The sequence below is a fragment of the Rhinoraja longicauda genome, chromosome 22, assembly GCF_053455715.1.
Source record: "Rhinoraja longicauda isolate Sanriku21f chromosome 22, sRhiLon1.1, whole genome shotgun sequence".
Lineage (NCBI taxonomy): Eukaryota > Metazoa > Chordata > Chondrichthyes > Rajiformes > Arhynchobatidae > Rhinoraja > Rhinoraja longicauda.
In genome coordinates, this window is record NC_135974.1 from 5,930,115 (window position 1) to 6,050,272 (window position 120,158).

The 120,158-nt window shown below is 44.4% G+C and overlaps 2 protein-coding genes across 3 annotated transcripts in view; both read left to right on the top strand.

The window, feature by feature from the left end:
• Positions 1-1,040, top strand: part of rab22a (RAB22A, member RAS oncogene family) — a 46,108-nt gene extending 45,068 nt beyond the window's left edge. Inside the window, exon 8 of one of the 2 annotated variants that reach the window (XR_013548715.1) lies at positions 526-1,040. The gene's annotated coding sequence lies outside the window, so the exon portion shown is untranslated. The other variant, XM_078418658.1, reaches the window with a different exon arrangement.
• A 31,410-nt stretch (positions 1,041-32,450) lies between these two features.
• vapb (VAMP (vesicle-associated membrane protein)-associated protein B and C) lies at positions 32,451-116,617 on the top strand. Its single transcript, XM_078418659.1, has 6 exons — positions 32,451-32,595; positions 83,963-84,115; positions 107,674-107,777; positions 108,933-109,013; positions 114,524-114,697; positions 115,484-116,617. The coding sequence occupies exons 1-6, from the start codon at positions 32,538-32,540 to the stop codon at positions 115,640-115,642; spliced, it is 729 nt and encodes a 242-aa protein (XP_078274785.1). The 5' UTR covers positions 32,451-32,537; the 3' UTR covers positions 115,643-116,617.
• The last annotated feature ends 3,541 nt before the right edge of the window (positions 116,618-120,158 follow it).

Here is a 120,158-nt window from a genome sequence, read left to right on the forward strand (position 1 = left end):
TGGTATTGCCAATGAAACTAGTAGCATTTTATCTTTTCATGCTCCCCTGAATACTGTAATACTGTGAAAGTTGGCTGATGGAGATGGTGGGGTTCTGCTGTGTGCCCATGATGCAGAATTGTTCTTGGTCACTTCATGGAAAAAGCTCCCATTCTGAGACAGCTTCTGATTAGCACTACTTGCAACCTCGCGCACAAATCTAGCCTTTCACTCTTGTGGTACTCGAGGAATTCTGTCCCATTAAACCAAGCTCCAGCCGGCCTGACGGATATAAAATATCCCCTAGCATATTCTGAGCAAGAGGTTTTATTCCTCCAGTGTCCTTGCAAGCAATTATGCTTTGGTCAATATTAATAAAACATTGTCTGATCATTATCACTTTTTCATTTGTGGTACCTTGCCCGAATTGGCTGCTACGTTTCTAACCTTGAAAGGGTGATTACATCTGACATACTTCAGTGTTGAAAAGGTGCTTTGGGGCTTAGAGATATGAAGTATGCTTTCTTAATGCGAGTCTTTTTACAGGTCAAAACCCCCTCTGGACTCCACCCAAGATTGACAGCATTTTGAATTGTACTGCTGGATGGTTTTTAGTTCAAGGAAATATTGTAGATAATTGATGCCATCGACTAACATGCTGAATTAAATAATGACGACAGCACTGATACAATTCCGAGCCCACAGTTCAGTTTGTTCTGAAGCATGAGATGTTACTTGTCATGAAGGATTTTTTTTGCTAAGCTTATCTGATGGGTAGGGAAAAACTTGGGCTGGTCCCAAATTAGGATTGTTTAATCAATTATTACCTACGTAATAACATCAGAAAAAAATGTATAACTTGTTTAACTATTAATATTTGTAATACTGAAGTATATTGCCCATATTTTAGTTTGTAACTAGTAGATTAGATTAACTCGCCAATATTGAATCACATAAAGCAGGAGCTAATAATTCCTAAAATCACTACATGATCCATGATGTGTTTTCTAATGTGCAAGAGAAAGTTGTATGCAGTTTCTTAATAAACTTAATACTTTTTTGTTTGTGTGGCGATCTTTGATGTCCTGTTTTACCATGTAATGCAGAATACCACTCATACTCAGTCTGGACGAGCATTGAACTAATCATCCAGAGGTGATATACAGCTGCATTTCAATTCCAGTTGAGTTTAATTGTGCAAGTTCAGTGAGAAACAGGAACAGGGAAAATCTTGCTGCAGCATCACACCCATGTAGATTTGGACAACACACGAAAACATAAATTGTACATGCATTACACACACATACTACAAGACAATGAAAAGAAAAAAAACTATTTTTATGCACAAAAACAGGACATTCAGAAAACAAGTCCATGGTAGTGCAAGTCCATAGTGTTCCTTTGCCGTGGTAGGATTATGGGTGTGTGGGTCAATTCAATAACTGATGGTTGTAGGAAAGTAGCTGCATTTGAACCTGCTGCTGTGGGACTTCAGGCTTCTGCACCTCCTGCCCAACAGTAGCAGTGAGAATGGTGGGGATCCTCGACGAGAGATGCCACTGCCTTGAAGGTGGGAATGGTCATGCCTGGCAATGGCCAGGCTGAAGCCCCCACTCTCTGCAGCCTCTTGAGTCCCTGTATTCCTCCTCTTTGAGTTGCTGTACCACTCCATGATGCAACCACTCAAGATATTATGGGCTTGTTTAAAAGGACCTGTCCCCATCCCAAAGGCATCTGTTTCTTATTCAGCTATTGAAATTGCAAGGGTGCAATAGAATATGAAACGGAGCTAATCAAATAGTTGTGACCTTGGGTTTGTAATGCCATGCAGTTAACTGTACAAAGTTATGTTTTATTTCTGCGCCGATTTGATATCAGGCTTTAGTTTTGGATGTATTTTTGATCAAATCCTCAAACAGTTAAGATAAGTTTCAATGTGTGTTCACTGGACTAACATTGCAAAGCTGTTTATTACTTTTGAACTGATCCAACCTATATAGCACTCTGCATTCTGCACTTCAGCTTTGATCATCTCCACCCCTCTCTATCTATCAAACAGTCCCTCCACCTGGATCCACCCATTCCTTGCCATCTCATGACCCACACCTTTCCCTCACCTCTTCCTACCAGCTATCTCCATTCAGCACATCGGTCTGAAAGAGTCGCAACCTGAAATGCAGTCTACCCATTTCCCTCCAAAGATGCTCCTTGGCCTGTTAACTTTTTTAAAATTACTGTATTTCAAATGCACAAGCTGATAATTCAAACATTCATTCTAACATTTTGTATGGTAGGAATACAAGTAAAAGACCATTGTTATTGTGTGTGTGTTGAAGACTGCACCTGGTACTGAGAGCCAGGCTGTTGTTCTCAAATCTTATAGCAGAACAGGACCATATGGGTTCAGGATTGAAGATAAGAGCTACTAACTGAAGCTGATTAGTGCCCAAGGTAGACGCAAAATGCCAGAGTAACTCAGCGGGACAGGCAGCGTCTCTGGAGAATGCTCCAGAGATGCCGCCTGTCCCGCTGAGTTACTCCAGCATTTTGTGTCTACCTTGGATTGAAAACCAGCATCTGCAGTTCTTTCCAACACACAGTCACCATGGCATCTTTTTAAAGATGTGCCATTATTGGGAGTAAAACATGATGCTAACATGCTTCAGTTTAACTGAAATTTCCCAACTTCATACAAGTGTTTTGTGGAAGATGAAATTATTCAAGTATCATCTTTCTCCATCGCTCCATTCTCCTTCGTTCCAGCGCTGCTGTATTCTTTCACTGTTCATTATTTCTGGATTAAACATGTGTAAGAAAATAACTGCAGATGCTGGTACAAATCGAAGGTATTTATTCACAAAATGCTGGAGTAACTCAGCAGGTCAGGCAGCATCTCGGGAGAGAAGGAATGGGTGACGTTTCAGGTCGAGACCCTTCTTCAGTCTGAAGAAGGGTCTTGACCCGAAACATCACCCATTCCTTCTCTCCTGAGATGTTGCCTGACCTGCTGAGATACTCCAGCATTTAGTGAATAAATACTCTGGATTAAACATAATGTGTACCTTTTGATGCTGCTAAGATGGCTTTCTCTACTCGTCACTAAGTCAGCACCCAGTCACCTCATCTTTGGAGGCATCGCCTGATACAACACCGAATAGGCCTTTTGGTGTACATTTTCCATCCAACACCCATTTTATCACAAATTTCAGTTTTATTATAATACATAGTTCCATCAGCTTCCACCATTCCCACCCCTGGATCACCAATTCTACCACTCCCAAGCTGGGGCTATTGACAGTTAACCCACCAACCCTTTCTCTTAGTCCTACAGGATGTCTGTTTAGTGCCATATCTGATATCATCCATATCCTGCCTTTTGTTTCCCTTTAAATTGTAACTCCTTTCTGATGGCATTGCATCTTCATCATCTCTCATTTATGTGTTCTAATGCTCACCTTTTTTTCCATCTCTCCTTGCTATATGCATGCATTTCCCTTCATGTCTGTGCACACAGGCAAAAAGAAACATAAACATACATGTGGTGGACTCGCCTAATCGTCTGCTCCCACAATGCAGGGAGATGGAAGTCGCCTCTGCTACATCAGCTCTGAAGTTGGCTGCAGCTTCTTTACATCGTTCCCTCTATCTCCTGATAACCAAACAAGCTCCATGAAAATAGATAATTGAGGATTCATGTTCCCCTGTGCTCTTAATCTCCTGCCACGATAGACACAAAGTACTGGAGCAACTCAGCAGGTCAGGCAGCAGCTTCTCTGGAGCAAAGGAACAGGTGATGTTTCCTGAATGTTCCTTTTCTCCACAGCTGCTGCTGCCTGACCACCTGAGTTGCTCCAGCATTTTGTCTATCTTTGGTATAAACCAGCATCTGCAGTTCCTTCCTACATATCCGCTGCCACAGGCAATATTGATGTTATGCTGTAGCTTATTCGCCTCCTTTGTGAATGTTTCCAATGACACCTCGCTTACCAAAGAATCCATTAACTTGCCTCAGAGGATAATGACTACAATACAATATATCTTTATTGTCATTGTACAGGGGTACAACGAGATTGGGAATGCGCCTCCCATTCGATGAAATAAATTAATTAGCTAGTCAGTATTAATTTAAGCAGCCCAATGAAACAAATTGGAAGTTTTAAAACAGAATAAAGTGCAAGTAGGTCTGTGCCGGATCACTGTGCGTTGTGACCATCCGGCTCAGCAGGACCGGTTCATAGCAGCTATGGCCCTGGGGATGAAGCTGTTCCTGAGTCTGGAGGTGCGGGCGTAGAAGGCCTTGTATCGTCTGCCCGATGGAAGGAGTTCGAACAGACTGTTGCAGTGGTGTGAAGAGTCTTTGTGGATGCTGGTGGCTTTTCTGAGGCATCGTGTGTTGTAGATGCCCTCCAAGGCTGGTAGCTGTGTTCCGATGGTCCTCTGAGCTCTACGGACTACCCGCTGTAGAGCTTTCCTCTCTGCCTCCGTGCAGCTGAGATAATAAAATTACTTATGCATATCTATATTAGATTTTTATCCCCATGGCTTACCTTTTTTCTGTCCTGTTCTTTGTTAACCTATTTACTTTAATTTGATCCCTACCAATCTTCAAATTACTGGGTTAAATCTCCTGAACCTGTGCATATTTCTAGTTGTGAGGGGTTTGAGTCTCCAAGCCAGTGGTGCACTGAATACCTGGCTCACTGGACCTCCCATCCACAGCTGCTCCAGAGGCGCGGTGATGGAGGTCCTGATATTTGGCCACACTTCCATGCAGATTCCAGTGATTTACCATTCCAGGCTATTAAATTATGCCTTTTTTTAAATAAAATTGGCAGCCCTCTGAAATGTCAACACACATCTTGCAAGCCTGTTGCCCACAGTTGCAACTAGCCCTCTCCCCCATAATAGTTAATCACGCTGCTCTAACCCTACGATGATAACAGAGACCCTTTTAAAATAGGCATCAACCTTCAGCCCCTCTCCCAAACCACTCTTTTTAAAGTTTGCCAAGGAATCGATAGTGTTCAAAGTGAGACCTAACCCCAGTCTTGAGCAAAGATGAGATGTGAGACTTTAAGTGAGTGCCGTGTAGACCATGCATCTTCCCTCGTTGTTCGTCACACTCCGTGACTTGCAGCTTGGATGTTCCCCTCCCATTCAGCCAAATAAAATGGAGACACTCTGCTGGAGTGCTCCAACTGGCCATTGTGCACAGCACCATTCCTGACTTCACAAACTCCAGCTCAGTTGGGGATATGATAGAACCTTCTGCACTTAGGCAATGAGTGCAGAACTAACCACCGGAGAATGTTCTGTGCTAATGAGTGACGTTTCGGATATTTCTCAGGTGTGAATAATGGAGCTTATGAAGAATATCTGAGGGTGTGGTGGAGCGATGAGTAATGGGTAGAAACTCTGTTGACGGATTGTTGTTACATGAATCATGAAGGTTATGTTACAGAGCGAAGGTATTCACAAAATGCTGGAGTAACTCAGCAGGTCAGGCAGCATCTCAGGAGAGAAGGAATGGGTGACGTCTCGACCCGAAACGCCACCCATTCCTTCTCTCCTGAGATGCTGCCTGACCTGCTGAGTTACTCCAGCATTTTGTGAATACCTTCGATTTGTACCAGCATTTGCAGTTATTTTCTTACACTTATGTTACAGAGCAGTTATTGATTAATGGGATTTGCCAATATGTTCAATTATTTCTGAGGTCTTTTGTTTTTACGACACTGGAGGTGTGTGCGTGAATTTCAAGTGAGAACTACATCAGATCAAGTTGGCATTAGCTTTCACATGCATTTTCCAGCATAATGTGTTGTTCCAATTCTATTGAAGCGAATAATCCAACCAAGCCTGACTATTGCACAGCATTACAATCCTTTCACAGCATGCTATACTTGTGCTCCTTTATTATAATGCGATATACTTAATTCTAGAGTGTCAAACTCTTGTGTCTCACTTTCCTTCAATGTTACTGTCCAATTACAATACCTTACCCTTGAGTTTTGCTGTACTCTCGCTTGCTGCCTGTAATCAGTGTCACCTCTCTATTAGTGGCACATTCCTTTCTGAGACGCTGTATGTCCCTTCCACACCTTTAACCAACACCTGCAGTAAGGAATGTGTAGGAAGGAACTGCAGGTGCTGGTTTCAACCGAAGATGGATGCAAAAAGCTGGAGTAACTCAGCGGGACAGGCAGCATCTCTGGAGAGAAGGAATGGGTGACGTTTTGGGTCGAGACCCTTCCAGTCTGAAGAAGGATCTCGACTACAAACACCACCCATTCCTTCTCTTCAGCGATGCTGCCTGTCCTGCGGAGTTACCCCAGCTTTACGTGTTTACCAGTAAAGAGCTACCATCACCCCACCCCCATCCCTTGCCCCTGACACAGTGCATTCTGCTCCTATTTCTGAAAACCCGGCATATCATTTTCCAATACGCCCTCATGGCAGCTATTAATTTGTGCATCTCAATCATTGTGAATTCTATCTCTGGTACAAGATATTGCACCTGTAAAGTTGCCCATTACGTTTGTTGTACCAAGTCAATATATTGCCCTTCTCCTACTGTGAATAATCTTGTATGAAACTCCTCCAGCAATGTGTTATATCATCAGTATTTACTACTATTTCTGTGTGTCGAACTCGAGCTGTGTTTCCTTAGCTCGGGTTGTGGGATGATTTGCTTGCTCCAAGCACTCTTTTCTCTGCTGGTGGAAACTAGGCCCGTGGGATGGAGTCTGAGCAGAGAAGCCAGGCCTTTCAACAGCCAAGTTCAAAAACGTTTGTTTGTACACTGGTCAGGTCAGAAGTTTCAATCCCCTTTTGCAAATGCTCATTGAGACCAGGTCAATTATTAACTTAAATCTGAATCAGGTAGACCTTTGTTAACCAAACTTATGAAGGAATGTGGGGCAAGATGGGCAATGATTAGCCTAGCCATTATCACAATACAATGGTCAGCCTTGAGGTACTAAGATATGTTTTGTCTGGTGAATCTCCTTTGAACTGGCTGGACACACTTTATTGCATTAAAATTGTTTTATAAATCCAAATCATTGTCATTGGTCGAATGAAATATGAATATAGCATGATGTAAGAGGAGATTAACATGGTGAGATGAACAGTCCTCCAGTGTAAGGGTTATTTTGCATTATTTTAACAGCTATGTAATGAACTCCATATCACAGCACAGCTAACCTCCCAAGGTGTTTGCGATACTCCTGAATCATGGTGTACAATGCACTACACTGCTGTCAGAGTGAGCTACACTCTGCTGCTGTTTCTTGCAATAAATTGCACTTGATTGAACTACTCTTAGGACAATCTGTAACAGGAGTGCGTGACACATGACAACTGGAGTAAAACCCAGCACAGAAGCTTTGTACATTTTTGTAAAATACATTAAAACCTGATAGTCTGTCACTGTATACTATACTCCAGTTGCAACCCACTCCTCTCTTACCTGCAGTAATTAAATAGAGTTGTAGTGCATTTTACTGGTAGTATTCCCTATTGCAAGTACATTATCTTGATGCCGATATTGCTTGCATTCCGAGCACACAGTCAGAGCTACATTCTAATTACAAAAAGGCACACTCCTGTTGGCCTATATCCCTTGCTGCTCACCAGAAAACCATATTGTATCTCTATTCGTTGCGGCATTTTGGTGTGAGTACTCCATTTCCACATGGGGTGCTACACCAGAGGGAAATTTCTCACCTGTTAAATCGATCCAAACTACTGATGTCTAGATACTGTAGTCATATCCAGATGAGGATTCCAGAAGGTGATGGAAGCAGCTGCTCACACATTTTTACGCTTGCTCATTTATTACAGTGTAGAAAGAGACCATTCAGCCCATCGAGTCCCATGCCATCTTCCAGCAGGGTGATCCCCCCCTGCTTCTTGTCTTCCCGTGCCCATCAACTTTCATTTGATAATTTTGCCACTGACCTACAGTGGGGCTGTTTATAGAAACCAGTTAACCTACCTGGATGCCTTTGGGATCTGAGAGGAAAGCGGAGGATTGGCAGTCTGCCACTTGGTCATGGAGAAGACGTGTGGATTCCACACGGACTAAACTGGAGGCCAGGATTGAGCCCAGGCTCCTGGAGCTGTGAACCAGCAGCACTAACCACTGTGCCACAGTGCCCCCCCCCCCCCCCCCCCCGAACCCCATTTTGGAAAGTACATCAAGATTAAATTCACGCTGCTGTTGCCCTGCCCAGCTTATCAATATCATCCTGCAGCCTAAAAATATGCTCTTCACTATCAACAAACGCCATCAATCATAGACGGTTGGCCCACAGCAGTGAACCTGTGGATTTGGAGCGTTGCCCAGCTGAGCAGATTTTGGATACCATCTATAAATGTGAAGTAAACCATTGTCCAGCTGGTGGGAGATCTGTGTGTGGAAAGGAAAGGTGAAACAGATTTGCAATGGCCCAGGTAGTGATGTGAGTGAATGCAATAAATTAAAGTCTTGGCCACCTGGAGTCCCTGGGAACCTTGGGCGGGATCCAAGGTGTCTTTAACGAGTATGTTCAGTGAGTGAGAAAGATGAGACCCTGATGACCAGAGGGAATGTTGGAACAAACATTCTATAACAAGGGAGAGAAGTTGGCGTAGTGCTTGCAGATGATACATGACGTACTCGGGCAGGGTGGGATGTGTGTTGGGGTCATTCAGTGGGCGGCCAAGAACCTGGGCACCCTCCAGGAGGTTGGAGGGAGCCTGGGACTGCCGACCCCCAGGTTGCACTTTAAACCCAGGTTTTTCTGCAGAGACTGGTGGCATCCTGTCCTGGGGTCACCAAAGGGGAGGACGAAGATTCCATACAATGGGCTGCATCGCCTCCAAGGAGAAGCCGGCTCCTTTAAAGGAGAGCATGGGAATGAAGTGGTGAGTTTCCAACGCCCAGGGATGTCATGGCTTTTGGTTGGAGAGTGATATTCAGCTTCTGGGGAAGAGTATCCTAATGTTTGCCATGTGAAGGAGTACGAGCTTAAAATATGTCCGCTGTGCTGCTCCAGTGTCGGTGAGTGGACGCGGGAAGCCATTGGCCTTTTGCCCACTGATGGAAGTGTTCGTTCCTGCACGTGTGGAATTAAAGACGTGAGTATGTCAAGTCGCTACCTCCCCTTCTATTGCAGTAACAAAAGGGGATCACGCGAATGACAATGGTCGAGGAAGTGATACCCTGGTGAGGAATCCCAGCACGATGGGCTTGGACAAGGGGGTCACTTGGCCAAAGTTGTGAAGGCAGAGTGTAACCTGTCAGAAGTTGCAACTCGGGTCCAACGTTTTGCCACGTGTACGTGTGCATGCGGTGACGATGCGATAAGGGTGCAGTAAAAGCCACTGTGCAATTATTCAAATGTCCCAGTGGTTCACCATCTGACTCCAGTGAAAGAAAGCAACAAGTGCAGCTGCATCTGCCTAACCCAGACATGTCCAAAGTCCGGCCCGGGGGCCAATCGTGGCCCGAGGTCAGATTTTATACGGCCCGCAGCTTCCGTCTTCAAATCCATTATTTATGGCCCGCCAGCAATGTCTAACTGAATGAAGGTAGGGGGAGGGGGAGGGGGAGAGGGGAGGGGAGAGGAGATGGCGACTACACCTCCCGGTGGTCAGCGCTGCCCGATTTGCGGATTGTCAGACGCGAGGTCCGGGGGGGGGGGGGGGGGGGGGGAGGGGGAGCGCATTAGTTAAAGGTTTGGGGGGGGGGGGCATTGGCCCTTGGGTATTTTCACATTATCAAATCTGGCCCTCTTTGAAAAAGGTTTGGACACCACTGGCCTAAACTGATGCATTTCAAAAGGCACCACCAATGACCTCTGATTCCCCGGGGAGGTGATGTTGCATCACTGGAGACCTTTGTTCCCCTGCTCCCTTTTAATCAGTGGGGCTGCAGTTTCCAGATGTCCTAGGACCTTACCCAGATCTGTGCCTCCCTATAAACCTGCTCCTTGTTTTTTGCATGCCTTTTAATCTCTTGGGTTCACTGGAAAATGTATTATTCTATTGTCCAACATTTAAGGGAAATGTGAATGCAATATGTGTTGGTGCATTAATAGTCCTGCAAGCCTGCTAGTCCAATGACACAAGTTCCAAACGTGCCAGATGAACGGAGTAGGCCCGGTAGGCCCGGCTCACCCACCGCGGGCATCGGCAGGACCCGCGTAGCGAGAGCGAGAAGGGATCTGTGAGCAGCCGCCGGAGAGCGAGGAGGGCCGTCGGTGAGCGTGGAAGAGGAGAAGGGCCGGGCGGGGGGGGGGGAGCCACAGAGAATGAGCGGGGACCCTGGGTGGGGTGAGGTGTCTGCTACCATGTGCGGCAGCAGGCAGTAGATAGGGCTGTTCGGTGAACCCTTGTAACTTTGTCTGCGCCAAAGCATGGCAGCACTTGTGTACTGCACAGGTGAGGTCTGCTACCTGACCACCAGGTTGGGTGTGAAACAGCATTCCACTGTGCCCAGGTACAGGTGGTAATAACATGCCAATGAATCATTGAGTTTTAATTCCCGAGCGTCACCTGGTAAAGAGGGTTTGGAACGTCACCAAGTACACTACAAAATGGGGATGGGAATGTGGGACAGAACATAAAATGCTGGAAAAACCCAACGGGTTAGGCAGCTTCAGTGGAAGGAAAAATAGTGAACGTTCCAGGTGTGTGACCTTCAGAATGTCGAAATCATTCTGACGAAGATCTTTCCGCAGATGCCGTCTGACCTGAGTTCTTCTGGCATTTTTTTTGTTTTTGTGTCAGACTTCCACCAGGTGCAGGTTTTTTTTAAATCCCTGAATAGTGGGTCCGTGTTGCAGAAAGAGAGGTTGCAATTATACCAGAACTCTCTGCTCATTCTCTGTAGCCGTGACATTCTGTTCTGCTCCTGTTTATTTTCTCTATTGCACTACCTGTGCAGTATAATCTGCCTGGATAACACACAAAATAAAGTTTTTCATTGCATCGTGATGCACATGACAATTATACACCAACACTGACTTCAAAACTACAAGCACAGTTGGACAAATTAGGTGGTGACAGGGAAACACCAGTGAATGGCACCAACCTCCAAGGGGTCAGATGTCAACATGTATCCGGTGACAGGAACTAAGATGATTAATGGACAAAGGGACAAATTTAACCCAGGCAAATCTTCCCAGGCAAATTTAACCCAGGCAATTTAACCCAGGCAAATCTTTTCCATGAACGATGGTGCTCAAAGTCTCTTCCAATAACTTGAGCAATTGGCTGGTTGGTTGGACCTATCAGGAGCATCAGGAGCTCAGGAGCATCAATTGTTGGCTCAGGATAGGTCCAACCAACCAGTCAATTGCTCAAGTTATTGGAAGAGACTTTGAGCACCATCGTTCATGGAAAGGAAGATGAGGAGATAACCACCATAACCCGATCCTGCACCGGACAAATGAGACACAACCTCGAAGGGGTCCAGATAAGCAAAGGCCCTGTGGCTGGCGAACAGTCAGTGACTCAGTGAACTGGCTAACACTCGTGGGAATCGGAGTGTGGTTATACTGACGGCCTAAATGGCTCCAACCTGGGATTGTGTGACTCACGGCACCCAGTACGCACAGGTACGCACAGGTGTAGGAGCTGGACAATTGTGACGTCCAGGTTCAGGAACAGCTTCTCAACAACCACTGGCTATTAAACACCTCAACCTCACAATAACCGCACAGACTTGGGGGCATTGGTTTTGGCTTTGCACTATTATTGCTTGTTTATCTTTTATCTCATATTATTTATTTTCATATTTCAGATACAGCACGGAAACAGGCCTTTTCGGCCCACCAAGTCCGCGCCGCCCAGTGATCCCCGCACATTAACACTATCCTACACCCACTAGGGACAATTTTTACATTTACACAGTCAATTAACCTACATACCTGTACGTCTTTGGAGTGTGGGAGGAAACCGAAGATCTCGGAGAAAACCCACGCAGGTCACGGGGAGAACATACAAACTCCTTACAGTACAGCGCCCGTAGTCAGGATCGAACCTGAGTCTCCTGCGCTGCATTCGCTGTAAAGCAGCAACTCTACTGCTGCGCCACCGTTCCGTCCATGGACCACTTCTTTATCTACTGAACTACTTCTTTGGTGTTCACAGGGCACCATGTTTACATACCTGTTGAGCACTTTATTCATAAGCCTCTTTGTGCTGCTGCAAGTAAGACTTTAATTGTTCTGTTTCAGGACATAAAACAATAAAACACTCTTGACCCCAGCAATGAGCGAGGAGAAAGTTGGAAGATGCTGTAGCCGCTAGAATCTGCACAATAAAACCAAACGCCGGAAGGATCCGGCAGCATCTGAAGAAGGAAAAGTTGGGAGTCAACCTTTCAGCTCAAGACCCGACATCAGGATTGATTTTTTTAGATTTAGATTTAGAGATGCAGCGTGAAAACAGGCCCTTCGGCCCACCGAGTCCGCGCCGCCCAGCGATCCCCGCACATTAACACTATCCTACACACACTAGGGACAATTTTTTAAAAACATTTACCCAGTCAATTAACCTACAAACCTGTACGTCTTTGGAGTGTGGGAGGAAACCGAAGATCTCGGAGAAAACCCACGCAAGTCACGGGGAGAACGTACAAACTCCGTACAGACGGCGCCCGTAGTCAGGATCGAACCTGAGTCTCCAGCGCTGCATTCGCTGTAAGGCAGCAACTCTACCGCTGCGCCACCGTGCCGCACGATTGAGAAGGAGGAGGAAAGATCGCTGGTATAAGGCAGTACATGGCAGAGGCTGGTAAGTAATATGTGAAACCAGACTGGGATAGGGTGGTGGGTATATGGAACCAGGTAGGGGAACGAGCAGGGGGAGGGGATACAGTGCATTCAGAAAGTATTCTGACCCCTTCACCTTTTCCACATTTTGTTACGTTACAGCCTTATTTAAAAATGGATTAAATTCTTTTTTTATCATCATCAATCTACACACAATACCCCATAATAAAAAAGCGAAAACAGATGTTTAGAAATTCTTGCAAAGTAATTAAAAAAGAAATAACTGAAATATCACATTTACATAAGTATTCAGACCCTTTACTCAGTACTTTGTTGAGGCATCTTTGGCAGCGATTACAGCCTCAAGTCTTCATGGGTATGACGCTACAAGCTTGGCACACCTGTATTTGGGTAATTTTTCCCGTTCTTCTCTGCAGATCCTCTCAATCTCTGTCAGGTTGGATGGGGAGCGTCGATGCACAGCTATTTTCAGGTCCGTCCAGAGATGTTCGATCGGATTCAAGTCCTGGCTCTGGCCGGGCCACTCAAGGACATTCACAGACTTCTCACGAAGCCACTCCTGCGTTGTCTTGTCTGTGTGCTTAGGGTCGTTGTCCTGTTGGAAGGTGAACCTCTGCCCCAGTCTGAGGTCCAGAATGTTCTGGAGCAGGTTTTCATCAAGGTTCTCTCTGTACTTTGCTCCGTTCATCTTTCCCTCAATCCTGACTCCTCTCCCAGTTCCTGCCGCTGAAAAACATCCCCACAGCATGATGCTGCCACCACCATGCTTCACCATAGGTATGGTATTGGCCAGCTGATGAGCGGTGCCTGGTTACCTCCAGACGTGACACTTGGCATTCAGGCCAAAGAGTTCAATCTTGGTTTCATCAGACCAGAGAATCTTGTTTCTCATGCTCTGAGAGTGCTTTCGGGACTTTGCTCTTCGGGACCTGCAATGCTGCAGAAATTGTTTTATACCCTTTTCCAGATCTGTGTCTCGACACAATCATGTCTCGGAGGTCTACGAACAATTCCTTCGTCTTCATGGCTTGGTTTTTGCTCTGACACGCACTGTCAACTGTGGGACCTTATATATACAGGTGGGTGCCTTTCCAAATCATGTCCAATCAATTTAATTTACCACTGGTGGACTCCAGTCAAGTTGTAGAAACATCTCGCGGATAATCAATGGAAACAGGATGAGCCTAAGCTCAATTTGAGTGTCATAGCAAAGAGTCTGAATACTTATGTAAATGTGATCTTTCAGTTATTTTTTTTTAATGACTTTGTAAAAAATTCTAAACACCCGTTTTTGCTTTTTATTATAGGGTATTGTATGTAGATTGATGATAAAAAATGAATTTAATCCATTTTAAAATAAGGCTGTAACGTAACAAAATGTGGAAAAGTGAAGGGGTCTGAATACTTTTTGAATGCACTGTAGGTGAGATAAACAAGCACATAAGAAACCAAAGTTTGCAGATGAGTGTGTGTGGGAAGAGAACATGGGGGTTGTAGGTTACCCTGAAAAGGGAAAATTCAGCATTCATATCATTAGGTTGTAAGCAGAACATGAGATGCTGTTCTTCCAATTTGCGGTTGGACTGGAATAGTGAAAGGCCTGGATAGAGTGGATGTGGAGAGGATGTTTCCACTAGTGGGAGAGGCTAAGACCTGAGGCCACAGCATCAGGATTAAAGTGTGTTCCTTTAGAAACATAGAAACATAGAAAATAGGTGCAGGAGGAGGCCATTCGGCCCTTCGAGCCTGCACTGCCATTCAATATGATCATGGCTGATCATCCAACTCAGTATCCCGTACCTGCTTTCTCTCCATACCCCCTGATCCCTTTAGCCACAAGGGCCACATCTAACTCCCTCTTAAATATAGCCAATGAACTGGCCTCAACTACCTTCTGTGGCAGAGAATTCCACAGATTCACCACTCTCTGTGTGAAAAAAAACTTTCTCATCTCGGTCCTAAAAGACTTCCCCCTTATCCTTAACTGTGACCCCTTGTTCTGGACTTCTCCAACATCGGGAACAATCTCCCTGCATCTAGCCTGTCCAACCCCTTAAGAATTTTGTAAGTTTCTATAAGATCCCCCCTCAATCTTCTAAATTCCAGCGAGTACAAGCCGAGTCTATCCAGTCTTTCTTCATATGAAAGTCCTGCCATCCCAGGAATCAATCTGGTGAACCTTCTCTGTACTCCCTCTATGGCAAGAACATCTTTCCTCAGATTAGGAGACCAAAACTGTACGCAATACTCCAGGTGTGGTCTCACCAATGCCCCGTACAACTGCAGCAGAACCTCCCTGCTCCTATACTCAAATCCCCTCACTATGAATGCCAACATACCATTCGCTTTCTTCACTGCCTGCTGCACCTGCATGCCTACTTTCAAGGACTGGTGTACCACGACACCCAGGTTTTGTTGCATCTCCCCTTCCCCTAATCGGCCACCATTCAGATAATAGTCTGCTTTCCTATTCTTGCCACCAGTGGATAACCTCACATTTATCCACATTATACTGCATCTGCCATGCATTTGCCCACTCACCTAACCTATCCAAGTCACGTTGCAGCCTCCTAGCATCCTCCTCACAGCTAACACTGCCCCCCAGCTTCGTGTCATCCGCAAACTTGGAGATGTTGCATTCAATTCCCTCGTCCAAATCATTAATATATATTGTAAATAGCTGGGGTCCCAGCACTGAGCCTTGCGGTACCCCACTAGTCACTGCCTGCCATTCTGAAAAGGACCCGTTTATTCCTACTCTTTACTCTTAGGAAGGAGATGAGGAGAAATTACTTTCGTCAGTAGGCGGTGAATCTGTGGAATTCATTGTTCCAAAGAGGCGGAGGCCAAGTGAATGGATATTTCTAAGGCAGAGATAGATAGATTCTTGACTAGTACGGGTGTCAGGGGGTTATGGGGAGAAGGCAGGAGAATGGGGTTAAGAGGGTAAGATAGATCAGCCATGAATTGCGGAGTAGACTCGATGGGCCGAATGGCCTAATTCTGCTCCTATAATTTATGAACTTATGACGTTCAGTGGCAATGGGGAAGGCCAAAGACAGACGGGTCAGTGCGGGAATAGAAAGGAAAGTTAGACTGATATGCAAGCAGAAAATTGAGCTGGCCAATATCACATTGATCACACTACGATTGATTTCTCCAAAGCAGGCGAGGCAACATCTGGAGCACCAAATACAGTGGGCCTGGTTTGGAAAATGAGCTGTGATCACTCTCCATTGCCGCCATTCGCAGCAGTGAACATAAGCATGTGCAGGGGAGATCACGGCACTGTTCTGGAGTCCTGTGCCATTGGGAAAGCCAATATCACAGATGGAGATACCCTGATGGAGTGTAGACAGACTGGATTGGAGATAGTCTGCCAACACCTGTGAAACATGGCGAACTGCCCAGTGCTGCTTCAGCCAGGCAAGCTGTAGGGAGATGAATCCATCAGATATCAAACCGCTACACACTGGTGGGGAGGGGACAGAATATTATTTTGCCACTAGAGGGACTCGCGCCTCACATGGTGGAAGGACAGATGGATCATGTTATTTTCTCATTTACACCTTAATAGTGAAGCACACATTGTATCCCTTTGCACGAGAACAAGAAAGTCCTACGGGACGGTCATACGAGGAAAGATTCGAAAGACTGGGCTTGTATTCACTGGAATTTAGAAGGATGAGAGGGGATCTTATTGAAACATATAAAATTATAAAAGGACTGGACAAGCTCGATGCAGGAAAAAATGTTCCCAATGTTGGGGGAGTCCAGAACCAGGGGACACAGTCTAAGAATAAAGTGGAGGCCATTTAAAACTGAGGTGAGACGAAGCTTTTCCACCCAGAGAGTTGTGAGTTTGTGGAATTCTCTGCCACATAAGGCAGTGGAGGCCAATTCACTGGATGAATTTAAAAGAGAGTAAGATAGAGCTCTAGGGGGGCTAGTGGAATCAAGGGATATGGGGAGAAGGCAGGCACGGGTCACTGATCGTGGATGATCAGCCACGATCACAATGAATGGCGGTGCTGGCTCGAAGGGCCAAATGGCCTCCTACTGCACCTATTTTCTATGTTTCTATGTTCACATGGATGGAGTGCCTGAATGAGTATAACATGCCCATGGGGCAACCACTGCTCAACTTCTGAACACGTGGTATCCTTGAAGGACATTACAGGCTTGGTCAGGAGGTTCAGGAAAGAGATCAGGGCCATCAATGTGGGTCAAGGAGTGTCATGATGTATAACCATGGTGCTTCCCACTTGCAACAGGGATGTAAATGGCCATCCGTGGATCAGGGGAATTACCCACATTTTGTTGATGTTGGAAGAAACGACTTGCTCTGTCATGCTGTGTAAGAAAATAACTGCAGATGCTGGTACAAATCGAAGGTGATTTATTCACAAAAAGCTGGAGTAACTCAGCAGGTCAGGCAGCATCTCAGGAGAGAAGGAATGGGTGATGTTTCGGGTCGAGACCCTTCTTCAGTCTGAAGAAGGGTCTCGACCCGAAACGTCACACAGTTGTTACACTTTGATCATGCTCCAGTGTTTGCCTGTTTCAACTGTACTCCTGTGGCACAGCCTATTCGCGTGTTGCACCTATACATTTGCTTTCAATGACTGATGCACAAGGACATTCAGATCACATTGCACATCCACAGTTTCCATCTGCACCCACTGAAACAAAACTGTTTTTCTGCCAAAGTGGATAACTGTAGGTTTATCCATATTGCACTGCTTTGCCCACTCACTCAAATGGTCCACAGAGGTTCCTCACAACTCAAAATCACACCCAGTTTTCTGTCATTGACAAAAGAGGGAATTTTACATCTGGTTCCTTCAACCAAGTCATTGATGAGATGGTGAATAGCTGGGGCCCAAGCACTGATTCCTGGGGTACCCCAGCAATGACTGACTGCCACCCCCAAAAGACACCTTTTATCCCCACTCCATTTCCATCTCAACCAATCATCAAAACTGTTTCAGTTTAGTTTAATGTCACGTGTACCGAGGTACAGTGAAAAGCTTTTGTAGCGTGCTATCCAGTCAGCAGAAAGAATATATATGATTTCAATCGATCCAATTACAGTGTGTAGATACGTGCAAGCAGATATGTTACTCCCATGCCAGGTTCTTTAGTTCTACTCACAGACGTTTAGATGGAATTTTATTCGGCAGGAATAGCGTTCAGAAAATATATCTAGATCAACATCCACTAATCACAGGTGTTCCATACCAGGGCATCGGAGATGTCCTCATTCTCTAGGAAATGAGGCTTCCCCTCTTCCAGTATAGATGAGGCTCTCACTGGGGTCTCCTCTATATCCCGCAGCTCCACTCTTCCTCCCCCTTCCCCCATTCGTAATAAGGAGAGAGTCCCCCTTGTCCTCACCTTCCACCCCATCAGCCATCGCATACAACAAATCATCCTCCAACAATTCCGTCACCCCCACTACTGGCCACATCTTCCCATCTCCGCCCCTTTCTGCGTTCCGCAGAGACCGTTCCCTTCGTAACCCCCTGGTCCACTCGTCCCTTCCTACCCAAACCACCCCCTCCCCAGGCACTTTCCCCTGCAACCGCAGGAGATGCAACACCTGTCCCTTTACCCCCCCCCCCCCCCTCGACTCCATCCAAGGACCCAAACAGTCTTTCCAGGTGAGGCAGAGGTTCACCTGCACCTCCTCCAACCTCATCTATTGTATCCGCTGTTCCAGATGTCAACTTCTCTACAGTGGCGAGACCAAGCGCAGGCTCGGTGATCGTTTCGCTCAACACCTTCACTCAGTCCGACTCAACCAACCTGATCTCCCGGTGGCTCAGCACTTCAACTCCCCCAATCTCACCTTTCTGTCCTGGGCCTCCTCCATGGTCAGAGTGAGGCCCAGCGCAAATTGGAGAAACAGAACCTTGTATATTGCTTGGCCAGTTTACACCCCAGCGGTATGAACATTGACTTCTCCCACTTCAGGTGGTCCCTGCTTCCCCTCTCTTTCCCCTCCCCCTTCCCAGTTCTCCCACTATTCTTCCTATCTCTGACTACATCCTATCTTTGTCCCGCCCCCTCCCCTGACATCAGTCTGAAGAAGGGTCTCGACCCGAAACGTCACCCATTCCTTCTCTCACGAGATGCTGCCTGACCCGCTGAGTTACTCCAGCATTTTGTGTCTACATTCGATTTAAACCAGCATCTGCAGTTTCTTTTCCTACTAATCATCTCCTGTCGGATTGTCAAACATGACTTCCCACAATGATTGTATTTAATCCTGTTGACAATTTCTCAGTGACCTGTTATCGTGTCCTTTATAATACACTTCCACCTTTTCCTTACAAAGGTAAGCTGGTCTGTGGTTCACAGTTTTTTTTCCTCTTCCTTCCTTGTTAAACAGTGGGGATACATGTGTCAAGTTTCAAATGTAGGACCATGCTATAGAACTTAGAACAGTGCAACACAGGAACCCACAATGTCCATGCCGAACACGATGCCATGGTAGTGTAAGAAAATAACTGCAGATGCTGGTACAAATCCAAGGTATTTATTTCACAAAATGCTGGAGTATCTCAGCGGGTCAGGCAGCATCTCAGGAGAGAAGGAATGGGTGACGTTTCGGGTCGAGACCTTTCTTCAGACTGATCCAGACTGATTCAGTCTGAAGAAGGGTCTCGACCCGAAACGTCACCCATTCCTTCTCTCCTGAGATGCTGCCTGACCCGCTGAGTTACTCCAGCATTTTGTGAAATGATGCCATGGTAAGTTAATCTCCTCTTCCTGCTCGATCCAAATATCTCCATTCGCTACATATCCATGTGCTTTTTAAATGCCACTATCATCCTGCCTCCATCACCACCCTCTGTGTAAAACAAAAAGACACTTGCCCCAGGGCCGTCTTAACGCATGGGCCTGATGGGCACTTGCCCGGGGGCCCATGAGCATAGGCGCCCCATGCTGATCTGTGTATGTTAAGTGACTTGCAATAAATAAATACTAATTTAAAAATGTAGGTTCAATAAGTGCTTTTTTCGCAACATTCCCGGTCACTAAGTGCTTCTCACAGCGATCTGTAAGTGCTTTTCGCAACAATGTAGCACCCTAAGTCCATCGCTAAGTGCTTTTCGCCGGCACGACAGGGGGGGGCTGGTAGGGAAAGGGTGGTGGGGGAGAGTAACGGTAGGAGCCCCAGTACACTGCTTTGCCCGGGGGCCCATAATGCTGTAAAAACGGCCCTGACTTGCCCTGCATATCTCCTTTAAACTTTGCCCCTTTCACCTCAAAGCTATGCCCTCTAGTCTTTGACATTTCCACCCTTGGGAGATAAGGTTCTGACTGTCGACCCTATCATAATTACCCTATCATGCCTCTCATAATTTAATACACTTCTATCAGCTGTTTCCTCAACCTCTGGCGCTCCAGAGAAAATAATTCAAATTTGTGCAGCCTCTTTTTGCAGCTAATATCCCCTAATCCAGGCCGAATTGTCACAAACCTAATCTCCAGAGCCTCCACATTCATCCTGCAATGGGGCGACCAAATGCTCCAAATGCAGCCTAACCAAAGTTTCAGGAAGCTGCATCTTGACTCTTCCATTCAATGACTGACCAAGGAAAGCATTATACCATAAGCCTTCTTTAACATTCAATGTACTCGTGTTGCACTTTCGGGGAGCTGTGGACCCAGGTCCTAAGGCCCCTCTCCATGCCAACACTGTTTCAAGTCTTGCCATCAACTGTGTATCTTCCCTTACATCCGACCTCCCAAAGTGCAACACCTCACACTTGCTCCGCTTAAACTTCATCTGTCATTTCTCTACCCAGTTCTGTAGTTGATCTACATCTCACTGTCGTCTTTGGCAGCCTTCTTCACGGTCTGCGACTACAACAATTTCCGCGTAATCTTTAAACTTACTAACCGACTCATCCACAACCCACAAACAACAGAAGTCCCAGCCCAGATCCCTGTGGAACTACACTGGTCACAGACCTCGAGCCAGAAATCCAACCTGCCACCATATCTCTGTCTTCCTTGGGTAAGCCCATTCTGAATTGATGCAAGTCACCATGAATTCCATGCATCCTAATCTATGGGATCAGGCTACCATGTCCAATGCTTTACCCTCATCAATTACCTTTGTTTCGATCCTCAGGTTCGATCCTGACTACGGGCGCCATCTGTACGGAGTGTGTACGTTCTCCCCGTGACCTGCGTGGGTTTTCTCCGAGATCTTCGGTTTCCTCCCACACTCCAAAGACGTACAGGTATGTAGGTTAATTGACTGGGTAAATGTAAAAATTGTCCCTAGTGTGTGTAGGATAGTGTTAATGTGCGGGGATCGCTGGGCCGGCACGGACTCGGTGGGCCGAAGGGCCTGTTTCCGCGCTGTATTTCTAAATCTAAAATCTCATCAATTACCTTTGTTTCCTCCACAAAAAACTCAATCAAGTCAGCGATACATGATCTGCCACGTACAAAGCCATGATGGCTGTCCATAATCAGCCCATTCCCTTCCAAATGGGAGTAAATCCTATCCCGAAGGATATTTATTTCCAACAGCTTCCCCATCGATGATGTGAGACTCACCAGCCTATAATTCTCTGAACTTTCTCTACTTTCCTTCTTAAACAAAGGAACAATATTGGCAAATCTCCAGTCCGCCAGGACCTCACCTGTGCCGAGAAAAGATGCAAAGACCTTTGTCAAGACCTCTGAAATCTCCTCTCTTAATATCCTGGGATAGATCCCATGGGGGATTTTATCCACCTTAATGCTCTTTAAGAGCCACAACATAACTTCCTACTTGATTTCCAACGGCACTTAGTATCCTCCACACTGATTGCACTCTCCACATGTCCTTTGCCTTGGTGAATGCAAAAGCAATGTAACTCAGCAGTCAGCCAGAATCTCTGGAGAGAAGGAATGGGCTGGGACTCTTCTTCTGATGGGTTTCAACCTGAAGCGTCACCCATTCCTTCTCCCCAGAGATGCTGCCTGATCCTCTGAGTTACTCCAGCATTTTGTGTCTACCTTCGGTGTAAACCAGCAGTTCCCAACGGTTTCTATGTAAATCTGCAGTTCTTTCCTACACAGAAGCAAATTTTCCTACACAGAACTTTCCTACACATAAGCAAATTGCCAACATCCTTTGACTTCAAACATGAACTCCCTTATTTTTTCCTTGAGTGGTTACCATCTTGTTTTTAATGTACATATAAAAAGCCTTGGGATTTTCTTTAACCCAACTCTGCAAAGACATTTCATTGCTCCTTTTGTCCCTTCTAATTGCCCACTTGAGATCTTTCCTACGTGCTTTATATTCCTCAAAGACACTGTCTGATTCCATCTTCTTAAACCTGACCTACACTTCCTTTTTCATTTTGACCAAATTGACAACATCTTTGGTCATTCAAGGTTCCCTTACCTTGCCATACTTTATACCTCATCTTTACTGGAACATGCTGGTCCTGAACTCCGATCAACTGACCTTTGAACAGCTCCCACATGTCAGCTGCAGACGAACCCAATAACAACTGCTCCCAATTTACTCCACCAGGCTTATGCCTAATAATGTTATAATCTGCCTTGCTCCAATTTAGTACCTTCCCCCAAGGTCCAGACTATTCCCTTTCAAAACATTCTGAAAACTTGTGGAGTTGTGATCACTACCCCCCTAAATGCTCTTCCATTAAATCCCCAGTCACCTGGCCGGGGTGGCTTCCCAATACAAGGTCCAGTATGGCCACTTCTCATGTTGGACCGTCCACATACTGTTTCAGGAAAACATCCTGGACACCTGTAACACATTCTGCCCCCTCTATGCCTTTTGCACAAAGTAAATCCCAATCAATATTGTGGACGTTAAAGTCACCCACTACAACAACTTGCATGTTGCATCTTTCTGTAATCTGTCTACAATCTGTGGAATTTTGGAAGATGACAACTAATGCAGCCATTATTTCCAATATTATGTCCTCTTTAGCACACCAGGATGCAGAATATCAGGCCCTGGGGATTTATTGGCTTTGAGCCCATTGACTTCTTCAGCATTATTTTTTTACTTACATGAATTTCCTTTTCATTAGATATTTTCATCAGGCTCAGGGGCATTATGATTGTGCCAAGGAATATCGGCCTATTCCAGTGTGATGATATTGTGATGAGTGAAATTACACACGTTGCATTGTATGTTCCAGTGCATGGCATTACAGAGCGTTGCAGCATGCATCGGAGCATAGTGGCAGGAAATTATGTGCACAGTTTACTCTTGTGACCAGGTGTTATACTGTAGATACATGTATGTTCTAGACCTGTGGGTGGGCATTACAGGTTTCATTGTGCGTTTCTCTCATGCAGCATAGTATTACAGGTGCAGTTTTCTCCATTTCTGTGCTGGGGCATTACAGGTGTGTTGCGCTGTGGTCCAGTCCTGTGGTTCAGGGCATAAATGGGATCTTGCAACAGGTTTCAGTCCTGTGGTGGCACATTACACGTGTAGACTTTACACGGGCTTATATCCTATTGAGGGGTCACTTCAGGAATATTGCAATGTGTGCTCCAGACCTGTGGCATGGCATTAGTGGTGTTCTGCGGTAAGCTCCAAAGGTCTGGCTGGAAATTCCAGGCAGGTTGCGGTGTGATTCTATCCTGGGCCAGGGAATCGGAGGTGTACGGCATTCCATGTGTACTGGAATCTCATGACAGGATTATTGCAATGCGTTCCAATCTTGTGTGTTGCAGCGTCTTCTGGCCCTGTAGCGGAGCAATACAGGGGCATTAGACTCTGCTCCAGATCTGCAGTATGCTGAGCAGGACAAGGGGTCTGCAGTAGACTCAATGCCATGCATTGTAGGTATGTTGCAGTCTGGTCCAATAAACTGCCAGGCAATTGCAGGCATGTTGTTTTGTGATCCAGAGCATTACATGTACACTGCATTCAGTTTTAGCTTAGTTTAGTTTATAGTCACGTGCACCGAGGTACAAGCTATTATAGGGGCTGAGAACGCATCCTTGTGGAGCATCAGTGTTGAGGATTATCGTGGAGGAAGATTTGCATCCTACCCTCACTGACGGTTATTCTTGTGCACTGGGGCTGACAGGCTTGGTACAATGTACAACACCAAGACCATTGGCAAGGCGTTATAGAATGTTGCTCCAGTCCTCAGGCAGAAGGGCGCAGGCAGATCGCAACGAGTTCCAGTGCCGTGGCCAAGTATTACAGCTGTGCTGCTGTGTGGTCCTGTCCAGTGATAGGGAATTGGACGGATGTTGCAGTGTGTTCAGACATTTGTCACGGCATCACATCCATGGTACAGTGTGATCTGACCATGTGTCAGAGAATCACAAGCATCTTTCCGTGAGCTCTAATGTTGTGGGTGGGGCATTAGAGCTTGCCCCATTGGGTCCCATCCTGTTAGGAATAGCAAGGATGTTGTGCTGTGGTCCGGTCCCATTACGTGCCAGGGACTAGCAAACGGGCGACAATGTGTGTTCCTGCCCACTGGACAGGCATTGCCGTTTTTTAAGTCATCTGCTTCAGTCTGGTGGCAAAGAAATGACAGGCGGAGTTCAGGGTGCTTCGGGCCTTTTGAGTCACATTGTGCTCAGGTGCAGTATTGGAAGAGTACAGACTTGGTGCGGTGGCAAGCTGGGGAACTGCAGGTATGTTGCATTGTGCTGAGCATTGTGCATTTGTAGGTCATTCCAGGTGGTGCCCTCCAGTCTTAAGCTGAAGCATTATCAGCGTGTCTCAGTGTGTGCTACTCATGTGCATGGGATCTTCCAGACATGTGGAATGGTGTTGGAGGAGCATGCTGTAGTGTTATATCTAGTACCAAGAGTTATGGCGGAACAGTGTGCTTCATGTCGTATATACTTTGTCAGCACGGTAGCTGGGCATGAAACCTGTGGAGATTTGCAATGTTTATTGGTCTTGTGCATGAAGGTGCTCCAGACCTGAGGCTGGGAATTACAGGTATGTTACAGTGTTGTCCTATCCTGTGCCAGGGTATTCCAGCCATTCCTCTCCAGACTTGCGGCAGGGAATTACAGGCAGGGGGGCAATGTGTTCCTCTCATGTGCTGGAGTTTACAGCCTTATTGTATTGTGTGTTCATGGCAGGGCATTGCAGGGATGTTGTGTGCTGGGAATTATAGGCCTGTTGCAATAAGATCCAGCTCCCTGGAAGAACTTTACTTTAGAGATACAGCATGGCAACAGGCCCTTCGGCCCATCGAGTCCGCACCAACCAACGATCGCCCCGTGCACTAGCACTATCCTACACACTAGGGACAATTTACAATTTACAGAAGCGAGTTAACCAACAAACCTGTACATCTTTAGAATGTAGGAGGAACCAGAGAAAACCCATAGTCAGGATCAAACCCGAGTGACTGGCACGGTAAGGCAGCAACTCTACCTCTGCGTTACTGTACCACCCACACAGACACAAAAAGGACATTGCTGGCACGGGACAAACACATGTGTTGCAGGGTGGCACTGCTTTTTGTGCCGCTGCATCACAAGTCTGGAGACCCAGGTTCGATCCCGACCTCCCCTACTGCCCCTGTAGAGCTTGCATGTACTTCCTGTGACCAAGTGTTTCTCCTGGGAGCTCTGGTTTCCTCCCACGGGTTACTAGGCCACTAGGACTTGCCCCTCATGTAGGTAAATGACAAAAGAATAAAAGTACAGTGATGGGCACGTAAGAGAGAATAGGTTGCAGTGCTCCAGTGGAGAGGGAACAGGAAATGGGACTGATTGGATTAGTCTGCTGGGACATGAAATGGACCTGATGGGCCGAATGGCACCCTGTGGATTATGCTAAGTTCATAAGTTTCGATCGCATGCTCTGCAAGTATAGGCGCACTGCATTGGCCACTGCAGTCCATCAACAGAGTATACAAGATTAAAAAGTAGAACCTCAAGGCTAGTAATCTCTGGATTAGTCCTGGTTCATCCTGCTAGTAAAAGTATGAATAGGAATAGAGAACAGATGAATAGGTGGCTGAGTTGGTGCAGGAGGCAGGGATGCAGATTTTTGGACCATTAGGATCTCTTATACAAGATGGACAGTTTGGCCCTGAAATGGAGGAGACCAAAATGCTTGCAAGGGGGATTCCTAGTGCTACTTGGGAAGATTTAAACTAGAGTGGGAGGGGAGTGGGAACCAGAGTAGAACGTCAGCACATACTGTAGAAGGACTGATGGCAAGGGAGAGCTTATGACTAGTAAATCTCAAAGGAAGGACAGACAAGAAGAGGTTAAGGAATATGATGAAACTGATGAGCAGAGGTGTGTTTATTTTAACACAAGGATTATCGTGGGTAAAGCAGATGACCTTAAAGCTTGGGTCAATGCTTGGAACTATGATGTTGTGGCCATTATGGAGAAATCGTTTTAAGGGGGACAGGACTAGCAACATTCCAAGGTTTCGATGTTTCAGACGTGATAGAGGTGGAGGAGTTGCTTCACTAATCAGTGAGAATGCCAAGGCAAAGCTCAGAAGACGTACTGGACGGGTCAAGGCAAAGCTCAGAGGACGTACTGGACAGATTGTCCCCTGAGGCAATATGGGTGGAACTCAAGAACAAGAAAGGTTCAATTGCTGTAATGAGATTACACTGTATGCCTCGCAATAGTCAGCAGGAGGTAGAGGAACAGATACGCAGCCAGATTACAGAATAACGAAAGAGCAATAGACAATAGACAATAGACAATAGGTGCAGGAGTAGGCCATTCAGCCCTTCGAGCCAGCACCGCCATTCAATGCGATCATGGCTGATCACTCTCAATCAGTACCCCGTTCCTGCCTTCTCCCCATACCCCCTCACTCCGCTATCCTTAAGAGCTCTATCCAGCTCTCTCTTGAAAGCATCCAACGAACTGGCCTCCACTGCCTTCTGAGGCAGAGAATTCCACACCTTCACCACCCTCTGACTGAAAAAGTTCTTCCTCATCTCCGTTCTAAATGGCCTACCCCTTATTCTCAAACTGTGGCCCCTTGTTCTGGACTCCCCCAACATTGGGAACATGTTATCTGCCTCTAATGTGTCCAATCCCCTAATTATCTTATATGTTTCAATAAGATCCCCCCTCATCCTTCTAAATTCCAGTGTATACAAGCCCAATCGTTCCAGCCTTTCAACATACGACAGTCCCGCCATTCCGGGAATTAACCTAGTGAACCTACGCTGCACGCCCTCCATAGCAAGAATATCCTTCCTCAAATTTGGAGACCAAAACTGCACACAATACTCCAGGTGCGGTCTCACCAGGGCCCGGTACAACTGTAGAAGGACCTCTTTGCTCCTATACTCAACTCCTCTTGTTACGAAGGCCAACATTCCATTGTCTTTCTTCACTGCCTGCTGAACCTGCATGCTTCCTTTCATTGACTGATGCACTAGGACACCCAGATCTCGTTGAACTCCCCCTCCTCCTAACTTGACACCATTCAGATAATAATCTGCCTTTCTATTCTTACTTCCAAAGTGAATAACCTCACACTTATCTACATTAAACTGCATCTGCCATGTATCCGCCCACTCACACAACCTGTCCAAGTCACCCTGCAGCCTTATTGCATCTTCCTCACAATTCACACTACCCCCCAACTTAGTATCATCTGCAAATTTGCTAATGGTACTTTTAATCCCTTCGTCTAAGTCATTAATGTATATCGTAAATAGCTGGGGTCCCAGCACCGAACCTTGCGGTACCCCACTGGTCACTGCCTGCCATTCCGAAAGTTACCCATTTATCCTCACTCTTTGCTTTCTGTCTGTCAACCAATTTTCTATCCATGTCAGTACCCTACCCCCAATACCATGTGCCCTAATTTTGCCCACTAATCTCCTATGTGGGACCTTGTCGAAGGCTTTCTGAAAGTCGAGGTACACCACATCCACTGACTCTCCCTTGTCAATTTTCCTAGTTACATCCTCAAAAAATTCCAGTAGATTTGTCAAGCATGATTTCCCCTTCGTAAATCCATGCTGACTCGGAATGATCCCGTTACTGCTATCCAAATGCTCAGCAATTTCGTCTTTTATAATTGACTCCAGCATCTTCCCCACCACTGATGTCAGACTAACTGGTCTATAATTACCCGTTTTCTCTCTCCCTCCTTTCTTAAAAAGTGGGATAACATTTGCTATTCTCCAATCCACAGGAACTGATCCTGAATCTGTAAGATTTGTAAGATGTAAGATTTATTCTTTGACTTTGCGTTGTGGATGGCTTGATTGTATTTATGTACAGTCTTTTTTTGGCTGGATAGCATGCAAACAAAAGTCTCTCGGTACTAGTGCCAATAATAATAAACTATACTAAACCATTTTCGACCTGTCAAGATCTATCCCAGGTTATTGAGAGAAGCAAGAGAGGAGATTACAGAGGCTTTGTACAAAAATCTTTGTATCTTGTCTACCCACAGATGAGGTGCCGGAGCACTGCAGAGTAACCTGTGTTGGTCTTTTGTTTCACAGTAAGTGGAAGTAGAGATGAAATTAGACTGGTGAGCCTCACGTCCGTAGCAGGGAAGTTACTGGAGAAGATTCTTTGGGATAGGATTTATTCCGATTTGGCAGAGAATGGGCTAATTAGAGACATTTATTCACAAAATGCTGGAGTAACTCAGCAGGTCAGGCAGCATCTCAGGAGAGAAGGAATGGGCGACGTTTCGGGTCGAGACCCTTCTTCAGACTGATGTCAGGGGGGCGGGACAAAGGAAGGATATAGGTGGAGACAGGAAGATAGAGGGATAACTGGGAAGGGGGAGGGGAAGAGAGGGACAGAGGAACTATCTAAAGTTGGAGAAATCAATGTTCATACCGCTGGGCTGCAAGCTGCCCAAGCCCATGGCAGGTCATGTCGTGAACTTCATTGAGTTTTTTGAGGAAATAATGAAGGTAATCGATGAGGGTAGTGCAATAAATATTGGCTTGATCAACTTAGCAATTCCCTCATGGTAGGCTGATCCGTAAGATTAAGATACATCGGATCCAAAGTGACTTGGTTGTTTGAATAAAGAACTATCTTACTCTTAGAGGTAAGAGGTAGGGGGCTTGTCTGTGTGATGGACGGGGCTGGGAATTGAATGTACATTGCTTTGTAGGCCTGTCATGTTGATGGCAGGAATGCCAAGAATGTTGCAATTTGTGCTCTCGTTCTATGGCAGTGCATTGCGTGCATGTTGTGATTTGTGCTCTAGTCCTGTAGGGTGGGGTACTGCGGGAATGCTGAGGTGTTGAGGCATTGTCTAGCGAAAGAGTTTTAGAAGTGTGTTGCAATGCACCACACATCTATGTGTGTTGTAGTCTCGGCATATTGGCATGTGTTCCTATCATGTTCTAAAGAATTCCAGACATGTTACATTGTGTACTCCAGTCTGTTGACTGGGTATGGCAGAGGCATTGCCCTGTGATCCTGCCCCGGCAAGGACATATTTCAGGGTGCTCCCATCCTTTGTCTAGTCTTTAACGGGATATTGCGGTGTGCTCCTGGCATGCAATGATGCATCACAGGTGGATTACGTTGTGCCCTAGACCTCCAGATATGTTGCAGTGTATAGTAGCTCTACAAGAAGGGCATACAGGCATCAGTGGCATGGTGTATTCACCAGTTCAGTAACAGGGCTTAACAGGCGCATTGCAATATGTGTTCCAGTCCTGAGGTGGTGAATTACAGGGATGGTGCAAATTGTTGGGCCATTACAGGTGTATTGCATTGTACTCTAATCCAATAACAAGGTACTGTTCTCCAGTATTGTGGCCTGTTGAAGCATGCCCTAGTATTCAGCCTCTGAGTATGTGCAAGCACAAGCATCATATGCTTCACTACCAAGGATAGGTTGACCCTAGGTCTGGAGTGGAATCACTAAAGGTTAGACAGCTTCGAGCCGAGCCTCGAGACATCATTCACTCATGGGTCTTCCGGCCAACATTGAGCAAGTCCCCACTTCACCACACTGACCTCTGACAATAACAGTTTGCAGTGAGACCCTGACAAACATCATCCACTTTCTATATCTTTGGAGCCACTTCATGGCAAAGGCAGATATTGATGAAATTCCCCGTCACCTTTCGCAGCACGATCACAGCTTTTGGTCAACGGAAAGATAAATACCTGACATAAAGCTCATGGTCTATTGGGCAGTAGAATCCTATGTTCATCTATATACTTTTGAGACCTGGACTACCTGCAGTGGGCATGTTGCGGCATTTGTCTACCAAGGAATGTCTTCCAAGCTCACGGGAGGGATGCAGGTTATCAGCATCCGCTCCCAGGCAACATCCTGGCACCAAGGCCTTAGTTACTCTGTCGGCCTCGTTGTGCACACCAGCTCGCAAGCATGCCGACACCAAGGCCCTGAAACAGACCCTCTGTTCCAATCATGGAGAGAGATAAACAAGTTCAAAAATGCACTCAAAGATTTTTTGCAGAAGTGCCACGCCACACTGAATCCTTGGAATCTCTATCCCAGGTCATTGACCACAATTAGTGAGGATAGGAGACAAAACACCCTCCATAATAATTCTCAACATCGATGCCCTTGCAAGGATGAGTTCTCAGCCGCTTACTATACTCCCGATACACTCACCACTGTGTGACCAAATTCTGCTCTAACTTTATCTGTACGTTTGCAGGTGATGCTACTGCAGTGGGCCGGATCAGGAACAATGATGAGACGGTTTACAAGAAGGAGATGGAGAGCTTGGTAACATGGTGTCAAGACAACAACCTCTCCCTCAACATCAGCAAGATAAAGGAGCTCGTTATTGACTTTGGGAAGCAAGGTGGTGTACATGCCCCAGTCAACAACAATGGTGGTGAATTAGTGATGGTCATGATTTCAAGTTCCTAAGCATAAATGTCACCGACAATTTGTCCTGGACTGACATTGAAGCTACAGCAAGAAAGCATACCAATGTCCCTAGTTCCTCAGATGACTAAGAAAAGTCTGCGCGTCTCCAACAACTCCTGTTAACTTCTGCAGATGCACCATAGAACGCATTTATCAGTAGGAAAAAACAACAGCAGATGCTGCTTTAAATTGGGTCGAGACCCTTCTTCAGACTGAGACCCTTCTTCAGACTGACACTTTAGTCTGAATAAGGGTCTCAAACCGAAACGTCATCCATTCCTTCTCTCCTGAGATGCTGCCTGACCTGCTGAGTTACTCCAGCATTTCGTGTCTACCAAGCATTTTATCAGGATGCATCACAGCTTGGTTTGGCAACAGTTCTGCCCAGGACTGAGAGATATTGCAGAGAGCTGTAGCCCAGTCCACCACACAGACCAGCTCCTCGCCATTAACTTTATCTACAATTCACAATACCATCGGAAATCAGCCAAAATAATCAAGGACCATTTTCACCTGGTCATTCTCTCTTCTAACCTCTCCTACCTCTCCTATATCCAGAAGATTAAAAAACTTGAAAGCACGTAGATTCAGCAACTATTTGCCCTGGCCTTTTCTTGCCTCTAATTTATTTCTTCTCCCCCCCCCCCCCCCTCTACTTTCAGTCTGAAGAAGGGTTCCAAGCCAAAATGTCACCTATTCTTTTTCTCCAGAGACGCTGTTACTCCAGGAATTTGTGTCTATCTTCAGTATAAACCAGCATCTGCAGTTCCTTCCTACACATTCTTCCCTGTTGTTATCAGACGACTGAATGATACTGCCATAAACTGGGGCATAGTCCCAAGCTTCCAATCTACCTTACTACAAACCATTTTTTTTACTTTCTCTGTAACCTGTTGATCATACTTGTCATGCTTGATTGTCTTGTGTAATTTAACGGGATAGCACACAACCATAGCTTTTCACTTTATCTCGGTTCATTGCCTCGAATAAACCAATATCAATACCCAGTGTTTATTTCGTGAACTAAAGGTGTTGGTAGACATATCAATTAAAAATTTGACTTGGTGACCAATTAATTTCTCATTTCATAAACGAATGACTAAAAAGTATGAAATCAAATTAAAATTCTAAAAATGTGAAAATCTAGTGTTTTAATATTTTAGAGTTGCTGGTACTGCTAATACCAGTGCCAAAGGGAGAAAGAGGAATTTGGGTGGTGTTGAGGACCTGGAATCCATGCTTTGGATACACACAGCGAACCTGTGGAGGCGAGCACTAACTCTCAAGCTCGGCCACCTCATGACCCAACTGTGGGAGAGTCAGTGACTCTCACATTGGCTTCACTCACCAGCCTTCTCAAAATCCATAAAATCAGAATGGAAGCAAGTGATCGTCCATCCTGAGGGACTACCTAAAAAGGGCGATCTCGGCGCGTACAGTTGGGTATTTCAGGCATATTGCACTCATGTGGAAGGACATTTCTGACGTGTTGCAGTCCTGTGGCATGCATGCCATGACAGTCCCGTTGCAATGCGCTACAGTCCTATGGTGAGGCATTGCAGGCATGATTCTGTGTGTGTGCCCCTGACTTATGCATTGCAAGCGTGTGGCAATGGCGGCGACTGGGCATTAAAGGCAAGTTGCAGAGTGCTCCGGTGGCGTGTGTGTGTGCGCCGGGGCTCTGTGGGCACGGGGTGGTGTTTGCTGAATGGGTGGCATGTATGCATGATCCAGCGGGTGGTGGGAGAGCAGGGCGTGCGCCCCAGCGTTGGCTGGCTGGCTCAGGGCAGGCGCGTTGCAGTGCGCTCGGCCTGCAGTGCGGGCAGGCGCCGCTGGCGGCGGTAGCGGGCCGCGCTGACGTCAGGCGCTGCTCTGCCCCCGGTCGCTCCTCTGTCGGTGCCGCTCTGTCCGCCATGGCCCGCACCGAACAGGTCCTCGTACTCGAGCCGCCCAATGAGCTCAAATTCAAAGGTAAGCGGCGGGGACAGCGGTCCCGGGGCGGCCTTCCGTAACGCCCTTCACAGCTGAGCTCCCGGCGCCCTTCACAGCTGAGCTGTGCGGGGAGAGCGGCTAGGCCGCAGCCTCGGCTGTCGCGGTAGCTGCCGGCCGCCGGCCACTCGCCGCTGCGCTGCTGCCGCTGGCGGCATCGTCCTGGTCCTGGCTTGACCCGGGCTCCTGGCTGGGACATCGGCTTGCCCTCTCCCCTGGTGCCCGGGCTCCCCTCTGCCCGTTGCTGGACCAGACGCCTCTCTCCATCCCTCCCCTCATCCCTCCATCCATCCATCCCTCCCTCCCTCCCTCCTCCGGTGTTTCTTCCAGCAGTGACCGGCACATCCCCCATCTTTATCGCGAGTAAACCCTTCTCCTGCCCACCCTGTCCTGCTGCCTGGCTCTTCTTGCCGAATGCCAGCAGGACCCGGAGTCGCCACATGGACCCGCACCTTTCCCTCCTCTCCAGCTAAGACTCCTTCTCCCTCCTCTCATCAGCTGACACCACAGAGAGAATGAATCCAGTCGTCGACCCACATCCAACAAAATTAGCCCTTCTCATTCTGGAACTACTAATCCCAAAATACTCTTCCCAAAATACTAGGATATGAGCCAAAACACTAGGATATTAGTCACCTCAGTTAACAATCATTCTCCTCCCGCCCTCTTCCCTATGGACATTCTTTCCTGTTCCTCCACGTTTTCTAGCTCCTCTAACTAACTAGGACCGCTTCTTTCCTGCCACCTACCCACCCCCACCCATTCCATGCCTCTAACCTCAGGCCCTGACACGTCCCACTCCCCCCGGTGCCCTTCTCTTCAATGATAGTGTTTAAAATGGATTTGTACAAGTTATTGGATAGGAAAAGAGTAGGGATATATGGACTTAGTGTGGCCAATGGGATTGGTGTAGGTGGCATCATGTTTTGCATGGACAGGTTGGGCTGAAGGATCTATTTGTGTGCTGTGCAACTCGACATTGTTTCTTCCTTTCCTCTCCCCTCGCCCTCAATTACTTCTGGACTGTTTGCTATTTCTCTCCTGCCCAGTTTCTTAATTTCTCTCATCTCCCGCCTCCATTAAAACAAATTTCCAATTGATGTGATGACCTGAATTTCAAACAGTTGCAAGTTACTCTTTACAAATTTCTGTGGAAAGTGGGAAATTTGATCTGTTCTGAAATTACTAAAGGTTGAGATCTATTAAAACATATATTAAACAATTGCTTTCCACTCAACGTGACTGTTTCCCTAATCCTCCGTATAATTTTCAGGAATATTCTCGCAACGCTGTTCATTGCTACTGATTTGGAGCTCACTCTGATCAAGTAATCCCAAGAACTATTCCAAAAGGTTGATGTCTTGTAAATGCCACACAGCGTAAGGATGTGAGAGAGATTGTGCACCTAAGGCAATTGTCGTGTGTGATAACAAATTTCAAAATATTGTACATTTTAGACAATAGACAATAGACAATAGGTGCAGGAGTAGGCCATTCAGCCCTTCGAGCCAGCACCGCCATTCAATGCGATCATGGCTGATCACTCTCAATCAGTACCCCGTTCCTGCCTTCTCCCCATACCCCCTCACTCCGCTATCCTTAAGAGCTCTATCCAGCTCTCTCTTGAAAGCATCCAACGAACTGGCCTCCACTGCCTTCTGAGGCAGAGAATTCCACACCTTCACCACTCTCTGACTGAAAAAGTTCTTCCTCATCTCTGTTCTAAATGGCCTACCCCTTATTCTTAAACTGTGGCCCCTTGTTCTGGACTCCCCCAACATTGGGAACATGTTTCCTGCCTCTAATGTGTCCAATCCCCTAATTATCTTATATGTTTCAATAAGATCCCCCCTCATCCTTCTAAATTCCAGTGTATACAAGCCTAATTGCTCCAGCCTTTCAACATACGACAGTCCCGCCATTCCAGGAATTAACCTAGTGAACCTACGCTGCACGCCCTCAATAGCAAGAATATCCTTCCTCAAATTTGGCGACCAAAACTGCACACAGTACTCCAGGTGCGGTCTCACCAGGGCCCGGTACAACTGTAGAAGGACCTCTTTGCTCCTATACTCAACTCCTCTTGTTACGAAGGCCAACATTCCATTGGCTTTCTTCACTGCCTGCTGTACCTGCATGCTTCCTTTCAGTGACTGATGCACTAGGACACCCAGATCTCGTTGAACATCCCCTCTTCCTAACTTGCCACCATTCAGATAATAATCTGCCTTTCTATTCTTACTTCCAAAGTGAATAACCTCACACTTATCTACATTAAAGTGCATCTGCCATGTATCCGCCCACTCACTCAACCTGTCCAAGTCACCCTGCAGCCTTTTCATCAAGGATACATGATGGAAGGGCCTTGAATGATTGCTTGAGACCCAGAGAGGGAGCCTGCATGGGAATACTTTAAGCTGCATCTGCTTACACAGGAATGTAAGAAAGCAAAGTTTGGCATGGGTGAAATTGTCACGATCCAGGCCATTTTAAGTAGTAACTTTCAGTCTTGCTCTTTATTTGGTATAACGAGCAGTTCGTATTGCTAGTTTGGGCTTTCTACTGAGAAGTTGAATCTGTAATCAGTGTTTATGCATCATGATAGCATTGTATTGAAATGCAATCACTGCATACACTGTTGTGGACAACAAGGTTCAGCAAATGAAATGTCAGCTGACAAAGGAAGTACCAAATTGTTGCAACTCTTCCAAGTGGCCTGTGATTTGGACTTGAATGAAGCTGCAGCATCTGACTCATTCTCTGCTTGCTAATAGAAATATATATTCTTATGAACTGTTAAATGTTCTGGTTATTACTACAGTTTGTTTCACTAAAACTGGCACACAGCAAATGTGATTTTATTCCTAATTTCTATTGAAAAGTTCCAGCATTTGTAAGAAAAAGGAATTCTAAAAGGGTGACTTTTCGTCTTGTAAAACGCTGAAGAGTTGGAATATTGAGGGTAAATTGGTGTGTCCTAGTCAACTACATTTTCAGTCAATTTGGGCAGTTTTCTTTGAAGGTGATATTTTCTAAAGCTACTGCTACCAGCTGGTGTCCACTTGCAACCTGAGCTTGTGACATATTGACCCTATGAGTTTAACCCTGTTGTTCCCTGCTCCCTCACTTGCATCCTTCCCTTTAACTGCATCCATATTAATCTTCTTAGGCTTCTCTTCTTCTCTGTGGCAGCAAGCGCCACATTTTCACCATTGTTTTGGTAACATAGTCGTTTCTTCTATATTCCTTATTGGATTTCTGTGGCTTCAATGGCAAAATCTTAGGAAGAACCATAGTATTAAATATTGTGCACAGCATCGAATAAAAGTAAAACAACAAAAAGGCCTGATCTTCATTTTAATATGAAAAACAGCTCGTTCCCATCCATGTTCCATTAGTGGAATGCAAGATGATAAGCTGATATTTTATCCTCCTAGTATGGTGTACTGAAGTCTTGGGATGCATTCTAGCATCCGGACTGAGAGCAACTTGCTTAGAACAGGTGAGGACCAATGTAGAGCAACGTTCTCTGCAGCGTTTAGTATCCCTCTGGCTGGTGTATATTTTGACCCAGTATTTCATGATATGGATTGTGATGCTATACAGTGGATGCTTGCTTCCGCTATTATTGAAAAGTGTTTGTATCAGAATGAGCACCTGAAAATAACAGGACATTTCCAGTGCATAGTTTAGAGTTTTTTTATTCCATTAATCTCCCTATTTCTGTGTGGAGATGTTTTTTCCCCTCTGGCTTATTTTTGTGTTATCCCATCACCATTCCCTTTGCATTGAGAGCCTCTCCATTTATGTTATAATACTTCTCAAGAGCTTGGTTAAATTTAGTATAACAGCCAGAAACTGTTGATTGTTACAAATGTGACTCCGCTATTTAAGAAAGGAGAGAAAGAAAAAACTATGAACTACAGATATGTTTACCTCATGCAGTTAAGTGGGGAAAATGTTAGAATCAATATTGAAGGATGTAATCAGAGCACCTTGAAAAAAATAATAGAATTGAGTAGTATCAGCTTGGATTTGTGAAAGGAAAATCATGTTTGATTTATCTATTGGGGATCTCTGGGCTGTGACTCCAGAAAACAATAAGGAAGAGTCAGTGGATGTGGTGATCTGAGTTTTTCCAAAAGGCTTTGATAATGTCACTTAAAATCAGTTAATAAGGTTAGAGAACACAGGGTGGAGTTAATATTGGTGGAGAATTGGTTATCGGACAGGAAGTAAAGAAGGAATGTAAAATAATCCTCCTAGGTTTGGTGAGCTGTGATGTGTAGAGTGCCACTGTGATTGGTGCTTGGACCACAATTTTTCACAATCTATAATAAATTACAGATTAGGCTGAAGGGGAAATAAATTGTATTTCTAATTTTGCTAATGTTACAAAACAACTGGATTTTGAGAAGGAAGGAGGATGTAAAGAGACTTCAAGGGGATTATGGATAAACTGAGTGAGTGGGCCAGAGCTTGGCAGATGCAATGTAATGTAAATGCAAAATTATCCATGAGTGCACAACAAAATTATAAGAGGCATGGATAGGGGAGACAGTCAGAACCTTTTCCCCCATGGTGGAAATGTTTTGGACTAGAGGGTGCAGCTTTAAGGTGAGAAGCACACTGTTTAATGGAGACATGTAAGGCTGTGTTTTTGTTCTATGGAGTGGTGGGTGCCTGGAACGCGCTGTAGGTGATGGCACTGGTAGCAGATACGACAGTTGCACTTAGGTGACTTTTACATGTGTATATGTTTATGCTGGGGAAGGAAGGATGTGGTTCATGTGTAGGCAAAGGAGATTAGTTTCATTTGGTATCATGTTCGTCATGGATTTGTGGAGCGAAGGGCCTGTTCCTATGCTGTACTGTTAAATATTAAACGTGGAATATATTTTAAATAATGAGACTAAATATATGTATATTTATAGAATCACAGCATGAAAATAGACCATTTGTATATTAGTATACCACACACGCCAACCACACTAGTGGGCACAATTCCCTATTAGTGAGGTATTTGACAAGGCACATCACGGCAGGCCGATTCAGACATTAAGATGTATGGGATCCACAGTGACCAGTTTAGTTTAGAGATACAGCGCAGAAACAGGCCCTTCGGCCCACCGGGTCCGCGCCGACCAGCGATCCCCGCACATTAACACTATCCTACACACACTAGGGACAATTTTACACTTGCACCAAGCCAATTAACCTACAAACTTGCACATCTTTGGAGTGTAGGAGGAAACCAAAGATCTCGGAGAAAACCCATGCAGGTCATGGGGAGAACGTACATACTCTGTACAGACAGCACCCGTAGTCGGGATCGAACCCGGGCCTCCGGCGCTGCATTCGCTGTAAGGCAGCAACGCTGCATTCGCTGTAAGGCAGCAACTCTACCGCTGTGCCACCGTGACTTGGTAGCTTGGAATCAGAACTGCCTAACCCATTAAAAAGCAGAGAGTAGTGGTGGACTGGTTGGACAAAAATGTAGATGAGTTCGTTAGTAAGTTTGCGGAAGACACAAAAATTGGTGGATTTGCAGACAGTGAGGAAGGCTGTCAATGGATATAGCACGACACAGATCAGTTAAAGATATGGGTGACAATATGGCAGATGGAATTTAATCCAGGCATCTGTGAGGTATTGCACTTTGGAATGTGAAATCTGAGGGGAAAGTATACAGTTAATGGCAGGACGTTGTCACAGGGGAACATGTTCAAGGATCTGACTAGTAGAACAGAAAAAGGCTCACTCGTCTGTTTAGTTGCAAATTAGTTTTATTGGCAATACAATACAATACAATACAATATATCTTTATTGTCATTGTACCCAGGGGTACAACGAGATTGGGAATGCGCCTCCCATACGATGCAATAATTTAAGTAATTTAGACAACAGCAACCCAATGAAACGAAACAATTGTGACAGTTTTAGACAGGGTAAGGTGCAAGTTGATCTATGCGTTGTGGCCATCCGGCTCAGCAGGACTGGTTTATAGCAGCTCTGGCCCTGGGGATGAAGCTGTTCCTGAGTCTGGAGGTGCGGGCGTAGAAGGCCTTGTATCGTCTGCCCGATGGAAGGAGTTCGAACAGACTGTTGCAGGGGTGTGAAGAGTCTTTGTGGATGCTGGTGGCTTTTCTGAGGCATCGTGTGTTGTAGATGCCCTCCAAGTCTGGTAGCTGTGTTCCGATGGCCCTCTGAGCTCTATGGACTACCCGCTGTAGAGCTTTCCTTTCTGCCTCCGTGCAGCTGAGGTACCACACAGGGATGCCATGCGTTAGGATGCTCTCTATGGTGCAGCGGTAGAAGGTCGTCAGCAGCTGTTGGGGTAGACCAGACTTTTTCAGTGTTCTTAAGTAGAACAGTCTTTGTTGTGCCTTCTTGACCAGCGCAGCAGTGTTATTGGACCATGTTAGGTCCTCCGAAATGTGAGTGCCCAGAAACTTGAAGCTGGACACTCTCTCCACACTGTCCCCGTTGATAGAGATCGGGGCATATTCCCCGTTATGTGACCTACGGAAGTTGATGATCAGCTCCTTGGTCTTGGTGGTATTTAGGGACAGGTTGTTATCCGAGCACCAGTCCGCCAGGTTCTGCACCTCCGCTCTATAGTTTGTTTCATCCCCGTTGGTGATAAGCCCGATCACCGTTGTGTCGTCTGCAAACTTGACAATGGTGTTGGTGTCGAATGCAGGAACACAGTCGTGTGTGAAGAAGGAGTAGAGCATGGGGCTCAGAACACAGCCCTGTGGTGTGCCGGTACTCAGGGTGATAGTGGAGGACAGGTGCGGGCCCATTCTCACTGCCTGCGGTCGTTCCAGCAGGAAGTCCAGGATCCAGTCACATAATGACGAGCTGAGGCCTAGCTGGTGGAGTTTGGTGATGAGCTTGGTGGGGATGACCGTGTTGAAGGCGGAGCTATAGTCTATGAATAGCATCCTCACGTACGTGCCCTGTCTCTCTAGGTGAGTCAGGACAGTGTGAAGAGCCAGAGAGATGGCGTCCTCTGTGGATCTATTTGCCCTGTATGCAAATTGATGTGGGTCCAGTGAGTCAGGGATGCTGGATTTGATGTGTGAGAGGACCAGCCTCTCAAAGCACTTCATGACTATCGGCGTTAGGGCAACCGGGCGGTAGTCGTTCAGGTTGGAGATCTTTGCTTTTTTCGGCACCGGAACTATGATAGCCGACTTCAGGCACTTGGGGACCGTAGCCAGAGATAATGACAGGCAAGAGAGGACAAAAACAATACTTGCTTTGGTATGCATGGTGTCTAGGTTTACAGCAGCACACCTCTCTCTCTGCCTGCTTCTGTCCGCAGCGCTGATCGCAACTCAGCCCGTCAGTGAACCCCTCTTGTACATGAACACATCAGATTTATTGGCAAGAGAGAACAAAAAGAATACTTGTCTTGGTATGTGCAGGGTCCGTTTTACAGCAACACACGTCTCTCTCTCTCTCCCTGCCTCTATCCGCGGCGCTGATAGTGATAGCCCGTCGGTGAACCCCTCTCGTACATGAACTTGAACTAACTTCTGGCTTACTGGCGCCTGCCTTTATATTGGTGAGAAATCAGGTGTTGAAATAACCGGCAATCCTCCATTGGCAACCCAAACCATAGGCAGACCTATGGGTCCTAAATATAGCGCTACCGGCCACAGCGCTATGGGCTTTAAACTTAGTGCTATGGCCACAGCGCTATGGGCTTTAAACATAGTGCTATGGCCACAGCACTATGGGCTTTAAACATAGTGCTATGGCCACAGCGCTATGGGCTTTAAACATAGTGCTATGCCACTGTGCTATGGGCTTTAAACATAGTGCTATGGCAACAGCGCTATGGGTCACAGACTGTTTGGGAAAATTCTCGTATAACAGACGCTTAATAGCTTTGGTGTATGGAGGGATCTTGAAGTCTCCCTGAAAAGCTCTCTGAAAGTAGCAACACAAGTAGATAGTGGTAAAGTAGGCGTGTGGTATACTTGCCTTGAGTGTAAGTCGGGAACCTATTTTGCAGCTTTATCAAACTTTTGGTCAGACCATTTGGAGTATTGTGTGCAGCTCTGGTCGCCTCATTACAGACAGGATGTTTAGGATGTGAAAATGATGCAGAAGAAGTTTACCAGGATGCAATAGAGGATATGAGCTATAAGGAGAAGTTGTACAAACCTGGATTGTTTTCTTTGGAGCGTCTGAGGCTGTGGGGAAAGTCTTGATAGAAACATAAAATTGTGAAAGGCATGGATATGGTAGACATTCAGAATTTTTTCCCCAGGAAGGAAATGTCAAATACTAGAGGATATAGCCTTAAGATGAGAGGGGGAGTGTTTAGAGGTTGTGCAATAGTGTTTTATTTTACATGGAGAGCAGTATGTGTCCCGAACACCTACTAGGCTGATGGTGAAAGCAGACACGATAGTGGTGTTTAAGAGGCTTTTAGATGAATATACAGTGAATGGAGGGGGTCTGGATCATGTGCAGGTAGAAGAGATTTATTTAATTTGGCATCATGTTTAGCAATGACATTGTGCGCTGAAGGGCCTGTTCCTGTACTATACTGTTCCATCGTCAATTGGAGTAAAGATGTCTTACTGCAATTAAACAGGGCATTGGTGAAACTGCACCTGGAATTATTACATACAGCTTTGTCTTCTTGCCAGAAAAAGAATATACTTCCCACGGAGGGAATGCAGTGAAGATTCATGAGATTGCTTCCAGGCAAGGTGATTTTTTGTTGTTGTATGAGTGATTGAGCAGACTAGACCTGCATTCGAGTTTTGAAGAATATGCTAAGTCTGCGGAATAGGCAGAGCTTTCCTGTCACTTTGGAGGATTTAAAGCACAGGAACCCACACGGTTGATGAAATTATAACATTTATCAAAGTGCTGAAATAGTTTTAGGTGTTGTATAGTTATAATTTGCTGCAAAGAAAAAAGAAACTTGCATATATTTGAGTATATCAGGAATTTATACAGTGTTACATTGTGTCCTACTTGTTTATTGAGTTTGTTTTAACATGCCAAAATTCAAATTATCAATGCGTCTACAGATTAAGACCAAAAGATCTTCTTTCAATTTCAAGAGACCCTCTTTAACTTCTGTTGCTTTGTTTTAGTGTCTCTGTGAAGTGAATTATTTAAAAAATATTTCGGTTTTCCTCATTACAATGTTACTGTTCATCTCTCCTTTGAGTTCATATTATTTGCTAGTTTCCAAATGACTCATTATGTGGTTCCAAGCAAGAGTAAGAACCAATGATGTCTCTTCTTCCTCCAATATAAGTTTTAAGCAAGGTCGAAAGCTGCAGGCTTTTAGTTCAATAAATCTTCCACTTGGGAGATGGAGACTGAGGAGCTATGTGCATCTTTGCGAAGTCCTATCTGTGTATTCAATGGGGAAATGTAGATGTCAATGTTATAGACCCCTTTGAGCTCTCTCTAAATGTTATCTATCCATCAAGAGCCTCTTCAGTGTTTTGACCACTGAATTTACACTTCTCAAATCTGTACAGTGGATTCTTCCAGTCCCATGTTCCCAACAAAGTTAGAATCTTAAGAGTCTAATCTATTAGGCATAGTTTAGGATCCAAGCTCTTGGGGTTGTGACTCATTATCTAATCCATGCCCTCACTCTGGTCAATGGCCTTCCTTATTCCTTCATTGCATTTTTAGACGTATGAATTCAACACGGGCTGCAATGGTACTTTGATCAGCACAAGGCACGTGTTTCCAGGAATGAGTATGCTGATGGAATAGTGGTCATTAGAGCATTTTAGATGCAGATCTGGTGTTGACAGCATTACTGGTGCAACCTATTTTAGTTTTGGAGATACAGCTCGGAAACAGGTCCTTCGGCCCACTGAGACCACGCCGACCAGCGATCCCCGCACACTTACACTAGCCTACACACACTAGGGACAGTTTACAATTATACCGAGCCAATTAACCTACAAACCTTTACGTCTTTGGAGTGTGGGAGGAAACCAGAGATCCCGGAGAAACCCCATGCAGGTCACGGGGAGAACGTACAAACTCCGTACAGCCAGCACCTGTAGTCGGGATTGAACCTGGGTCTCTGCCGCTATAAGGCAGCGACTCTACCCCAGCGCCACCATGCCGTCCAACTCTCCTCCTAATTTTTGTTTGCTGCTGTGCATGAATCTATACAAACTATGCATGAATCCAGCAAGGAATTATCACGTGGTTTGGTGTGGAGAGGCTGCCTTTGAGGATGTGTGGGACAACAGTGCACGCAGTGGTCAGCAATGAGATCTGAGGCTCAAAGTTGTACCCTGGCCAGCATGGTGCCTGCAGGGCATTGCTAGGGATTGGCAGCATCTGCGGCAGATCACACAGATCCTAGACTCTCTCATCACCTGGATATGCGGAAAGCTGCTATCTCCCTCTTTCCATACTTGACTGCACAGTCCTCCCCAGCCTGCAGTTTGCTTCAAATTAGCATGCTTGTTGGGAGCCAGGTAGGAGGAGCTGTGCATCCATTTATAGGGAGATACAGCTACTCTCATTGCATAAAACAAGAGGTGATGTGAAACACAAGATCCAGGTGGTTTTGTCAATGCATGGAGTAGATGCTGCCAGTCCCCAGCACTTACCCCCGCACTAGGTAGGGTACAGTGCTGAACTCCATGTCTCAGCTCTGAATGGCTGCACTATTCACACCAGTCCACCAAACACTGGTCCCCACAGGCATCCTTTCCACATTGACCTCTGAGGTTGTTAGTCACCCATCAACACCCAGGTTTCTTGTGTTGTGAGGGCAGAGATTTGCATCCGGTTCATGACATTGAGTAAATAGCTTGAACTGATGATTTTTTTTAAGTACGCGAGGTGCAAATCGGTGAGTTTTGGACCTGAGAACCAAAAGCAATATAATGAATCAACGCACTACAGAACTAATGCTAATTCGGGCACGGGTGTATTTTCTGATAAACATGCTCTGTTAACCCCAGGGGAGCATCGTGCACCAGACAGCCTATTTGTTTCGTAACGTATAGATGTGTGTAATAGTATCGTGGATTTTATTAATGTCACAGGCATAAGAGCAAAACTAATGCACAATGAGTAAATGAATCAGACCCAAAAGCTCTTGATAGAATCGAGCAAACTTTTAGTGTGCCGCAGAACACACCACCGCTGTACGTTTAGCACCAGTAGGGTTTATTATTTATTTTGTTTCATTAGATATAATGCTAAAAACTCACAGGTCCCTTTGCAATATGTACTCCATATCAAATTTATTTTTGAACTTAATAAATTTCATGCTGTGCAGTAGAGGAAAAGAATGAACAATTTCTCCTTTGAGCACCTGAGCTGATACGCCCCTCCATATACATTTTCAGTTTTGGTCTGACAGAGTGAAGCTCCTTGTCTTTTGTACCACAATATAACACTGCCAGCTTAAGCCTCTCAAACTACGGTTTATTTGTTATTTTCCACTGACATTCCTGTGACCAAATTAATGCTGGCTACAATATTGACCTGTGCTCAGTTGGTTGTGGACTGCTTTACCTGGACTTTAAAGCTCATTGACATTGATTAGCCTGGCTTGGATCATAACCCTGTTTGAAAAGGCTGTGCTTCACCCAGTTCCTCTGAATTTAAAAAACCCCAATAACATTCTACTTAATACAAAATTGTTTGTGGCAAATTCCAGATTATCTCAAATGATGGCACCCATGTATTTGTATCAGAAAGTTATAATTCAAGATCTACTCCAAAACTTTTAAGTACATGATCAAGGCATTGCACTGGTCAAGTCAAGTTTATTTGTCACATACACATACACGATGTGCAGTGAAATGAAAGTGGCAATGCCTGCGGATTGTGCAACAATTTTTTTTTTACAATTACAGCATATAAATTAAAATTAATACAGAAAAAAAGTTTAGTCCCTGGAGTTATGATAGTTAACAGTCCTGATGGCCTGTGGGAAGAAACTCCGTCTCATCCTCTCCATTTTCACAGCATGACAGCGGAGGCGTTTGCCTGACCGTAGCATCTGGAACAGTCCGTTGCTGGGGTGGCAGGGGTCCCTCATCATCTTGCTTGCTCTCGATCTACACCTCCTGATGTATAGGTCCTGCAGGGGGGCGAGAGTAGTTCCCATGGTGCATTCTGCCGAACGCACTACTCTCTGCAGGGCCTTCCTGTCTTGGGCAGGAATGTTCCCAAACCAGACTGTGATGCTGCCGGACAGGATGCTCTCTACAGCCCCAGAGTAGAAGCATTGAAGGATCCTCAGAGACACTCTGAATTTCCTCAGCTATCTGAGGTGGTAAAGGCGCTGCCTTGCCTTACCCACCAGTGCGGCAATGTGTGTTGTCCATGTCAGATCCTCTTTGATGTGGACTCCCAGGTATTTAAAGCTGCTCACCCTATCCACAGTAGACCCATTTATTTCCAGTGGCGTGTACGTCCTTGGGTGTTGAGCCCTTCTAAAGTCCACAATCAGCTCCTTAGTTTTTTTGACATTCAAGAGGAGGCTATTGTCCTGACACCAGAGTGCCAGATCAGCCACCTCCTCCCGGTAGGCCTTCTCATCATTGTCGGAGATCCGGCCCACCACCACAGTGTCATCAGCAAACTTGATGATGGAGTTTGAGTAACGAGCTTAAGGACTAACTATCTGTCAGGTGAACGATAGCTTAAAAAATGAGAAAATATAATTCAATTTTATGGGAGATATCAGTTCAGATTTAGTTGTAATTAGATTCGTGAGTGAGGTCCTAACTTTTCTAAAATGCATTCCCTAAGTAATCAATGGTGCAGGCCTCCCTCTCACTCTTGATCTGGCCTGTAGACCAAAACAAGAAGTATTACATTGATCCACAGAGACTACATTACAAAAAGTATACATTTAAAAGTAAAATTGTGCTGATTTTCTATTGTCATAATTGAGTATTTATTCCAATAATGAATTTGATGAAGCAAATTGTTATGGTATCAGAATGTTACACCTCTAGAACTACATTCAGTTCCAGCAGTAATTTAGGAAGGATATTTTCTTTTATTTTGAAGTGGATGCAGTGCACATTTACTCAAATGATATCATGGGTTATTTAAGGAAGTTGCTTTTTGTTTGCGCTGCTTGAGTTTAGTAAAATCTTTTAAACTTTGCAGAGCAAAATAAGATTTTACATCAAGCGGTAAATAAAAAGAAGTAAGTTTCTTACCTTGGCAGGGAATTTAATGTCGTTAAAATTATTCTATTTAAAATAAGCGCATACCATCTGAAGATTTCTGCTGTGCCATTTGTAATGTATGATAGTAAGCAGCCAGAGTTATATAGCATGGCCAATGTCCTTCTGTCCAAAGTATCCATGCAAACCAAAGATTCCAAGCTGAGTTAGTCCTATTTGCCTGTTTTTGGCCCATATCCATCTAAACCTTTCCTATCCATGTGACTGTCCAAATGATTTTTTTTAATGTTGTAATTATACCTGCTCTATTATTTCCTCTGGCAGCTTCTTCCAAATACACACCACTGTGAAAAACCTAACCCTCCAATCCCTTTTAAATCTTTAATTTCTCACAGATCTGTTCCCTCTGGTTGTAGGCTTCCTTATCCTGAGGGGAAAAGACTGGTTATCTACCTTGTCTATGCGCCTCATGATTGTACAAACCTTTGAGGTCACATGCCAACCTCCTTCATTCCAATGAAAAGTGTCCAGTCTCTCCCAAAAACTCAAGCTCTCCAGTCTCGGAATTAGTGTCATGAATCTTTCCTGCACCTCTCTGGCTTAAAATCTATCTGTAGCATGATGATTGGAACAATGCATAATATTCCAAGTGCAGTCTCATCAATGTCTTGTACATGAAGCCACAGGCCTGTAATCAATGGCCTTTCAGGAAGCTATGTACTTGGTACCCGAGGTCACTCTTTTCAACAACATGCCCTGAGACTCTGCCATTCAACACGTATGTCTTGTCCAGGTTTAACTTCTCAAAATGTGTCACTTTGCTCATGTCTGTTGAATTCCATGAGCCATTTCTTTAGCTACTTCCCCAGTTGATCTCAACCCTGTTCTAAAATTATGCAACCTTCTTCGCTATCTACTGTCCCACCAATTTTGGTGTTATGCAGATTGTAATGGCAGTTTCTATACCGTCTCAAAGTCCAACTTCGATAGCCATTACTGCTCGGGGATGGAATGGAGGTATAGCTTACGCACACATCGCACTCTGAGATAACAAAACAAATCTTCCAAATGTTTTTTCTTGATTTATTGGTCTTTATTAAAGTAGCACAATCAAAGAGTAATTCATAACCTTTCGTCCTTATTAACTGTTTCTTCATCAAACAATACAGAAAATAAAAATTTAGTCCCTGGAGTTATAATAGTTAACGGTCCTGATGGCCTGTGGGAAGAAACTCCGTCTCATCCTCTCCGTGTTCACAGCATGACAGCGGAGGCGTTTGCCTGACCGTAGCAGCTGGAACAGTCCGTTGCTGGGGTGGCAGGGGTCCCTCATAAACTTGCTTGCTCTCGATCTGCACCCCCTGATGTATAGTTCCTGCAGGGGGACGAGTGTAGTTCCCATGGTGCGTTCTGCTTTGCCTTACCCACCAGTGCGGCAATGTGCGTTGTCCATGTCAGATCCTCTTTGATGTGAACTCCCAGGTATTTAAAACTGCTCACCCTATCCACAGTAGACCCATTTATTTCCAGTGGCGTGTACGTCCTTGGATGTTGAGCCCTTTTAAAGAGCAACAAAAGTTAACTAAAAAGGCAATACGGGGAGAAAAGATGAGGTACGAGGGTACTCTAGCCTATAATATAAAGGAGGATAGCAAAAGTTTTTTTAGGTACGTGAAGAGGAAAAAAATAGTCAAGGCAAATGTAGGTCCCTTGAAGACAGAAGCAGGGGAATTTATTATGGGGAACAAAGAAATGGCAGACGAGTTAAACCGTTACTTTGGATCTGTCTTCACTGAGGAAGATACACACAATCTCCCAAATGTTCTAGGGGCCGGAGAACCTAGGGTGATGGAGGAACTGAAGGAAATCCACATTAGGCAGGAAATGGTTTTGGGTAGACTGATGGGACTGAAGGCTGATAAATCCCCAGGGCCTGATGGTCTGCATCCCAGGGTACTTAAGGAGGTGGCTCTAGAAATAGTGGAAGCATTGGAGATCATTTTTCAATGTTCTATAGATTCAGGATCAGTTCCTGTGGATTGGAGGATAGCAAATGTTATCCCACTTTTTAAGAAAGGAGGGAGAGAGAAAACGGGTAATTATAGACCAGTTAGTCTGACATCAGTGGTGGGGAAGATGCTGGAGTCAATTATAAAAGACGAAATTGCTGAGCATTTGGATAGCAGTAACAGGATCGTTCCGAGTCAGCATGGATTTACGATGGGGAAATCATGCTTGACAAATCTACTGGAATTTTTTGAGGATGTAACTAGGAAAATTGACAGGGGAGAGTCAGTGGATGTGGTGTACCTCGACTTTCAGAAAGCCTTCGACAAGGTCCCACATAGGAGATTAGTGGGCAAAATTAGAGCACATGGTATTGGGGGTAGGGTACTGACATGGATAGAAAATTGGTTGACAGACAGAAAGCAAAGAGTGGGGATAAATGGGTCCCTTTCGGAATGGCAGGCAGTGACCAGTGGGGTACCGCAAGGTTCGGTGCTGGGACCCCAGCTATTTACGATATACATTAATGACTTAGATGAAGGGATTAAAAGTACCATTAGCAAATTTGCAGATGATACTAAGCTGGGGGGTAGTGTGAATTGTGAGGAAGATGCAATAAGGCTGCAGGGTAACTTGGACAGGTTGTGTGAGTGGGCAGATACATGGCAGATGCACTTTAATGTAGATAAGTGTGAGGTTATTCACTTTGGAAGTAAGAATAGAAAGGCAGATTATTATCTGAATGGTGTCAAGTTAGGAAGAGGGTGTTCAACGAGATCTGGGTGTCCAAGTGCATCAGTCACTGAAAGGAAGCATGCAGGTACAGCAGGCAGTGAAGAAAGCCAATGGAATGTTGGCCTTCATAACAAGAGGAGTTGAGTATAGGAGCAAATAGGTCCTTCTACAGTTGTACCGGGCCCTGGTGAGACCGCACCTGGAGTACTGTGTGCAGTTTTGGTCTCCAAATTTGAGGAAGGATATTCTTGCTATTGAGGGCGTGCAGCGTAGGTTCACTAGGTTAATTCCCGGAATGGCGGGACTGTTGTATGTTGAAAGGCTGGAGCAATTAGGCTTGTATACACTGGAATTTAGAAGGATGAGGGGGGATCTTATTGAAACATATAAGATAATTAGGGGATTGGACACATTAGAGGCAGGAAACATGTTCCCAATGTTGGGGGAGTCCAGAACAAGGGGCCACAGTTTAAGAATAAGGGGTAGGCCATTTAGAACGGAGATGAGGAAGAACTTTTTCAGTCAGAGAGTGGTGAAGGTGTGGAATTCTCTGCTTCAGAAGGCAGTGGAGGCCAGTTCGTTGGATGCTTTCAAGAGAGAGCTGGATAGAGCTCTTAAGGATAGCGGAGTGAGGGGGTATGGGGAGAAGGCAGGAACGGGGTACTGATTGAGAGTGATCAGCCATGATCGCATTGAATGGCGGTGCTGGCTCGAAGGGCTGAATGGCCTACTCCTGCACCTATTGTCTATTGTCCACAATCAGCTCCTTAGTTTTTTTGACATTCAAGAGGAGGCTATTGTCCTGACACCAGAGTGCCAGATCAGCCACCTCCTTCTCATCGTTGTCGGAGATCCGGCCCATTACCACAGTGTCATCAGCAAACTTGATGATGGAGTTTGAGCTGAACCTGGCCACACAGTCATGTGTGTACAGGGAGTAAAGTAGGGGGCTAAGGACACAACCCTGGGGGGATTCTATGTTCAGGGTGAGGGGGCTAGATGGGTGTTCCCCCATCCTGACCACTTGGGGCCTGGCGGTGAGAAAGTCCAGGACCCAGGCACACAGAGGAGTGTTAAGCCCCAGTTCCAGCAGCTTCTCAGCCAGTCTGGTGGGGACTATGGTATTGAAAGCTGAACTAAAGTAAATGAACAGCATCCTCACATAGCCCCCCTTCTAACGACATTCATATAGTCGTTACCGTGTGGTTCTTGTGAATGTAGCTGGCGTGAGTGTAACTGGTGCGAGCGTGGTAAAGAACTGTAATCTCTCCAACCTCCGAGACTAAACTGACCCACAATCTCTGTCGCTACGTTAGCCTCCTCCCATGTAGACATTCCCCATTACATTACTCCCCATCAAATCACACCCACAAGCATGCAAAAAGGACAGAAACTAGAAATATTAAACATAGTTATAATACAATGACAGTAACTAAATTAAGCATAAATGGCTCCTACACACCGGCCCCTAATTGTTCTGCGCATATGATGAAGCAATTACTAATAGATATCAAAAGGAGCTATAAAAGCTTAATATTTATCAAAAACAAAAGTAATATACATTATATGTTGGCATTCAAACTTCTTTAGCGATTCTTCGATCTTCCCCTTCACCTTCTAGAAGCAGACATATCTTGGTTATTGGTCTTACCACGATGTTGTCCTTAGTCCGAAGTTGTTCAGTACGTACAAAACCTTTAACGTCTGGCATAACCTCCAGTATCCTGCCCATCAACCAAGAACCTCATGGTGCAGTAGAATCAACTACCAAGACGATATCACCTGGAATAAAATTTCCTCTCACTCTCAACCATCGTTGACGTTCTTCAATTAGAGGTAAATATTCTTGTGTCCACCATTTCCAAAATAGGTCCGCCATATATTGTACCTGCCTCCATCTGCGACTGACATACGAATCTTCCTTTACAAAAAGCCCAGGTAACATTGGCTTAGTTTTCAATAAAAGAATATGATTGGGTGTAAGTGCTTCCAGGTCATTCGGATCATCAGAACTCTTGGTAATGGGTCATTCAAAATTGCCTCAATTTCACAAAGCAAAGTTTGCAATCCTTCTGTTGTAGTTCGTGCCCTATGAACAGAATAGTCAGACAACCGAATTCGTATAACCTCTTTATTCTACTCACCCAGGTGGGAGAGAGTCTAGAAACCGGAGCGTTTAGAAACACTCAGGAAGCTAGTGTAGTCTCTCTCTCCGAATGCTATCAAATACACACATTTTATACCCGAAATACATGTGCCAGTACATTTCCTGTTGCTACCTTATATGGCAAGTTTTACAATGTCCTATAAATCTTTATGTGCCCTTCAGGACCCCCATGTCCTCCGTGTCCTGTGTGACCTACATGTCCTCGATATTCCCAGGACCAAAGAACAGTCGATATGACCAAATGTTCCCCTTAACCATCAAAGGATGGTTAAGCATCAAAGCCTTAAAGCCAGTTGCCCATATCAAAGGATGGTCAACCATCAAAGCCTTAAAGCCAGTTGCCCATATCAAAGGATGCACTTAGCCATAAACCGTGCCTCCATGCTGACAACAGGATGTCCTGGCAACATAATCGAGCTGGAGCTTTTACACCTTTTTTACACCCCTGCAATAAAACCCATATGGCCAAATGTCGAATGTTTAACCCCTTACACTTCTTCATCCAGAATTTGCTGTTTAAGAACAGAACGCAGCACATTTCGAATCATACGAATCAATCGTTCCCAAACACCGCCATGATGGGATCCCGCTGGGGAATTAAAGTACCATCGTATCCCTTGTTGAAGCATATCATTCGGGATCTTGTTCTGATTCAAGCTGTAGCGACCAGCATCTCCTCTATATCAATTCGCTCCCACGCTGCCACTTGCATAGACCGGGTCAGCGATAAGCGTAATGACTCGAACAAATAATAACAGAGATCCCCTTTGATGTTTAATGGTTAGTCTTCTTTATTTGAAGGTGCAATAAACATATTGGCATATCTCTTGTCATCGACTGGTTATTAATTGCTAGGTAAAATTCCATATTTTACCACAGTCTATGCAATCGATACGAATTGCCAGATATAACTTCAACTCAGTTAATATTAATCTTCTTGTTAATAAAACAGGCAATTACGTCTTGGCTAATATATCTTTTGGCGGAGTCTCTGGCTGACGCTCTGTCAGCATCTCCTTAGCTCACACTCCTCCCTTCTCCGCACGTACCCAACTACCCCCACTCTAGGCCCAGCTCCTACGTAAGCATTGCATTAACTCTATAGTGTCCAGACTACAGCAGGATACAAGGTAATAATATTAATAAGCAAAAATAGCTAATAACTGCAAAATGGCTCCTACACAAGCTTTTAAGCGCTTCTCTCAACTCTCTTTCCGCTCCAACAAAATTTGTGCCATTATCAGATCTTAACGATAGAACTTGACCTCGTCGACAAATAAATCTTCGTAATGCAGGAATACAGGAGTCTGTGTCAAGTGTAGACTCCTGATGTAACGCTCAAGAGTCATCAGATGTAACGCTGACGATGTAACGCTCAAGATGTGCGCTCTAGATGCCTTGCAAGTAAAGATTACACCATAGCTTTTCACCAGACATCGTCCTCTTTTGATCTCGATAGGACCAAAATGATCAACTCCTACCTCTGTAAATGGAGGATTATCAGGTTGAATCCTTTCCAGAGGCAAGTCTGCCATTTTCTGTTCTCCAACTCTTCATCGCTGACGCTTGCACACAACACAATTCTTTATAACCTTTCTTGCAGTGGAGTTACACATTGACAAACCAATATTTTTTACGAAGTTTCGACAACATGTGATTTCTTCCTCCTGTTCATGAATATGTCGTAACAGCAATGTTGAAATATGAAAGTCCTTTGAGAGAATAATAGGATGCTTAGTTTCTTCAGGCATCGCTAGTTTATTTAGGCAACCACCTACTCTCAGAAGCCCTTTATCCAGTATCGGATCAAGTCTGTATATATAACTATTTCTTTTAACACCATGTTCACCAGCTTGTAATGCTGATAGTTCTTCCTTATATCCTTGTCTTTGACAGAGAGAGATAACTGGATTTTCTGCCTTAAAAAGATCATCCGGACATAAACACGGTACGATGTCTTAAAGACTTGCATCTCTCTGTCAACCTTTTCTTTCAGCTTACCAGGATCCGTTTCAAAGCTACTCATAGCAGCCCGAGTTTCCTTTCTCTTACGAGACCACTGCAAAAGCATTGTTTTTAATTTAAGGAACCAAGCCACCACAGTCTTCAACTTATTCCATGATGAGAAATGGGTAATTAAATAATTTGTCGAATCCAATGGGTGCTTAATAATGGCGTCACTACGATGTTATGGCGGCTCCCAAGGGTCGGGCCATACTACTACCGACCCCTCGGCACGGGAATGGACCAGTCCAGGGAGGCGGTCCGGTACCAGGTATATAAGGACAAGGTTTTGGGCGCGAAGCCATTCCGGCAGACTCGACCCGTCTGATAACCGAGGTATAATAAAATATAACGTCCCCGAAATACCTGGCTCCTTGCCTTTATTTCGGGCCTTTATCGACGCGCCACATTGGTGACCTCGACGGTCCATTCATATTAGGATGGGCACAAGAGCAAAAGCCGACCGCCCGTCCGGCTCGCAGGCCCACCAGGCCCCAGCTGTCGACGCGGTAGGAATCAAGCTCCCGACCTTCTGGACCACCCGGGCTCGCGTTTGGTTTTACCAAGCGGAGGCCCAGTTCCAGCTGCAGGGCATCACATCTGATAACACCCGTTTTGTCCACCTGGTGGGAGCCCTTGACCAGGACACGGCCGAAGAGGTAACGGAGTTCCTCCAGGACCCCCCGGCCCACGATAAATATGAAGCCCTTAAGGAGCTGCTGCTCCAAACCTACGGGCTAACCCGAATGGAGCGGGCCAAAAGGCTCCTCCACATGCCAGGCCTCGGTGACCGGCGCCCATCTAGCCTCCTGAAGGAGATGTTCGCGTTACTCGACGGGCACAGATCTGCCTGATGTTTGAGTACACGTACCTGCACCTGCTGCCGGCCGACATTCGCCTGCAGCTCACCGACGCCTCCTTTGATGACACCCAGGCCCTCGGCAGGCGCGCGGACGCGCTGTGGGCAGCGCGCCGTGATGACGTCAGTGTGCTAAACGTCACTCGAGAAGCGCCCGATTTTCTCCGGTCGGGCGGGGGAGCTGTGGAAGGAGTGACAGCTACGCCGCGGAGGCCTGCGAGATCGCCCCAGGTGGCCAGTGCGGGTCCTGCACCTGCAAATGCACCTGCAGTCCCACACCAGCAGGCTCCAACCAGCACCAGCAGGAGGTACTGGTGTTATTACCACCAGCGCTGGGGTGCGGCAGCCCGACAATGCCGCCAGCCGTGCACGTTTCCGGGAAACGCCAGGGCCAGCTGCCAATAGTCCCCGCGGCGGCCGGCCAGATTCACCGCCTTTTCGCCTGGGATCGGCGCTCCGGGGGCCGCTTCCTCGTGGATACCGGGGCGGAGCTGAGCGTCCTGCCCCCTTCGCCGCTGGACATTCGTTCTGGGAAGCGGGGGCCAATCCTCACCGCGGCAAACGGGAGCCACATTCAGACTTATGGCGTCCGCACGGTCCACATCGTTTTCGGCGCCAGTCACTTCACGTGGCAGTTCACGATCGCCGACGTCTCCCAGCCGTTGCTCGGGGCTGACTTTCTGCGGGCTCATTCTCTCCTCGTGGACGTCAGGCAGCAGCGCTTGGTCCACTCCGCCACGATGGAGCCCATTACGCTGCGGCTGAATGAGCCCATTATACGCCCGCTGTCGTCCGTGGACTCCCATTTCTCTCGGGTTCTGGCGGAGTTTCCCGATATTATGGCCCCGCAATTCCGGTCGTCGACCCCCAAGCATGGGGTGTTCCATTATATAACGACTACCGGCCCACCCCTCCACGCACGAGCACGCCGACTGCCGCCTGAGAAGCTACGCCTGGCACGACAGGAGTTCCGCACGATGCAGTCCTTGGGGATCGTCCGCCCTTCCAACAGCCCATGGGCATCCCCACTCCACATGGTCCCCAAGGCAAACGGGGGCTGGAGGCCTTGCGGGGATTATCGGCGGCTGAATGTCGCTACCGCCGAGGACCGATACCCCGTGCCCCACATCCAGGACTTCAACGCCCATTTGGCTGGGGCCACGATATTTTCGAAGGTGGATCTGGTGCGAGGTTACAACCAGATCCCGGTCCACCCGGAGGATGTACCCAAGACGGCAATCATCACGCCGTTCGGACTCTACGAGTTCGTACGGATGCCGTTCGGCCTCAAGAACGCCGCGCAGTCATTTCAGCAGTTAATGAACGGCGTGTGTCGCGGGCTGGATTTCCTATTTGTCTACCTTGACAACATGTTGGTAGCCAGCCGCTCGCGGCAGGAGCACTGTGCCCACCTCCGGCAGCTTTTCCAGCGGCTCAGCGAGCACGGGTTGGCTATAAACCTCGCCAAGTGCCGCTTTGGCGTGGCCGCAATCGACTTTCTCGGCCACCGTGTGTCCTCGCAAAGAGCGGTTCCCCTGCCGGACAAAGTAGACGCCATCCGCCGGTTTCCCCGTCCGTCCTCGGTGCGTGGCCTGCAGGAGTTCGTCGGCATGGTGGCCTTTTATCACCGGTTCCTGCCATCCACGGCCCACATCATGCGGCCGCTATACGAGCTGCTGGCGGGCAAGCGTAAGAACGTCGTGTGGACCGACGAGGCGGTAACAGCCTTTGACGGCGCGAAAGAGGCCCTGGCTCGGGCTGTCTCAGAGCCTCAGAGTTGGCGGTTGGTGCCGTACTGGAGCAACTCACGGATGGGGGTTGGCGCCCCCTGGCCTTCTTCAGCCGGCACCTCAACAACGCCCAGAGGAAGTACAGCGCCTTCGACCGCGGGCTCCTCGCCCTGTACCTGGCCGTTCGTCACTTCCGCTATTTTCTGGAGGGCTGCCCGTTCACCGCTTACACGGACCACAAGCCGCTCACGTTCGTCCTGGCAAAGGTCTCCGACCCATGGTCCGCCCGACAGCAGCGCCAGTTGGCCTACATATCGGAGTTCACTACCTCCATCCGCTTCATCGAGGGGAAGGAAAACCGGGTGGCCGACGCGTTGTCTCGCCCCGCCATCAATGCCGTTTTGGAAGTGGCACCCGGCATTGATTATTCTGCCCTGGCGGAGGCCCAGCTAACGGACGGGGAGATGCCCGCCTACCGGACTGCCATCTCTGGCCTCCGCCTTGAGGATGTTCCCCTCGGCCCCGGAGCAGCGACGATACTATGCGATGTGTCGGCAGGTCAGCCGCGCCCCATCGTCCCGGCCGCGTGGCGCAGGAGGGTGTTCGACGTGGTCCACGGGCTGGCTCACCCATCCATCCGGGCAACGATCGCATTGGTAGCTGCGCGGTTCATGTGGCATGGTCTGCGCAAGCAGGTTGGCCACTGGGCCCGTACCTGCATTCCGTGCCAGACGGCAAAAATTCAACGCCACGTCCGAGCGCCACTCCAAGGGATCGGTCTACCCTGCCGCCGTTTCGACCACCTGCACGTGGACATTGTGGGCCCGCTCCCGCCGTCCCGGGGCATCACCCACCTCCTCACGGTGGTGGACCGCTTCACGCGGTGGCCGGAGGCCATACCACTGGCCGATACATCTACAGCCACATGCGCTCGTGCGTTGGTCGCGCACTGGATTGCTCGCTTTGGGGTGCCGGTGGTCATCTCATCGGACCGGGGGCCACAGTTCACCTCCGAGCTGTGGTCGGCCATGGCCCACCTGTTGGGCGTGCGGCTGCACCACACCACGGCCTATCACCCGCAGGCAAACGGCCTGGTGGAGAGGTCCCACCGACAGCTGAAGACAGCGCTGAAGGCGCGACTCTCCGGCCCCGACTGGATGGACGAGCTACCATGGGTCTTGCTGGGCATCCGGACTGCGCCCAAGGAAGACCTGGCTTCATCCTCAGCGGAGCTCGTCTACGGGTCCCCGCTCACGGTGCCCGGGGAGTTCGTGCCCTCGTTGCCGGGGCGAGAGGAACCGCCCTCATCCACCCTACAGCGCCTCCGAGAGCGAGTTGGCAAGCTCGCACCCGTGCCGACGTCCCGCCATGGGACATTCCGCCCTTACGTGCCATCGGCCCTCCGGGACTGCGCCTTTGTGTTCCTGCGCCGTGACGCCCACCGGACGCCACTCCAGAGGCTGGAGCACGGACAGACACCCTTTGTCTTGGACATGGGGGGCCGGCCAGAGGCCGTGTCAATTGACCGCCTGAAGCTGGCCCACTTAGACATCGACCAACCGGTGCGGGTTGCCCAGCCTCGGCCACGAGGTCGCCCCCCTTTGCAGGTCCCACCACCTGTCCCTCCAACTGTGCCTCCGCCGGCCCCTCTGTCGACCGATTACTTTATCGACGCGCCACAATGTCTTGCTTGATCTCCGGATCATTAGCAGAGATTTCAGTTTCCAGATTAAACTTTGGCCATTCTCGGTCTGGTTTATAGAGAAACTCTGGCCCATTGATCCATCTCTTACTACTTAAGAAGCGGTCTGCTGTTAATCCTCTAGAGGCTTCATCCGCAGGATTTTCCTTCGTATTAATATACTTCCACTGTGATACATTAGTAGCATCCCTTACAAAAGAGATCCTGTTGGCTACAAATGTTAGGAAACGTTTATTTTCATTGTTGATGTACCTAAGCACTGTCATGCTATCAGTCCAGAAGGTAGATTCCTCCAACTTAAGCTGCAGTTCTTTTTGCAGCAATATGTTAATTCTGACAGCTAAGACTGCGGCTGCAAGCTCCATTCTGTGAATCGTCATTTGCTTCAATGGTGCCACTCTGGCCTTTCCCATTAAGAATGCAGCATGCACTTCATTGTTATCATTTTCCAGTCTCAGATATGAGACAGTACCGTAACCACTTTCACTTGCGTCAGAAAAGTGATGCAGCTGTGCATATTTGATTCGACCAAAGTTTGTAGGCTTCATACACCGGTCCACTCTGAACTCCGAAATCTTGTCAAGATCTTCTAACCACTCTGTCCATCGCTGAGAGAAGACTTGCGTTATACTCTCATCCCATCCAAGTTTCTTCTTACAGAGATCCTGTAAAATTAACCTGGCTGGCAGTGTAAATGGTGCAAGAAATCCCAAAGGGTCGTCTTGTACATGGTCCATCCTGAATCGAGATTCTGAACTTGAACACATCTGTTTCAACTCACCAGTGCAATCCCAGTGCTCTCTCCATAGGCAGATTGTCTTTGTCCAAATCCAACTCCCGGGTCTCTTTGGCTCTGTTATCTAGTGGAATGGTTTCAAATGCAGCACGGCTGTTGCTAATCCATTTCGATAGCATGAATCCTCCCTTGTTGCAGAGGGAAGTCAAATGTTTTACCATTTGAATTGCTTCTTGTTCCATAGACATGGATTTTAAACAATCGTCCACATAGAAATTGCTCCTTACTGCGTTTGTCACTTCTTCAGAAAAATGAGCTTTATTGTCCTCAGCGGTTTTCCTCAATGCGAAGTTTGCACAACTTGGTGATGAGACTGCTCCAAAGAGATGTACCTTCATCCGGTATTCAACGCGATCTTGTTGTGCATCACCATCTGGCCACCATAGGAATCGCAAGTAGTCAACATGTTTTTCCGATACCTTGACCTGATGAAACATTGCCTTGATATCCGCCATCAAAGCTACCGGCTCTTGTCTGAATTTGATGAGAACTCCGATGAGTGAGTTCGTTAAGTCTGGACCCTGCAGCAGTTGACAGTTAAGTGATTTACCCTTGAAAACCGCAGCACAGTCGAAGACCACTCTTAATGTTCCTTTCTTTGAGTGATACACCCCATGGTGTGGGATATACCAAAGCTCTCCATCACTTCGATTCAGCTGGTCTTCTGGCACCCTTTCGGCATAACCATTATCAATCATCTCTGTGAGGAAAGATGTATATTCATCATGAAATTTCGTATTCTTGCCAAACTTGCATTTCAGATTCTGAATGCGTTGTTCTGCAATGCAACGGTTATTTGGCAGACTAACCCTTGTTTAAAAGGTAAGTCAAGGCAATAGTGTCCTTCTATCATCTTTACTGAGTAATTCATAATTTCCAAAAATTTTACTTCTTCTCTGGACATTTCTTCTGATTCCTTGCTGGTTCTTTCATTGAAGTCGTGATTATATTGCTTGGCCAACAACTCCTCTGGATTTACAATAGATATTCGATTAATGGCAGCAGCAGTATAGTTATTCCCTTTCCTGCCTTTGTTGTTCCTTCTCAAGGAGCCATTGATAACCCATCCGAGTATGGTTCTCATGGCAAATGGTCCATCTCCTTGACTGGTAACAACCTTTCTAGGTTCTAATGCCTTCAAAGCGTTCGTTCCAATGAGTAGGTCGATATCAGAATTTATTTTGGGTATCTTGACATCCTTCAAGTAAGACCATTTTTTCAAGTCTTCTTGCTTAGGTATATTTGGATGAGAGACGGGCATAGTCTCTTGTGTAAACACATCAGATATTTTCATAAAATTGTCTTCCTCCTGACTAGATATTTCCATACTTGTGATATGATAACTATCGTAGCATTTCTGACCATTCATGGTATTCAAGAGAAGCTTAATCTTTTCTCCTGTAATGTCCAGCCTTCTCATCACGCTTTCTGTGCACAAGGTAGCTGAACTTCCACTGTCCAAGAATGCATATGTTTGCAACACTGTATTCCCCTCGCTGCTCCGTACCTGTACTGGTAAGATGGAGAAAATACAGGTTTCTACGCCAGCCCCAATATGCGCATTTAACTGAGGTGAGGCAACAACATCACTCGTAGCTGGCTTCTGCTTTTGTTCCATTTGCTCCGGCTTCTCTGTTCGTATTCCTCTGTTCAATGTGAAGTAATTCAGGATGATCTTGTTTGCATATATTATAAGTTATCCGATTCCTGCAGTCTTTAACCATGTGTTCTTTCTTCAGACATCCATAACAGTTTCCTTTCTCCTTCAAGAAGTCAATTAAAAAAAAATATTCATTTAAAACAAAATTTCGACACCATCTTATAGTGTGACCAACTTCATTACATGAAAAACAAAACCCTTGTGGTTTAACGGTAGATACATCCCTTTTCATTCCGTCCTTCGTTTCTAAGGGTATTATGGTAGCAGCAAAACTGCTTTCCTTAGGTCCTGATCTTCCCTTTGTTTTAGTAAAGGTAGAGCCTTTGACAATTGCTGATTTAGGATCTTGAATATTCCCATAGCGTAGGTTTGACATTAATCGTACTTCTCTTTCCATGAAATCCACCAGGTCAGGAAGCATGGCCTCTCTATTGTCAGCCTGCTTTATCTCTCCACTTTTCTCTAAGCCTATAGGGCAGTTTTAGAATGATAATAATAATAATAATAATAATACATTACATTTATATAGCGCTTTTCATATACTCAAAGACGCTTTACAGGGATTTAGAGAACATAGGGAAGTGAATAAATAGATAAATAAGTAAACGAACAGAGAAAGGAGACAGAAGGTGGGGTGACCTTCAGTGGTTGAAGGCAGTACTGAATAGGTGAGACTTCAGTGATGTTTTGAATGTGGTGAGTGTGGAGGAGTCTCTGACGGTTTGAGGTAGTGAGTTCCATAGGGTGGGAGCAGCGATGGAGAAAGCCCTGTCCCCCCAGGATCTGAGTTTGGTCCGGATATGGGGGGATAGGAGATTGGCAGCAGCAGAGCGGAGGGTGCAGGTGGGAGTGTGGAGGAGGTCGGTCAGGTAGGATGGGGCCAGGTTATGGAGGGCTTTGTAGGTCATGAGGAGGATTTTGTACTGGATTCTCTGGGGGATGGGGAGCCAGTGGAGTTTGTAAAGGACGGGGGTGATATGGTCACGGATCGGGGTGTGGGTGAGTAGACGGGCAGCGGAGTTTTGAATGTATTGAAGTTTACTGATGATTTTTGAGGGTGAGCCATAGAGGCTGTTGCAGTAGTCCAGACGGGAGGTGATGAAGGCATGGATGAGGGTTTCTGCAGCTGTGGAGGAGAGGCATGGACGGAGACGGGCAATGTTTTTGAGGTGGAAGAAGGCTGTCTTTGTGATGTGTTTGATGTGTTTGTCGAAGGAGAGGGTTCATATTACTAACAACATTCATTTCTTCCATGTGGCTGCTATTTCTCATTGAATTACAACAGCCACTAAGAAACATTGCATATTCATGCAAAGCCTTCACATCTTCCGCCTTAATAACTGACCAAGCAAAGGCCTTTCTCATGTATGCGTTGGCAATCTTCTGTTTGTTACCAAAATGCTCTTCAAGCAATTTTCTTGCCTTTCGATAGCCCTCATCCGCAGGCAAATGTCAACAACTCTTAACAAGCTGCTTCGAATATCCACTTGTGTATTGCTCCAGAAATTGTAAGTGATCTCTGTGGCTTGTAGTTTTCATTTCCACTCCTCCTTCAAACGCTACTATGAAAATTTCATATTGTAAAGGATCACCATCATATTTAGGAATTTCCATTGGGGGTAAGGTGACAGAAAGATTTTGTTGAACCATGAGCTCGCTGAGACTCGTTTGATACCTTACCAATTCATGGAATTCATTTTGAAATCCCTGGCTTGGTACAGGTAGCTCCGGATAAAATTTGTCACGAGCCCCATAATCAGTTGTTTGTCCCTGGCTGAGTGCAGGTAGCTGATGAACAGGCCTCTGAGAAGCGTACTGGGTTGGCTCATTACGAGCCGTAACAGACATCCCAAAGGTAGGTTGCTTCGGTCTAGCACCCGGTTGCTTTGATGAAGTTTTGTCGGCCATCCACTTACTCAGTGCCAGTTTGGCGTCACGAGACCAGACTGCCTCTGGCTGTGGGTTGACTTCAGCTGTTGTTTCCAGCTTAGTAGCTCCTTCTTGGATTAAGGAGCTCTTCTTCTGAGATACTCTCGAGCTGCATTTTGATCTTCGGCCATCCAGTATGTCCCTCCTTGCCCCAACAGCTGCCAACCTTTTGGCTATTTCCAGCCGTTCCTTCTCTCTCTTCAGCTGTTCTGCTCGTTCCACAGCCTCTCTCTTCAGCTGTTCTTCTTGTTTTCTCAGCTGTTTCTCTTGTTCTTTCAGCTGTTCTTGTTCTCTCAGCTGTTCTTGTTCTCTCAGCTGTTCTTGTTCTCTCAGCTGTTCTTCTTGTCTCCCTTGCCTCTCTCTTCATCTGTTTTTCGTGTTCCTCAATCTCATATTTTTTCTCGGCTTCTAGCGAGAGAGCAGCCACCTCAGCTTCGGCTTCCATCTGAGCAGAGACCCTAGTAGTTGAACTGGCTACTGAACCGGATTTTCGTCTAGATCTTCGCATCGAAACATTTGAGACACTATCTTGCGGTGTCATTTCTTCTTCCACTTCAACACCTTATTGCATCGCACCTTCTACTGTAGAGTGCAATGTTTGAGCCCTGGTTTCAGACCACCGCTTCTCCGCGTCAGTCATGAAACCATCAAACATTTACACCCTTTCTTGGAACTACTGAGTGTGCCATTCGAGTTCTGGCTTGGTCAGTTGTAAACTCAGTAGTGACTTTGGTTTTACTCCAACCCCATGGCAAAGGTTGAGTAGTTGATCCAGACCAGATTGTACAAAGTTTGCATTCTCATCTGATTCCATTAGTTCCTTCTGACAGTCAATTAATTTGATGACCTGCTTCCACGTTTCCAGATAGCATCTTTCCAGATAGGCTGCTTGCCCTTTTTCCGAAAGTTGAATTTCTCTTTTTTCATATCTTCTTGATTTTTGTTCCCTCCTGTGGCGGTTCTTCATACTTACCTGATGGAAAATCCATGATGAATTGGTGCTTATCGCTTTGTTCCAGAAACACCAGAAGAATTCAGAACAGAATGAGTATTTTTTCAAAACACATCATTAATTCCAAGGCTGAAAGTCTTCGGCCAGTACCTGTGGTAAATAATCGCTAGCTGAGCACCTTATCGTGTAGAAGTTCATAACATCATTATTTTTTCAAGGTCGTGCTCTGCGAGTTTGGTTTTCTTATCTCCTCGTAGCATAAACAAGCTTCTTGTGTCGAATAGTACTTCTGCAGAATTTTCTCACAGGCTTTTAAGCTTTTTAAACTTCTTGACTTAAAATTACGACCAAATAGTCGTCTACTCACTGTACCTGGCCAATGAAGTCTTCAATCTTCAAATGATCCAGGTGTGGACCGTGATAATTTGCCTCCGACCGGCAGAATCTTTGTTCCAGGATTTCAGCTCTAATCTCTGGCAGAGATTCAGCTTCTTCTTCAGATCCACTATTGAACCGGATTTTGCTTGTGGAACAAGTCTTTCTTAGATTCTTCTGTTTGAATAGTTTTTTTCCGCTTTAGTCCATTCAGAGAAGTTCTTTACTCCACTGAGAGAAGTTCTTTACTCTATTGTAATGGCAGTTTCTATACCTTCTCAACGTCCAACTTCGATAGCCATTACTGCTCGGGGATGGAATGGAGGTATAGCTTACGCACACATCGCACTCTGAGATAACAAAACAAATCTTCCAAACGTCTTTTCTTGATTTATTGGTCTTTATTAAAGTAGCACAATCAAAGAGTAATTCATAACCTTTCGTCCTTATCAACTGTTTCTTCATCAAACAATACAGTAAAATTCATATAGTCGTTACCGTGTGGTTCTTGTGAATGTAGCTGGCGCGAGTGTGACTGGTGCGAGCGTGGTAAAGAACTGTATTCTCTCCAACCTCCGAGACTAAACTGACCCACAATCTCTTGTCACTACGTTAGCCTCCTCCCATGTAGACACTCCCCATTACGTATCAAATCACACCCACAAGCATGCAAAAAGGACAGAAACTAGAAATATTAAACATAGCCATAATACAATGACAGTAACTAAATTAAGCATAAATGGCTCCTACGCAGATGTTAGATAAGAAAAAGGGGAGCCCATTCAATGAATCTGGTAAGAGTCTCAAAATGCCTTGGCAGGGATTATTTTGATGGTGGAATGTCAGAACCGTTGTGCATTTAAATTAAGGGTGGATGACGATCATTACATTGTAACAGGCAGATATCTCTGATAATTTGGTGTCCATTTGTTTGCCAATCCTGAAGGTCCGGCATCTTGCATGTACATTAGTCTGGAATGCGAGCCAGTGATGCAGAGATCAAGAGGGATCTGTGTTCAGATCCAAGGGTCTGGAGTGCAGCCAGAGTCAAGGTATAGGTGTGGAACACCAGATTCTAAAACACGAATATGTTTCTGGCTAGAGCTAGTGTTGTAGGTGGGTGGTAGACCTGTGGGGATAGGTTACAGGGGAAATTAGTGAGAGAAATGAGTTCATCTGTGAGCTAGCATAGACTCAGTTGTCCAAATGGAGGCCTTTATGTTGTTTTGGAATATCCCCCTAGTTGCAATCGTTTAAGTAATATTTCTCCTTGCTATTTTTATTTAAAATCGTGGGCTAACTACTGGTCATCAGTTTCCTCTGCTAACACTCTCCTCAGCCTGGCGGAACTTGTCCTTATCCTCAATAGCTTCTCATTTGACCCCTCTCACTTTCTACAAGTTAAAGGTGTAGCCATGGGCACTCACATAGGCCCCAGCTATGTCATCATCTCCCAACTCTTTCTTTGCTACATCAGCGACTGCACTGGGGCTACCATCTGCACCTGTGTAGAACTCGTTGATTTAATTAATGTTACCACTGACCTCTTCCACGTGAGACAAAGGTTCATGTCCGACTTCTCTAACCTCATCTGCTGTATTCCTTACATGGCCTTCTTTACTTCGGCATGACCAAGCAAACACATGCGCCACTGTTTCGCCGATCACCTGTGCTTGGTCTGCCAAGGTCGACAGGATCTCACGGTAGCTAACTGTTTTAATTGCTCTTCCCGTTCTCATACTGACTTTTCTGTCCTGAATGACCTCCGTTGCCCAGAGTGAGGCCACACGCAAACGAGGAATATTTTCTGCTTGGGTATGAACATTGTATTATCCAAATCCAATTTTGGGTAACTTACCAAACCACCCCCACCCCACCCCACCCACAACCCCCAACCTCTTCCCTGTGCTCCACCTGTATGCAGACCCGTTTCTCACCTCCATCTCCCCTTCCACCTGCATTCCTTTCTCTTGCTTCACAATTTGCAACTCTTCAACCCTTTTGTCTCACACCTTGTCTTTTCATCTCTGGCCTTTGTCCACCATCTGCCTATTCAAAACTCTCCATACCTGTATCCACCTATCACTTGCCAGACTTTGTCCCGGCTCTCCTCTCTTCCAGCTTTCTTCCCATTCCCTCTCCTCCCACCACCACAGTCTGAACAAGGGTCCTGACTCAAAAGGTCACCTAGCCATGTTCTCCAGAGATGCTGCCTGACTTGCTGAATTACACCAGCACTTTGTGCCTTCTTTTCACTGGTAAATGTTGCTAATTCGTAATTGTAAAAATTTGATATTCTCTCTCTGATATTTATCCTACTCTATTTATTCTAAGTGGCTTTATTCCATTCTGATATGAAGTAAAATCAATTCCATTTTAATGGGGGCATGGAGGGTTCACATTCATCAATCTTTCAAGTCTCATAACATGGTGAAAAGGCGATTTGAAAATCACACAGAACCTATGGCTTTAGAGAGATACAGAAAACATAAGCTTTTACATTATGCTAAAAATTCATAAAATCACTGGTTAGACTTTAGGCTATGTACTATTCTGGGCATTGCACAAGAAGGACCTTGCAGAGGGTACAGAGGAGATTTACCAGACGACCCAAAATGAACAAATTCAGATATGTAGAGAGCTACAATTTTCATTAAGGAAATTTGAGTGAGGCTATTAAAGTTGAAATGTTTTGTTAGAGTCGATGTGTGAAACCCATTTTAACAATGAATGGCATAGCGGTGAAAAGCATTGAATCACAATTTTTAAAAAAAATACAGGGAATTTTGGTTTCTCAACTGCACTCCCTCGGATGTTGGTGGCAGCAGTTTCAGACAGGAAATGAATACTTAAAAAGTCAAAGTTAATAAAAGTTCTGTAGAAGGGTCTTGACCTGAACGGTTGCCCGTCCACACACTCTACAGATGCTGCCTGACCCGCTGAGTTCTTCCAGCACCTTGTGTTTTGCTCAAGATTCCAGATTTTGCAGTTCCTTATGCTTCCTGTTAATGCATAAGTCATGTCAGGGGGCTAATTGGTGTCAATTTAGACCTTATAACATGTACAATCTTTTTGGGAGCTAAATTTAGTCCCTTGGAAGTACCACAGGGTTCGTGTATACAAAGAGGGCAGTGGTGCATTGAGAAATTGACATACCTTAATGTCCTTGAACATTTATGTTTGCATTTCATATTCTGCATATAATTTATTTTCCGATAACCCAGCACAATTTATTTTTCCATTATTCATCCATCTTGTGTAACAGGAATTACATAATTGCTCTAGCAAACACCCATTGCATTGACCTCATCTGGTATCCAGACATGTTTTTCTTTGTGTGCATACAACGATAGAGTCAGACACGTTGACCACAGGGCCTCATTGTAATAATACGAGTCATATGTATGACTTTCCAGACATAGTTACTGGACATTAGTTGGGAATGGGAAGTCTAGGCCAGTTGCTGTGCTCACTTCAGATAAGGCATGGAAGTTTCTTGCACTCAAATTCCACATAAGATTATCTAATTCAGCATTGATTGCATTCAAGCCTATATTTCATGGTCACTGGTACTCAATAGCATACCAGAACCTGGTGTGTTATCTATTAAAGAATTGTGTAGCAAGTGTGGCAGTCTTTAAGTCCCTTTAGTTTTTATTAATGTCTTGCACTGTTGTCACGTTGCTCTTACTGCCTGCATTCATTGCATCACCAGTCATAAATATCCAATTACAAAGATCTCAAGTTGTTGCTTGATCTTACTGTGACAGCATGATTGAATTTATTAATTTGAGACACTGCTGCTTTCATTTGTGGTGTTACCAAAATATTCACTCCTGTTCCTGCCCCTTGCCTTGCCATGCAGAAGATGTTGTATGAATCTTTAGGTAGCCACAATGAATAGTCAATGATCTGAGATTATTACTTTGGGCCAATTTCATGTCCAATTCCAATAATGTACACCTATCATAAGTAACTCAGGTTGGTTTCCAACAGACCTATTCCAATGCGGATCTCCTAACAGTCTGGAATGATCATATTTGGACCAATGCTCTGATGAAATTTGGAACTTAGTGGGCTATGGGACCAAGTCTGAGCAAAAGTGAGGCTATAGTATTGTCATTGATACCTTGTATCCTGACTGATGAATAAGAATAGCCTCAATGCGCACCAATTAGTTATACTGGATTTGTCTTACTTTTTCATAGACGGGACAATGTGTTGAGTTTTCCACATTAAACATCACTATCAACCACTCCTCTTTGCACTTCCATACAACTGCAGGATGTGCTATTTTACTGTGACCCTTCCAAGACAGTCCTTCCAGGTGAAGCAAAATTCACCTGCATATTTTCCAATTCAGTGTATTGTATTCAGTGCTCAGTGTGATCGTTACACAGATTGGGTATGCAGAATGCTCCATTGTATTCTGAAGAATGGCCCTGAGCTACCATTTGCAGCAGTGCTTAAATTCTCCATCCTAGTCCCACTCTGACCTCTGATGTTGGCCTCTTGCACTGTTACAGTGAGGCCTGCTAGGAGCTTGAGGATCAGTACCATGACCAGGGCGGCACGGTAGCGCAGCGGTAGAGTTGCTGCTTTACAGCGAATGCAGCGCCGGAGACGCAGGTTCGATCCTGACTACGGGTGCTGCACTGTAAGGAGTTTGTACGTTCTCCCCGTGACCTGCGTGGGTTTTCTCCGAGATCTTCGGTTTCCTCCCACACTCCAAAGACGTACAGGTATGTAGGTTAATTGGCTGGGTAAATGTAAAAAAAAAAAAATTGTCCCTAGTGGGTGTAGGATAGTGTTAATGTACGGGGATCACTGGGCGGCACGGACTTGGAGGGCCGAAAAGGCCTGTTTCCGGCTGTAGATATATGATATGATATGACTTCCATCGAGGCACATTGGGGATTAGTATGGCAATTCAACAATTCCAGATAGCCATCCTTTCCTGATTGTGTCAGAGCAGGCCAGTTCTGATATTTGTAACATTAGGCTTTTTTCTCTTCACCTATGCTATCTGATTTGCTGATTATTTCCAGTATTCTTTTTCCAGAATTACAGTAGCTGCTGTGTTCTGTATCTCACAGTTTTGCCACACTGTTTTATCTCTGACTGCCCTCGTGCATCTCTCTCGACTTGTTTGCCTCCAGGCAGATTAGCTATCATTAACTAGGTAGCACCAAAAGCAAGTCATCTGGATAACCTTGGTCTCCACCCTATTACAAACACACCCTTCACCCCTGCACTCTTGCTCTATGCAGCGTTAAACAGATTTACTTTCTTGCTTCCTTAATCTAAAATATGAACTCTTTCTCTCTCCACATATGCTACCTGACCGGGTGAGCATCCCCAGTATTTATCTTATTTCAGATTTCCAACCAGATTTGATTTTGGTTTTATGCCTTTCAGTTATTTGTTCATTTTAGGTTTCCTGAGCAATTTGAACAAAAGATGTGATTGGTCAGCTGTTGGCGTGACTGTGGCTGGCATGTTGGCAGATCCATATTCATTGTACCAAATACTTTGGTACCCAGATCTCCCCCCTCCCAGATCTCCCACTGTCTTCCTGTCTCCACCTATATCCTTCCTTTGTCCCGCCCCCCTGACATCAGTCTGAAGAAGGGTCTCAACCCAAAACGTCGCCCATTCCTTCTCTCCTGAGATACTGCCTGACCTGCTGAGTTACACCAGCACTTTATGAATAAGTACCAAATACTTTTATTCTTATCATAAATGTGAGTCAAACGAGCTGAATGTTTCTAGTAGGACCTTGGTTCACATCAGGTTCTTGGATCTATTTGCATTGATGTTGTCTGACCTGCTGGGTGTTTCTCATGTTTTCTGATTTTAGTTTGTATTTCTGGCATCTGCAGTTTCTTGATGTTCATTTACTGGTCATTATCCATGTTTCTGGCAATCTTGGTGAAATGTGATTGTAGGTGCTTCAATCTTTCTTTTGTATTTAGACTCTGACCTCTGCCAGTGTTGTGTGTGGAGGTATTCTTGTAACCATTTTCTTCTGTCTTTTTAATTTACATCTACTGTTCATTCTGAACGTAGCAAAATTGCAGGGCTTTGATCTGATCTTTTAGTTATGCTAATAACATGCCACTGTTCAGCATCCATATAATTCTGTGTAAATTCTGCAGGTTGGCATCTCGTGTTTAGAAACCCGGATGTTGCTCCTGGCTTAGCTCTCTGCACATTGAACGGGAGTGGTGCAATTACTTGCCATCTGGTGAGGGATGTGTCATGCTGCGCTGTTACAGATTTGGATAGAATATACTGGATAGAATAAGACGGCACGGTGGCGCAGCGGTAGAGTTGCTGCCTTACAGCGAATGCAGCGCCGGAGACTCGGGTTCGATCCTGACTACGGGTGCTGTATTGTACGGAGTTTGTACGTTCTCCCCGTGACCTGCGTCGGTTTTCTCCGAGATCTTCGGTTTCCTCCCACACTCCAAAGACTTGCAGGTTTGTAGGTTAATTGGCTGGGCAAATGTAAAAATTGTCCCTAGTGTGTGTAGGACAGTGTTAATGTGCGGGGATCGCTGGGCGGCGCGGACCCAGTGGGCCGAAGGGCTTGTTTCTGCGCTGTATCTCTAAATCTACATAAAATCTAAAATACTATTGCTATTTGACCAAAGGATCACTTGAACGACCTGTTTTGAACTGTTACACTGGTTCTCAATCTATCCCATTGAACATAGTGGATGTGCCGCATGATGGCTCCTTAGTGTGAAGGTGTGCTTCGTATTCACAAGAACTTGTAGGGTCGGTCATGACCACTAGTGCTGTTGTGGGTACCTCTGCATCTTGTGAAAGGGAATATAAAAAAAAATTTTAGCTCTTGTATTGCCTTGCTCATTATTAATTATAAACCCAGCAAGGCAATTCCACCCTACAGGAGCAAGGAAGCTTAAGAAGATTATTTGATAGAGGTGTACAAGATGATAACTGGATTTCAAGAAATGTTTTTCCCATCAGCAGATGATTCAAGGACCAGGGGGCGTAGATGGAAAGTTTTAGGCAAAATATATGTAGGTGATGAGGCCAAACTTTTTTACTGGTGTTTCTCCACAGCTTTCCAATTTATTCATTTACAATTCTCATTTGAAAGCTGATGATGCTTTTCACCATCTCTCCATGCAATGAATCTCGGTATGTAACAAGAGTTGCATTCTGAGGTTCAGTGCATGGAGAAATGGTGAAAAGCATCAATCAGCTTTCAAATGAGAATTGTAAATGAATAAATTGGAAAGCTGTGGAGAAACACCATTGATGTGATTGCTCTTGACACCAGCATAGCCTTGAATGGTCACCTTCTGTGCTGTAACAATTCCATGATTGTCTGATTTTAGTACCAATTGGACTGGCATATCCTAGGCATTTTATTCAGACATGACAAAATAATTCCTATCCCAAAATGTTCCGCTTGGGACTGGAATGTTAATTCGGAAAGAAGCTTGCAGACCAATCAAACAACCGTATGACATTAGATAGTCACAAAAAGCAGGAGTAACTCAGCGCGTCAGACAGTCTGAAGAAGGGTCTCGAGCTGAAAAATTCCTTTTCTTCTGAGATGCTGTCTAACCCGCTGAGTTACACCAGCTTTTTGTGTCTGTCTTCAGTTTAAACCAGCATCTGCAGTTCCTTCCTACACAACCGTGTGACATTGTCAAGCTCGCAGAATATTGTTTAGCCAGTGCCACATCACAATCTTTGTGTACTCATTGAATTGCCAATAGGAATGGATAACCAGATGTAATGCTATACATTTGAGAGAGGTGCCCCTGGATACCTTTTCATTCCATCAGACCGAGCAGCAATAAAACTTCCAGTTAACAACCGTCAACCATTGTCCTTCAATGGATAAATCTATATTTCTCAATGAATAATCAGGAAGTATCGAGTAGCATGGGGTGATTCTGGAAATTGGCAGAGGTAGAAATCTCATTGAATGACTGAGCAGGCACGAGGGCTAATGGTGTGCTGGTTTTTCTTAGGAAAGTGTCTGAAAGTCTAGTTTGGATTGTGACTCACTCAGTAAAATTGAAAGCTGATTGTTCATGGGTCTGTCAAGCTATGAATCAATACGTCATTTCAAGCAGGAAGCTAATGATCTGCCTTTAAAATCAAAACAGTTTAAAATGTACTTTAATTATGGAAGGTAAATTGAGGAGAATGTCTTTTAAAAAATGTTTAGTCCATTGATACTGATACATGGAAAATTATGTTGGCAATTTGTGCTTCATGGTTTTTGAATTCTCAAACTTGCATAGAAAGTTTTTAACTCCACGTGTGCCTCTATTGCTGGTGGCTCTGCTTCAAGTAATTACAAATTTCAGCGAAGTCCAGTCCACTTTTCCATTTGTGTGAACTGTGCGCCAAAAAATGTTTGGAAAGATACCCAAAGAAATTGCAAAGATATTTGACCTACCTTCAGTACAGATGTTGAAAATTTGAATTAAAAATAGAAAATGCTGGAAATACAAGATTGAGTGTTTTGGGTCAATGATCTCATCAATGAGAAATAAAACATGTTTTAAGTAATAGTGACGGAGGAAAGATGGAGCGAACAATGTCTGCAATGTAACAGTAGTTGGAACAGTGCAGCAAGCCTTGGTTTAATTTTCTTGCCCCTTCCTTGGGACTATTTCCTTTCCACCCCATCCCCTCCTGCATATGTTGCAGTTGTATAATCGAGAGTTGGGTGGGCCGACTGACATCTGCCAATGCCAGTATTTTATTGGCGCAGCAACTTAGAAGTGAGAATTAAAAGGAATTGTTCTGAACCACTCTACTATCTTTACTCTTGGTTCAAGATGCGTGTTCTAATAACCATGGCAGGGGGTGAATTTGAGTTCAGGTTTTAAAAATGTAGGAACAGCCACAACAATCATGTTCCTTTCCGCAAATATGCCTCCAAGAATTGGAGTGTTTACCCTTTGGTGTCCAATGAGTTCAATTTTATCAGGTCACTATGAAGATACAGACATGGTACCTTAATTTTAAAGGGAGTCATTCTCGTTTCACCCTTTGAATTGGTCCATGTTGGTAGCAAACTTATGAGCTATGGAGCCAAGTTATCCTGGTGAAAATCTCCATGACTAGTTTATTGGTGAATTAATACTACTGGGCACCATCTGTAGCAGCTTCTAGCAGTTTGCTGTTGAAGAGAGCAGACTGATTGGGTAATAATTAGCTTGAGTGAATTTATCTTATTTTCTACAAACAGGACAAACCCGAGTAATTTTCCACATTGAGGGTGGATGCCAGTGTTATAACAGTACTGGAATGACCTGGCTACCTGCACAGGTATATTTGGGGCCAGTGGTTCCTTAATATAAAACTATCAGATGGTATAGAAGCTAAAAGATAATTTCAATGAGGAATTGAATTCTGAGGTCATTTGGTGAATTAACAGATTTGTTTGTAAAGTATCTTTTTTTCCTTCCCTTAATTCATTCAGCCTTTAATTTTCAGTTCTCAAGAAGGTTTATACCCCAAGCCTTAACTTGTTTCCTTTGGCAAATACTGGCTGATCTAAACATTTTCAATACACTCAGCATTTCTTCCAGATTTTAAGAATTTTATTTGAAACATTTAATTTTGGGGGAAGCAATCTGAAAATTCTTACCCACTGGTAGATTATGGAATTTAGGTCAGGAAAACCCACAAATCTTACTTTTTTCTCCCTTTTTCCTTTGGCCTGGGTTAAATCTGTCAGTGTGAAATAATAATGTTTAACTCTGCAACATCTGGACTTGTATTTGGTTTCCTGTCTTCTTTGCAGGCCAGCTTTGACTCCCATAGGAGCAGAAAATTTCAAAGCCAACGTGATATCCCATTGTCAACTTTGTACTGTGTCCTGCAATGCCTATTTTAAGCAAGATGATGTTGAAGTACCATCCTGTGAATTTGGTCCTGGTATAAGGGGAGACCACAGGATTATTGGTTGCTCTAAAACTTGCTAGCTGATTGGAACAGCTTCAGCTTTTGTTTATAAATATTCAGAATAATTTAAGTATAATTTTATAAATAAACCAGGGAAAGTAATCAAAATATACTTCAATTTTGCCTGGGTTTTTTTTAAAGAGGGATTGGACTCTAATGTGATGCAAAACAAAAACCCAGAAGTAATGTGATATACTTTTGCAGCATTTCTTCCATGGTTGAGTTCAGATCAGTTATGCTCCTGTTTTTGATTAAATTGTTTTGGAAATCAGCAAGATGCTAGTCCAAAGGGCAAAAGAATTTTAGCAAAGGAGGAATGAGCACCCAACAAAGGGAAGATTGTTTTCTTCCCATTTGCAGCAATTCAAATTGTGCATAAATAGTGAAGAGCTTAAAAAGTTATTCTGCACACTACATTTGGTCTGCTTGTTTGCTGGCTTTCATTAACATGAATGTAAATACAAGGAGAAAATGTTGCAGTTACGTAGCAGATCAGGTGGTGCCGTTGAAGAGACAAAGTTAGTTTTTCAGGTCAATAACCAGACAGCAGCACCAGAATATTGAGAAAACAAGCGTGTTTTTAGGTGTGTAAAAATAGGAAGATGGATGATTGTTCACTAGACAAAAAAATAGCAGAAAATGAGGTGGAGTTCTGGAGCCATCATACTCTCCTTGTCATCCCGGGATCATTCTCGTAAACCTCCGCTGGACCCTCTCCAACACCAACACGTCCTTCCTCAGATATGGGGCCCAAAACTGATTACAATATTCAAATGTGGCCTTGCCAGCACCCTATATAGCCTCAGCATTACATCCTTGCTTTTATATTCGTCCCTTCAAAATGATTACTACCAATGCATTGGCCTTCCTTGCCATTGACTCATCCTGCAAATTAACATCAGCACTACCAAGTTCCTTTGCACCTCCAATTTCTGAATCCATTCCCCATTTAGAAAATAGTCTATGCCTTTATTCCTTCTACCAAAGTGCCACATTGTGTTTCATTTGCCACTTCTTAACACATTCTCCAAACCTGTCCAAGTCCTTCTGCAGACTCCTTGCTGCCTCAACACTACCTGCCCCTCCCCCTGTCTTCGTATCATCCGCAAACTTGGCCATAAAGCAATCAATTCCATCATTCAGATCATTAAAATATAATGAGAAAAGTAGCGGACCCAACACCAACCACTGCAGTGCACCATTAGTCACCAACCAGAAAAGGCCTCCTTTATTCCAACTCTTTGCCTTCCGTCAGTCAGTCTCCTATCCATACTGGTATCTTGCCTCTAATATAATTGGCTCCTGTGTTGTTTAGCAGGCACACGTGTGGCACCTTATCGAAAGTCTTCTGAAAATCCAAGTAAACAACATTCATTGACTCTCCTTTGTCTATCCTCGTTATTTCCTCAAATAGTTCCAACAGGTTTGTCAGACAAGATCTTCCCTTAACGGAACCATGCTAACTTCAGCCTATTTTATCATGCGCTTCCAAGTACCCCAAAAACCATAGTTAATAATGGACTCTAAAATCGTACCAACCACTGAAGTCTGGCTAACCTGTCTATAATTTCCTTTCTTTTGCCTCACTCCCTTCTTAAACAGTGGAGTTACATTTGCAATTTCAAGTCCTCTGGAACATTCCTGACTCTAGTGATCCTTGAAAGATAACTACTAATGCCTCCTTACAGCTACCCTTTTTAGAACCATAGGTTAGTCCATCTAGTCCAGGTTAATTATCCACCTTCAGACCTTTCAGCTTCCCAAGCACCTCCTGCACTCACTTCTTCCTCCTGATGCTCTTGAATTTCTGGCACATTGCTGATGTCTTGCACTGTGAAGACCAACACAAAAATCTTATTCTGTTTGTCTGCCATTTCTTTGTTCCCCATTACTACTCCAGTGTCATTTTACTGCAATCTAATGTCCACTTTTGCCTCTCTTTTACTCTTTATATAGCTGAAAAGAACCTTTGGTCTTCTCTTTTCTATTACTAGCTTTAGTGTAGAGATACAGTGTGGAAACAGGCCCTTTGTCCCATCGAGTCCGAACCGATCAGCGATTCCCGCACATTAACATTATCCTACACACAAATGGAACAATTTACATTTTTATACCAAGCCAATTAACCTACAACGTCTTTAGAGTGTGGGAGGAAACCGAAGTTCTAGGAGAAAATCCATGTGGTCATGGGGAGAACATACAAACTCCGTACAGACATGCACCTGTAGCCAGGATTGAACCTGGGTCTCCAGCACTGTAAGCGACTCTACCGCTGCGCCACCGTGCCACCCTATTTCATCTCTTCATATTTCATCTTTTCTCCCCTTATTGCTTTTTAGTTGCCATCTGATGGTTTTGAAAAGCTTCCCAATCCTGTAGCTTCTTGCTAATCTTTGCTATATTATATGCCTTTTTTGCTTTTATGCCTTTTAAGTCACTTTCTTTGCAAGCACAGTCACCTCATTCTCCCCTTGGTATGTTTCTTCATCTTTTGGTTTGAAAAGATCCTGTAATCTTCCAAATTACTTCTAGAAACTGCTGCCATTGCTGCTCCACTGTCATTCCTGCCAGGGCCCCTTTCCAATCAACTTTGGCTAGCTCCTCCCTCATGCCTCTGTAGTTACCTTTACTCAACGTTAATAGCGATACATCTGATTTCAGCTTCTCCCACTCAAACTGCAGGATGAATGCTATGACATGATCACCGCCTCACAGGTGCTCCGTCACCTGAAGCTCCCTAATCAATCTAGTTCATTAAACACCAAATCCAAAATTGCCTTTTCCCTAGTGGGCTCGATCACGAGCTGCTCTAAAAAGCCATCTCCAAGGCATTCAACAAATTTCATTTGAAACACAATGACAGCGAAGGCCATGGTCATACTGAAACTTTAACAAGTTTATAAATGTCTAATTGTATTCCTTAATGTCAAGAAATTAATTACTTATAAGGCAGGCAATGTTAATTCGCATGCTAAGCTAAACTACTTGTGCGACTGTTGATAAAATAGCAAAGTGAAAAATCAGCAAGTATGTTTTTTGATTATCGTGAGAGAAGCATCCTTGTTGCTGAATGGTGATATTGTTGATTAAATGCACATACATGAATTGAATTTGGTTAGATTGCATGCACAGCATTTGATACTACATTTACTGCATGTGGTTAAACAGTGGCCAAGCTGGTGATTATCAATAATTTCTACAAGGCAGTATTTTAAGAATTGAGTTCATCCTATTCCTATGATTTTAAAGAATTTAATCAAAGTCTGTTCACGTCTACTGAAATACTTAGACAGCTCTTTAATCCCAACAATCTATTTGGCTCTTTTTCATCCCCTAATTTCCTCTGACCAGATCTCTTGCCCTAAAGCCAACACTGTTTTCAATATACCCCTGATCTACCCCTGTCTGATCCTGAATAAATCAGACCTCAGCAGAGGCCTCTGCTTCATCTCTCTACTTTCCCATCTCAATAAATTCTTAGAATGATAGGATTTCAACTGTTCTTCCAACGTCATCACCTGCATACTGATTTATTTGGCTAGGAGTGCCAGAGCCAGAAAATGGATGCATTTTTCTGATCCACCCAGATCCCTCTATACTGCATCATTCTCTCTATATTCCATTCATCGTTAACTGCTGTTGCAACAATGACCGTCTCAATTCTCCCACTGCCAATTCTCTCACTCCAACAATACATTGCCCTGCATTTCTGCACTTCACTCAAAAGCATCAACCTTAACATAATCATCAAACCTACTGACAAGAATGGTGCAGTTATGATTTGGCAAACTGTGCTTGAACCTTTGGAGCTGAATGATGGCCTCCTCATGTCTCCCCCTGGATCATGTCTCTCAGACTTTCCATCCACAACCTCCAATCTTACAGTCCTACAAGTCTGTACAGTTCTTTTCTAGCTCCTACCCAAGATCCAGGTCTTCCTAGTAGATTCATGGTTCCAGACTGTTCTTATCCCAAATCTTTTTTTCTGTACTACCTTCATTCTCCCCTATTAAGTCCCTTTCCACTTACATCTGTGACCTCTCTAATGCTGGCTGCTATTTTGACAGGCCCCACTTTCCAAACAGGCTCCCCTTCATGAGCATCCATTAGTTTTGCACCACATGATGGCCTGAGAGCCCCTCACTTCTTCCTTGAAAGATCTAACCTGTTGCCCTCCAGTTCCAACCTCATCCTTGCATTGATCAACTTTGTTAACTACATTCACTTTCTCCAAAGCATAGGTAGAACTATGGGAACCATAGCTTCCCTCTATCATTCTTGACTCAACAACATCCCTCCCTCTTCTCCTCTCTCCCAAAACATGCTATCCCATTTAATCCCATCCAGTGTGATCACATTGTTTTCTTTCTCCCTGCAATCTTAGTGGGGTTATAATGTTGTCTTCCAGGATCCACCAGGTATAGTCAGCATGGAATTCTGCATGAGAAATCTTTCTTAATCTCTTTTACAAATCTGGTTTTTTGAAAAGGTAATCAAGAGGATTGATGAGGGCACATTATCCATGTGGACTTCAACAAAATCTTTTAACGAGATCCCGCATGGTAATCTATTCTGGAAGATTGGATGGTATGGGACCCGGGAGAATGAGTCACTTAGATACATAATTGGCTTGATAGTAGCAACCAAAGGGTGGTAGTGGAAGCTTGTTTTTGGACTGGAGGCCTATGACAAGTGGTGTGCTGCAGGGATCAATGTTGGGTGCATTGTTGTTTGTCATTTATTCAAACGATTTGGATGAGAATCTCGAAGACGCAATTTGTAAGTTTGGAAATTACACTAAAATAGGTATGGAAGTGAAGGAAGTTGTCAGAAATTACAGTGGGGTCTTAATCAACTGGGTAATTGGGCTGAGGAACAGTAAATGGTATTCAATTCAGATAAGGGCGAGGTCTTGCATGTTGGGAAGTCAAACCAGCAAAGACTTTCACAGTGAATGAGGGGGCTGTGAGTGTTATGGAACAGAGGGACCTAGAAGTCCAAATGCATACATTCCTGTAATCGGTGTCACATGTGGACGGGGTAGTGAAACGGGTGTTTGGTACGTTGGCCTTCAGTCGGGGCATTGAGTACGGGAGTTGGGACGTTATGTTGCATTTGTGTAAGACATTAGTGAAGCTACACTTGGAATATTGTGTACATTTTCGGTTGCCCTTTGATAGGAAACATCAATAAGCTGGAAAAATTGCAAAGATTTACACAAGGTTGCTAAGACTTGAGGCCGTGCGCTATTGGGCAGCCTGTGACCTTTCTTAGAGCGTAGGATACTTAGGGGTGACCTTATAGAACTGTATAAAATCATGAGCATAGATGAGGTAAATGCACACACTTTTTTTCTCAGCAAGGGGAATCAAAAACTGAAAGGTATTGGTTGATAGTGAAATGGAAAGATTTTAAAGGGACATGAGAGGCAACTTCACACAGAGGGTGGTTTGTATATGGGATGAGCTGCCAAAGTAAATAGTTGAGGCAGGTGCACGAACAACACTTAAAACCATAGAGCTATACAGACCCTTCAGCTCATCTTGTCCCTGCTGATTGAGTTGCCATTCTTGGCTAGTCCTATTTGCTTGCGTTTGGCTCAAAACCCTCTGAGGCTATTTGGATAGGTACATAGTTAGGCAAAGTTTAGAAGGAAAGGTGGATTTTGATTGGCATGGAGAGTTGGACCAAGCAACTGTTTCAATGCTGTGTTTCCCTGACTATCTGATAAATTAGCTGATCTCAGCCTGAACACCAGTTGAAACACAAGTTGGTTTGTGCCTCATGGCTTGGAAGGAGGAAATCAGCCTGAGCTGCTGCCCTCAAGTAATAAACAACTCCTATAAATGTCGGTGTCAGTGTACGCATGTCGTCTACACATCAGCAAGACTCGACACCTTAATGGAAAATGGAAGAGGGAAATTTGTTAAAAAAAATAAAAAATAAAATAAGATCATTAAGATGGTAGTTATTATTTGAGGAAAAAATAACATCTGTGGAGCTACCTAATAATGAAGCATCTGCTTGTCATTGTACTCCAATCACTGCACTGTGATGACAGCCATCTGGCTTCTAAATATAGTTTTGCGTACACTAGTATGTCAGTGAGGAATTGATTAATAGCATGGCATCTCTTGCATGCATACAGTACATCCTCTTAGCTTTATAACCTCCATGACCCTGCCACATTGGCTTTTGGATAGTAGCTTCCATCATTAACACTTTCCTTTAGTGAAGGATGTTCAGCTTGAGACTGTCTGCTGTAGAGTCTTTCGGGTATTTTCTGGTCTTAGTTTGGTTCCATTAAATCAGCCGAATCCACGCCAACCAACGATCACCCGTACTTCTACACTGTGGTTAAAAATTGCACACCTTAAGCTTATTAGACATTGGAGCAGAATTAGGCCCATCGAATCTGAGCTCATTTTGCCATCCCTAATGATTCAATTATACTGCAGCTGATCTTTGGAGATTGTATGGTTACAGGTCCACTTATATAGTAAAATTAGAACAGTGTTCGGACAAGCCACTGTTTCCACTTACTGGCGCTTAAATTTGTACACATAATTGATTGCCCTATGTATTTCCAACACTTTCTTTCCTTGTGTGAGCATTCCAGCATCTTTTGTGTACTTGGACAACCTTGGTCCCACCCTTTGCAGATATTCCCTTTGTATTCTTCACCCCAGCCACTCTCTGCAGCAAAAACATGCTGTTTTATGTAGGAAGGAACTGCAGGTGCTAGTTACACCAAAGATAGACACAAAATGCTGGAGTAACTCAGGGGGACAGGCAGCATCTCTGGACAGAAGGAATGGGCGATGTTTCGGGTCGAGACCCTTCTTCAGACTTCTTCACTGTCCAATTCTGAAAAGAAACATAAATTTGAAAAGTTGACTTTTTCTTTCAGTAAATGTTGCCTGACCTGCTGAGTATATCTGAGATTTTTTTTCTTTTTGTTTCGTCTGCCAAAACAACAGTATTTTGCTGTTTTACCCCATATGCTTTGACAACCTGTTCTAGTCAGGGATGGGAGGCAGATTTAAATTGACAGCTGCAGAATAGACACCTTTTCTTCCCAGTTGTTATCAGGCAACTGAACTATCCTACCACAACTAGCGACCAGTCTTTAACTACTATCTACCTCATTGGAGACACTCGAACTATCTTTGATCGGACTTTGCTGGCTTTATCTTGCACTATACGTTATTCCCTTACCATATATCTGTACACTATAAATGTTTCAATTGTAATCATGTATAGTCTTTCTGCTGATTGATTAGCTCGCAACAAAAGCTATTCACTGTACCTCTGTACACGTGACAATAAACTAAACTGAACTGCCTCCGGCTGAACAATATCTAATCTTGTGATGTGGACTGGATAAAAACAAGCAACAAAAAGGGTATTGCCACCTTGTTGGGGGTTCATTGCAATCGTCGCAAACTCAACAAGAGATAGAGGAACAGGTATGTAGAAAATAGCAGAGATGTGATAAAAATAGGATTGTACTGCTAGGGAATTTCAATTTTGCAAATATTAACTGGCATTGCCTTAGCATGAAATGCCCTGAGGGGGTGGGGTGGATCATTGTATAATTGAAGCATCACATCCTTGCTCCTGTATTCAAATCCCCTGCTATAAAGGCCAATATTCCATTTGCATTAGCTGCTCACTTCATCTGCATGTTTGCCTCTACTGACTGGTGTACAAATCTCTTTGAAAAATCAAAACGTCCAATTGAGCACTATTTCAATAGTACAGCAACTTTTTTTCCCAACCTAAATGGATAGCTTCACATTTACCCACATTATATTATTTCTGATATGTTTTGGGCCCTCTTCCAACTTATTTGCTTTGAAGCCTCCTTGCCTCCTCACAATTCATAAATTAATTGTTTAGCATCATTGGCAAATTGTAACAAGATTATAATAGATTCCATGGATGACTGTATTTTCTGGAGTTTAGAAAAATACAATACTGTATCATAATTTGCTAATCTGCAGTGTGCAAGATTCTGGGAGAATACTTCTCTTGGCTGAGGAATTTAGGATAAGGCGGCCTCTATACACTAAAACTCTCGTTTGTTATCTTGTTTGTGACAACTTCAGCCAAAACGGTGCACGATAGCGCAACAATTTTAGGCCCACCTTATTGTCACTTGTCACTTTAGTGATAATGCAAGTAGTTTTATTGAAATCGGTGTTATATTTTTTAAGTTATTCACATTTTTAAGTTTAAAAGGAGGGGAGGGGGAGGGGGGAAGAAGGGAAGAAGGGAGAGGGGAGGGGAGGGGGGTCGTCAGGGTGCTGCACTAATGCAGGAGAGGTTTGGGCCTTCGGGTCCACTTGGTCTAGTAGTTTAATAATAATGCGGTAGGCTGTTTAGGACTGAGATGAGGAAAATTTAGAATGTGGAGAACCCTTGAAATTCTCCACTCTGGAGGGCTATGGATGTTCAGTTACTGGAGTTCACTCAAAACAGGTTCAATATATATTTTTTGGATAAAGGAATCAAGAGACATGGCTGAGGTAGTGGATCAGCCATTACCTTGATGAATGTGAAGCAGGCTCAAAAGGCCTCTATTAGTGTTGAGTAAAATGTACAATAGTACATGTTGCCATCATCTCCCCCACCACTGCCAACCTCACCCCCTCACTCAGAGTTTTCCGGAATGTGCTTATATGATGAACAGAGCTACCCACAAGAAAAATACATCAATCTGATAACCAGGGCATTAATTACATTCCTGCACAAAATCAAAAAACAGCACGGCAAAGACCGAACAACAGGGTGCCTGTCTCCCATTACAGATCAAATTAAGCACAATTCAGGAAATTGTAAAAGGCAAATCAATCTTATTTTCCTTAGAGGGGGGACTACTGAGACTGCAATTACCAATCAAACTTTAGCTTACCATCAGATTTAGAAATTATCGTATGAAGCAGAGCATTGTTGAGAACTGAATCTGTAAAGAGGAGCCCACCTGACTCTGGAGGGAAAAAACAGTTTGGGGAAAGATTCTGATTTCTCCCCTCAGAATGAATTCAGTGCCCTGCCAAGCTAGATTAAATTGCTCAATAGGTCCATTGGATTTCCTCGGAGTTTATCACAAATTTAAATATTTGTGCAAAGAAAAAACCTTCCAGGAGATGCAAATGAATCTCTGTCTTGCCCGGAAGGACTATCAGGGTCACTGGACGGAGTCGAGGGAGGAGGCATAGGGACAGGTGTTACATCTCCTGCAGTTGCAGTGGAGTACCTGGGGTAGTTTGGGTGGGAAGGGATGAGTGACCAAGGAGTTGCAGAGGGAATGGTCTCTGCAGAAGACGGAAAGGGGTGGAGATGAGAAGATGTGAATCATGGTGCGATCATGTTCGGGGTGATGGAAATGTTGAAGGATGATTTGTTGGATGCAGAGCCAGGTGGGGTTAAAGGAGAGGACCAGTGGAACTCTCTCCTTGTTGCTTTTGGGGAGAGGGGGGGGGGGGGGGTGAACCAGAGCAGAACTACAGGACACAGAAGGGACATGGGTGAGGGAATCCATATATGGCAGCCGGGAGGGAGGGGGGGAATCCACGTTCACTAAAGGACTTCTCTGATTTTCTCAAATGGAAAGTCACATCTTGGGAGCTGATGTGGCAGAGATAGAGGAATTGGGAGTAGGGGATAGCATCATTGCAAGAGGCAGGGTGAGAGGAGGTGTAGTCCAATTAAATGTGGGAGTCAGTAGGTTTGCAGTAGATGTCGATCAACAGTCTGTCTCTGTGATGAGACAGAGAGATCCAGAAAGGGGAGGTGTTGGAGGCAGTCCAGGTGAATTTGAGGACAGGGTGGAAGTTAGTGGTGAAGCTACTGAAACCAACAAATTCTGCATGGGTGCAGGAGGCAGCCCCGATCAAAGATACTAGAGGAACAAGATAGACCACTCGACCCTAAAAACGTAGTACATCATGGCGCCATTTTAATAGGCAGAAACCTGCAGAAACATTTAAATGGAAAAATAACAAAAATCTGTGAATTGATAGATGAGATATATTCTGCATTTTAATGGTATCATCACACATGCTATTCCTCCAAAACACTGATTACATTGCGAGAAGTATAAGGGACGGCAAGTTTTGTCTACTAAAATGGCTCCTTTGTGTACTACACTTCAGTATAGGCGATTTTAACAGAGTGGTCCATCTTGTTCCTCTAGTATCTTTGGCCCCGATGCAGTTACCGATGTAGCAGAGAAAGAGATGGGGATGGTGCCAGTGTACACGTGGGACAATAATTGTTCGACATAAATGAGGCAAATGTGTAGAGATGCAAGTTGGGCCAGATGGAAATGCCTCAATCGATTGAGAACTGGTGTTGGCAGAGCCAAGGCGTCTCTAAACAAGTGGGGGATATAACTCCAACGATGTCATCTGCGAAAGTGGTATTGAACCACACACAATGGAACACCTGCTGAAATGCCCTCAACTGTATGCACAGCTGCCAATGCACAGCTGCCAATCTCACTGCCTACAATGAAGATGCCGAGAAAGGGTCAAATGGGGTTGTATGTGCTGAAATTTAGAAGGATGAGGGGGGATCTTATAGAAACATATAACATTCTTAAGGGATTGGATGCAGGAAAAATGGTCCCGATGTGGGGGGAGTCCAGAACCAGGGGTCACGGTTTAAAAATAAGGGGTAGGCCATTTAGGACTATGACAAAATACTTTTTCTCCCAGAGAGTTGTGAATCTGTGGAATTCTCCGCCACAGAAGGCAGTGGAAGCCAATTCACTGGATGTTTTCAAGAGAGAGTTAGATATAGCTCTTAGGGCTAACGGAATCAAGGGATATGGGGAGAAAGCAGGAATGGCGTACTGATTTTGGATGACCAGCTATGACCTGATTGAATGGCGGTGCTGGCTCGAAGGGCCAAATGGCTTACTCCTCAACCTATTTTCTATGTTTCCAGTTTTATTTTTCTTGTCTTTTACATCGATCAAACAAAATGGGGTGGTCAGTTGGGTTTGCAAGCATTTAGAAAGCTACATCTGACATCTTTAAGCAAAAAAAAGAATAGAAATGTGAATATTGCATTTATTGCCACCACTAAGTTCTGTGGGGAGAAAATAAAAAATATTCAACCATTTGTTATAAGCAATTTCCAATTACCTAGATTTATTCAATGGATTTAAAGGAGTTGCCAAGTTAGAGGTACACATAATCACCCATTACGGGAAATCTGTTAGATTAATAAAAAATGGAATACTACTAGTGCACTTGTTAATGTTTTAACTATTGTTTTTGATTGCAGGACCTTTCACAGATGTCGTAACCACAAACCTGAAACTGAGTAACCCGTCAGATAGAAATGTATGTTTTAAAGTGAAGACTACAGCTCCGCGTCGGTATTGTGTGAGGCCTAACAGTGGAATTCTTGATGCAGGAACTTCAATCAATGTTTCAGGTATGCCATGTTGCAGTTACACAATGGAACTTTATGGTTGCCGTGTATGATTTTGGTCCTGCATCGCCAAACTTGAATACCAACAGATAAAAAAAAATCAAAGTTAGGATCTTGAACGTTCAGACTTACATTTTGAGGGTGGCAAGGGATGTGACTGATGAGGAAAGGAAATATCTTCCTCTTGGCTCAGCCAAATTTTGCTTTATTGGTATTAACCAGAGGTCAAGAAGCCAGAAACCATATAATCCCTTGGTTTTAAAATATGAATGGAATTGACAATGGAAGATTTGTTCATCTCATGAATGTCTCGTGATCTTCATGCTGGTGTATGTTTTTGACATGTATCGCCATTCTTTATTCTAATAATTTTATCTGAACAATGTAAGATATAACACGAAACAGATTATTTAGAACAAAATGTTTCAGATTTTTTTTTCTTGGTTTTCATATCTGTGGATGAATCGATTTGTTCAGTTAAGCATTGACTTAAACATTGTTCAATGCACATGATTGGGAAATCAGCAGAAACATAGATTTATTTTGGATCCTATTTCCAAACTATTAGTCAGATTTCATGAACTCTCTAAGAACCCTCTTCCAATGGTGCAGATTCCAGATTGCTTCCTTCAGAGCTTGCGATTTTCCAGGAGAGCCCCCACAGAAGACCAATAAGAATGAATTACATTGGCTTGTGCTATATTTGTATTCTATGACTCTCCAAAACACTTCAAAGAAAAACTTATCTTTTCAAATGTATGAATTTCTTTTCAATGAAAAGGCCATCTTCAATGCTGAAGCAAAGGGAAAATATAAAGGTTTTAAAAAAAAGACTATTTAAAGGCATGTTAACTTGACCAGCAATTTGGAGAATGTATCTTACATTGTCTAAGTTGATTATGTGATCTGTTTCTCATAAATGTCTAATCAATTGGTTTTTAGGTAAGGAACTCAGCCAGTTGTACCAAATCTGGCCGACACATGACTTTAATCTACAGCATATTCTTTTTTGAGTTCAATTTTAATTGCTCATTCAATTATCTCCACCAAAATAACTATCCTTTAACCAACCCATGTGTTCTCCAAAAAATATTCTATTGAGCAAACTTTGTTTATTTAATCAGATATGAAAACCAACAAAAAAATCGAAAGAATATTGATTTAAATAATCTATACTTAATATCTTAATTTGTCTTAATTTCTTCAAGAATTACAACATTCGTTTAGAACTCAAAATGCACAAAGACATGATGTTAAAACGATAGTGTTCACTTTGAAAACTGCAAGCAGTTTAATAGTTTTTATCCATTCAAACTTGAATTTTGTTTACAGAGGACATTTTCTGGAGAACACAAGGGTTGGTTACAGGTTAGCCATTTTGGTGCAGGTAATTTATCATATTTTGCTCTTTGTTAATTTGTTAGAATTGCTTAGTCACCATTCATGTAAATCCAGATAACTAACCAGTGAATTAGCTGTGATTAACAATCCAGACAATTACCATCTCGCCAATTTGCTAACCAATAAAGATAAATTGGCGGAAAATAACATGGATAATACAATCAAGCAACATATCGTCACTGGCAGCAATGAATTTCACCACATATTATAGTGGTGTTTGAGTCTGGGTTGCTCACACTACGTCAGATGCACAACGTTATTCTGCTCATAGTTTGACCGTGTCCTAAGTCTATAAACATCATGTCACAAAGGGTTGCTTTGGATATTATTTAATATCGGACACTAAATTTGTTGCAAAAGAACATGAGATTGGAAGGCAGGATAGATCATTTTAATCAAGCCTGCTCTTACTTGTGTTGAAAAATCTCCCCTGCATCTCTAAGCCATGCCCTCGCTCCTCTTTTTCCCTGCCCCACCTACTCTACTTCTTCTCCATTACCAAGCCAGGTCATTTCAAAATTTACTGAAATAAATTAAATGTCAATAAGGAAAAAGTAACCCAAATAATTTATTTTTGGACCCCTTGGGATTGAAGATCATCCTGATCATTACATGCACCAATTATTCCGTGATTAGAAACATTGTTTTTCATTAATGCAAGATCTGCGTTAGTCAGGAATCCTTACAGATTTATCTAGAATCAGCACCCAGCCACCTGGAAGTGTATTCCTGAGTGTTACTAATCCAGTCCATTCCTGCTCATTAATTAATAGATCTTTTATTTTATTTTAGATCTTTGTCACTTTATCTCTTCTGTGAAAACAAAATAACGTGGATGCTGGAAAAACTTCTAGAAATATTCATGTTGGCTAGCAACTGAAAGGAGAAAGGTAGTAAATGCTTCTGGTCAATAAATTGTCATCATCTCCAAATCAACACTGCTTTGAAGCAAGATTGTTGAGCCCTTGTAAGTTGCAGAAGTCCCTTAAGTTAGGAATCTCTTCACCATTTTCACAGGCAACATATCTGTCCTTTGTCCTGATTATATATAAATACAATGCCCTCCAGTGTGAATGATAGAGCAAGAATGTTACAGAGCAAGCCTGAATCAGTTTGTAGTGCAAAATGCATTGATGGTCACTTGATTGTAATTAAGAGGAGTCTATAGTGTTTTTATGGTTCATAAACAAACTATAATCGTGCAAAGACGAAAACTGTGGCCCCAAGTCTATGTAGTTTGGAGTTCCATCTTTTTTTTTCACCCTTTACTCCTGCAACACCTGTCCAAAATTCTATATGTCCCCACCTACATGGCCATTGTGGGCACTTCACTATATGTCTCCACCTACATGGCCATTGTGGCTCACCTTCCTTCTGCCTTCTCATGGGACCATCTCATTGTGCAGGCATTTATCCTCTCTGCCTCCGGATGTTCTTCTTCACCTCCAATCTTTTTATTTCATCATCGTGCCTTCTCTAGGTGTGAAATTGTCATGCAACTAACTCATCAGGTTGGCCTAGTTAATTATTGTGAAGTAATTTAACAAGTTACTCAGTCATTTTCTGCTGCATACTGTCAATTGCTAATTCATATTATTGAATGTTTGAAATGTTTTCTTATAAAGTAGACTTGGAGAGGGTTGTTTCAGCAAAATATTGTTTAGGTAACTAGAATGAAGAGAGTATAACTAATCAGAGTATAGTTGTATTCTTGCATTTTGGGTACCTTAGCTGAAGATTGATGGGCATCTTCTAACGTATAGAGATCCTCATGAGTCGGCAATTAAGCTCTAATAAGGATTATTGTGTTCACTCACAGAAAGAGAATATGGTCTCAAATCTTTTAAAACACAAGTGCACTTAAAGATTGGAATGGAAATAAACATAGCACAAAAAGTAAGGAAATTTGTGTTTGGTAGATTATTTATTTGTTGTAACAATGCTTCTTGGCAATAAATCTTATACCGTTGGAAAGCCTGTTTATTTCCCTTTTAAATGGTGCCACATTTGTAAGGAACATGCATTTGTGGGATGAGCAGCAGAGCTGAGTATATGGGTTGCGCCCATGAAAAACTTGCCAAATCTTCTCTGCCAATGCCAAACAGCTTATTCTGCCATTGACTCTTGTTCGGTGTTGTTTGGTGGATTGGATGATTGAAGTCTGAAGAAACAAGACATATTGGCAATTTAACAATTTATTCATTTAATAAACAGGAGCCACAGTAGCGTGTGGAAGAACCATACACAGCCATAACAGCCTGGCACCTCCTCCTCATGCTGGTCACCAGCCTGGCCACACACTGTTGTGGGATGGCATCCCATTCTTGTCAGCACCTGGGGGTACCAGAAGCTCAAAACAAGAGTCAATAGCACAGCAGAATAAGCTGTTTGGCATTGGCAGAGAAGATTTGGCAAATTTTTCATGGGCGCAACCCATATACTCAGGTCTGCTGCTCATCCCACAAATGCATGTTCCTTACAAATGTGGCACCATTTAAAAGGGAAATAAACAGGCTTTCCAACGGTATAAGATTTATTGCCAAGAAGCATTGTTACAACAAAGAAATAATCTACCAAACACAAATTTCCTTACTTTTTGTGCTATGTTTATATGGAAATCTGAAATGCTGGTGGGCAAATCTAGCTTAAAAAAAAAAGAACAGTAAACTAACCATGCTACAAAGTTGATATATATTTGGTTGACCCTGACTCTGTTTTGGAGATAGTCTCTATAATCTGACAATCTGCATCAGCAGTTTAACAGCCATCTGAATCCAGTTTTGAGCTGAGCTGATCCAGCTGATGGGCAGAAGTGTATTTATTCCAATCCAAGGAGTATTGTGGAGTATTGTGCCTGAACCCCTCTGTCAGTGGATCATCAACTTCCTGACGGACAGGAAGCAGCATGTGAGGCTGGGAAAGCACATCTCGAACCCGCAGACCCTCAGCATAGGAGCACCGCAAGGCTGCGTACTCTCCCCTCTCCTTTACTCTCTCTACACCAACGACTGCACCTCCACAGACTCCTCTGTCAAGCTCCTCAAGTTTGCGGATGACACTACCCTGATTGGACTGATCCAGGATGGGGAGGAATCTGCCTACAGATGGGAAGTGACACAGCTGGCGTCCTGGTGCCATCGCAACAACCTGGAGCTCAATGTTCTCAAGACAGTGGAACTAATTGTAGACTTTCGAAGTGATCCCCCTCCCCTCCCCCCACTCACCATCAACAACACCACAGTCACATCTGTGGAGTCATTTAAGTTCCTTGGAACCATCATCTCCAGGGACCTTAAATGGGGGGCCACCATCGACTCCACAGTCAAAAAGGCCCAACAGAGGATGTACTTCCTGCAGCAACTGAAGAAACACAATCTGCCACAGGCAATGATGGGCCAATTCTATACTGCTATCATTGAGTTTGTCCTCACCTTCTCCATCATGGTCTGGTTTGGCTCAGCCACCAAGCACGACATCCAGAGGCTGCAACAAATTAAGAATATTGATCTAACCTCTGCAACAGTTACCCTGGGGAGAGGCACACTTGAATCTGAAAGGCCAGGTGTTGCCACCGTATTGGCCTTCTGCTCGAAGTGAGCATAGAAAGCATTCAGTTCATCGGCTAGGGTCACACTATCACCAATGATGTTGCCTGACCTCGCTTTGCAGCCAGTTATCTTATTCAAACCTTGCACATTTTCTCTGTGTGTCGAGTGATTATACTGGGACTCAGGTTTGTCCTGGTATTGTCTCTTGGCATCCGTGATGGCTTTGCGGAGATCATCGAGGGCCTCTTGTATCATTCGGGATCGTTTGACGTGTATGCAGTGCACCTGGCCTTAACCTGCGAATGTACCTTGCGCTTCATCTATGGTTGGGGAACACTCGAATTGACTTTGGCGACACACAGTCGTCCACGCACTTGCTGATGAAGTGGGTGCTGGTGAAATACCTTCTAGGCGCTCCTTTATCTTAAGCTCCCTAATCAAATCCGGTCCGTTACACAATACCAAATCCAGAATTGCCTTTTCCCTAGTGGGCTCGACTACTCTAAGAAGCCATCTCGTAGGCACTCTACAAATTCCTTCTCTTGGGATCCATTACCAACCTGATTTTCCCAGTCTACCTGCATATTGAAATCCCCCATGACCACCAACTTTGCCTTTCTTGCATGCCGATTGTATCTCCTGATTTGTACCCTACACCCTGGCTACTGATCCGAGGCCTGTATATAGCTCCCATCAGGGTCTTTTTACCATAGCTGTTTCTTTGCTCTACCCACAGATTCTACATCTTCTGATGTTGTTCTCCCTTGCTAAGTACTGAATTTCAAACCTGACCAGCAGAGCAATCCCACCCCTCTGCCCACCTGTCTGTCTTTTCAATAGCGAAACTATTGGAGAGGATTTGTTGGGATTGGATTTGCTCCCATTTGGAAGGGAATGGGCTAATTAGGAACACCAGCATGTCTTTGGACATGGCAGGTCGTGTCTTACTAACTTGATCAAGGTTTTTGAGGAGGTGATCGATGAGGGTCGTGTGATGGATGTTGTCTACATCTATTTTAGTAAGGCATTTGATAAAGTACCCCATGGTAGGCTGATCAGAACATTTAAATGTACAAGATTAATAGTGACTGGGTTGTTTGGATTTGGAACTGGCTTAATGGTGGAAGACAGAGGGTTGTGATGAAAGGGCAGTATTCAGGCTGCGGTCTGTGACCAGTGATGTTCCTCGGGGATATGTGCTGAAACTGCTGCAGTTTGTGTTATATATAAATGACTTGAATGTAAATGTAGACAGGTTAATTAGTAAGTTTGCAGATAACACCAAGGTTGCTGGGGTCGTGGACTGTGAGGAAAGCTGTCAAGGTATACAGCGGGGAGATCTGATAGGTATATAAAATTATGAGAGGGAGAGATAGGGTAGACAGTCAGAATATTTTTCCATGATGGAAAAATCAAATACTAGCTTTAGTGTGAGAGGGGCAAAGTTTTGGGGAGGGGGGGGCATGTTTTTTTTTACCCAGAGTGGTAAGCGCCTGGAACACGCTGCCTGGGGCAGAAGTTGAAACGGATACTTTAATGACATTTTAAAAAACTTTTGGATAGGCACATGGATATGCAGGGAATGGGGGTTGTGCAGGTAGATAAGTGATGGTCATGTCATCATGTTTGGCACAGACGTTGTGGGCCAAGAACCTGTTCTTGTTCACTACTGTTCTATGTTCTAATCCATTGTGAAGTCTATTGTAAGAAATAGTGTCCCTGGTAGTTGGTTTGATTTTCAAATGCATTTAAACATCACAATTCGTTCAGTTTGCTTTCAACAGTTACTTTTTGAATTAGACTCTAAAACAATAACAGCCTGTTGTACTTGAAGCACCGTAAAGGCAGGAAGTAAGATTTGGAAAATCCATTAAGAAATGATATTGGATTCTGTGATTAAAGTAGTGTGAGATCTCATGAGAATTTTTTTAATGATTTTTAAAATAATTTCACTTTACATGTCAAATATTCAGATATTCCATAGAAACAAACATAGAAAATAGGTGCAGGAGTAGGCCATTTGGCCCATTCGAGCCAGTTGGGGTACTGATTTTGGAGTATGATCATTGGGTAATACTATTGATAAGAGCTCAAGTCCCACGGTTGCTATTTGTTTACTTGAGTCGTTTACTGATTACTTAGATCTCAAGATTGACGAGGATTAGAAATTTAGAGTAGTTTTGGATTTGGGAGAGCATACATTATCCAGTTAAAATAGAAAGGTGTAGGATGGAACTACATTTGCTGGTTTAAACCGAAGATAGACACAAAAAGCCGGAGTAGGCTGCCTGTCCTGCTGAGTTACTTCAGCTTTTTGTGTCTAAAATAGAAAAGCTATTTAGAAAAGACTAGACCCATTGGGCCCAAACCTCTCCTGTATTGGTGTAGCACCCTCTCCTCCCCCTCTCTCCCCTCTCCCCCTCCCTCCCACTACATCCCCCCTTATCCTCCCTCCCCCTCCCTTCCTAGGAGATAGATTTAAACTTTAAAATGTGAATTACTTAAATTTTTTAACACCGATTTCAATGAAACTTCTTCCATTAGCACCAAAGGGACGATAGTGAGTAAGGTGGGCCTAAAACTGTTGCACTATCGTGTACCGTTTTGGCTGCAGTTCAGGAACAAACAAACAAACAAGAGTTTTAATATATAGATATCAGTTGTTGTTCATCCTGACATAAGGCGAAGTACTGGAAAATGGAATTGGTATAGATGGGTACTCAGTGGTCAGCAAGCATGAGATGGGCTGAAAGACCTGTTGCTGAGCTCTATGACTGAGATTTAGTGAGAGGGGGAATTGAGTATTACCACTTAACCAATCTGGGCACAATGTGGCTCTGTGCCTTTGACTTTTCGCTTCGTATTACATTTGCAGACTGTAGCCATGTTACAATTGTTGTCTGCCCATCAATGAAAAATACAATTATTTTCCTGTCTTCAGACTTTTCCTCTGAGAACAGTATGCGGTAATGGATGGATTCTCAATCCGATTAACTGCCAGAGTCTGTATGTTCACTCAATGTCTTTAGCCAACATTATATCCGCTGATAATATAATAGAAAATAGGAGCCGGAGTAAGGCACCCGACCTCTACCCCACATTCAATATGATCATGGTTGCCCTATACAGGCCTCAATTCCTCTTCTGCGCTAGTTCCCCATTGCTCTCAATTCCTTGATCTTTCAAATATTTATCTATCTCTACCTTAAAACGGTACAGTGGCGCAGCGGTAGAGTTGCTGCCATACAGAGCCAGGGACCTGACTATGGGTGCTGTCTTAACAGAGTTTGTACGTTCTCCCTGTGACTATGGGTTTCTTCCGGGTGCTCCGGTTTCCTCCCACATTCCAAAGACGTGCAGGTTTGTGGGTAAATTGTCCCAAGTGTGTAGGATAGAACTAGTGTATGGTAGTCGGCAGCGGGGACTCGGTGGGCTGAAGGACCTGTTTCAACGCTGTATCTCTAAATTAAACTCAATTTAAATATTTGTAATAATCTGGCCCCTACCACTTTCTGAGACAGACGATTCGAGATTTGCTACATTGAAGAAGCAGTTTCCATACTGTATCACTCTATGACTCTCTGATCTGGCACCTCAAATATAGTGATTCATGAGGTGCTGTGGACCATCAGAGACTTGCATTGTCACAATCTGTAACATCACAGCCCAGCTTATCTCTCAGTCGGCTGTTACGGTTGAGCCCAGTTGATCAACTTGAATTAAATGAGGAATATAGAATGGCATGCTGGGACCATCATAAAGTTGACATTGCAATGCCCTAAAGTTTCAATGCAGATTTTTTTTTTAACCAAACAGCATCTAACAGGGAGGGTTAACAAGGTCAGAGTCCACCACCACTTTTTGAAAGTAGTTAGGAATAACAATAAATGTTGCCCTTCCAGTGATGCACAGATTTGGAAAAATTATTACAAATAAAGTAATTCTTATAAAGGGAATGATGAGAGATGGAATCGATAGCAAATTAGCATTGAAAATGGACTTGGCAATAAAATATTAGTGATGGTGAAAGGCCTGGCTTGGAGTAATAGTTGAAGTATTATAGACATGTATTCTCAGGGCCCATAAAAATAGCAAAGATGGGAATGTAGCACCAGCAGCGTGGATAAACTGCTTCGATGTCATTCGATAAAATAAGCTTTAGCATTGCCCCTGACCAGTTCCATGATGTTTTGATTTGATCCCAGAATGTCTTTATTGCCATTGTGTTGCCTACTATATTGAAATGTTAACGGAAAAGTGTTGGATAGAACATAGAAAGGTACAGAGCTGGAACAGGCCTTTCGGTCACAAGGTCTGTACCGAACATGATGCAAAGATAAACTAATCTAATCTGCCGGCACATGACCCATATCCCTCCATTCCCGCAATACTCCAACCTTTACAACCCTCCTCCAAAGGCCAACCTTTGTCTCACCCTCAACAAACTCCATCAAGTTAGTGATGCATGATCTGCCGCACACAGCCACGATGGCTGTCCCCAATTAACCTATTCCATTCCAACTGGGAGTAAATCCTATCCTGAAGAATCCTCTCCATTCGCTACCCTACCACTGATTTGAGGCTTACCGTCCCATAATTCCCTGGATTATTTCTACTTCCCTTCGTAAACAAAGGAACAACATTGACTACTCTCCAGTTCTCCGGGGCCACGCCCGTGGCCAGAAAAATTGCAAAGATTTTCGTCAAAGGCCCCTGCAATCTCCCCTCTTGCTTCTCTTAACCTGGGATAGACTCCATCAGGCCCTGATACTTGAGATACTTCACACATCTTTCTCTTTGCATAAAATATAGTTGGCATTAGCTACCTTCTATGTTTGTCTACATGCCATTTCTTTGCTGCTCTGGTTGGTTCATTGGAGAAAGGATTTGCCATATGTATTAGTCAAGGGGCCTATTGGTATAGAAGGTCCTGCAAGGTAATGTTTTAAGCTGCAAAACCGTCAACTCCTTGACTATTGAAATTGTGGCTTAAATTGTTGTCGCCAACAAGACATGAATTTCCTGTAAAATCGACTGACTCTACCCAAAAAGTTTGTAAACTAGTGTTTTAGGAAGCAAGTGGGAAATGCTCATAATGTTGAAAATTCTCTTTACTCCCAGTTGAAACCCAATCTCCACTCTGCTAAAATCAAGATCCTCTACTGAAACAAGACCTTTCCCATGACCAATTATCAAGAGGTCCTTCTGCGGTTGTACATGGCCCTAGTGAGACCGCACCTGGAGTACTGTGTGCAGTTTTGGTCTCCAAATTTGAGGAAGGATATTCTTGCTATTGAGGGTTTACTAGGTTAATTCCCGGAATGGCGGGACTGTCATATGTTGAAAGACTGGAGCGACTAGGCTTGTATACACTGGAATTTAGAAGGATGAGAGGATATCTCATCGAAACGTATAAGATTATTAAGGGGTTGGACACGTTAGAGGTAGGAAACATGTTCCCAATGTTGGGGGAGTCCAGAACAAGGGGCCACAGTTTAAGAATAAGGGGTAGGCCATTTAGAACTGAGATGAGGAAAAACATTTTCAGTCAGAGAGTTGTAAATCTGTGGAATTCTCTGCCTCAGAAGGCAGTGGAGGCCAATTCTCTGAATGCATTCAAGAGAGAGCTAGATAGAGCTCTTAAGGATAGCGGAGTCAGGGGGTATGGGGAGAAGGCAGGAACGGGGTACTGATTGAGAATGATCAGCCATGATCACATTGAATGGCGGTGCTGGCTCGAAGGGCCGAATGGCCTCCTCCTGCACCTATTGTCTATTGTCTATTATCAGTGAGTGAATTTTGATCATTACTTTTAGGCAGTTCTATTGTGCCTAGGCTGACCTGTCCTACTCCATTTCTATGAGTATTGAGGTAACTGTGTGGAGAACACTGTCTCTGACACTCATTAGGTCAGATGGTCAAAACAGTTCACTGCAGGTGAGGATGAATTTTGGCATTGTTAAAATGTATCTTCCAAGTTATGAAAAGTGATCCACTTTTTCCAGCGTCTTTATCGTGGACTTTTATTGTCAGGTGTTTTAAGTCTTTAATTCTTTCCACAACCATTATTTCAATTGTTAGTTCATTTGCCTATATTTATGAAAAATACTGCTTATATAACCCGGCTGCAGCAGGAAAAATGCAGATAATAATAGCAGGACAATTAAGAGCCTGTCAATGTTACTGTGGTATATCCATTCTATCTCTCTGCCTCTCCATCCTACACTGGGTCACTTAGACAATAAAAACACACACGTCAGTTGTTTATAGACTACAGCTCGGCATTCAACAACATTTTCCCCTCTAAACTTGTTACCAACCTCAGAGAACTGGGTCTCTGTGCATCCCTTTGCAACTGGATCCTCGACTTCCTCATCAACAGAACACAAGCAGTACAAATTGGCAAAGCTTCCTCCTCTAAACATCAGCACTGGGGCACCTCAAGGCTGTGTGCTTGGCTCCTGCCCTACCCACTCGATACCCATTACAGCGTAGCTGGACACAGTTCCAACAATATCTTTAAATTCATTCACGACACCACTGTTGGACGAATTACAGATAATTATGTCAGAATAGGAGGAAGACCTGATTGATTGGTGCCAGAACAACAACCTTGCACTCAGTGTCAGTAAAGCCAAGGAACTGACTGTTGACTTTGGGAGAGGAAGGCCGAGGATCCACAAACCTGTCCTTATCGATAAATTGGTGGTGGAGAGAGTCAACAACTTCAAGTTCCTGGGAGTGCACATCTCTGAGGATCTGTCCTGGACCCAGCACATTGTTGCAGTCATAAAGAAAGCCCATCAACACCTCTACACCCTAGAAGATTGAGGTGTATGCAGACAAATACTCTCTTAAACTTCAGGTGTACAGAAGAGAGCATATTGACTGTTTGCAAGTCAATATGCTCCTGCATATTGTTCGGCAAGTCGAACATCCATGAGCGAAAAAGATTACAAAAAGTCTTATTGCAGGTACTGACCTTGCCACTATCGAAGGGCGCTTGTCTCAAAAACACAGCCAGTATCATAAAGGATCCACACCACCCTGGCAAAGCTTTCATTTCACTCCTGCCATCAGGAAGAAGGTATAGGAGCCTGAATATTAACATCCAGGTACAGGAACAGCTTCTTCCCAACAACCATCGGGCTATTAAACACTGACCTCCAACTAAACTACAAACTACGACTGCCTGGGTTGCACTGAGGGCTTTCCTTTGTTTTTGCACTATATTGTATTTTATTCATTGAACTTTTTTGTTTGTTTACTACATTGTCTATTTATACATAAAAACCTGCTATGCTACTGCTGCAAGTACAAATTTTGTTATGTTTGGAGACATGACAATAAAACACTTGACTATCTTGACTTGTGTTTTAGAGCACATTTGCTGTATAGATTCTCAATACAGTGGGTGCAACCTCTGCAGTGTGTTTGTAGTATAAATGTGGTTTAGCTTTAATCTGACTAATATTACTCTATATTCAGAAATTACAGCCTCAATTGTCCTGGAGCAAATCCAACCTCTCCCTGCAACTCAAGCCTGCAAGCCTAGGTAACATCCCGTGAATCTCTTCTGCACCCTTTCCAACTTAATACCCTTTCTATAGCTGGCCAACCAAAACTGCTCACAGTACTCCAAGTGCGGGTCTCACCAACAACTTATGCAGTTGCATCATGATGTTCCACCTATTGCACTCAACACCCTTCCCAATAAAAGCAAATACTGCCTTCACCACACTGTCCGCCTGACTTGCCACTTTTAGGAAGCCATTTACCTGTACTCCCAGATCTCTCTGTTCTGCAACAGTCTCTCGGGCTCTGCCATTTACTGTGTATGTTTTATCTTGATTTGACATATAAAAGTGCATCACCTCACAGTTGTCAGAGTTAAATTCCATTTGCCGTTCCTTGCCCACCTTCGCAACAGATCTAGATCCTATAAACTTGGATGTCCTTCCTCTCTGTCCACTATACCAGCAATTTTGGAGTCGTCTTTAAATCTACTAACACTGTTCGCTACATTGTTATCCATATTGATAATGTATATAATAACAAACAGCGGTGGGCCTAGCATCATTCCCTGCCGATCTCTAGGTCACAGGCTTCCGGTCAGAAAAATAACCGTTCGCAGCTACCCTTGGACCTTCCGCCAAGTCACATTTGAACCTATTTGATTAGCTGACTTTGAATTCCATGCGATCTAACCCTCCAGCCTAGCCTGCCACGTGTGACCTTGTTAATGGCCTTGTTAAAGTCCATATTGACAATATCCATATAGACATGTATTCTGCGCTCGGTCCGCATTGACCAAACTGATCTCCCGGTGGCCGAGCACTTCAACTCCCCCTCCCATTCCCAGTCTGACCTTTCTGTCATGGGCCTCCTCCAGTGCCATAGTGAGGCCCACCGGAAATTGGAGGAACAGCACCTCATATTTCGCCTGGGCAGTTTGCAGCCCTGTGGTATGAACATCGACTTCTCCAACTTTAGATAGTTCCTCTGTCCCTCCCTTCCCCTCCTCCTTCCTAGATCTCCCTCTATCTTCCTGTCTCCACCTATATCCTTCCTTTGTCCCGCCCCCCTGACATCAGTCTGAAGAAGGGTCTCGACCCGAAAAGTCACCCATTCCTTCTCTCTTGAGATGCTGCCTGACCTGCTGAGTTACTCCAGCATTTTGTGAATAAATACCTTCGATTTGTACCAGCATCTGCAGTTATTTTCTTATACTCCATATAGACAATGTCCACTGCCCTGCCTTCTTCATTATTCCTTTTGGTGACCTCTTCAAAAAAAAAACTATCAGATTTGAGAGACACCCTTTCCAACGCACGCACCTTTGTTGTTTCTTCTTGTCTGTACTCCTCCTGCCTCCGAATTCAGTATTGTTCAGGAAGTTTTGCCCTTTTTGTGTTTCTGTTTCTCGTCATTAAAGTGCTGTTTAAAAAATTCTGGCGTGAAAAGAATAGGAAAGAGAAATGAGTCAAAGCAAGGTGTCTGTACAGAAAAATAAAATTCTAGATAAGGGCGTGAACAAAATGTCGGGAAATGGGGGAATCTTTAAAAAGATCTCATGAGAAATGTCAGGAAATTGGAAAAAATGATCACAAAATTTTATAATCTAATTTTGTGTCTATATTTTTCACTGAATGAAATGACAGGAAGTCCACTAATTACCCCTGCACAATAGCTGCTGTGTGAGCAATGAGAGGCCTGATTCAGATGTACATTATTACATTACAGCTCTCTCTCTTGTAATATATTCACGATTCTAGTGATGTTTGGGAACATTACAGGACTGCTTTTATGTATTTCAACGGACAACTGTGACATTGAAACAACAGAATTAGGACAGATAATTCACAATGAATGGGGGAGGGGTGTAATGGAGTTATGCTAAATTTGCTAAGTCTCCTGAGGAGGTAGAGGCGTTGGTGTGCTTGTTTTGGCTGTAGCTTCAATATGGTTGGCCTGGGACAGGTTGCTAGGTTGAGGAACTTGAAGCTCTCAGCCATCTCCACTTTGGCAGTGTTGATGCTGCTTGGGGCATGTACTCAGCCATGCTTCCTGAAGTCGATAACTAGCTACTTCATCTTGCTGCTATTGGGGGAGAGGTGATTGTCCAGACACCATGTTACTAAGCTCCCAATTTCCTTCCTGGACTCCATCTTGTCAATTTTGAGAACCGCCCATCACAATGGTGTCATCTGTAAACTTCTAGATGGAGTTAGAGCAGATTTTGGCTGCACAGTCATGAGCATATAAGTGGTGTAGTGGGGGATGAGAGCTCATCCTCACGGGGCATTGGTGTTGTGAATTATAGCAGAGGATATGTTGTTGTCTATGTGGCGGCGCGGTGGCGCAGCGGTAGAGTTGCTGCCTTACAGCGAATGCAGCGCCGGAGACTCTGGTTCGATCCTGACTACGGGTGCTGCACTGTATGGAGTTTGTATGTTCTCCCCGTGACCTGCGTGGGTTTTCTCCGAGATCTTCGGTTTCCTCCCACACTCCAAAGTACAGGTTTGTAGGTTAATTGGCTGGGCAAATGTAAAAATTGTCCCTAGTGGGTGTAGGATAGTGTTAATGTGCGGGGATCGCTGGGCGGCGCGGACCCGGTGGGCTGAAGGGCCTGTTTCTGCGCTGTATCTCTAAATCTAAATCTAAAATCTATGCATAGATCAGTTAGTTGAGAAGTGTGGCAGAGGGGGGGAAGTGCTGTCTTCATGGTCCAGTAGTTTGGAGATGAGTTTGAATGGTATTACAGTGTTGAAAGTGGAGCTATAGCCAATAAGAGTCTAACATAAGTGTCCTTGTTTAAGTGCTCTAAAGATGAATTTAGGGCCAGGAGATGGCATTTGTGGTGGGCAAACTGCAGTGGATCAAGGCACTCTGAGAGGCTGGAGTTGATGTGCGCCATTACCAGTCTTTCCAAGTGTTTCATGATGGTGGATGTCTGAACTACTGGATGCCAGTCATTAGGGTTCACTACCTTGCTTTTCCTTGGCACCAGGATGATAAAGCAGGTGGGGACATCAGAATGAAGTAGCAAGATGTTAACAATGTCTGTGAATACTTCTGGTAGCTGGTCCGTGCAGGTCCAGAGGCCACAGCCAGGGACTCCATCCAAGCCAGTTGCTTTCCACAAATTAACACTCGGGAAGGATGATCTTGCGTCTGCCACTGTGACCATTGGTACAGGTGCTCCCAAGGCTGGCGGGATGGTTGATATCCTTTTACTGCTTCGTTCAAAACGAGCCTAGAATGCATTGAGCTCATCAGGCAGGGTCCTGTTGTTGCCAGCGATACTGCCCGACATCAATTTGTACTATACCCTGCAAGCCTTGTCACGATTGACTGGTGTCCTTGTCCTTGCCAATGGACTGTATCTTGGTCCAGAATTGCCTCATGACACCCTTAATGACTTTACAAAGGCTGTAAATTGACACTTGCACTGGAATGCTGCAGACTTGGACTTCACCTGCAGTTGGACCTCGCGGTTCATCCATGGTTCCCGGTAGGGAGCACACGTGTTGTCTTTGATACGCATTCCTCTAGACCAGGGGTGTCAAACTAATTTTCACCCCGGGCCACATCAGCATTATGGTTGCCCTCAAAGGGCCGGTTGTAACTGTAAGACTGTATAAATGTAACTAATCCTTAACATATTGTTAAATAACTGTCTCTGCATTTGATTATTATTTATTGAAATGTACAAATATTGTACATGCATTAACATAAATGTAAAAATATATGTAAGCACATGGACAAATTGGGCCCGTTCCTCGTAGGGTTTCCATTGCGACCTGGGGAAATCGCGTTTTTCTTTCAAATAAATTGTCTCTTAAAAAAAATTAAATGAATCTCGGGGGGGTGGAGAGGGAGGGGTGGGTGAGAGGGAGGGGTGGGTGAGGAGGGGAAAGGGGAGAGGGAGCCTCTGACACCGTCCTGCCAGCGGCCATCTTCTTTCTCCATCACTGTGGTGCCGTGCTCCTCCAGGGGAGGGGGAGTGCAATTAAAGGCGGTACAGGGAAGGGGAGAGGGTGTGACCGAGGAGCCTTGGACCCAAAGCCTCTCCTGTATTGGTTTAGCACCCTCAACCCCCTACTCAATCCTCCTTATCCCCCCCCTCCCTACCCCCCACTCTCCCATCTTCCCTGACCCTCACTGTCCCCTTCCCCAGCCACATTCTCCCCCTTTCCTTCCCCCCCACTCTTCCCTGACCCCCACTGTCCCCCTTCCCCCCACCCCCACTCTCTTCCCCCAACCACCCCCCACCCCTGCTGTCCCCCTCCCCAGTCCCACTCTCCCCCACTCACCCACTCTCACTCTTCCCCCCCTTTCCCCACCACCCCCTTTCCCCCACTCTCTCCTCCCCCCCTCCAACCCCAACCCTCACCCCCACCCTCACCCCCCTCCTACCCCCACCCTTCCCTCCACCCACTCGGCCCCCACGTCCACCCCCCTCCGTGGAGCCGATGGCGGCGAAAGGCACTTACCGAGCGTGCAGGGAGGAGGAGGGAGCTCCGGACTACTCGAGTCTTGCAGCGGAGGTGCAACTACTGGAGTCGGGCGGCGGAGGTGGGACTACTCGAGGCGGGCGGCGGCGGGTCTGGGAGCGTTGGGAGGGGAGAGAAGCGAGGGGAGAGAGGAGCTGCGGGAGGCGCGCACAAGATGGCGGAGCGTGAGGAGGCCGCCATCTTTGTGAAGTCGCGACGGGCTGTCGGAGGCAGCGGCCCTCGTCGACGCCGCCATCGGTGGCAGCGGCTGCTGAAGGAGGAGAAGAAGAAGCTGCCCACTGCGCTGCGGCCTGTGTGCGGTAACTGTGCGGGGCGCTGGGCCCGGGCAGGAGGGGGGACTCGAGGACGCCTTGGTGTGGGTTGAAGGGACGGAAGGGTAGGATGAGGACCATCAGTCTGACCATCTCCGTCCTGCTCGGGAGTGTCCCCCGGGTGTGGGAGAGCGGGGAGAGTGAGGGGAGTGAGGGCGGTGATTGCGGGCGGGCAGCTCCGCTAACGGCATCCATCTTGTTTGTGCGAGTGAGGAGAGGCTGCCGTCAGACGCACAGCACTTTTAAAAATGTGTTTAGAAATGAGAGTTTGAAAGTTAAAAATGTCTGTAACTTAAAAGATATTCGACCAGTGACAATTAAGCTCTCGTGGGCCACATAAAATGACGTGGCGGGCCGGATTCGGCCCGCTGGCCTTGAGTTTGACACATGTGCTCTAGACCCTTGCTGAAAGACCATCACACTAATTCTGGGGGACCATCAAATGTGTAAGAGCCATCTTTGTTCAGCAGGAGAGATGGGAGTATGATTGGTGCTCTCTTTTTAGAATTAAGTAGGAAACCTTTAGATGAGTAGCCTGTTTATCCTGATCCCATAGTTTGTAATTTATAGGTTGCAGAAAACACTTTTATTTATTGGTAATAGCCGTTTGGATTTCACAATTTATTTTTGGCTTCTGCAGAGTCAGTTAAACTTTGAACTTCTAAAGCAGCCTAAAACAAATTTTATAGTTACTCTCAGTGACTGATGTACAAGGACACCCAGGTCTCGTTGCACCTCCCCTTTTCCTAATCTGACACCATTCAGATAATAATCTGCTGCCTTGTCCTTGCCACCAAAGTGGATAACCTCACAGTTGTCCACATTATACTGCATCTGCCATGCACCTGTCCACTCACCCAACCTATCCAAGTCACCCTGCAGCCTCATAGCATCCTCCTCACAGCTCACACTGCCACCCAGCTTTGTGTCATCTGCAAACTTGGAGATGTTACATTTAATTCCTTTGTCTAAATTGTTAATATATATTGTCAAGTCAAGTCAATTTTATTTGTATAGCACATTTAAAAACAACCCACGTTGACCAAAGTGCTGCACATCTGAAATAACTGGGGTCCCAGCACTGAGCCTTGTGGCACTCCACTAGTCACTGCTTGCCATTCTGAAAAGGACCCGTTGAGTCCTATTCTTTGCATCTGTCTGCCAACCAGTTCTCTACCCCTGTCAATACCCTACCCCCAATACCATAGAGCACTAATCTCTCCTTGGTCCTGCAGTCACAGATGCAGCAAGACACAGAGTTTTTCCAGCATTTTCTGTCTTTGTTTCAGATATGGAGAGAGATCTCTGGTCTATATTGAAATTTGCATCTTAAACAACCCATTCTTCAATGAGGTTTGCTCATAGCTACTACTAATACTGTATACTACTGTGTAACAAATGTCTGAAAGTGCTTTGGGTCTCTTGATCCAACCCAAAATCTAAGTGAATTACCTGGGAATGATGTTAATGATCCTTGAAACCGAAATGGATTCTTCAGGTGGGAACATTTGTTAGGTTATCTATGTTGCAGTTGTATTCCTCGTGCGGGCAATAGAGAGGCTGCTGGATGCCTGGATTCTGAGTGATGGGATAGTTATTTGAAATAAATTCACTTTTATTGAACAATTATATTTATGCGCCATCTTGAAGCCCCCAATTGCATTTGCAATATTACTGAAAAGCTTTTCAATACCATAATGTTACCCACTTTAAATATTTGCACACCAGATAGTTTAAAGGAGGCAGGGCCCTGCTTGGGGACAGAAGTAACACCAAATCCCTGCTAAACTTACCCTTGGCTTTGCCTAAATCTTGCTGACCTGTGATGCCGACCTACATGCATTCCTAGTACTATTCAAATTTTAATTCCTACCCATAGTTCCCCACTCCAAGCCAAATGCTGTTCTTCCAATTATACTATTGGTGGTGATCCTTTTGTACAATGGCACATTTCCATTCCTGAATGTCTTCAACTCTTTCTACTTTTAGACCTTGAAAAAACATCAAGGTATTTATTTCACAAAATGGTGGAGTAACTCAGCAGGTCAGGCAGCATCTCAGGAGAGAAGGAATGGGTGACGCTTCGGGTCGAGACCCTTCGTCAGACTGAAGAAGGGTCTCGACCCGAAATGTCACCCATTCCTTCTCTCCTGAGGAGCTGCCTGACCTGCTGAGTTACTCCAGCATTTTGTGAAATAAATACCTTCGATTTGTGCCAGCATCTGCAGTTATTTTCTTTCAAAAAACCTCAGTTTGATCAGGCTTTTATTTATGTTTTTTTAAATATCTGTAGCATTAGCTCAGAATTGCCGTCACTTCACTTATTTTTTGTAAAGTATTTTTCTATGATTTCGCATTCAGGGTGATTATATGTTGGAAGTTTATATTTTCTGTTTTCATTCTATAGGGATAATTTTTCGGGACATGTAGCTGCTGAAGGTGCAAGATCGGGACTTCCATATTTATAGTATTATGGATAATTCTTATTTTATTACATGGAATGAGCCATTTTATTTAATTTGAAAAGGATCATTTTTCTCATTGTAGTCACATTTAAACTGCCTTGGTTGTGCTAATGGTGATAAGTTATTCCCAAGTCCAGCATTAAAACATCTTCCAAATCTGAGCAGCAGCTCTTTACTTGAAATGAATGCCAAACTATAAGCAAGTATCACTTTGTTTTTTGAAACCACACTCTCTTTTCATTTATTCGTTATCTCTGAAAATACAAACTCCTTGTATGCTTCCAGCTTGTTTTACATGGCAGTTTCAGAGTACATTATGCGCAAACAAATAATGTTCATTAGTTTGTGTTTATTCTGGGGTTGTGATAAGGATATCTGATATGGACTTCATTTATTGGTTGTATGTTTCCATTTCAGCACTGGATATTGGAAACCATATCAGCCTGACTTTTGATAAGCCTTTAGTCCTGATTCTCAGATTTGGGAGAAGGTTTAACGTTAGACTTGGTAATAGTTTGTTATTACTATTCTAACAGACAGTTGAAATCTGGCTACTGAATGAAATATGTGCTTATTTATAAAACGGTTCATTCCGTGCCACAGAATAAGCATTGGTATTGGTTCATTTTTTGTCACATGTACCAAGCACTCAAGTCAAGTCATACTGTACATGAGTGCAATCACGCCATTACACAAGTGTACCAGGTAGCACAAAGTGAACAGTATCAGAGTGCAGAATATAGTGTTACAGCATTATTGTGTTACACTTAGAGGAATTGCAGAATAAAAGGTGCAAGTGGAGATTGTAAGATGGGGGATAAATCATTTAACAAGTGAAAGGTCATTTCAAGAATCTGCTAACAGTGGGGATAAGGTTGTTCTTGAACCTGGTGGTGTGTACTTGCAAGCTTTTGTATCTTCTGCTGATGGGGGAGGAGAAGAGAGAATAACTGGGGTATAAATGGTTCCTGATTATATTGGTTACTTTCATAAGGCAGCATGAGGTGCAGAGGGAGAAGACTGATTTGCATGATGGACTGGGTTATCATATATCATATCATATATATACAGCGCGGAAACAGGCCTTTTCGGCCCACCAAGTCCGCGCCGCCCAGCGATCCCCGCACATTAACACTATCCTACACCCACTAGGGACAATTTTTACATTTACCCAGCCAATTAACCTACATACCTGTACGTCTTGTCATGGAGTTATATGTATTATTGGATGCAGTATAGATATATTCAACTGTCCTTATTGTGCAATGTTTGACTCTCAGTTTGATTAGAGTTAATATTATATCCATGAAATTGAGTACTGCTGACTGAACTTGAAACAGTTTAACTTATTCATTGTGCTAATATTGGAGCTGCTGGCATGGTAGGACAAACTCAGGCTGGTTTCCTCTGTTCTCTGTGGAGAACTGTAAATAGTGCATGTGGAGGAAGTATTCTGTTTTCCTGTAAGTGGGAGTTGGAAATCTCAGTGCAAACTTTAACAAATGTATCAAAAGATTCCATACATGGGTGTGCTCTGAAGTTAATCTGTCGTTTAATTGGCTGTCTAGCTTTAAAATGGACTCCTCCGGTTATGTTTAAAATAACTTGCACTTTATTCCAATGAACTGTGAAGTTGTAGTAGGAATGAAGTAGGAATCAGGGATGTGCCTGACACCATAGTGTACGGTGAGTTTGAAGGACAGGTTAGTGGCTAGGCAGCTTGTAGATATTAACTTGTCCACCTCGAGTTTGAGTTCCAACGCAGTTCCAACTCCATCTTTAGAATCACTGACGACACTACCGTTGTTGGATGAATTACGGATAATGAGTCAAAGTGTAGAAGGGAGAGCGGCCGTCTGATTTGAATGGTGCTATAAAGAACAACCTTGCTCTTAACGTCATTAAAACTAAGGAAATGATTGACTTTAGAAGGGGAAGGCCGAGGATTCACAAACCTGTCTTTATCAATGAGTCGGTGGTGGAGAGAGCCAACAACATGTTTCTGGGCATGTATATCTCTGAAGATCTATTCTGGACCCAGCACATTGATGTAATCATAAAGAAAGCCTAACAATGCCTCTCGTTTCCTCGAAGACTCAGGAGATTCAGCATGTTCTCATGAACTTCTGCAAGTGTATGATTGAGAGCATATTGGCTGGTTGCATCACGGCCTGGTTCAGCAACTTTAACACCCAGGAATGAAGGAGTTTACAAAATGTGGTGAATACTGCCTGGTCCATCACAGTACTGACCTCCCCACCATTGAAGGAATCTATAGGACGAACTGTCTGAAAAAGGTAGCGGGCATCATTAAGGACCCACACCACCTTGGCCACACACTCATTTCTCTCCTGTCTACGGGAAGAAGGTGTAGGAGTCTGAAAACTGGAAAGCCCAGATTTGGGAACAGCTCCTTCACAACAACCATCAGGCTATCGAACACGACAGACTGCAATTAAACTCCGAACTACAAACTGCCTTGGCTGCCCCCGGAACTTGGGGCTTTGTTGGGTTTATGTTTATTGATTTTTTTTGTTTGTTTTGTTATATTTATGGAGTACTGTGTCTGTAAATCTTTTGGTGCTGCTGCAAGTAAGAATTTAATTGTTCCGTTTGGTACAAGTGGACAGCAAAACACTCTTGACTGTTGAGTAATGTTTGAGCAACTAATTCCTTTATAATTTTAATGATTATAATCTGGAATGCCTGCAACGTCTCATTTGGACTATCATATTATTGTGAAATAAAAGACGTATGCATTTGTTTAATATCATGAGCATAAGCCATTCCCATGATTGTTTGCTGTATTCCTCTGTGCACCCATTCCCCCCCAACCTGACATTTGCCATTCGGTCCACCTTTTCCGAGTGCTCTTTAAACATATCCCTTTTCATTAGTTTTGAAGCATCATTCTTGGTTCAGTAATATTGTGCTTGCCATTGATGGTAGATTCTGCCACACCGGAGATTTAACATGCATCGTGCAAATCCACACTCCAGTGTATTGCCAATAGCATGTTGTACTGTCGAAGGTTGCATTGGCTGTGTGTAAAACATTTCATGACACTGTTAGAAAAATTAGCCTGGTCATATCAGGAAACGTGAGAGGCAACGTATTCGGAGTGCTCAATAGTCTCCCAACTTTGTAATCCCCACTTGGTTACCTTGATCCATGGTACCAATGTTCAGCTGGAGTCTTGTCATTGTTGCAGAGACACAGCTCATGTTTGTCACTTAAAGAGATCTCTGCCCCATTTCCTCTCTGCTTTTTGCTTGCCCACTTTTGTTCCTTATGAAGTTAGTTTGCAAATTTGGCCGGAGCTCTTTCCAGGAAACATGAAAGTCTTCAGATTGCATCAGTGGCAACAGCTATGGTAGTTCTCTAAAGCCTTGAAAATGGGTGAGCTTATCCAGATATTTGAAGCTCCTGGGGGCTGACCCATCACCAGGTACCACACATCTCTGGCCTTTGCTTTCTAACACATCCTCCTGATGATTTTGTTGTTGTTGTCTACGCTTCAAAACTAAAATTGAACTTGTGTGTTTGAAGGATGTCTGCATGTTACATGTTAATCACTTTGCTTCTCTCTGTATGAACTGTTGTGTATTGCCCAAGCATTCAGCTGGACAAAGCAATTGGAAGATCCTTTAATGCTGTTCCCTAAAAATAATCTTGCAGAATTGAACAGGATATGGGTCATATTTGCACAAGGTGGACTGGGTATTGTTGAGCAATCACTGCCCTGAAGGGAGTATAACAAAATAGTTAAACCAGTGCAAGACCATCCTCTAATCAGAACTTTTCTTTTTTTTTCCACAGTGATGCTACAACCTTTTGACTATGACCCGAATGAGAAAAGCAAGCACAAATTTATGGTTCAGTCCATATTTGCTCCGGCAGACTGCCAAGACATGGAAGCAGTAGTACGTACCCGTCTTTAGTTCCTCTAAATTTGATACCAGTGTTGCGTGACAATTTCAGTACAAAGGTTCAGCAGGTCTGAGGACTTTTTGGAAGAGAAAAGCTTTTGGATGAGAAAATTCTGCATTTCTCGTACCTTGTAATAAATACTTATTGATTACATTTCTGAATGTCGAAACACTAAATCTTTCATGTTCTCATTTGACATTCCTCCTCACCAGAAGCAATTATTTCTCTTTATCCATCTTAACAATTTAATCATTCTGAATTCCCCCACTGAAATCACCCTTCTCCCAAGTCTCTTGACACTTTCTCTTGAATCTTCCCTCTCCCCTCCGGCACATTCATCCATCTCGCCCCTCTGCATCTGCCCTAGTTCTTGTTCCCATCCAGTCCCTTCCTCTTTACCCTCTCCATCCTTTATTACGGTGCATATCCCTTGTGGAAAAAGCAAGTGCCCTTGCTCCTAATGAAAGTTTCAGTTTAGTTTTCCCATGTGAAAGCACAGTTCAGCATTCAGCTGTTCCACATTGTTGTGAATTGTACTTCATCGCAACATTGTACAGCTTAAAACTCGGCAAAGTCTCCCATGCGGAAAGGATTTACAATGGAAAGAAAGTGATTAGAGTCGGCTGAGATGCACAGCCCTTCCACATATATAGAACTTCACCCAATCAGGGGGACAACTCCAATTGCAAAGCAGCAGGGGCATTGTTACCTCTAGCAAATGTTACTGACCAAAAGTAACCACGTTAGAAATTAATGGTTTCTACATGAAACCTTTTTCAGATTGTATATGGGGTTTATATATGAATATTAATCAGTGCATTTGGGACAGCTTGTATAAAGTATTACAATCCCTGTGGCCATCCTTGAGCTGGCTGCTCTCTGTATTTGAGAATTTTCATCTTGCAGCAGAACTGTCAGCCGCTTTAGCTGAAAGTGATGCCCTGGGTGTGTAACAGTGCCATGTGCCTAAACCCAAGCCTAGGATCCCACTGAACACCACGTTGAACCAGCAAACGGTTAAGCCCTCCTACTGAATCGGAAGTATGTAAGAAACAGATTAGCAGCAACAGCTCTCCAATATGCCTCAGTCAATAAGGTATCGAGAATGTGATTAAATAGCTTAATGTGTTTTCTCTGATTCTTTGCAGTGGAAAGAAGCAAAGGCAGATGAATTAATGGATTCTAAGCTGCGATGCGTCTTTGAGCTTCCCTCTGAGAATGAGAAAACAGTAAGTTTGAATAGGCTTTGCCTGGCTGAGTGATGGGGCAGAGGGTTCCAGTCTTGATCTTCCTATCGAGGGGATCAGACAGATCAGTGTCTCTTACTAATCGCATAATTGATCTGACCCTGGCATTGTTGGACCGCACCAGAAGTGTTGGGGATTGTTGCAACTTTGGCCTCCCTCCAGACTCTCAGAGAGATGTGGCTGAACCAACCTTGAACAGCTAGCTGCAACTTAAGGGTTTCAGTATTCACATGCCTGTAATGCAGTAGCTGCAGTCAACAGAGTAATGTTCATATGGTTCAGTGACTTTCCCTTGCCAAGCCTGGACTTGGTATCTACTGTGTAGCTTTTGCAGGTGAATGACAGCAGCTAAAAATGGGACAATGCAGGCCAGGAAAAAGCTATGGGACCTGCATGTCAGTGATGCCTGCACATTATGGCGAAGAAAATTCTTCTGAGTGGATGTATTGGTTATATTTTAATCTTGGAAAATTATATATTTTTAAAGTTCTACGGTTAGGACATAGATACAATCCTCATCATGCCCATTTATTGCAAAAATTGGAAGCCTAAAGCTTCTGCTAATACTGTGGAAAAGAACTAGACTTCAAAATTTGATAGTGCTATTCCATATCATATCATATCATATATATACAGCCGGAAACAGGCCTTTTCGGCCCACCAAGTCCGTGCCGCCCAGCGATCCCCGTACATTAACACTATCCTACACCCACTAGGGACAATTTTTTAATTTTTTTTTTTACATTTACCCAGCCAATTAACCTACATACCTACATACCATATGTTGCCCTAGGCTTGAAGAAGGGACCTGACCTAAAACATCACCTATTCCCTCTCTCCATAGATGCAGTCTGACCCGCTGAGTTACTGCAGCTTTTTGTGTCTATCTTAAGCTTAACTATTGTTGCACCAACTAACTGTTTGCTTGCTCAGTCAGATTATTCCTATCCACAATGTCTCTCTTTTCTGTGACCTAGTCATCAAGCAGAAGGTTCAGAGTATAGACTGAACACGTTTGAGGGACTCCTTTCAAGTGCAGCATCTTGTCAAATTGTACAAACCATAAACTTCCTGAACCCAACTTAGGAGGCCATTCGGCCCAGTAGGGTTGTGCCAGCACCACTGGGAGCAGTCCCATTCATCTTATTCCCCTGTTTATTTCCTGTAATTTATTCTTTCATACCCAGCAACCCCCCCCTGTGGTTCTCTTTGCCAATGAGGTACACCAAGAGGTAATTGATGATGGCTAATTAACCCACAAGCACAGCTTTGTGACGATGGAACCCACGTGAAACCTCCGAGCAGAATGGCAGGAGTCAGGACAGGGCCCTGGATTGTGAGGTGGCTCCACTAACGGCTGCACCACCATGCTACGCATAAAATAGGAAACCCAGTAAGAGACTATTACTTGAATAGGCACCTGGTGACCCTGCAGGAACGTACACATTCATGGACATGGCCTCCCATGCACTGAAGGGCAGGTGACTGGCACACCCAGTTCCATTCAGCATCTTGAGAATGGAAAGTGGGCAAGAAGCAAAGAGGTACAATGATGTAGCAAATAGTGCTACTGCCTCGTGGCTCCAGCAACCCAGGTTTAGTCCTGACCTCTGGTGCTGTCCATGTGGAGTTTACATGTTGTATTTGTGACAGAGTGTGTTTCCCCCGTCAACTCCGTTTTCCCATACTCCAAAGATGTGCTCGTAGATTAAATAGCTACTGCAAATTATCCCTAATGTGAGGGAGGTGGTAGAATCAGGGTAGGATTGACGAGCATTAAGAGTAGAGGGAAATAAAAATAATGGGTTTATGATTTATTTTTGAGTGCTCAGAGAACGATGTTCTGAATGGCCTCCCTCTGTGGTTTATAAAAAGAGGTAATTAGTGTCAAAGACAACAGGACCCAGGTGAAACAGGATTTTAAACAAATTTCTCAGCACAGTGGCAGCAGGTCTCTTTTAACAACTGAAAAGGAAACAATTGCTATGCTATAGAGTAAGAGCAGGGGAGTGGGACAAATTGTAGCTCATGAGTCAACCTGCACTGTGAGAAAAACATCCACGTAACTACATGTAAGGCGTCAGAACTAAGTGGAGGAAGTTGATGAGGGTGGACAACTGCAGACTATGGTGCTGCTCTCTTGAATGTTTAACTCTGCACCATTTTCTCTTAATCTTCCAGTGGCGCCCACTACGCGCGAAGAGAAATGTAAGGAAATTGATGTAAACTTACACGGTTGTAAGATTAACATTATGACTAATGTTAGGATCATTTGTTCCTAACAAGCTGTGAGCAGCGATGTCATGATATGCATTGCACATGTGCTGTGGTGTTGCCCTGTAACACTTAGTGATATCAATTCCAGTACAGCTGGAGGTAACACTGTCTAGCTCAATACCACTATTCCAATGCTTTGCATCCACTGCAGAAGCTGATACGGTATAATTTCTCTGGACCCACATTCCTAGCCTGGAATTTTAGCCTTCGGCGGATATTCACATATATATAAAACTGGCCCCTCAATGTAGTCTATGAGATGGGGAATCGCCATCTGTTTCTCCTTTAGCTGTAACCGTCGGCAAACTTGGCTATTTTGACTCTTCTATGGGATATTGATCTGTTGGTGAATGCTTTTTACAGGAGCAGGAACTAAGAGTATTTTAAACAGAGGTTTTATTTTTAACAAAGGCCATGTTTAAATTTGGTCACTCTTTCTGTCATGTCTCCCTCTTCCTGTGGCCTAGCGTCCAGGGGAAATCAGGAGATCAGTGCACAACATCAGAGGCACACACTACAACTCTGCAGCTTTGCCTAGCTTAGCATTAAATTGGCTAGACTTGCTGGTAAAAGTCACTTTACAGAATAATGGGGAATATTTGGCCCAATTTTGCTCTGTAAAAAACAACTTTTCCAGAATCATGGCTGCATCTAAATTATATACAAAATACATCTGTTTCATTGAACTGAAAACATGGGATTACTTAGGCTAGCTTTACTGCCAGTGGAACAGTCCAATCACCTGCACTCCAGACAAAATAGAGTCATACGGCATGGAAACAGACTTTTCAGCCCAACTCATCCCTGCTAATCAAGATGCCCCATCTGAGTGGATTCCATTTGTTTGCGTTTGGCTCGTATCCCTATAAACCTTTCCTATTCATGTACCTGTCCAAATGTCTTTTGAATGGTGTTGTAGTACCTGCCTCCTCTGGCAGCTAGTTCCTATACCCACCACCTTCTGAGTTAAAATGTTGCTGCTAGGGTTCCTATTACATCTTTCCCCTCTCACCTTAAACCTATGTCTTCTGGTTCTGGATTCCCTTACTCTAAGTAAAAGACGCGCATTTGCCCTATCTCTTCCTCTCATGATTTTGTACATCTCTATACGATTACCCCATAGTCTCCTGCACTCTAGCCTGCCCAGTGTACCCCCATAGTTCAGGCCCCTCCTTGGGTCATGGCGGCACCCTTGTAAATCTTCTCTGCACTTTTTCCAGTTTAATGACATCCTTCCTATAGCAGAATGACCACAACTAAACACAATACTCCAAATGCAGCCTCACCAATGTCTTGAACAACAGTAACATAATATCCCTATACTGACTGACGAAGGCCAATGTACCAAAAGCCTACTTTACTATCTACCTGTGACGCCACTTTCAAGGAAGTACGTCCTTGCATCCTAGATGCCTCTGCTCTTCAACACTCCCCAGGGTCCTACCATTCACTGTGAAGGTCCTGGTGTAGTTTGACTTCCCAAAATGCAAAACATTGCACTCATCTGCATTAATCACCATTAGCAATTCCTCATCCCACGTGCCCAGCTGCTATCACTTGTAACTATAATAACTTGTAACTATACTTAGAACTGTGAACTCTCTCCTTGTAGTTGATACTGGTGGTGTTAGGAATCTTATCTCTATCACACTTGTAAATGACCTTTTCCATATATAGTCGGCGATCTCGAGTGGGTTAACTAAAAGGAACAAAAAAAGTCATTTAAAACCTTTTCCACTTTTGTATCAAATCAGGGGAATTCAGAATTTTGGCTATCCCTCTCAGCTTCATTAACATGTTTTAAGTATGCTCACCGTTTGACCTAATGCAAAACCCTTCATTGATTAGGGAAATATGTGATTTTGAACATTAATCTTTGGCACATTGGGTTTTTCTTGCAACATCAAGTGTAGTTCAGTCAACTCCATCACAGCATCCCTACCAATGTACCAATGACTTAATGTTCTAATGCATGCGAGCAAGGACTGCGTTCAAGGAAAATCTCAGACCATCTAGTGCACTAAATGAGTGGATGTGTATACTCCCATGTGTGTGAAGACTCACGGAATTGAAATTTAACTAATTTAATGTGGTAACCAAAGGCATGCAACTGACCTGGAAACTAAACAGGAAGGCTGGCTGCTCGCAACCAAAAGTGCAGTAATTGCTCCTAACCAGGACTACTACAAGACGTTCAGCTGAGTGTTCATTACCTCCACTTTCCAGTATTTTCCCACACCTCTGGTTCTTCTATAGGATATCAAGAGCCTGTCGGTGACTATTAACCCACCTTGCTCAAGACTCCAATCAAAATGTTAGCCTATCATTTCTTTTTCAGATGCTGATGGTTCTTGCTTGCCATTTCCAACACTAGCTGCTTTTAGACATTTTTTTTTCAATGCCAACAATTGCAGAAGGGTAGTGACAAGATATGGGAAGCATCCCACAAGATACGTCAACCTTCTAAGGAAATTAATTTACTTGCAGTCTTGTTTAATGTGAGCTTAAATGTCATTTGTGTTAGACTATTACAGTGCCACCATTGCCCTGAATCCCAGTGAACAGATGTATCAATGTGTACAGTCTGAATGTTTCAGTACACTTCATTTTCACAGCCTGGGTTGAACTTCAGCCTCAATAAAGCAAACCTTCCTATTCAATCAGCAACCCTTAATGGTCTCCCTGTTCCCTGAATCTCCAGGGAGCCTGGTCTGGGAAGTGACAGTACTGTGGTAGCCTCTGGATTAGTACAATGAGCTTGTGAATTCCGTTGTCCTAGGATGTTCTGATGATGCTTAGTTTGGGTGGACTGAAGGTAAAAAATCATATCTTTTAGTTCCGTGGAAGAAAGACCTGTTATCAAAAAGTATCTTTCACATTCTGGATATACAAAGTGTGTGAATTATCACTAAGTCCTAACCAATTGATGTGCACAGGAAATATTCCACAAACAGAAACAAACAATTGTCTAAAAGAGTAAATCAGGAGTGCTCACTGTAATGAGGTCTATCGTATCCATCAGGAAGATGAGGACCAATGCTTAATTCCTACAATACTGTCATTTGGAGGTGAGAATGCTACCACTGAGTTCAATTTCCATCTCCCGTAACACTAACTTGTAACAGAACTGATACTTGGAATATAATTTCTATTCCAACACTTTTAGACTGGCTTAAAGTAGAAAACCTTTTTATAACTTTAATCACTTTCTGCAGCATGAGCTGGAGATAAATAAAGTCACTTCCACTTCGCTGAAAACAGAAGCTTCCATGATGTCAAAATCAACCAGTTCTCCCTTGGATGATTCAGACATGAGGAAAGTAATGGATGATTGCAGGATACTTAAGTCAGAGGTTCAGAGACTTCGTGAGGAGAACAGACAGTTAAAGGTAAGGATGATCATCATGCTCCCTGATTTATACACAGCTTGGTGTGTCCCAAGACACATAACAGCTAGTAAAGTAATTTTGAAGTAGACACTTGTAAACTGACAACGAGTGAGGGTCAGGACCTACCAGCATCAGTGTGATAATTGGTGATGTGTTTAGTGGGAAGGTGAGAGGGATGAATGTATTCCAGGACACCAGAAGAAACAGATCTGATGAGGCTTGTTGCCAGAGAAATTTCCAATGCAAATCTCAGCTACATGGTCATTCTGAGCATGCGGTAACTTGACACGGTGACAGCTCGATGCTGTGGCAGGCTCTCCTGAAAGCATGGTGGGAAAGGCCCATTTGGTTAACCCTGCATTTGGGCAAGCAAGCCTTCTGAATCTGAATCTAAGAGCTACATCTCAGCGATTTGAGTACTGAGAAGTGGTGGGAGGAAACAATGGTTTGCTGCTGGGGTTTAAACACTGACTAATCATTGGAACCCATGTCCGCATCCATCACAGACATTGTTTGTTGAGAATAAAGAAAGCACTAATCCATCCTGTCCTCGTTTTGCAAGAGTTTGTTGGTATGGTGCATGTTGTTGAAGAAATATTCTGATTCTGACCCATACTGTGTCTGTCCATGGAGTGTTTGGTGGGACATTGTGGAGGGGGCTTTGGGGCTTTGGCTGAAGGAAGCTTTACTTGTATCTTACCTGGGGATGTTTGAAATGGGAAGTATGATCTTCCACAGAGGACACAAATCGCTCATCTCTCGCATGTGTTCTTTCTTGTATTGCAGGAGGATGACGGGCTGCGAATGAGGAGGATGCCCCAGATGGGTAATCCTACACCATCCAGCAACGCCATGATCAAAGAAGAAGGACCAGCCGCTCGAATGATTGCCATGGTTGTCCTGTTCTTTATCCTGGGGACAATTATAGGGAAACTGGTGTTGTAGAAAGGCAGCATGCTGGTGATCTGTTAGCTTGGGTTGTTTTTTGTTTGATCTGCCATATCATGGGGTAGAAATGATTTCATGATCGAAAATTAAAATACAAAAAAACACTTTAATGTACAGCATATCACAGGTTCTTGCCTTTCAGTTACCCCTTTGCACAACAAGTACAGAAAGATAATTGGGAGAAACCTTGTATTAATTATAAAATTGTACAGTTAGTTGCACACAGATCTCAAGTTATTGGCATGGGGAACGAGGGAGAACAAAACATTTTGATGTGGTGATGGCATATTCTAGGTGTCATTTTAATCATGTTAGATAATGGTACCTGTTACAGGATTACCTTTTAAGTACACGGTATGAATGCTGAAGCTGCCTCTAACATCTGGTGTGTAGAAGTGGACTGGCTGGCTGGGAGGGAAGCAAAGTCAAACAACTCCATGTAGTATTTCCACGACAGCCCTTTCCTTCCCTTGCCCGACAGGTAAAGAGTTGAATAGTTTCCATCAATGTGGTCTTTCAGAGTGGCCCGTGTCAAGGTTTAGAACAAAAACAACAAAATATTATAATGGCTAGACCCATTTATTCCATAAGATGTTGTCCCATGCTTATATTTGACAAATAATTAAAGGACTTCCTGTATTCCATTTCACACTTAACACGAGTAACTAAAGTCCAGTGCAGTTTGTTACCTGCCATTAGCTCGACCCATGTTGGGAGCTAGGTGGACTGACTGAAGACCATTGCTGCTGAGAACTGCATTGTGGAATAGTCGTCTCCACATATGCCTTAGGCACTACAGTGAAATTAGATGTGTACTATCAGCTTTGATCATCCAACATTGGAATACAGCAGTCGGGCAACTATTTTGTATATAATTAACTGTTTATCAGAAAGATTACAATGAATATTAGTAGTTAAATAGTCTATGCCGTAATGACCAATTCTGTTTGGCAATGTAGCATCTTAATAAAGCCCAAATTTAATTGATTTTACTTGATCTCGTTATTTTTCAAACATTCTTCAACTGGTATCAGGAATTTGTCAGCAGTTGTTCCTTCATCACTGCAGGGATCAGTGGCTTCAACATGCCAGTAATATGCTTGTAGACCAAAGTACTGAATGGAAAATGTAAAAGTTCGATGCAGTTCTATAAACTATATGAATAGTAGCACAATGTGTAGGAAAGAACTGCAGACGCTGGTTTAAATCAAAGGTCCACACAAAGTGCTGGAGTAACTCAACGGGACAGGCAGCATCTCTGGAGAGAAGGAATGGGTGACGTTTTGGGTCGAGGCCCTTCAGACTGTACCTTCAAATAGTAGCACAAAGTGCTCACTCCAAATGTAAGCCAAAGATTTTGTGGTATGTGGTGAGTTTCACCTCTCGCAAATATGTACCAAATATCTAACATTCGTTTCAAGGCAAAACAAAGGCATTTTTGTTTTTGTTTCAAAGTTCCAGTGGCTGTTTGGAGCAATTGCTGGGAAATCTCTTTGATAGCAGTACCTTTTTTAGAAACAGGTTTTTCCAGTGACATGAGCTAACTTCGAAGCCCAAGGTTTGCAATTGACTTTGAATTTTGAAACGTGCAGGTACTTGTTATGTAGACCAAATTAATTGGAAGAATCTAGGTGATTGAGCATCTGGGCTTCCCAGTCCTGCAGCAGGTGGAGATCCGCCGATTGTTTAACCACTTCAGTGTAGGAAAATAACTGCAGATGCTGGTACAAAACGAAGGTATCACAAAATGCTGGAGTAACTCAGCAGGCCAGGCAGCATCTAGAGAGGGAATGGGTGACGTTTCGGGTCGAGACCCTTCTTCAGACTGATGTCAGGGGGGCAGGACAAAGAAAGGATATAGGTGGAGACAGGAAGACAGTGGGAGAACTGGGAAGGGGGAGGGAGGGGGGAAAAAGAGAGAGACAGAGGAACTATCTAAAGTTGGAGAAGTCAATGTTCATACCGTTGGGCTGCAAGCTGCCCAAGCGAAAAATTAGGTGCTGTTCCTCCAATTTCCGGTGGGCACTATGGCACTGGAGGAGGCCCATGACAGAAAGGTCAGACTGGGAGTGGGAGGGGAGTTGAGTGCTGAGCCACCGGGAGATCACGTTGGTTAAGGCGGACTGAGCGAAGGTGTTGAGCGAAACGATCGCCGAGCCTGCGTTTGATCTCGCCGATGTCGAGAAATTGACATCTAGGGCAGCGGATACAATAGACGAGGTTGGAGGAGGTGCAGGTGATCTTCTGTCTCACCTGGAAACACTGTTTGGGTCCTTGAGGGGGGAGGTAAAGGGACAGGTGTTGCATCTCCTGCGGTTGCAGGGGAAAGTGCCCGGGGAGGGGGTGGTTTGGGTAGGAAGGGACGAGTTTAACCACTTCACCTCATCTGTGAAATCTGAAACAACTAAGTGCATTAATATTTGATAACAGGGCACCCAGTTATTCAGTATCCATGATGTCACCTTGGAGAACAGTGTAATTTAGTACAGGGGCTTGCAAGGCATTTAACTGCCAAGCTGGCCATGAATTTACCTCATTCCATCAGTGACCTTCATATGTGTGGATAGTGTTTTGGCCCTGCATAATGGGAGGAGAGAGGACGCGAGACCACCTGAACTAGCTGGGTCCATGCATCCCAGTGGTTGTCAATCCATAACCTTTCCATCAAGTCTTGGGAATCCAGTTTGACCTTGTACGAAGGTATATAAAAGCAGGCAGATTCATAAGACGGGGGGAATGAAAACCGAAAAGAACACTGACATTGAGAGGGAGAGCAGTGACTGGAATTCTGAAATCAATGGGTACTGGAAATACCAAGCAGATCAGGCTCTGGAAAAGAAGAGTTGCTGTTATGAATGTATGGTCTTGCATCGGAGCTGGGGCGTTGTCTGAATGTATTATTGACTCCAGGGGACTGTACCATGTCGTGATGTAAGCTTTGTTGGAAGAGAGTGGGAGGCCAAACAACTGTCAGAGTGAGCTGGAGAATTAAAGTGACAAGCGACTAGAAGCTCAGGGTTACCCAAACAGAGGTGTTTCACAAAGCAAAGGCACCCAATCGGAGTTTGGTTTCTCCAGTGCATGGATCAAATCGTAAGTATGCCAGTGAATTACTGCTCCACCAAAGGGAGTAGTCTCATAATATGAATTATCTGACTGAAATATCTAGATTATTTGCATTGACCTCGTTGCAGGATTGTAAAGATAACATGCCTCCTAACACGGGGGACTTTAGGATGTCTGCCCCAGCTCTCTGGGTACTTCTGAGTGTCAGTAAACATTTTGTATTTGAGACCATCCTGTCGAAGCACGATGGATGCCCACTGTTCCAGGGCTGAACAGGCTAGCAATTCTGCAGATACTGAATTTTAGCTACAAGGTTAGACAGGAGAAGCTAAGCAGACCGAATGGAAGTGTGCAGGATAACTTTAGATCAGCTAAACAGACTGAAGGTATTTATTCACAAAATGCTGGAGTAACTCAGCAGGTCAGGCAGCATCTCAGGAGAGAAGGAATGGGTGACGTTTCGGGTCGAGACCCTTCTTCAGACTGAAGAAGGGTCTCGACCCGAAACGTCACCCATTCCTTCTCTCCTGAGATGCTGCCTGACCTGCTGAGTTACTCCAGCATTTTGTGAATAAATACCTTCGATTTGTACCAGCATCTGCTGTTATTTTCTTAAGCTAAACAGACTAATGAGTCTGTTCCCATTAACAAGCATTTCAAGAACCTGTTGCCATTAACAAGCGTTTCAAGAACCTGATTCAAAGAACAGGAAAAAAGATGCAAAGAGATAGCTTTTTGACACTGGCTCTGATCTGAAATTTGCTTCTCCTACAAGTGGAGAGAGGAGTCAATCAAGGTTTTCAATGGGGAACTGCATTGTCAATTTGCAATGGCCACTCAACCTATTAACCTCCACGTCTTTTGGGATTCAGCAGGAAATCTGTACCTTCAGGAAACTTGCAGTCGCAGAACGAATCATCAGTAGGATTACAGAGAAAATAATCGATAGCATTACAGAGAAGCAATAGGGAAGAGAATAGACAATAGATAATAGGTGCAGGAGTAGGCCCTTCGAGCCAGCACTGCCATTCAATGTGATCATGGCTGATCATTCTCAATCAGTACCCCGTTCCTGCCTTCTCCCCGTACCCCATGACTCCGCTATCCTTAAGAGCTCTATCTCGCTCTCTCTTGAATGCATTCAGAGAATTGGCCCCCACTACCTTCTGAGGCAGAGAATTCCACAGATTCACAACTCTCTGACTGAAAAAGTTTTTCCTCATCTCCGTTCTAAATGGCCTACCCCTTAATCTTAAACTGTGGCCCCTGGTTCTGGACTCCCCCAACATTGGGAACATGTTTCCTGCCTCTAACGTGTCCAACCCCTTAATAATCTTATACGTTTCGATAAGATCTCTTCTCATCCTTCTAAATTCCAGTGTATATAAGCCTAGTCGCTCCAGTCTTTCAACATATGACAGTCCCGCCATTCCGGGAATTAACCTAG

What these genes read in the sequence shown, in the direction of transcription:
- vapb (XM_078418659.1), top strand. Translation starts at nt 32,538, where the DNA reads ATGGCCCGCACCGAACAGGTCCTCGTACTCGAGCCGCCCAATGAGCTC. An exon ending in CAATGAGCTCAAATTCAAAG is followed by an intron (nt 32,596 to 83,962) that starts GTAAGCGGCGGG and finishes TTTTGATTGCAG; the next exon opens with GACCTTTCACAGATGTCGTA. An exon ending in AGGAGAACAGACAGTTAAAG is followed by an intron (nt 114,698 to 115,483) that starts GTAAGGATGATC and finishes CTTGTATTGCAG; the next exon opens with GAGGATGACGGGCTGCGAAT.